The sequence below is a fragment of the Dipteris shenzhenensis genome, chromosome 2 (assembly GCF_047967505.1).
Source record: "Dipteris shenzhenensis isolate YYH24624 ecotype China chromosome 2, Dip_SZ_1.0, whole genome shotgun sequence".
NCBI classification, from domain to species: domain Eukaryota; kingdom Viridiplantae; phylum Streptophyta; class Polypodiopsida; order Gleicheniales; family Dipteridaceae; genus Dipteris; species Dipteris shenzhenensis.
In genome coordinates this window covers 5,627,866-5,772,044 of record NC_141597.1, presented here as the reverse complement: position 1 = coordinate 5,772,044, position 144,179 = coordinate 5,627,866, and the positions used below count along the sequence as shown (strand labels likewise).

Below are 144,179 nucleotides of genomic sequence, written 5' to 3'. Positions count from 1 at the left end.
TTTAATATGCACACCTTTCTCTTTTTCAACCATGGCCTTAAAAGCCTTGAAATGGCTGAACACTTCACTTTTGTGCTTCATAAAATAAATCCACACCTTCCTAGTGTAGTCATCAATAAACGTCACATAATAATGGCATCCACCAATAGAAGCAGTTTTGGTTGTCCAAACATCTGAATGGATCACTTCCAAAGGTCTTCTGCTTACCTTAGCATTTTTGGGAAATGCATGTCTGGCCTGCTTACCCATTTGGCATGCTTCACATACCTTTTGCATTCCCTCAACTCTGAATTTAGGCAAACCTGCAACAATGTTTTTTGTTTGCATAGATTTCAGCCTTTGTATATTCACGTGCCCAATGCGCTTGTGCCATATCTCAATATCTGCAATGACACCTCTCCCATGCGCAAACATAGCAGCTTTCACCTCAGGCATATCAACATCCAAGGTGAACATTCTGCCATTTTTGTTGCCTTTCGCAACCAAGCGGCACTTATTTTTCAAGTCCTCAACAAAGCATCCATCAGGATTAAATCTAACCTGTAGACCTTGCTCAACCATCTGGCCAACTGAAACCAGGTTCTTAGTGATTTTTGGAACATGAAGTACATCTGCCAAGTACTTCGTTTTGCCATCCTGCATAGCCAATGGCACTTTACCAACCTACGTAATTGGGTGCGCAGTATCATCACCTGTTTCAACATAACCTGGCTTATCCAAATTTCTAACATCATGAAACCACTCACCATGACTGGTCATGTGGTTAGAGGCACCTGAATCAACATACCAAACATCATTGCAAGCTGCAGCATCTCCTGACATGGAGTTAACCATATGCTGCATCACAAAAAGGTGCTCATTTCTGTCGTCACCATGCCCACTTGATGATGCATAGTTGCTTTGCTGCAACTTCCCACTTTTGATGTCATTCTGCTTTTTATAGCATGTATTGTCCTTGTGTCCAGGCTTTCCACAATAATAGCATTCTGTGCTGCTATTTACTTGCTGGTTCCTTTGCCATGAACCACGGCCTCTTTGGCTCCCCCTGCCTCTAGAACTACCACGTCCTCCTCCATAGGACTGGTTTTCCTGTTGTTGCTGTTGATTCTGATTTCCTGCACGGCCACCAAAACGGCCTCTTCCTCTACCCCTGCCTCTACCTGTATTCGAGTAGAAAGCAGTCTCTTGAGAAGTTGAGGTGGCTGAACCACCATTCCTTTCAACAAGAGAGCAATAAGTTCCTGAAAATCAGAAAATGTTTCACGGACTCCAATGGATGTCCGAAACTGTGCATAATCTTTCCCAAGACCATTCAAGGTCACAGACACTAAGTCCTCATCATCAACAGGTGCTCCAATGGAGGCAAGAGAATCTGCAAGGCCTTTCACCTTCAAGGAATACTCATTTATATTCAGATTTTTCCTTTGCACATTGTGCAACTCCTGCTTTAGCTGCATCTTTCGTGCTTTGGTATTTGTGCTATACAGCTTCACCAATGTATCCCATGCCTCCTTAGGCATCTCTACATCCTGTATATGCACAATCATAGAATCTGAAATGCTAACAGACAGCCAGTACAAGCATTTTCTGGCTTTTTCATGCCATTCTTTAAAGGCCTTCAATTCAGCAGGAGTGGGAGCAGCACCCAACACTGGTTCTGCAGTTTCACCACTGATGTACTCCCAAACTCCCTTTCCCATAAGGAAGTTTGTCATCCTGAACTTCCATGCTTGGAAGTTGTTCTTGTCAAGCTTCTCACTGACAATGGTAGACAGATTCTCAGACATTTTACAAATCACGAATTGCAACAGCAACCTGTAAACACAGCAAATGCCTCACAAGGGCAAATAGCAAAACTTCTGCAAAAAGCCTCACAGGGGCAGATCTGCAACACTGACGAAAGTGGTATTTCACCACACAGTCACTTCCTAGTGACGATTTTGCATTAACAGGCAACAGGCATGAATCTGCAACTCCCAATATCTCTGCACACAGGCATACGATGCAATTTCTGTGGCACCTTTCCAGTGACTAGCCGCGCACAGTGGTCGCACAGCGGAAAACAGGGCCTTTTTCTGAGTGCCTGCGAAGAACTTCCGCCTTCAAAACAGGCCCCGAAACGGCCTCAAATCAAAAAAATAAAGTCACCAAGGGCTTTGCCCTCACCTGCAGCATATACTGCGCTCTCGCCACACCGCGAAGGGCCTCTCAATCTGAAACAGTGCACTCCTGCACTTCTGGCTGTGCTACCTGCAGAGATTTGCTCCCAAACTCGAAATAGGAAAGCAACACTGGTCCTCTTCCCAGGACACCACAAATTTGGCTTGCTTTCTTGAGCTCCTTACCACGAACAAGGCTCTGATACCATGTAAAGAATGAGGGAGAGAGATAGGAGACTCAAGTGCAGCTTTCTTCACAACACACAAAAGAGAGAGGACACAAGGTTGGAGGGTGAAGCCTTTCTTCACTTTTTGCACACAACAACAACAATACAATAGAAGAGGGAAATACCCTATATGTCAAACCCTAGAATACGTGGTTCATATGTGAACCCAAACCAAAAACATACGTGGTAGTCTAACTACACCACGAGTACAACTAACATAGGCGGTGACATAAATGATAGTCATCCAGGAGATGTATCGGGGGTAGAGCTTGATATCTCAACATGCTTGTCTTTTCTTGATTGCTTTATGAGTGCTTTAACATTGATTTGTGGGTTCTTGCCTACTGCTTTCTATTTGAGTGTTGTTTTACATGTGCTTTTCCATGCTATGACAATTCTTTAGTGGTGCTCTGTCACTACTTGCTTTTGTGATTGGTTTGGTAGTGTTTTAACAAAGCTTTTTATGTGTTTTGGCATGTTATTTGCATGTGATTTTGACTTCTTAGATTCTTAGCTTTTAAGCAGGAAAAGCGTACCAACCAAGCATGCTACTATCCACATATAATATTCCATTACTCATAGTCCTAAAATCTTTATCTCCTTTTCACTATGTTGGGCATCTTCATCTCTGTCTCCTCACTTTCCTTGTTTTCTAGAGTCCCAATCCTCATGGCACAGCGAGTTATGACGTTTCTTCGAGTTACCGTTTGGACATATGAAGGTTCTTATTGATTAGAGGGAGGGCCAGTGCTATTGTGTAGATCAGTTGAGCGCTCCTCAACTGATGGATGGGGCTTGGACCCAGGCCAAGACTCTGGCCATCTACATGGCGGATCATAGGTCGTGTATCGAAGATCCTCTGGACGGGCTTAGGTGGTATGGGACGCCTGGGTTAGATACGGGCCTATGGATGAGTCGAGCTGTAGCCCACGTGCTCGGGGGTGGTCGGGAGGATCGAGGCACCTACGCTATGATTCTGGTTGTTTCGAGGACGAGATTCTAGGTCAATGATAGGGTCAGATCCTGCGGGGTCGTGTCATTTGGTATCAATGCCGTCCTATCACGATTGCATTCAACGCGAGATATGCGGAAAAGATGTCTTCTAGGTACGCTTTTTGAGATTACTCTCGCAAATATGAATTTCCGCTCATGTATGGGCTGAATCGTTGGCTGATGATGTGCGCTCATGTTTGGGAGAGTTGTGGAAGAAATAGACGTCCATAGGCTGTGTGCTCTCTCTCAGTTGCTACGTGTTTGGAAATTGAGATTCCCTGAGAAGGGTAGGCGATGAGAAGACTTGATGTTTCAGTAAGTATGTGTTGTTTCTAACCTATAACTTCCCACGCTTGTTGTTGATGTGATTGGCTGTGTGGGGAAGAGTGGGCTGGTTAGGGAAAGAATTCGCTCTAGGTTCTCAAGGATGAGATTCCTACCCTAGAGACCTAGATTTGCTGCAGTTGAGAAGTAGGAGGAAAGAGAGGGCGTTCGTAAGCCAGAGAACGACTTGTCTAGGAAATTTGGGCATCAGAGATAGGGGCGATATGATTGGGGATAGGCGCTTGGCTTTGGGAAGGAGCGTATGGCCTGATTTTAGCGCGTTTTGGCTATTTTTGGTTGGCGGGAGAAAAGCGGGACCAGATCTATTAAAAGCGAGATTGTTTTTGGTAAAAAAAAGCAGGTTGCTTTTTTGTATTTCTCTAGCAAGGAAAGCACTTGCTCTAAATCAAGCACCCACCCTAAATTCGCTTAGCCTTTGATGGCTCTTCCTAGCTATTTATATACCCGAGATTACTCTCTCTCACTTTAGCACTTCAGCGCATGAAGGTGGATGCCAATGTGACGACTAGACAATTGTTTTTAATCAGTGAACATTGTTCAGCATATGCAGTCAATGAAGGTAAAGAGGGTTGGTATGTTGACAGCGGTGCTTCCAAGCACATGTCCAACAGAAGGACTTGGTTCACAACCATGGAAAGTACACACCCGGATTCCAAAGTTTCTGTCGAGGATAGCTGAATGTGTCCTGTGAAGGGCATCGGTAGCATTCCTTTCGTTACAACCGCAGGTGAGGAGAAGGATATCTCTGGAGTACTTTATGTACCCAACCTTTGCAAGAATTTATTGTCTGTAAGTCAGATGGACAAAAACAACATGGCAGTTCTCTTTCAAGATGGCAAGGTCACCGTGACATCCAAAGCAAATGGACACATGGTAGCTCAAGGAGTTGAAGAGATCGGACTGTACCGCCTCAGTGCAATGTTGGTTCATGCAGACAACGGAAAGTCCAAACTTTGGCATGAGCGCTTCAGCCATGTCAGCTATGGAATCTTGGCTGCACAAGGAAGACAAGACAAAGCTTGATTCCCGGAGCAGAAAATGTATCTTTGTTGGGTATAGCGAAGAATCCAAGGCCTATCGCCTCTTCGACCCAGTAAAGAAGTAGATCATTATCAATCAGGATGTTGTCTTCAAGGAAAAGGAACCTGAACTCCAGGAGGAGCCTCAGATTGAGGAGGAGGAGATTGTTCAACCCTCGAACCCACCCCGCCCCAGGTTGACCATCCCAGAGGTGGCAAAATCAGAAGCTCATGTTCCACAAGATACTCAGGAAGAGCGAATGTTCCAGAAGAAGTTCCAGTTCCTCCTCCCACAGAGAAGCAGAAAAGGTTGCCCCAATGGTACCTACGGACATTGGAAGAGTCTCGGGTCACCGAATTACCAAAGAGTAGCAGTTCCGGATTGTGTCGGTCCCAACGTCTTCAAAAGGCCCCATCCGTGAATTTTGCGTTGGTGGCTCAGCTTGATGAGCCAAGGACCTTCGAGGAGGCGAAGGACAATCCAGAATGGCAGGCTGCCATGAAGGCAGAGATGGATGCTATCCTGAAGAACAATACCTGGGACTTAGTGGCCAGGCCCCCGCGACGAAAAGTCATCGACACTAAGTGGGTATACAAACTTAAATACAAATCAGACGACAGCTTGGATAAGTATAAAGCAAGGTTAGTGGTCAAAGGTTTTGCTCAAACTGAAGGCATGGATTTTGATGAAACTTTTGCTTCCACAGCCCGCATGGTTACTATCCTGACAGTGATTGCCCTTGCTGCCCAATTCCAGTGGCCTATTTTTCAAATGGATGTGAAGTCCGCATTCCTTAATGGAACCCTGGAGGAGGTATACGTGGAGCAGCCACCGGGCTTTCAAGATCCAGGGTCCCCATTAAAGGTCTGCAGGTTGAAGAAGGCGTTATACGGGCTGAAACAGGCCCCCAGAGCTTGGTACCAAAGGATTGATGTATTCTTTCAGAAGATAGGGCTAAGTCGGAGTCCTTCTGAGGCAAACCTTTACTTGCTCATTGAGAAGGAATTGCGACTGGTACTCATCCTCTATGTTGATGATCTTATCTTGACAGGTGATCATGTCAAGAAGATTTCATAGGTCAAGGAGCTACTCATGTCTGAGTTTGAGATGACTGACCTTGGGTTATTACATTACTTCCTTGGGATTGAAGTAAAGCAGGCCAAAGACAGGATCTTCATTTCACAGGAGATATATTGCAGAGAACTTCTGAAGAGATTTCAGATGGAGGATTGCAGGACAGCATTAACTCCCATGGAGGTCGGGCTCAAGCTAAGTGTTCACGACACACCTCAGCCGGTCGATACTCCCTTGTACCGACGATTGGTAGGAAGTTTGCTTTACCTTACCAATACTCGACTTGATATTTGTTGTGCAATTGGGCTATTATGCCAGTTCTCTGCTTCTCCCAGGAAGGGTCACTGGGATGCAGGTTTACGGGTGCTGAGGTATTGAAAGGGTACTTGCACCTATGGGATCACCTACACCAAATGGGGATTGGCCCACAGTTGTGACATTGAGGGGGGGTGTTAGAAATTCACTGTGCCCACCTGTGAGCCCCCAATTTGAGGGGACAAGGGGCAGTGAGAGGTAGGAGGGCAAGGAAAGAGAGAGACCCAGGCTGACATCATAGGCAACCAGCACACGGACTGGTCGCTGCCTGCAACAGAGAAATAGGGGGCCTTGTGCCTCCCTGGAGGCGCCTACAGCTGCATGGACTGGCTGCACAGGGCACCCTTTTATAGGGGCCTGTGGCAAGCCCAGTCGGCCCAACCAGGGCCACCAACCAGGGCCAACCCTGGTCGGATTTCCACGGCCATCTGGTCGGCCACCAGACAGGGTACCGACCCTGCTGGTCGGTCAACCCAAAGGGCCTGGGCAGTGCCTATAAAAGGCCCACTCCTTCAGTCATTCCAGCATCCAGTGCAGGACAGAAAGCCTCCTTCCTACGCTGTGCTGTGCACTCAGAGCTGGTTCAGTTTGTGAGAGAGAGTTCCATCAGTTTTCCTCAACACTCCGCTGAGTTTTGTATTGCTCCCTCGGAGCCAGTTTCTGCCCACCATCCGGTGGATGAATATACTCTCTCTCTCTCCGTGTAAGTTATCTCTGAGTGAGTGTTTATTGCATCTGTGATCATCTATCTGAGTTGAGTGTGTGGAAGAGTGGGAGAGATCTTGGGTGGAGGTTTGAGTGATTCATTCCCTCCTATTCTTCAACACCAAACACATCCTCAGATTTGGTTCAGAACTTTGTTTTCCATGGAGAGAACGGGATCCATTTTCCATCCAAACATATGGGGGCTGCCAGCTACTGCTTGTAATGGAAAACATGCTGTTTCTCCTCAAAACTGCCTTACCCCAAACCCAACCTTCAAAATAAGAATCCCTCGAGCTTCTTCTGTGCCCAGAGATGAAGTGCTCTACCTACCGTGCCCAACGCATGCACGTGCACTACTAATCGCAGCAGAAGACTTGCATATATGCTAACTGCAGCTATATTGCTTATGGACATAGCAAACACAAAGCACACAAAGAATAGACCTGAGCCATTAGAGCTGGAATACAAAGATATAAATGAGATCAAGAGGCTGAAACTGCTGCAGGGTTTGTGAGGCCAAGCAAAGCTGCTGAAACTGAGGGCTGAAAGTTTATCACTGAAGGCTCCTTGCTGCTGCTAAGGCTGACAGTGAATGAGGACTGCTGGGAGCCTCCACTGACCGACCTGATTGACAGGTAGGTCTGTCCTAGTTGGCCAACCTGTTTGATCTGGTCACCCGCAGGTGTGGTTGACTGATCTGGTTTTGCTCGTGCAGCTTCTTTGGCCGACTTGCTGCTGCTGGACCAGGCCTATAAAGGCTTCCATATGAGCGGTATGGAGCTGCTCTCTGGCAATCCATGGGTTACTGCTTCAGTCTGGCTACCTATGTGGCAGCTGCGGCTGCTCTTGGCCCCTCCATGCTTAAGGCAGCCCTACAGTAAAGCTATGCCGCATTCATTTATGAGAGCATGCACGTAACAAAGGTTTCCTGCTACAGCAATTCGAATGTCCAGATGGCATCCCAGGAAAATTCGTATGTGTTGTCACTACTGTATCTGACAGATTGTAACTGACAAAATCAGAGTTTGCTTTACTTGCCAGAACATATTTGTGCTCCTGCATATAAATACAGACCTACACGTTAAATATGTGATACCAGTTAACCAGAACCAGACCTTCCACTGCCATCTGCTGCCCAGTCTGCATCTGAGCAGCCCATCACAATCCCAACAAGGTCTCTATGCCATAGAGAATATGACACCCAAGAATAGCCTGTAACTCATTGACTCTTAGTTGCCCTCCAAAGCATCTTGGAATGTCACTAGACAGGCATCTACCTCATCCCCATGCGTTGGTCTCCTCTCCATATAATATGACAATTTTCTGACAGGAGTCATGTCAAGGACCTAACTGGTCATATGCTCTACTGGCAGGCAATCAGATATTTGACGTTTCCAATGATTAGATTTCCCTATGATAAAGTGAGCAGGAGCAGGATGGGAAAGACCTGCTGACATCAACAAGCTAAGACAAACAGCCTCAAGCTGATCAAAAGCTGTGTCAGGCACATGTATCTTCATTTTTAATACCAACAACCGAGACAAACTCTGAATCATGATCAATACACCCTTTTCTCTGCATGGCTAGAAAGACTTTGCAAGCTCGGTCTAGATTACCAGAAGCTCGGAGTGCACTAAAGAAACCTCGCTGTGCGTCATTGCTGACAGGTAACTTCAGCTTCATAATATCATTACACAAGTCCAAAGCTGCATCCATCATTTTTGCATTACTCAAACCAAGCAGGAGGCAGCTACAAGTAACACCATCGGGCTTAGAACCACTCTCCAGCATTTCCCTAAAAGTTTTTAAAGCATGAACCAGCAGCCCTGCCTTGCATAAGCCAAAGAGAAAAATTTTATATGTATCCAGAGTCCTATAGCACTCTCTCATCTGTTTTTCCACACCCTTGCCTACGTTCTGTTTGTTTCCTGCATTGCAACAACCAATTAGCATATCTGAGTCCAACAAGCTTGTAAGCGTTACTCTAGCCTTAAAAGATTCCAATGCAGCGTCCTTGATTTCAAAAGTCTCCTCTACTTATCATTTTGAATACCGTATGCTTCTAGTAAAAATGATATATGAATAACGTATGCTTCTAGTAAAAATGATTAATTAATAACTATGCTTCTAGTAACAATGACGTACTGCTATGGCTTTTTTCCAATTTAAAAATGATATTTAAAATTGGCACTTTCACCTGGCATCTTCTGGAACACCTTCGTTGCCTCATCACAGTTGCCTTTGTCGAGAAGGACCTGGAGAAGATTGTTGCAAGTCTGAATCCTGAGATCATTAGGTACACTTTCCACAGCCTCCAGAAACCTGTCTATTTGCTGCATTGTGTATTCTCCATACAAGGCACAAGCCGATTCGATCATTTTCACGTACAGTTTATGCCCATCTTCCAACTCTCCGACCATTGGGACGCAACAAATGAGAGAGACATAAATTGACATATGGGGAACATAGCCTTCTTTTTTCATTTCCTCCAAAAAAATTAAGGCTTTTTCAAGTTTGCCTGCTCTACTATATCCCACTATGAGGAGTTCGTATAGTTTCTTGTCTGGTAGAAGACCATCCTGCAACATCTGGGTATAAAGTCTTTGGGCTTTGTCTAGGTTGTTACTTTTCAAAAGAAGCTGCAGGGCAGACGTGTATAATGAAACAGTTGGGATCACATTCAAGGACTTCATGGCCTCCATCGCTTTAACCACCTCATCCACCAACTTTGCTCTCTTCAGTCTATGAATGAAAATGGAAAAGGCATAATTTAGCTCTTCCCCTTGCCTCTTCATACGGCCCAGAAAACGCCACGCACCTGAAAAATCTCTCTCTCTGCCCAATCTGCCAACTATTTTCGCGATATCCTCAGCTCTGTGTTCATAACCTTCCTGTTCCCAGGCCCAATTTAGGAACCTGAGTGCAACTTTAGCGTTTTTCAGCTGTCTTACCACGTCAACTATCACATTTGGCGTTATCTTAGGAACAAACCTCTGCAGTTTCTCTGCAGTGTCTACTCCCCAGCCATTTGCTTCTAAGATAAGCCGCACGGCCATGGCAGTTTGAGCTTCGAGAGGAATAACTTCTGTCTTTGATGCAAATACGTTACCAGCTTCACTTGCCCCACCTTCTTCTACGTTTAATAATACATTGCCACTTTCAAATTCCCGGACGGTAGGCACGAAAGAGGGCGCCTCCGTCTTCCTCTCATCTGACAAATTCGTCCTGCAATCAACTACACACAATTTGCCCACTTGATCCCCACAGGCAAAAGCTTCTGCCACACGACAGTAAAGTGCATAGAATGAATATTGAAGGCTATGTTGAAAAAAACATCCAACGAGTTCACTGTTCCGACGGCACCTTGAAGGGTTGGTAGGGATAATCCAAGTCTTGTTTGAAGATGGAATCCCGCAGAAGAGCTTACAAGCAAAAGTTCCATTTGAGCTAGAAAGCACGGTTTTCCAAAAAATCAGCTGCGGTGCTGTGCGCTGCATCTTAAGCTCCGGAAATATACATAAAGACCAATGTGCTCTGAATAGGCTTAGATTCTATGAGCGAGTGATCGGTCTAACCAAAAAAAATAAAGAATCGTCGATACAGTGCTCTTCACGGCCACCAAACCTCCTCACTGGGATGAATTGAATCCTTGCTTTGCCACCAAAACTCCTCACTGGGATGAATTCAATCCTTGCCTTGCCCTCTGCCCAGCCATCATTTGTAAAATTGCAGCCCCATCATTCTCCAACATCTCATTATCATGAGCCTCAAGGCACTTTTTGCAGGCGGTCACGCCCAATCCCATCTCTCTCAGATTGGTTATTCGGACCAACTAGAATCTTGAGATTTCAGGATGCTGGCCTGAATCTTGAGATTCTATGAGACTTGCTTGCTAGTGGGGCTGCCATGCCCGTGCGAGTAAAATCTTGTGCTCGTGTGTTGTGGCCAGCTGGGACCTCCTACACGAGGAGCTTTGATTATCCCTAACAATGGAGGATATCAGATTTCCCAATCGAGCGATCAAATGTTGGACTGGAATCCCATATTTTATAACTCTTGGGCTAGCAGTCGAGTACCAAGGAGCCCCTCTCCAAGCACATGCTAGTGGGGCTACTAGCTTCTAAGTACATTCAGGGAGCTCTGCAATGAGTCTGCATGTGAGAGTTAGGCACTTTTAATAGGCTTGTCCTGAGCATTGAATGCAGTCCTTCGCAGGACAAATGGCAGCTTTCTCTTGGCTAGCACAAAGATTGAGCACTTGTGCTAGAAATGGCACCCTCCATTTTCGAGTTGCAAAATGGAGAATCAATGGTGCTTCATCCTAGCCTCGGAAAGTGTGCCAGAATAAAAAATCCTCCACCCATCCCGTAGCATTGGCATCGTGTGCACTAACCCTTACACTCCCAGAGTTACCAATTGTCGTACTTTTTCATAAAGATAACTCAAGTGCCAAGCACCGACACTACAGGCAGTCCACCTAACCTAAGCCTTTCCCACATTTAATTTTCCTTGGGAAGGAAACCTACTGCCAGACCACAACCGATGTGCCCCTCTTAGTTGGCAATGTGTGTGTGGGGGACAGGCGCGGAGGGGAGTGGGGAAGGGGGGGATGCAAGGTGGGGAGATTGCTCAAGTTTTCAAATTGCCAGTAACCCTAGGAGCCTCTCTTTCTAAGAGCGAATTCCCTTGATACAATGACCCTAAAAAGAGGATAGTAAGTCATGCACCCTCCTCAATTAAAAACTCCTTTAATTGATGCTAAGAGAGATTTTTCAATGGATTTTTAAACAAAGTGGCAAGACCGTTGTGGCCTTGCTTGAAAGAAGGGGAGGAAGAGGGTTTGTGTTTGTTACCACTAGCTTTTAGGTAGTGGTGGCTTGCTAACATTGCTAGGAGAAAGTGTCCTCCCAATGAATTTTGGGTACTTGTCCCACGCTCATGCTAGTCGAAGATGAAATGGCAAAAATAGTCATGAGGATGTGCCATCTTATATGTATTTTCCTCTTGGTAGAAGTTGTGGCTTTCATCAATAGTTATATTGTTAGTATGTTTTCTAATTAAACAATAAGTGGTTTGTTTTGTAGTCCTTTTTTTTAAAAGATGAACATGTTGAATCTATTATGAGGGTGGTCAACTCAAAAAACCAGAATAAAAAAATGTGGCCAATCACGATGGGTCTTACTGTCCATGGCCTTTTTTTAAAGGTGAACATGTTGAATCTATTATGAGGGTGGTCAACTCAAAAAGACCATAATAAAAAAGTGTGGCCAATCGCAATGGACTTCATTGTCCATGGCCTACGCCTGAAGGCAAAGACATGGTAACAACCAAAAGAAACCATAAACGATCAACCAACGAAATCAAAAGCACTCAAATCACATAGGTATGACCCCACCAGAGAGTCTTTCTTCCCCACAATCCCGATATCTACCAACAATTCCCTCAAAACTTCAACAGGAGCATCCCACTCCCACACCTTGAGAAAACTTTCTGACTGTCCATATCACAAGCTGATACCAACAAGCCACAAGTAGATGGTAAACCTCCGGTATCCCCCAACACAACAAGCTTCAAGTTCATGGTTAATGAGAGCCGACTCATTAGCACATCTATGTGAATGGCTCCACCTATCTTGCACCACATTCTTCTAGAGATCGCATATGCCTAGTATAGATGCATCACATCCTCCACCCATTTGCCACACAGTAGGCATAGAGGGGACCCGTTAGACCATTTCATTCTACCCCTAAGGGGCAACCATTTATGTATTATTTTCCAAAGCATCTTTCCTACTTTTTGTGCTTCTAGATCTCAGCAAACATGTCCTTCCACCATTGTGGGGACCTCTGCACTTTCCATTTCCCATTAAGGAGATCAAATAGAGACTTGTCAACCATAAGCTATGGATAAACTGCTCTGGCTGTCACTTTTCCCAAGCCTGAGTTCCCTATCGCTCGTTGGTTAACTCTCCATTCCATCATTTGGATTGTATTGGTTGGACACCCATCCGGAATGTTATCCAATATTGTGTTCGAGAGACCCCTCTACTTGACCGATAGATCACATTGATCATACAAAGCATTAAGCTGATGCCAACAAGCATGCCTCCCATCCCTGTAGCCATGAGTGAATGCCTTTTCGAAACATCAACTGTACTACTTGAATATCAATTGCTACAACGCAACCCCGAATGACCCTTCCACTTCATCAGATCACCACATACCTCACAACATCCCCTACCGCAACTAGTAGATCAAAACTACAAATTTTAGTAGGAAAACTTGAACACAATTTGTCATACCAAGTTAGGTCTCTCCACACTCCCACACCCACACTCTTACCAATTTTTAGGAACCACTTTAGGCATACCACCCATGCGGCATCACAAAAAAATTATAGGCATCCACTTCAAATCAAGGCAACATTTCTAAGATCCACATCTGGTACCCCTAGACTTGGCCTTTGAGATTTCCTATGGCTTCCCAAAGCAAATAGTGCCATTTCCTTTTACCAACCTCCTCGGCCCATACAAAGGCCCACAAGAGTTGCTCTACCTCTGCCTAATGAGATTTTTGAACCTCGAGATTAAAGTGAGATAAGTAGTCACAGCTGCCAGGACACGCTTCACTATTAGAATTCTAGTGTTCCAACCCAAACAAGCCCCATGCCACATCCAAACTTTGGTAGTAGTTTGTCGTGGAACCAATCAAACAGATGACAAAGAGTGAGCCCCATGCTCAAAGGGGCACCCAAATACTAGATCACTACCCCACGCTCCACCCAGTTAATTGGCAAGGCATCAAACCAGTTAGGTTGAATTATCAAATCAGTCCTCAAGACAAATGTTTTGGGCCAACTACACACAGAGCCCAACACCATGCAAAACAATGGAATCGCTTCACAAAGCCCACTAACACTTTCATGGATCTCACCTGACAAGGCCACCATATCATTTGCAAACAACTGGGGGCACATTTGACTCATCGATGGCAGCATCACCCCTCGAATCCACGCTATCTGCGTACTCTATTTGATTAATTGAATTGATGGCACTGTACAAATTGCAAACAATAATGGAGCTATCGAGAAACCCTATCGGATAGACTGTTTAAGCTTGCATCTACCTACAATCCCACCATTGAGGCATAACATTGCCGAGGCATTCCCAAATAGAGCGCTTATGATCCTGCAAAACCCTACCCTAAAGCCCAACCTCTTAGGCTCCACAATAATGTAGTCCCATCTCACTTGATCATATGCTTGATCAAAATCAAAAACCAAGCAGTGCAGTCCTTTGGCTAGAGGCAGCAACATAATCCAATGTAGAAGCTACATTTAGAATATTCTCATAATTGTCTCTGACCTTTATGAAACATCAAATATCCCTTATTCGAATAGCAACTACCGTGGCTGCTATCTTATAGGATGTGTTTAGCATTGAAATCAGGAACCCTAATTTGGTTCTACCTCTCAGGGAATAGTTTAACCAGGCCCACATTAACATCAAGGGATGAAAACCCCCTCTGCATTGCAACATTTACCATCTCAGTATAATCACTCTTAATTAGTTGTCAAAAATCCAAATTGAACTCTACTGGTGGAAGACTATTAGAGCCAGGGGCCTTATCAAAATCAAAAACATCTAGTGCATCCCACTATTCGTGCTTAGAAAACCCACTCTTTAGACCTGCCCTTTCGGCCGAAGAGACCCTTTAGGAAACCCCAACTAGCACCTCTTCCAAGAGTTTGTTCCATTGCTAATCCACCATTCTTGGTTGGCCCACAATAGTAGGAAATTTCTACCTGAACACTTGTGAATGTGCCAAAATTCCATCCTTTTCTTCTACTTTATCCACTATCTCTATTTGATGCTTCCATTTAACAGCTTGAAAAAGGAATTTTGAGGGACAATCCCCAAGAGACAGCCATAGGATTTGGCTCTGAAGCCGAGCCTTCTTAGCCCTATCATACTAGGTAAGAGATTAAGAGACAACTTGTCACCATGAATTTGTTTCTCCTAACATTAATAGACTTGCATTACTGCACGAATGGCCACATCCACATGTAGCAGGGATCCAAAATTTAATTCACCGTGTCTACCATACAGTGTAGACAACCTCCCTAAACCCTCTCCTAGCTAGCAACCTCTTGTTGAACTTATAGGGGATATCAAGAGATCTAAATAACACCGAGAAGTGGAAATAACCAACCAATGGGTATATGATCCAAAAGATCAAAATTCAATAAAAATTGACCCCCCATGGGAGATGGTAACCACTAGCCTTCTTTAGAGAATGAGAATCTATCAATCTTAGTTGCTCGAGAATTAGGACCCTTCTCCTATTCCTTTAATAATACCCCTTCCTCATCTAATTCTATAGCATCTATCAACCCCCTCTCAATACATTACTCTTCCCATGCCTTGGCCTCATGTCTAAAAAAGCATCTATCAAAGTGAGATCTATTAGAAGAAACCTCAATCACATTCCTATCCCAACCCAAGATCCACCTATCACCCTCAATTTTCAAATTCAAATCTCTCCATTAATCACCTCTACTTTGAGTCTCATTTGGCACAGACACTCACGATACTAAACCAAAACCCAAGAACTTCCACAGCAAGAAATCCCAAAGGATCTGCAAACAGCTCAGCACCCCTAACTTTTTCTTGGTGAGAATAACTATGCCCCCTTTTCCCCTTAACAGGAGAGTTCACAAAGAATTCATACCCAATCTGATCAAATGCAAGCCAAATCCCCTCCTCTAGGTTGCATTTTATTTGTTGAAGGATGTTATAGGCTAAACTTACCCTGAACAAAAAGATATATCAACTATGCAAGGCAACACAACAATGCAAAAAACAGAAGATAGTTGTACAAAAGTTGGACTGTGTATTAACTCAAAAATGTATCATTTAAGGTAACAGTTGATACAACAGAGAAAGATAGGAGCAAAAAGCTTTCTTCTTCCAACAATCAACAGTACAACTTGCTCTTCTCCTCATAATATTCAACTAGTGAAGAGAGAAGGCTATTACACTTCAGTCTAATCCTTATCATATTACCATGACTATGTTTTGTAACTGATTATAACAGTCTAAATAGCTATAACTACCCATATGGTTGTTTCCCCCACTACTACTATTACTTATGTTAATTACAAAAGTGTGTTCCACTTGGAGCTGGGTTATATCCTACACCTGGCACTCCTGGTGGACTGTTGTTCTGTTTCCATGCTTTGGTCCACTGAATTGGTTTCTTCGACTCCCCCATCCAAGGTTTCCTTGTCCTCAAGTTTGTTATCTATAGGACCCTCTGTATCATTCTGAATCTTTTTCCCTTGAGTTGGTGGTGAAGCATCTCTCAAATCGGCGATGGTGTCTGGGTTGTGCATTGTATCTATAGTGTGTTGTTGCTCTGCCATGAACATGTTGATGTGCATATTCTCCTTCATAAGAAGCTAACACTTCTATCTTGTCTGAATCAATAGGACCAATCTGTTGTAGTGTCTCTAAGTCTGTAGTAGTAAGATTGTTGCTTTTAGTTTAGTTATTTGTGAGGCCATGATACCGTGTGTAGGTAGCCGAGGAGAACTCCTCATTAGGAAAGAAGGGAACTCATTTTGGGGCCCTCTAATAATTTCACTATTTACTTATTTTTGTTGCACTCAAAATACAGAAAATGCCATAAAATACGGATACTTATTGTAAAAATGTCAGTCTAGTACTCAAGCTTCACATTAGATGCATATTTAATATCCTTGATTTTCTATGCAAAATTTGATAATTCTGACATTGCCGGCACGTCCGGAGCGGGCCAAAACCCCCAAATCAACTTTGGAGACACCGAAAACTGACTCTCGGAGGGCCAAAAAAGGGCAAAAATTCTCGAACTGGGGGATTTGCTCTAAAACGCAATTTGACCAGATGGCATTGTCCCCCATTCTAAGCATTTTTACCCTTTTTTGGGCCTGCAGGCGTCGGTTTTTGGTGTCTCCAGAGTCGATTTGGGGATTTTGGCCCGCTTCGGTCAAGCTCCGGACACGTTGGCGATGTTAGAATCATTAAATTCTACACATAAATTCATCTTTTGAAGATCACATATGTCAGACATAATAAAGAAAAGATTTTGAATATGATATATTTTATATTTTTACATGGTTTTTGGCATTTTAGAACATTGCAATGGCCCTCTTCTGATTGGTCAAGAGCCTATTTTTCTAAACCCTAAAAGGCCCCGAAATGAGCTCCCTTTTTTCATATGCATAGTGCCTCTCTTAGCAATAATCATCATTCTTCTTTTGATGGTGGCCCACAGTTCTTGTGAAGTCTCCAACAGCTAGACCCTCATATCATTCAGCTCCGTTGCCTTGACCTTGTTCTTCAGTAGTGTGTTCTCCACCTGAATGTGCATGTAATCACTTGTGAGCCTTTTAAATTGCTAAAAAAACTTGGATTTCATTTTGGCAAGCCATCTTATGAGTGTTGGGAGGCATTGTTGTTGCATTGTCACTTGACTTTTGAATTGTTGCACTTGGGCCTACTTGGCTACCATCGCCTCTTCATGGGCTTTTGTTTGTGTCGTTATCTGCTCTTGTAGCTTGGCCAACTGATCACCCTACTTTTCTAATTCTGCAATGCGGGATAACAATTGTTGTTTCTCTTCCTTGTCGGCATTCTACGTCTGCATGAGGAATTTTTCATGGATGTTGTTCTTTTGCTCATGGAATTTGTGGACAATTGCCATTGCATATTCAAGCTATGTTCTAAACATTGTGCCTAGTAAGCTAGTATCGATTGTAGGTGTCAAGACTAAAGGCTGGGCTAGGGCTATGGGGGTTTCACCAAGCGTCTGGGCATTGGAAAATTTGGCATGAAGGCTGGTTACTGCAGATTTCTTCATATTAACTCTGATCCGTTTGTCTTTCTTGGTGCTTGGTGTTTCTGTCAAGAGGTCTTTTCCTCCAAGCGGTAGTTCTCACAAGGACTCTACCAAAGGTCTGTTGAAGATTATCTAACGTGCTTGTTTGGGGCTATATGTGGCGACCTTGAGGTCTTTCACTATCTCCCATTTCTTGGCCTCTTTGTCTACATCCTGTTTGCTCTTGGAGTGCGCCTCTCCATTCAGAATTTCCTTGATTCACATTGAGGACTGCCGATGGAATTCAAAGAGAGCTGAAATAAACAGCCCGATCTTGGAGTGTTGGTTGGAGGCAGGTAACTCCTTCTTGGTCACCACGGCCATCAACCTTTTATAGAGGATATTGGCCCATGAAATTTGTGAGCCTTTCTCTACGGCTCGGATAATGGCATAGCTCTCCCAAGACATTATATCCATCTTACGAATAGCTGCATTTGCTTGAGATACCATTCTAGCTATTGTTGACGAACCAGGTCTTCTACGTTGTACAATAAGAAGTATTTTTTTGCAGATTTAGGTTCTTCGAATTCCCAAAGCATATCTGCCTCGACCTCCTTCACCATATCTTCCTCATTGACCAGAGGTAACTTGAAAATCTGAGAGATGATACCTAGATTCACCATGACACCGGGCGCAAGCATGCCACCTATTCATTGGAATTTTTCATATTGTTCCAGGGTGCCCAGGTAGCTTTTCCAAGAAGTGTTGCATAGTCCATCAATCTGACGGATGTGAGCCATTCTCCATGTCGTTTGAGATTGAAGCTAGTGTGGAACATTTTCCAGTGATGTTGTCACATAAGTTTTCCCTGTGCTTTGCATGAATTTCTTCTTGGTGACTGGTGGCATATCATCCTCTATTTTGCTTTCCATTGAATCATTGACAACTAGAACAGTTGCAACCTCCCCCTTCTTTGGTGCACTGGCTTGGGTTGGGATGGTTTTAGAACTCTTCTTTGCCATGCACTTGCATCCCATGGTGCTATTGGTGTTGCCGGTAGTGAGGAGAGGAGTTGTGGGAGTAGGCTTGTGAGAGCTCGGACTATGGACAACAAACTGTGGACGAAGGTATTGTCCATGCATGAAAAGGAAACAATATCTCCCTGTTGTGATAGCTGTGTGAAACTAAATTTGGCATGAGTGAACTGGCTGATCTCTGGTCCGGTGTAATGTTTCAAATTTGTTTGTTGGTCAATAGGAGGCATCGCATGTGTATTCGAATGATGATAGAGCGATGTTGATGAGATTTGGTGAGCTGTGGAGTATGGTCAAACAGAGCACTTGTAGTTGTAATGATGAGCATCGACGTGGTAGAAGGTGGTCGAGCGTCAATTTTGGTGAGAAGGAAGTCGGATGATGAGGTTAGCCCATCAGGTGGTCAAAAGCTAATCAGACCATGTTCGAGTATGTAAGAACTACTCGGACTAGAGTTTGAGTGTGCGAAGATGGTCGGCGGACTTGAGTTTGTGGGTGGGCAAAGGTGGTCGAGTTTGGGTGGGCGAAGATGGTCAAACTCGAGTTTGGTCGGCGAAGATGGTCAGACCACTGGTCGTTGTTATGTAGCTGGTTGGACTACGTAGTAATTGGGGCCACGTCAAGCAGATGTCTTTCTGCAAGAACCTCGTTGCACAACTGTGCTGCAATCAGAACTGTGGTGGACCTTTCATTCTATTTGTTGTAGGATCACCCTCATTTCTTGTCGAGCTTGATGTTGGTGGTGCTATAATACTCCATCTGCATTGACTATAGAATTGCTTATGTAAAAATGTCGATACTTGGTGTGTGGTCACACCAGATCGTCGACTCATCATCAGCTAGTCAAACTGTTGAAAGGGGTAATCAGAAGAGGTCCTAATGTTGTGATTGGGTGAACCATCACTTTTACTATACGCCATGTCATTGTTGAGATTGATTAGGTATTGTTGCTGGTGTTCCTGGGAGGAACTTTGTCAAACTGGTCCACTGACCGCGTGAGCTAGTTAAATTGCCTCATTGAGCATCTGTAGGGTGAGCTCGATTCTAGGATGCCAATATACTTCAAACATGTTGATCTCCACTATCTCAAAGCTGTGGGATTGCACTATATTGATGGCATTGTGATTGGATTAGGTCCAGCATATGGTTTCAATCGAAAACCATTTATTGGTTTGCCTAGTGGGTTGTTGTGTAGATCGGATAGAAGGAACGTACCTTGAGGCATCACTTTAGTGATTCTAAAAGGACCGTCGTACCTTAGTTTGAACTTTTTTGGTCGTAGTCCCAGTTTAGAGTTGTACATTAGTACCACATCATCCTTTTGGAATATTTTAAACTTAATATTCCAGTTGACCTAGGCTTTTCTTTTCTAAATGGCCTCAAAATAGCAGGGCTCTATATCTTGTCCTCATCCAACTCGAGAAATCGCTCAATGCAGTAATGTAGTTAATCTTCTAGAGATAATATGATTTTTATAGCAATTCTGAGGCTCCCAAGAATAAACCCCATTGTTGCAATAGCTTCCCATAAACTAGTCTGAATGGCATCATCCCAATGGTGACTTTGAATGCTGTGCAGAAGGCCCATAGCACGTAGTCAAGCATTTAGTCCTAGTTTGTCAAATTTTTTGAAATACTTCTTCTTTAAATCTTCTGCATAATCTTGTTAGATCTCTCTGCCTAGCCATTTTTTTGAGGGTAGTACATCGTAGATTTCTTGTGAATAATCATGTGAAGTTTTGTAAGCTTTCGGATTATCTTGTTTATGAAATGTGTGCCTTGATCTGAAACAATTTTGATTGGAACTCCAAATCTTGTAATAATGTTTTTAGATAGAAATTTTGCCACACTACTCGCCTTGTTATCTCTGAGAGAAATGTCTTCGACCTACTTCATCCAATAGTTAGTTGCAATCAATATAGAATGGTTTTGTGTGTACTTTGCTAGAGGTTTGATTGGACCAATAAAGTCGACGCCCCATTTCTGAAACGTTTCTAGTGGTAGGATCGGTTGGTGTGGCATCCTAGCAACATCCATGGGTCTGCCATCCCTTTGGCATGGTAAGCATTCCTTGGTGTATTGATGTGCATCTTTGACTGCTGTTGGCCACCATACGCCAGCTTGCATAATTTTTCTTCTTGTTATCTCTCCTACGAATTGACCCCTTGCTACCCCCTCATGAGCCTCAGTTAGGACAACCTTTGTTCATGGGTAGGTATGCATCTTCTGACCAATTGATCAATGCCTTGTTTATACAACACCCCTACAATCACTAGATTCCTATCAACGCAAAACACTAAAAAACATGAAAAACAAGCTTCAAATGATCCAAAATGACTTTCCAATAGAAAATGACAGCTTTCTTTAACTTTTTCATCCAAACCTCTCACTTCTTCACTCTTTCTTCTCCTACAACTCCACCAACAAAGCTCCAAGTTAAGCTTGAAGCCTTGTGTAATGGGTAAATGAAGGAAGACAAATGCAATGCAAAAGCATACCTCCATTCCTCGGTAGTGGCACCAAAACTGTGTGGGTCTCGGTGGTGACTAACATGTCGTGGGGATGTTGAAGAGATGCCGATGGAGCCTCCATGCCAAGCCACTCCTTGTGAGAGTAATGCAAGGCACGAGCCATCCGCAAGTGTCACTCAAGCAGGCCTCCAGATTGTTGCAATGTGTTTCTATGTGAGAAAGAGGGAAGGGGAATCGGGGAGAAGAGAGGGGAGAAGGGAGGGAGAAGGAGAGGGAGAAGGGAAGAGGAGAGTGAAGGGGGATGGAGTAGCAAACACAAGGGCACTACAATGGAAACAAGATAACACCCAAAACACTCTCTTGGAAGAGAAGAGGGAGCTTGTATTCAAACTTGTGCAAACAACAATGAAGACCAAAGTCAACCGTTTGGCCTTTTATACAAGTCAGCTTTTGAAGGGAGGGCCAATGCTAATCTCTTTATACCACTCTCCCTTCTCATTCTTTTACCATCCTCTTGAGCCCATCTAGCTACAAGACACAATCCTGGCCCTACGGACTAATTACATCGCTTACTAGCATGGCATATGGTTAGCCAATCTGTGAACATGACTATAGAAAGCTCAATGCATCTACAATTACTCCCGGGGGATTTATCATCCTACATGGAAAAGGAAAGGGGGGGACATAATAGAATTTTGGTGGTATCTTATAAGCTTAAATAGGGGTGTTTTATCATCCTACATGGATCTTAAATAGGGGGTTTTCTTGAAGTTCATGCACGCAGGTGACGCCCCCCTTTAATGAAGAGTGAATCCCCCGGGCAATTACTGATCCATTCCCACTACCATTTTGCTTCACTATGCTTGATGCAGTAGCTAGCCATGAGATCTATAGCTTCCTTGACGGGTTCAGTGGTTACAAACAGATTCGAATGGCACCAGAAGACAAAGACAAGACATCTTTCATCACCGAATGGGCAGCCTTTGCCAGTAATGTCATGGGTTATGGTCTCAAGAATTGCCCTCCAACATTTCAAAATTGGATCCAAGATGTCTTTCGACCATATCTGACTGAATTCATGAGAGTTTTCTTGGATGACTTTTCAGTATTTGGAAGAAAGTCTAAACATCTCCACCATCTCCAACTATGCTTCGAAATGCAGGATGTCCCAACTAAGTCTTAACCCTGTGAAGATAGTGGGAGAGAGGGAAGGAGTCTCACTTGCGGCTTTCTCACATATACAATGGGGGAATACACACACAAGTGGAGGCTGAAAACAGTTTTCCTCTTCTTAGTTGTGTAAGCCAAAAGAACTCTAGTACAAAGAAAAAGAAGAACCCTATATGTGGGTCTCAAACCAAACTCAACTAAGGTGGCATACTAACAGAGCCACGAACTAGAGTAGATAAGGATAGCTGTCATCCAGCTATTATTCGTGGGCGGTGTACCAACCGCATCTGTAGCTAACAAGTTGGTGACATAAATGCACAACGGTCACCCTGGCATATCACGAGTGGAGCTCAATATCTCAACAAACCCTACTAAGTGTGCTTTTGCAGTCAACGGAGGAGTGCACTTGGGAAATATCATCTCAAAAGAAGGTATTACGATAGACTCAAGGAAGGTATCAGTAGTTCATAAAGTTTCCCCTCCTAAAAATGTCAAGTAGTTATCCAGGTTCATTGGTTAGATAAAATGGCACAACTGATTCTTGAGATATCCGTCCCACATATGAAAACCTTTGATTGAGCTCACTAAAGATAATGTACCCTTTGTTTGGGAAAAAGTCAAAGGAAGGATTTAGTATTTTGAAGAAAATGCTCGCCATTTCACCTATTGTGCAACCCTCCAATTGTTTCATACCATTCCATGTTTTTGTCGATGCATCAGAAGTAGTTGTAGGCACAATTTTAATGTAGCAAAAGGTTCAAAAATGGTTCTGACTAGTCTACTATGCCAGCAGAGTACTGTCCAATGCAGAGAAAAATAATGCAGTCCCATACTCTGGATTTTGGACGAGGGTAGTAACATATTACATATTGAGTTGGTGCCCAAGGGAGTGCATAGTGAAATCTTCTTGTTAACTAGATTGGAAGCAGTGCCATGCCAAACATCCCTTTAGCTACTTCTACCTTGGGGCTATGATGGAGCCATCCACAAACTCTCATGGATTAAGAATGGCAGAGGTCCCATTCTCAATGAGAATGGCAGTGGTGCCAATCCCATTGGTGCTTTGAACATAACTAGATTGGTAGTAGTGCCATGCTAAACATCCCTTTAGCGACTACAACCTTTAGGCTATGAAAGAACCATCCACAAACTCTCATGGATTAACAATGGCACAGGTGCCATTCTCTATCAAAATGGCATGGTGCCAATCTCATGTATGACAGTCACAAAGAGGGTCACATCAGTACCCACTTAAGGTTAGATTTTAGAGAATTCTCCATGTTAACTAGATTGGTAGCAATGCCATGCTAAACATCCCTTTACCTGCTTCAACCTTCAAGCTATGAGGGACCATCCACAAACTCTCATGGATTAAGAATGGCACAAGTGCCATTCTTGATGAGAATGGCATTGGTGCCAATCTCATTTGTGACAGCCATCACAAAGAGGATCACATCACTTCCCACTAAAGGTTAGATTTTAGAGAACTCTCCATGTTAAATAGATTGGCAGCACTGCCATGCTAAACATCCCTTTAGCTACTTCAACCTTCAGCCATCCACAAACTCTCATGGATTAAAAATGGCACAGGTGCCATTCTCTATCAGAATGGCACTTGTGCCAATCTCATTTGTGATAGTCATCTCAAAGAGGATCACATCAGTACCTATTGAAGGATAGATTTTAGAGAAATCTCCATGCTATAGTAGATTGGTAGTAGTGCCATGCCAAACATCCCTTTAGCTACTTCAACCTTCAGGCTATGAGGAACCCATCCACAAAATCTCATGGATTCGAAATGGCATAGGTGTGATACTCTATGAGAATTGCAATGGTGCTAATATCATTTGTGATAGTCATCAAAAAGAGGATCACATCAGTGCCCGCTAAAGGTTAGATTTTAGATAAATCTCCATGTTAACTAGATTGGCAACAATGTCATGCTATACATCCCTTTAGCTACTTCAACCTTCAAGTTATGAGGGATTTATCCACAAACTCTCACGGATTTATAATTGCACATGTGTCATTCTCTATTAGAATGGCATTGGTGCCAATCTCATTGTGATAGTCATCACAAAGAGGGTCACATCAGTGCCCACTGAAGGTTAGATTTTAGAGAAATCTCCATGTTAACTAGATTGGTAGCAATGTCATGCTATACATCCCTTTAGCTACTTCAACCTTCAGGTTATGAGGGATTTATCCACAAACTCTCATGGATTTATAATTGCACAGGTGTCATTCTCTATTAGAATTTCACTGGTGCCAATCTCATTGTGATAGTCATCACAAAGAGGGTCACATCAGTGCCCACTGAAGGTTAGATTTTAGAGAAATCTCCATGTTAACTAGATTGGTAGCATCAATGCCATGCTATACATCCCTTTAGCTACTTCAACCTTTAGGCTATGAGGGAGCCATCCACAAACTCTCGTGGATTAATAATGGCACAAGTGCCATTCTCAATGAGAGTGGCACTGGTGCCAATCTCATTTGTGACAATCATCATAAAGAGGATCACATCAGTGACGACTGAAGGTTAGACTTTAGAGAAATCTCCATGTTAACTAGATTGGCAAGAGTGCCATGCTAAACATCCCTTTATCTACTTCAATCTTCAGCCTATGATGGAGATCAGCCACAAACTCTCATGGATTAAGAATGGCACAGGTGTCATTCTCTATGAGAATGGCAGTGGTGCCAATCTCATTTGTGAAAGTCACAATGAGGGTCACATCAGTGCCCACGGAAGTTAGATTTTAGTGAAATCTCCATGTTAACTAGATTGGTAACAGTGCCATGGTAAACATCCCTTTAGCTACTTGAACCTTCAGGCTTTGAGGGAGCCATCCACAAACTCTCATGGATTAAGAATGGCACATGTGCCATTCTCTATCAGAATGGCACTAGCGCCAAACTCACTAGAATGACAGTATTACCAATCCCATTTGTGACATTCATCTCAAGGAGGACCACATCAGTGCCCACTGAAGGTTAGATTTAAGAGAAATCTCCATGTTAACTAGATTGTGGCCCTAGCAGTGCCATGCCAAACATCCCTTTAGCTACTTCAACCTTCAGGCTATGAGGGAGCCATCCACAAACTCTCATGGATTAAGAATCGCACAGGTGTCATTCTCTATTAGAATGGCACTGGTGCCAATCTCATTTGTGACAGTCATCACAAAGAGGGTCACATCAGTGCCCCTTGAAAGTTGGATTTTAGAGAAATCTCCATGTTAACTAGATTGGGAGTAGTGCCATGCTAAACATTCCTTTAGCTACTTCAACCTTCAGGGTATGACGACCATCCACAAACTCTCATGGATTAGGAATGGCATAGGTGCCATTCTCTATTAGAATAGCACTAGTGCCAATCTCATTTGTGATAGTCATCACAAAGAGAATCACATTAGTGCCCACTGAAATCTCCATGTTGACTAGATTGTGGCCCCAGCAGTGCCATGCCAAACATCCCTTTAGCTACTTCAACCTTCAGGCTATGAGGGAGCCATCCACAAACTCTCATGGATTAAGAATCGCATAGGTGCCATTCTCTATTAGAATGGCACAAGTGCCAATCTCATTTGTGATAGTCATCACAAAGAGGGTCACATCAATGCCCCTTGAAGGTTAGATTTTAGAGAAATCTCCATGTTAACATGGATTAGGAATGGCACAGGTGCCATTCTCTATTAGAATGGCACTAGTGCCAATCTCATTTGTGATAGTCATCACAAAGAGGGTCACATTAGTGCCCACTGAAGGTTAGATTTTAGAGAAATGTCCAGGTTAACTAGATTTCCACCAGCAGTGCCATGCTAAACATCCCTTTAGCTACTTCAACCTTCAGGTTATGAGGGAGCCATCCACAAACTCTCATGGATTAAGAAACGCACAGGTGCCATTCTCTATTAGAATGGCACTGGTGCCAATCTCATTTGTGACAGTCATCACAAAGAGGGTCACATCATTGCCCCTCTAAGGTTAGATTTTAGAGAAATCTTCATGTTAACTAGATTGGGAGCAATGCCATGCTAAACATTACTTTAGCTACTTCAACCTTTAGGCTATGAGGGAGCCATCCAATAACTCTCATGGATTAAGAATGGTACAAGTGCCATTCTCTATCAGAATGGCACTAGTGCCAATCTCATTTGTGATAGTCAGAAAGAGGGTCACCTCAATACCTACTGAAGGTTAGATTTTAGAGAAATGTCCATGTTAACTAGATTGGCAACAATTCCATGCCAAACATCACTATAGCTACTTCAACCTTCAGGCTATGAGGAAGCCATCCACAAACTCTCATGGATTAAGAATGGCACATGTGCCATGCTCTATCAAAATGGCACTGGTGCCAATCTGCACAATCTAAATTAGTTTGTCACTCTCATTCCATTCTCCATGTGAGTTTGTACAAAATGGAGCTGGTGCCAATCTCTTACCATTCTCCACAAACTGAATTAGTTTGTCACTCTCATTCTATGTCAATGTTAACTAGATTGGCATGAGTTCCATGCTAAACATCCCTTTAGCCACTCCATCCTTCAGACTATGAGGGAGATCAGCCACAGGTAGATTCAATGAGTGTCTAGACAAACATGGAATTTACAAAGCTATGGGTGCTACCACTATCCACAAGAATATAGCCATCTCTACTTAGTACCTTCCCATATGTGCACAAGTTAATTTAGACTTGCATACATTATTGTAAACCACACCCTCATTTTTCACCACATTCAAACATAGAATTTTGTTCTCTCATATAAGAGATTGAAATAATTGCTTAAAGAACTCCTTGTTATTTTATGAGTATTTGAGTCTTTTGTTTTAGGATTTATAACTACTAAACCTTGAGCTTTGATAATGGGATGCATAGGAATTATTTCACCCTATATCCTAGGAGCCATCCTAATCCATGAGAGTTTTTGGAGAATGGAACTGGTGCCAATCTTCACAGTCTAAATTAGTTTGCCACTATCATTCTATGTCTATGTCTATGTCAATGTTAACTAGATTGGTAGCAGTGCGATGCCAAACATCCCTTTAGCTACTTCAACTATCAAGCTATGAGGGAGCCATCCACAAACTCTCATGGATTACGAATGGCATAGCTACCATTCTCTATAGAATCGCATTGGTGCTAATCTCATTTGTGACAGTCACAAAGAGGGTCACATCAATACCCACTGAAGGTTAGATTTTAGAGAAATCTCCATGTTCACTAGATTGGCAGTAGTGCCATGCCAAACATCCCTTTAGCTACTTAAACCTTCAGGCTATGAGAGAGCCATCCACAAACTCTCATGGATTAAGAATGGCACATGTGGCATTCTCAATGAGAATGGCACTGGGGCCAATCTGATTTGTGACAATCATCACAAAGAGGGTCACATCAGTGCCCATTGAAGGTTAGATTTTAGAGAAATCATCCATGCTAACTAGATTGGTAGTAGTGCCATGCTAAACATCCCTTTAGCTACTTCAACCTTGAGGCTATGAGGGAGCCATTCACAAACTCTCATGGATTAAGAATGGCACAAGTGCCATTCTCTATCAAAATGGCACTGGTGCCAATCTCATTTGTGCTTTGAACATAGCTAGATTGGCATTAGTGCCATGCTAAACATTCCTTTAGCTACTTCAACCTTCAGGCTAGTAGGAGGGAGCCATCCACAAACTCTTACGGATTAAGAATGGCACAAGTACCATTATCTATCAAAATGGCACTAGTACTAGTCTCCACAATTTGAATTAGTTTGCCACCTTGATTCCATTCTCCATGTGAGTTTGTACATAATGGAACTAGTACCAATATCTTACCATTCTCCAAAATCTGAATTAGTTTGTGACTCTCATTCTATGTCAGTGTTAACTAGATTGGCATGAGTGCCATGCTAAACTTCCCTTTAGCCACTCCATCCTTCAGACTATGAGGGATATTAGCCACAGGTAGGTTCAATGAGTAGAGAAACATGGAATTTACAAAGCTATGGGTTCTACCACTATCCACAAGAATATAACCATGTCTAGTTAGTACCTTACCATCTTTGCACAAGTTAATTTAGAGTTGCATACATTATTGTGATCCACGCCCCTATTTTTCACCACATTCAAGCATTGAATCTTGTTCTCTCATATAAGAGATTGATATAATTGTTTAAGTACCTCCTTGTTATTTTATCTCATCTGGATGGCACCAATTAGTTTGGCACTCTCATTCCAAAATGATGTGATTTTCACTTCCTTTAAATATAATTCTATCTAATTGCACAGGCAAGAATGGCTAAAGGAAAGAGAAAGGTTTCAGAGATGATAACTTTTGATGGAATTTCTGCTAGAAAGGGATGGTACTTGGACATATTCAGTAGTGAACTGCAATGGCTTAAGAAGATTCATTGTTTTGTTAATCTCCTAGAAACTTCATTTGAAGATGTGGGGGAGGTTAAAGAGATAGTGGAAGCTAAAGTCCAAGATACAGATTGTCTTGAGGTTCATCGCGGTGGTTCTACGATGTACCTTTTGGATCCCACTTGCTATGAAAATGCCAAGATGATATCCAATATGGATGATTCAATGGAATCCAAGGGGTGGACCATTGACCATGAAAATTTAAACAACACTCAAATCTTGGATGCCTTTTCTACAATGTTAAAGACTTTAAAGGAAGATAATGCCATGAGTAATAAGAGATCAAAGAAACTCAAGAGATTTGAAGAAAAAGGCAAAGATAAAGTTGAGAAGAAAGAGTCAAGTCCACTATCTAGCACTAAAAAGGCTAAAGAGAAGGTGTTCAGCACAACTAGAATTGACAAAGAGATGACTAGGGATACAAGCACTCTTGAGGACAAGCCAAATGTGTCTAGAATAGAAGATAGAATAGTGCCACACAAGAAAGCAATGAAAAATATTGATTATAAAGCAATTCAAAAGAAAATTGAAAATTTTGAGAAGGATACTAGCTTGTCAAGATTTATGGATTATGCAAAGTATTTCCCGTTTGGGCTTGAGTACAAGGTGTCGGTTCTGGTTATGAATTGCCATAAAGCACCAAGTCAATATGTGTACAGAACCTTAACTCTTTCCTATGTCAATGAATTGGTCCACAAATTTGCTACTATGTCAAAACACCCGGCAACATGCACATATCTCATGCCATTCCACGTGCACTCAAACACTCCAATGCGCAAGGATGAGGTACAAAAAGAAAGATTCGGAATATAATTATTGGATTCTTGCAAGCCATCACTCAATACTTGTAGCAAAATTGTTCACAAAAAGTGCATCACAAGGAGAAGTGTTTGCTGCTGCAAGGAAGAGCTTCTATACAAGGAGGAAGTTATGCATTGTTGTCAATGCTCCAGTGGGTGTGAGCTACAAGATATCATCGATGGCTAACATGGAGGCTCAAACAGTTCTAAAGAACCAGCCATACATTGACATCTTATAGCATTTAAGGTCCCAATGGACTGCATTTGGGCAACCAAATAAGCTAGCCCCAGGACTTGTGAAAGGTCATGCAAATCGCCAAAACTTTGATGCAAGTATTCTTACCTTTTTATTGCTATATTTGTTCATGAAATTTGCAAGTATATTTTTCAATTCAAGTTACAAGTTATTTTGGAGATTGGATCTAGTGCCATTATTTCACAAAAGAGAGTGTCGGAGATTGGATCTAGTGCCATTATTTCACAAAACAGAGTGTCATACTAGTGCCATTCTTAATGTACTCTCTTGGAGGAATAGTTGAATTGCCATTTTTCATAGAGAGAATCATGAGAATGGCACTAGTGCCACTCTCTCTTAAGTGAGAATAATTAGAGTGTCATAAATTTTGAAAGAATGCTATGCATATTTGACTTAATCTCATTGAAATGGTGGAAAATCTTCAAATCTATGCAAAGGAAAACCTCCCTTTCTTCGTGATATGGGCTTAACACGGATGTTACTCTTATAGTAAGAGGAGGATAAATAGGCTCGACAAGGTTGGTTTTGAGGCTATGTTCAAACCCTTAGCAAAAATATCGAAGGCGTTTGGATGTGATGCTAGGAGGACAATACTTATTGATGACTCTCAATACAAGGCTTGTATCAATCCTCTATCAAATTGCATATTTCCTCTTACATTTAATGTGCAAGACAATGAAGATAACATTCTACTAGGTGAGTTGATGCCTTACTTGCTACATCTTGAAGAGGCCAATGATGTGTGCATCATGATTGAGAGTAATCGGTATGGGCAATTATCGATGGTGGAGGGCCATAAAGACTTCAACCTCATCCAAGAAGTTCTTGAAGAATGGACTGATCAAAATCATCAATGGTCAATAACTGAATATAATACAGGAAAGCTCCTCTTGCAGACCAACTAAGGTCGAGGGTTAGATGTGATAAGAGAGAATTAGAGGGCGCATTCCATATGCCAAGTCACAATGGTGGTGAATTCTTTCCTCAAGTGAACATGTCACAAATAAATATGCTAAGGACTACTCCACCCATCGATAGTATGAGTGATATGCAAGCTTCTCATATGGCTATAGGACTAGGGTACAAAGGTTGCTATATCAAGAAGCACATTGCTACTTATGGCCTTCCTAAAGAGACTTCTAAATGCATATTTTCCATGAAGGTACATATGCCAAAATTTTATTTGATTTTGTCTCAAGTTACATTAATGTTTTTTGGGCTAATTGGGTTGTCATTTGCAATGCAGACAGATATACCTTAAAATCTTGTCTAAGTATGTACGTACCAGGATGTGATCCACTTGGAACACCAAAGTTTCCTATCCCCATTAAGGAAGTCTTTCATATTAAAAATGTGGATTTTGAGGTGCACGATTCAACTATTACAGGCGCTAGCCATGGCTTATTTGTGCATGATTTCATTAAGAGAGAGACTACTATTCTCCATTACGGAGGTGGCAAATATGTGTATCAAGATTGGAAAGAATTATGTGAGGTTAGACCAAGGCTAAAGAAGTACTCTATCTAAGAGGACCCTTATGTTTCTATGGAGGATATGGTGTACATTGTTGGCAATGTTCGGCATGGCAATGTGGCCAGGTTTATCAAAAGCTATAGAAATACAAATTCAAAGCCAAATGTTTGGTATGTATTTTCCCCTTATTTACCACCTTGGTCCATCTCCATGAGGAGAGCAGATGTTGCAGAATATGGATACATTTGTGTTGAAACCATAGACGATATATGTGCAGGAGAGGAGCTTCTTCCAATCTATGATTTTTGATACATGATGTATACTCATTTGAACATTCAATACTAGCCAATTCATTTTTTTCTTACAAGTTGTGGACTTTGGGTCTTAACTTTTGTGTATTATTTTTGTTAGCACTGCCCCGTTAGGGGCAAAGCTCTAGCTACTACAAACTTTCTATTTTTAATGCCCTTTGAAAGTGAAACAACAGTAGTTATACTCAGCCTCTTAGGGTAGTGCTCTAGGCACGTGTGCCTCTTGTTTACATAATGTGTCAACATAGTTAACACAATGATACATAGTTCATATTAACACTTTGTGAATATTAAACACTTTTTCATTGCCTCATATCATTGCATCAACTATAATCTTGTATATCTCCACTTAGTTTAGGGCTTCTTGGGATATGGACACCATTGAGGGTGATCACATGACAGAAGATTCATGTGAATAGGTATCATTAAGATAAGAGATACTAAGGTGTTTATGAACACCACCAAGGTCCATGAGATGATTCTCACTCATTAAATTCTATTCGTTTGGCTTGTGTTTGTAGACTAAACAAATATATACCTAGTACCATTCTCCTTAGCATAGAATTATCAAGGAATGGTAGGGGTTGGATTCTTTCCCTTGAGTATATACTTTGACATAGTACATATTTATTAGGATAGTTTATTTTTTGATTTAGGATGTAGGCTTTTTACATTAGGATAGTTCATTTTTTGCATGATTAGGATGTAATAGCTATGATTAAAGGTGTTTATGAACACCACAAAGGTTCATGAGATAATTCTCACTGCATAGATTCCAAGCTATTTTAAAAACTATGACTTCATAACCATTCTCTATGCAAACAATTATGGAAGAATTTGATTCTCCCCATAAATACTACAAAGTGAGAATTTAATGATGTTTGTTTTCACAATGAAATGTTCAAGTCTTTTAGCACAATATTGCATGGTTTGTGTTACAATGCAATTATCAAGGGAGAACATAGTTAAAATTTCATGATTTTGTGAATGATAATGTAGTCACTTTCTCCTATTTCTCTAGTTTTTCATGGAGGAAGGCTACAATCTATCAAAATATTGCCAAGATGGGAATCGGGATTTTCCCAAATTACCTAATACAGTCTTCATGCATTTTGGTGCAAGTATCACACACTTTCGAGCCTCGGTGACAAGTCCACTTCCTTCATGCACATCAGCCTCTACATCGATGCATTTGACCCAACACCTAAAAAGAACAAAGAAAATGAATTATTTGCTACTTTTTCATCTCTCTATGGTTGGTTTAGATCTATATCAGAGTAGATTAGATCATCCTTACAAAAGATAATCCACAAAAGGCAATCAAAGCCATGCCCGAAAATTCCTAAATAGTTCCTACTGAGTCAATCCCTTCACTCACATGAGGTTTCACATAATCATATTTCCTAAAACCTGACGTTCCATAGTTCAATGAGTAGACTTAGGAGTGTTTAGAGGTAATGATCGATTGATCAGAGGGTAGATTTCACATTTGTTGATTTTACACACACATGACGTCATTGTAAAGCCTATTTGGCTATTTTTTGGCATTGTGCACTTTATTGAAGTCTTGTAAAGCCTCTTGGCTATTCCCCACATCATTTGTTAACAAGCCTTGTAATAGATTAGATTATATATTGTAGTTCTATCTTCACTGACAATTCAAATTTCATTTGATATAGTTAGTGTGTTGCAGTTGATTGACACAGTGATTTCACAGACACTTTGAGTACATTTCTTGCACCATGTCTACGACTAGCAACCTCAATCTAGAGGCCTTTGCTAAGCTAGACAACTCCAATTATGGCACATGGAAATACCGAATGGAGACCATTCTTATACCTCAAGACAAATGGGAGCATATCGATGGGTCTAGACCATTGGACACTCTAGCTAGCAATAGCTCTACTCCACCTATTGCCGTAGCATCACCAATGGGATCTACACCTATATCACCAATGTCTACACCTATAGTAGATCTTGCCATAGCTTGAGCACAGGAAAAATGGGACAAGAAAGACAAATATGCATATCATTTCATTAAGCAAAATGTGCAAGATTTCATGCTAGGATAGCTCAACACGGTCAAGATTGTGAGGAGGAGCAAGGTGCACACAGATATGGGGAGGGCTCTCATTCAGCACTTTTGGATAATAGCACAATGCATATGCCTCACAAGAGTAGAACCATGCAGGATGGTTCTAGAGAGACACAGCAAGTGATACCTGAAGTTTATAAGAAGATAGACATTATGTGTCGGTCAACACTTCGCTTAATCAACGTGGTTATCAGAGCCTATCCACATCCACATTTGGCAAGATTTGAAAATCAGACTTAAAAAATGTAGCCCTTGCTAAGACAAGTGAATTCTCTAAATGTAGCTTGTGCAGTCAGACCAAGGAGCAATTGGTAGCCACAAAAAGTCAAGATGAGCACAATTCATTGATGGAGGAGAGAAAGATGCATATGATACAGCAACAAAGTTATAGGAACTTGTACTATGCATGGCGTAGGTACTCTGAGATGGATCCAAAAAAGTATGTATGCATAATCCATGATAAGATGGACCAAAAAAAGATGGCAATTCCAAGACTTCGGGTGAGGCCCAAGGACACCGATTTTGCATGGCAATTATAGGTTTCACTCATTGGAATGATTACCCATGGGCATGGACAAGGTCATTATGGACACTTCACCCTCAATGGTTTATGGCCATTTGATCCCAACCTGACAATTGGATCGCTCTCAATTTGTTTGTGCAACCTAGAGAGGATGGATATGCATGACCTCAGAGACCTTGCTACTGATGGGATTCCAAGAATCCGTGCTCGCCTTCTGAATGCTCTATGCTCAAGAAACGCTTTGGACTCCCATTACAGTTTTGAAGCTGCACATAATTCCACAAGGGGACCTGGTGTCTGAAATTGTAGATGCCACGATCACAAATGCAAATCTAGAGAGTATACCAGAGAGTGACACTAAGTCTTCCACGGATGCCATGACAACTTCCATTGCGAGTGCTGTAGACACATGTAGGAATTTGTTGCCATCAGCTACTCGCAAAAACCCACCCTCTTCTAATGGATGTGCTACTATTGAGCCAAAATACCAAAAGTTGCTAGAGAACTTGCTACTCCAACTAGATAATTGTGGGTCTGAGAACAAAAACAGATACTTGTTTGCATACCTTTCTCTTCTTGTAGCAAGGGGCATTTTCAAGATAGTTTAATTGGGCTTCTTGATGGTATGGCACACACATGAGGACATTGATGCAATGTTCAATAGGTTCTCTGAGAGTTTGTGAGTGGGATAAACGTTCACTTTCCCTCATCTGATGGACACATTCAAAAAATCTACATTAGCTTCTCGAGCACAATTTCTTCTTACAAGGGTTCCTAACTTCAAGGATTATGTGGATGGTGTTATGGATAAATTTGACCAAGGTAAAATGCAAAAATATGTGTGTGTGCTTATATGTGTGGCAATATTATAATAAAATATGGTGCATATAGGGCCCAGGGTTGAGGTGGCAGGGCATGACCATGTGCCACCCTTCCACATAAGAGGACCCACAGGTGTGTTGTACATAATCCATGGTAGTAATATTATAAAATGTTAAGGTGGCATGGTTCCTCCATGTGCCATCCTTCCATCTAGGTGGTCCCATGCCTACATTTAGTGAGAAATGGCCCAAGGACCATGGGACAAGTAATATAAAATAGGTGGAGATGGATATTATATTGGATTATTCCCTCCATGTAGGATAGGCCCATGTGGGGGGGGTGTAGATAAACCAAGAATGCAAGTTAAATAATGGGGAAAGTAGGATGAGGTTGCAAGATTCCTTGTGCCAACCCTCCACTTGTCCTCCTAAATGTTTGAATGTATTATAAAATTGAGAAGAGACCAAGGGAGTATCTTAGACTTGGGATATGGGGTTTGATTTATGTGGAAAAATGAGTTAAAGGGTTGTCGCACACATTGAGAGTGTGTACCCACCTAGCCCACATGGGAGATTCCTCCACACACACCATGCATGTGGAAGGATGCATTTATTGGGAGAGACCCCCTCTCTTGGCTATAAAAGGAGGGGGCTATTCCTTAATGTGACACGCTCATTCTTATAAAGCCACCATGCTAGTACTTCGATTTCCCCCATCCTTCCTTTCAAATAAAGCATGACTCTCTTCCCTTGATGTCTCCATCTCTACATTCCACCTCCCATCATGTACATGCTCCTCTTCCCCCTCTCCCTTCCCCCTTGTGCCATAGTCTCCCTCTTCATTCCCACCCCTCTTAATCCCTTTTCCCCACCCATGTTAATGCTTCTCCCCTCACGTTTCCTTTCCTCCATTGCCCTCAAGCATCGCCATGCCTAGCATCTATCCTCATGCCTTGATTTCTTTTCTAGTTAATAGAATTGGTGTGGTTGCTGAGATATGAATCTCCACGTATGAGGATCATGCCACCTTCGACAACTTGGTAGTTCTCTTGTGCAAATGCTCTCCTCTCTTCTCATCCCACCCCTCTCCCTCTCATCTTCTCTCTCTCTAGTCCTCCCTCTAGCTCCTCTTTTCCCCCATCTCTATTTCTCCCTCTATTTCTCTCTCTACTCTTCCTCTCCTCTCTCTAGAAAAATTTACCTCTCTCTCTCTCTCTCTCTCTCTCTCTCTCTCTCTCTCTCTCTCTCTCTCTCACCCGCATTCTCTCCATTTGCGCTGCCGTGTGCCTCGCAATTTGCACTACCATATGCCTCGCCATCTGTGTGTCGCCATCGGGCATCGTGTCTTGTGCCTCGCCATCCGTGTCACATTTGCCATGTTGTCATCGATTCTGCTATTGTCACTGCTTACACCACCACCACCTATGCTTGCCATCAGGTGTTGCCCTACGCCTGTGCCACCTACGCCTACTGTCACTGCCATCGTCACCTACACTTGTCGCCTGCACTTGTGCGCCACTGCCACCGATCCCACGCATGCTGCCACCTCTGCACACAGATGTGTACCGTGTTTTCCTACCTCGCTATCCACTCCTCCCTCATGCTTCATGCTCATCACCACCTCCTCCTTGGTTTGCATCCTACATCCTCTATGGCAACAAAGCTTCTGGTGTCTGTATCTTTTTGATGGGGTGGAATTTCTTAGTGCCGCAAAAAGGAGAAGTGTTCAGTTCTTCGAGCTCTTCACCGACTGGCTGGTCAAAATCAGAAGGTATTCCTAGGTGAAGAAGATGCGTGAAAAGTGAGTCTCTTCTAGAGAATTCTCTCAAGCAGCTGACAAAATGCCAGAATCTAGTTGTTCATCTAACTCTATCCCTTTGAAGGTCAAGAAGAAAAGAGTGTTCAAGAAAAAGGTCAAGGTCCAGGAAAAGCCAAGGAGCTATTACTATGATTACGCCAAGGAGCTAGGGTTCTCTAAATTCTTATGTAATAACATGCATCTCCTCGTCCTTAAAACCTGTTTGTTCCTAATCAACCTTTTGTTCCGCATCATGAACTTCATGTGGTAATATTATTTAGACACAAAGTCAATTTTCAATAGAAAATTGTGAGCTTGTTTGGGGCAGATTGCCTTGCTGAGGTTTTGGCATCCCCTCATCCACTCATCCTCCCAATCCTAGATTATCAAGAGGCTTGGGATGTATGTGTCTTGGTGCTCATATGACGTCGGCTTGGGTCTTACACTTTGATGGTGCTTATAGAACTTCGACAAAAGCGACGGGGGTAGGAGTGACCTTGACTTCACCCGATGGAGAAAAGTTTTTGTATGGTAGCCCCATGGCAGCAGACACTTGTAAGCAAGCCAAATACTCCGCACTCATTTTTGGCTTGCAAAAAGCCAAAGAACATCAAATCACTCAGCTAGAGGTACGAGAGGCAACTCGCAACTGGTATGTCGACAAGTGAGCGGTGAGTGGAAAGTGAGAAGTGAAGCCTTAACAAGCCACCATCAACAGGCTACTTAGCTTTGTCAAAACTTTAAAGAGATTCAAGTGAAGCATATTCCAAGAACTCAGAATAGCATCACGGACTCATTAGCCATCCTATGAATCAAAAGAAGATACCTCTTCAAAGGAACAGAAATGTCGAACCTCACCATGCTAGAAGAAATCTCATGGAGACTACAAGAGCTTGAGGATTTGGATGTGCAAGCCTTGCATCTCTCACCATGGTAATGGCTTTTCTCTTTGCTTTGATGAACAACTTGATGTGATCCCGTACACCCAATCTTCCACAACGATGTTAGCTATAAAAGTTGTTTACAAACTCTTCTTCGCCATCGACTCTTCCCATGCGGAATATTGCACCACTCCTAATACTCTGTTTCCAGCTTACATTTGCTTTCTAGAAGTCTAATCCCCACAGTTCCATTCTAAAATTCCACTCTTTATTGTCAATACATAATGTTGTATTTTCTTACCTCCTCCACTGTATTCTTTGATCCCCTCCTCTTTTCCAAGCATGGCTAACATTCTTGTGTTCTCTGGTTGGGTTGAAGAAAATCCAAACGAGTATCTTGTGGCCTTCCAGCACTGTTGTGTTTCTCTCAACTTTCTTACTGAAGATAGATGGTTGTTGGTTCTTCCCACATTTCTAAAGGGTTTGGCTCAAGTGTGGTATGAGAAGCAGGCCGAGGACATTCGCCAAAGTTGGCCGAGGTTGACAGCCCACTAAGATTGAGTATTTCGGCAAAGAAGAGGAGCCGGAGAATGTGTACCTGCAGGTGCCAAACCTAAAGCAGTCAGAAGGTGAGACAGTGCATCAATATGTGGATCAAGTGGCCATCCTGGTAGATTGTTTAGTTGCCATGCAGGAGGACAATGCCAGATTTTGAGTTGGAATGACTCAGCATGTACTGGGCTACCCTGTAGCAAGAGCAAGTGATGAATTTCACCTCAAGCTTAAATGGGAGAACCTAGAGACCATGGTGCGAGAACAACAGATTGCTTAAAAGTTTAACAAAGTTCAATCTGACCCCGCTTCAAAGAAGATGGTTGTCCCTCCGTAACCCCCTCAATTCTTGCAACCATAACCTGGGAGGTCCAACTCAGGGGCGTACCCCCACCCCCCATCAAGAATGTATCCACTACCTCCACCTGAAATGTATGGTCCTCCCTTAGATGCTTACCCTCAATGAGATGTATATCCTCACCCTCCGCCTAGAAGATTTTCCCAGCCTCGCCCATGAGCCCCCCTCCTTTCTACTCTCTCGGCCCCTCCTGCCAAAGAACCCAGAGTCAATGACCTTGACAAGGCCTTGAATGATCTTTGGCTTGAGATGGTGGGCATCAAAAATCAAGCCAATCGGCCTCCAAGAGAATGTGCCAATGTTGTGTGCTATGAGTGCTACCAGAAGGGTCATTATCGCACCAAATGTCCTAATATTCCAAGGGCGAATCTTCTAGGTGAATCAAGCACCGAGGATTCTGATGTAGAGGTCCTTAACCTCAGGAAGGGAAGTCATACCACCTCAGACCCCTCTCCAAACCATGGACTGGGCCGCCCCAGGAAGAAGGTGTCCTTCTCAGAGCCCCCAGATGCTGAGATGACAAACCCACCAACAGAGAAGGCTAAAAGATCTTGCAGGAGTAAGTGGTCGCCTCAGATTTCCCTATCAGCTTAGGGCAAGAAGACTATTCGGTCGTTCAGGACCTTGCTCGTCGCGATCTTTGAGCATCACGCTTCCTCAACTAATAGCATTAAGCCCTAAGATGAGACGTGAGCTGCAACAAGGGCTCTCAACAAGGAGGAGCAAGAAAAAGGGAAAGGTATAAGAGATTTCTTCTCTCTGAAGATGTTGATCGACACCCGCATACAATAGACATCATCATAGATAATTGCCATGTCAAAGGTGTGTGTGTTGATGGGGGAGCTGCATGTAATATCATGGTGCCCCGTATCATGAAGAAGTTGAATTTGAAATGCACGAGGTGTTCCTCCACTCTAATCAAAGTAGCAGATGGTCAACGACTTGCCACCCTGGGAGTCATTGAGGATTTGCCCATCACTATCAATGGGTTGACCACCACCATCAATTTCTATGTAGTGGACATTGAGGTTACAGGCAAGAGTTACCCAGCCATACTCAGGAGACCATGGTTGAGAAAGAGTGATGAAGTCAGTTATTGGAAGACGGGACACATGTCTTTTGATGCTTCAATGGAAAAGATCCCGGTGCAACCAGGTGCCACTGAGCCCAAAGAAGAAGAGGAGCAAGATAGCGATACTCTTTCATCCTTGGTGTCTAAGTCAATGGAGGATTCAGACAAGGTGGAGTTCTCAGAGGAAGAAGTTTACATGATGGGGGTGTCTCCGACCCTGCCACCCACGAAAAAGGTAACAGCTAGTCCTCAATAGCTTGAATCTATGCTTTCTCTAGACCTCACTCCGAGTGAGAAAGATGAGTTCCTAGAAATGATCAAAGGTTTCCCTAACCTCTTTGCAACTAGCTGCCACCACCTTTGCCATGTGACTGCCATAGAACACAAGATAGAGCTAAAGCATGGATGCTAAGCTAAAGTATAGGGGATTAGGGCCCCTACAGACCAACACTTTGCACTCAGAGTTGTAGAGGCCTGTAGAAGTTGGGTTTGTTGTTCTGGTTCACAATACTAAATGGGTTTCACCAATGGTAGTCACCCCAAAGAAAAACGACAAGTGGCGGGTCTGCATCGATTATAAGAAACTCAATGCGGCCACCAAGAGGGACCATCATCCTCTACCCTTTCAAGACCTCATTCTTGAGAAGGTAAGTGGTCATGAGATGTATACTTTCTGCAATGGTTACTCTGGGTTTTATCAAATCAGAATTGCCGATGAGAATGTGCTCAAAACCACATTTGCCACACCCTAGGGGACGTTTGCATTCAAAGTGATGCCATTTGGCCTCACCAATGCTCCTGATACTTTTCAAAGATTTATGCAGATGGTGTTTGCTCCTTATTTGGGGGTTTTCTTGGAGGTGTTTTTAGATGATTTCTGTATATTCTCAGTGCATAAGGAGCACGTCATGAAGGTTAGGTTGGCCTTCCAAAGGGTCAATGATGCGAATGGCAATCTCAACCCTAATAAATGCACCATTGGAGCCACTCAAGGGAGGTTACTAGGACATATTGTCTCATCCGAGGGCATCAAGCCTGACCCCGAGAAGGTAGAAGCTATCCTCAAGCTCTCCCCGCTAACAACCAAATGTCAGGTATGTTCATTTGTCAATCTAGCAAGATACTATCGCCACTTCATTGATCAATATGCTGCTTTGACACGACCCATGACTACGCTATTAAAAGATGGGGTTGATTTCTCTTGGGATGAGGATTGTGATCATGGGTTTGTACAAATCAAGAGTGCTCTGGCTTCAGAACCCATTCTATGGAATCTTGATTGGTCAAAGACTTTCTATATCAATCCTGGGTTTAGTGAGCACACTCTGGTGGGTATTCTTCTCCAGCAAGGGGAGGATTGGTTCATGTATCCCATTCGATTTGCTTCTCAACAATTACTCGAAACGGAATGATGCTACTCTGAGGTTGACAAGCATGCCTTGTCTTTGGTGTTCTGCATTGAGAAATTTAAGCATTATGTGGCTAGAAAGTCCTTCATTATGTGGTTGGAAAGTGCTTCATTATGTGGCTATAAAGTCCTTCATTATAATCTCTAGCAATGGTCTTGCAAAGCAGGTTCTTCAATCACCAAATCCCATGGGCCGGTTGGCCAAATGATTGGTATAGATGATGTTGCCCAGGACACAAATCCTTCCTACTAAAGAATTGGCATGGTTCACAAGTTTTGCAATACATAGTGACATACTTGAACAAGGTCGGCCAATAGTACCCAGCATGTAAAATCTTCTTAGCTGTATAGTCATCGACATAGTGGCCTCCATAAAATCAATCATGATAATGCTTCAATACCTTAGGTACTTCATGTGCATCAATGGCCTGTCTTATTACCCCATCCATGCCTTGACGGTATAACACCCCATCAAAGAGAGTGTAGCGCCTACTATCTCTACGAATCTTCTTTCTCTCATAGCTAGTACTTTTCGAAGGAAAGGAGAAAGCGGTTAGAAACCTATAGATACCACCATACCATGGATCCCCAACTTCTATGGCTGCTACAAGGGTTACGTCGAGCCACTCCTCTAAATGAATCAAAGCATTCTTCAACTTGGAACAACTCCCTTTTACAATTTTGAAAGAAAAATCATATTCTTGTAGAACTCCATCCATCTGTTTCAAAAGTGGGAATAGAATTTTTCGGGCCCCTGCCCATGACTGCCTGCAAAAAGAAGTATCTTTTGGTAGCCACTCAGTATGTCACTAAGTGGGTTGAAGCTATCGCCCTTCCCACTGCAAATGGTAAGGCAGTTTCAAATTTCATATTTGAACATATCTACACAAGGTTTGGGACACCAATGGAAATAATATCTGACCATGGGAGTCCATTATTAAATGAAGTAGTGGAGTTGCTCATGGATCACATGGGTATTGATCATCGCACTTCTAGCATCTATAATCTAGCATCCATGGGACAAACGGAGTGGACCAATGGCCTCCTTTGTAAATCTTGAGAGTGCTCTCAATGGAAGCAAGAACGGAAGGGGGAGAGAGAGAAACAGAGAGCCACACAAGTTTTGGTGGGTGCAGAACCACCCTAATCTTCTTTTTCATTCATTTATATATGTGTTTGAGTATTGTACATAACCAGGGTAAAGGCACAGTGACCTTTAACCCCCACAACCTCCCACTTAAAGGACAATGTGCCTCTAAGGGAGAACAACTAGTGAGCATACTATCCAATGCCCATCAATACACGATAATACTCAAACCGTTGACTAGGTAGACTCTTCGTTAGCATATCTGTAGGGTTATCATCTGTATGAACCTTGACAAGCTCTATGCACTTGTCCTCAAGTACCTCCCTGATGAAATGGTACCTGACCTCAATGTGTTTGGTCTTTGCATGATAGATCAGATTCCGTGCTAGCTGAATATAGCACTCATGGAATCACTATGCAATGTCAGTACACTTGTATGAATCCCCAAATCTCCCACTAGCCGATCAAACCATATAGCCTCCTTACAACCCTCTATGGCTACAGCATACTCAGCCTCTGTGGTAGACAAAGCAATGCACTTCTGTGCGCGAGACATCCACGACACTACACCACCTGCAAAGGTGAACACATAACCAAAAGTGGATCTCCTACTATCCACATGCCCTGCATAGTCTGAATCTGTGTACCCAAGTACACGCATGTCTCCTCTACCAAAGCAGATGCACATCTCCTTGGTACCCTTCATGTACCTCATGATGCACTTAACTGCCTCCCAATGCCTCTTTCTTAGATTAGCCATATACCGGCTAACAAATCCCACTACAAATGCAATGTCTGGTCTAGTAGCTATCATAGCATACATAAGACTCCCAACTGCTGATGCATAAGGAACCTTGGCCATCATGGCCCTTTCCTCATCTGATTTGGGACTATCTATATGACTCAGTTTCACATATGGAGGCAATGGAGTACTCACTACCTTCCCCCCCTCCATATTGAAACGCTGCAATACTTTTGTAACATACTCTTTTTTTGAAAGCCAAAGGAGTTTCCTACTCCGATCACGTGTGATGTACATACCAAGAATATGACCTGCAAGTCGCAAATCCTTCATATCAAAGGCCTCATGCAACTTGGCCTTTAATGCATCTAGCTCATAAGTATTCTTGCTAGCCAATAGCATATCATCCACATATAGTGCCAAGATTATCAAGCTATTATCCTTAGCCCTTTTAGTGTAGAGGCAGTGAACAATTTCACTCCTTCTAAAACCCTGGGACCAAATGAAAGCATCAAACTTCTAATACCATTCTCTAGGCACTTGCTTAAGACCATAGAGACTCTTCTTTAGCTTGCAAACTAAATGCTCTTTGTCCTTTTCTTCAAAGCCTTCCGGTTGCACCATGTAAATTTCCTCATGCAAATCCCCATGCAAGAAAGCTGTCTTGACATCCATCTGCATAAGCTCCATATCCTCTGATGCCACTAGTCCAAGCATGCATCTAAGTGTGGTCATCTTCACAACCGGAGAGAATATCTCATCAAAGTCCACACCCTTCTCTTGCTTGAACCCTTTAGTGACCAAACGAGCCTTGTACCTAGGCACATGATCACCTGTGACCTTCATTTTGTAGACCCATTTACATGGCAATGCTTTCTTTCCATGTGGCAAAGAAACCAAGTCCCAAGTCTTATTCTTTATAAGTGAACTCATCTCTGATTGCATAGCATACACCCACTTGCATTGATCCTCATGCATCATAGCCTCTCTATAGTAAGAAGGCTCCTCGCAATCAGTAAGCATCACATAGTCTACCCCTGGAACAAACCTATCAGGCAGTCTAGACACTCTAGATGATCTTCTCAAGGGCATTTCAGCTTGCTGTCCCACCTGCATATCAACCACATTTGGCTCATCAAAGCATCTAACTCATTTGCATATACTATGCATCCATATGAGCAAATTTGGCCCAAAAGAAAATGCCAACTGTAATGGCAATCCAAAATGCCAATAAGTGCCAAATGACTCAAGCATAAACATCGTCCACTGGCATATGCATTAATAATATCTCATCCAAGAGAGCATAGCACTATCAGTGCATCACTTGCAATGTGTCAAAGCTGTCCCTCAATATAAAATAGCATCCATGTGCAAAGCGTCCATGAAAATAGCATCCCACAAGGCAATTTGGGCCTATCAGCGCATCCAATAAGGACCGCAATGCATCCAAATGGCCTATAAATCATCCACTGCAACCCAATGCACACCACAAATGAGCGCACACTGCTCAAACTGCAACCAGAGTGATCTGCATAAGGTATGCTCAAGAAATCGTAGTCCCACGGTAATGACTGCTACTGAAAATAGAACCTGAGATGCCTCAAAACATGGGTGCCATTGCATAATCGGACTCAGCAAGAAAATCTGCAAATATCTCTCTTCTGCCGGAACTTCAAAATCCCAACCGATGAGTGAGAAATGGAAGTCAATACTTATCCATTGCCATGTGGCATGAATCTAAGGTTTCAAAACCTTAGAATGAAAAATGCATAACAGAGAGACGAAATTGCATACACAGAGATCTATAACTCTGAAAATCCTCCACCAAATCACGTAAGAACTAATAGGTAGGGGTTTTTGGGCGTCCGAAACGCAGTGGGATAGACGGTTTTGGAAACCGTGGTCTCAATCACTGGATCCAACACATGGACCGAAAAACTTTTTTGGAAATAGAGCTGTTTGTAAACTCCACCGGAGTGCGAATGATGAGCAACATAGAAGTTTTAGGACCTCCTAAGTCCATCGGAACTAACATATCTGCAAATGGTTGCTCCAAACTTGAGTTCCAACACCCAGGCAGAAAAACACAGAAATTGACACAGTGAGTCAGAAATCCAATGAAATGATCCTAGATTCAAGAATGAAGGTGTTTCCAAGCTCCTGAAGTGAAGTAGACACCAAAAGCAAGCAATAGTTGCCTCTACAAGTCAATACGGAGTCTTTGTCATCGAAGGGAACCGGGAAAAGCTCAAAAAACGACTTTTTCTTTGAAAACACTTAACAGGCTCTCAAAACCACTTTGCAAAACCAAAGTGACTTTTCCAAAGGTTCCTCCAAGGTCTCTACACACTCGGATGCAAGTAAAGTCACCCACAAAGCTTCCCATAGAGCTTGTGCTTCCTCCCACAGAGCTGTTGAGCTTCAAGCATTCACGCACGCTCAGCTAGATCACGCGGGCTGCTCTGATACCAGTTCAGAGTGCTCTCAACGGGGCGGAAGCAAGAATGGAAGAGGGAGAGAGAGAAAGAGTATTGTACATAACCGGGGTAAAGGCACAGTGACCTTTAACCCCCACAAATCCATGGGGAAAATGGCCATAGGGTACAGGAGCCAATGGGATCAGAAAGCCGTGTGGGCTTACAACATCACCCATAAAACATCTACAGGTCACACTCCTTTTAAGTTGGTGTACGATACTGAGGCAGTTTTACCACTAGAGATAGAGATTCCGGCCTTGAGATTGGCACAAGAATAGAGGATGACAAAAGATAAACATGTAGAGGCCAGGTTGGTACAACTTGAGAAGTTAGATGAAACCCGACGCCTTGCACTACATCAAACAGAGATCCAAAAGAATCAACAAAAGGCTCGCTTGGATGCTAAGGTTTGCAAGGGATGGGAAAGACACTTTGTTAAGGAAGATGTTGTGCTATGCTAACAGATTGGACCACCAAATGGATAAAAAGCTCCTTCCACTGTGGACCGGTCCATACAAAGTCATCAAGGAATGTAGCAATGGGTCTATACAAGTTCAGGAGCTGCATGAGCCATATGGCAAGAAGGTGATCAGCAAGTGTTATCTCAAGCCCTTCTTTATGCGTGATGGTCCCAGGCATGGAAATGATGTGCATTCCCTACCTAGAGGGAGAGAACTATTATGGATAAATTTGACCAAGGTAAAAGGCATAAATATGTGTGTGTGGTTGTATCTGTGGCAATAGTATAATAAAATATGGTGTGCATAGGGCCCAGGGTTGACATGGCAGGGCATGACCATATGCCACCCTTCCACGTAAGAGGACCCATAGGTGTGTTGTATATAATCCATGGTAGTAATATTATAAAATGTTAAGGTGGCATGGTTCCTCAATGTACCACCCCTCCACCTAGGCGGTCCTATGTCTGCATTTAGTGAGACATGGCCCAAGGACCATGGGTGAAGTAATATAAAATAGATGGAGATGGATATTATATTGGATTATTCCCTCCATGTAGGATAGAGCCATGTGGGGGGGGTGTAGATAGTCCAAGAATGCAAGTTAAATAATGGGGAAAGTAGGATGAGGTGGTAAGATTCCTTGTGCCAACCCTCCACTTGTCCTCCTAGATGTTTGACCATATTATAAAATTGAGAAGAGACCAAGGGAGTATCTTAGACTTGGGATATGGGGTTTGATTTATATGGAAAATGAGGCAAAGGGTTGTCGCACACAATTAAGAGTGTGTACATGGGAGATTCCTCCACACACACCATGCATGTGGGAGGATGCATTTATTGGAAGAGACCCCCTCTCTTGGCTATAAAAGGAGGAGGCTATTCTTTGATGTGACACGCTCATTCTTGTAAAGCCACCATGCTAGTACTTTGATTTCCCCCATCCTTCCTTTCAAATAAAGCATGACTCTCTTCCCTTGATGTCTCCATCTCTATATTCCACCTCCCATCATATACATGCTTCTCTTCCTCCTCTCCTTTCCCCCTTGTGCCATAGTCTCCCTCTTCATTCCCACCCCTCTTAATCCCTTTTCCCCACCCATGTTAATGCTTCTCCCCTCACGTTCCCTTTCCCCCATGGCCCTCGAGCGTCACCATGCCTAGCGTCTAGCCTCATGCTTGATTTCTTTTCTAGTTATAATGGCTACCTATGTGTGGGCAAGAAATGTTGGTTGGTCATGCAAAGCCATTATAATTTTAATTTTTCATGCAAGATGAGAAACCTATGATGCAGCATCCAAAATCACCGAACTGGATGCCCATTGAAGGGGGAATTGAGCTATGGAAGAAACATAGTGAGGGTCAACCATTGTTGCCTACAGGTTGCCCGAAGATACTGCCAATGGCTACATTTATGAGAGATCACTTGCAAGTAATATCAGGGATAAAGGATTACATTAAGTTTTGGGAGAGATGTGCAAGTGGAAAGAATGCATCGTATGAGTCCTACATTAGGCCAGGGATATACGAATAGAAAACCATGATCGATGAGCTTGAATATGAAAACATCTAAGAGATAGGACTGCACAAATATTTTTGGCCAAGAACACAATTGCCTGATGAGGAGAAGGATATAGATACTTGCATTAATGAGTTCCAAGGCTATGAGGAATGGAATAGTCACTATTGTAGGTCTCTAAATAGTAAGCCAAGGGAAGAGTTTAGACCAATGGTGGATGTTAAGGAAGGTGACTTCGTCTTGGTGAGGCCATCAGACCCTGTATACCCCATATGGCTTGGGGTTGCCATATCAAGTGCCGAGATGGATGCTGCTTCTCCTAACTTCAAGAAATTATTAATTCAATATTGGGCACCATCACTTAAGAGAAAGGAGCTCAATGATGCGGATGCCTATGTTGACTTCGGGAACAAGTATTGGGCAGAGAATAGGTTGGATCCACAGGTGTGGGAGTCCATTGATGCGGTGGTATGGTCGTGGACATTAAAAGACATAAATAGACCCAAGAGGATTAAGATTCCACAGAATGTATGTATCAAAGCACAGGAGAGTTGCTTGGTATCAGAGCATAGAAAATGGTGATCATTTTCTCCTTCTTGATCTCCCAAACTTCCATTTTAATATGTGCTCTCATGTGATATTTCTCAATCGTTGTTATCCTATCAATGCATATTTGCATATTATTAATATGACAATTTTTAGAAGCTATCTTTCACCAACAACTACTTTGTTTCTAGTGGTTCACTTTCCATGGTGTTTGTTAACACCACCAATTGGTGTTTATTAACACCTCAAGTAAAATATACATGTCTGCTGCAAACGGTCTTTCTTAACACCACCAAATACATGATTTTCAAACTCTGCCACCACAAATGCTTTGTTCCAATTGTTATACCCAATGAAACATTTTGCAACCAAAGAAAGAAGAGCACCAACACTGATTTATAGTGACAAGAAATTTTGACAGTATTTAGTGGCAAATGATGTAATTTACACCGACTGTCTTAGCGTGTACTCGCAGCACCGATCCTCATAGCTCCCAATTGAAATTTTGATTTTCATGTCCACACTAATGGCTCTAAGTATGCAATTGAGAGCATGCTCTGCAAACTTGGGGATCACAACAAGGATTACCCAATTTACTTTGCCAGTCACCAACTCAATGATGCCAAAATCAACTATACAACCATCCAAAGAGAAGTACCAACAATGATTTATAGTGATAAGAGATTTTGACACTATTATTAGCAAATGATTTTGTAATTTACACCGACCGTCAAACAATACTATACCATGTGAATCGTCCATGTACGAAAGGAAGAATAACATATGGCTTCTCTTGCTTCAAGAATTCAATTTAAAAATAGTGATCCACGAAGATGCTCAACACTACATTGCCGAACACTTGTCTCGTGTCATATCTGGAGAAGAACATGTTGGAGTCGAGATGACTTACCTGATGCCACATTGTTTCAAATTAAGGCTGTCCCAAAATAGTATACTGATATCATTGGATACTTAATGATGGGAAGAACCCCATCAAAGTTGCGGCCAGTGAAAGCCCGCAACTCATAATCAAAGCTGCACCATATCAGGTTATAGCGAGTCAATTGTACAAATTAGGTGCCGATCAGATCTTACGTAGATGCATCATACCACATGAGATCTCGCTCGTCATTTGTGAAGCACATGAAGACATTGCAAGAGGAGACTTCACTAGAGAAGCTACAGCTCGAAAAGTTGTTTTAGCTGGCTATTGGTGGCTCACATTGTGAAATGATGTTAAAAAATGTGAAGACCTACCAAACCCCAACACAAAGACTTCAATGCCCTAACCACAGTCATGGTACAATAAACCTTTGAAAAATGGAGAGTTGACTTTGTAGGACCCATACATCATGCTGTTAAAGGAACATAAGGCCGATAGATCATTGTGACAAGATGTTATTATACCAAATGTGCTAAGGCAAAAGCAGTACGCAAAGCGGATGCTAGAAAGACTGCCAAGTTCTTTTATAAAAATGTGATCACATGGTATGGTTGCCCCTTGGAAATAGTCTCTGACCGAGGAACGCACTTTGTGAATGAAGTGATCCAAGAACTTCTCTTCTTTTGTTTTCGAAGGATTTGTACTCATGATAGCTGCACACCCGCCCATCTCTGACGTCCCTAATTTTTATCCAGGAGGGCCAAGATGAAGAACTATCCCAGGCTGTTTCTTGCCGTCATGCTGCTGATGACTACCTCAGCATGTTATGCCCAATTGTGGTGCACCTACGCGGATGACGGTCCTAACGAGATAGCTTGCGAGTACGCCATTGACGGTTTCGCGCAATTGCCTAGCTACAACATACCTGCAGGGGAGGAAATTTCATGGTTGTACATCGAAAGAGCACTCCTATTATCCGCAGGGGAATGGGCAAGTAGAACCTACCAATAAAACCTCTGCATTATTCTCACAAAGGTAGTGAAACCTAAACTCTCTAACTAGGCCAAAAAGCTCAACTCTATCTTATGGGCCTACATAACCACTTTTAAGATCAGCACAGGTTTTACGTCATTCTAATTAGTATATGGGTTGGAGGCAGTAGTTCCATTAGAATTCACTATCCCTAGTTATGAGTGGTAATATAAGAGCGTCTAGGTGCTAAAGAATCTTGTTTGGAAGCACGACTACTTTAATTTGAGAAGCATACTGAAACGAGGTTAAGAGCCTACTACCATTCAATGACAATAGAAAAAATACGAAAGAAGGCATGTTTTGATAGAAATCTCAAGGATAAGGAGATTAATTAAGGTAACCTTGTCTTGCTCTACAATGCCAAAGTCCACAAGGGCAAATTTAAGTATTAAGGCCAAGGACCTTATAAAATCAAGAGATCAACCCCATTGCCACTGTGCTCCTAGAAAGTTTGGATGGAGTGCAATTCAAATCGACGATCAATGGCAGCAGACTCAAGGACTACTATGACAACTCGCAACTCATCCACGACAACTCGTAAGCCAACATCGACAAAATGAAAGATTTGAGAACCCCAAATTTTTCTTAGTTAGGACTAGATTGTTACATGTGCACTCATTGGCATATGTTTGTGTTCGCACATATAGGTAGACCAATCGATTTTTCAAACTAGGGCTCAGAGAAAATAACTAAGTCCTAACTGCCTTATGAAATTCCAGCAAAATAAGCATATTGTTAGTCCTTGCCTAGTTATTAGGCCACGTGCACTCACATAGTAGATTGCATCAATAATTGTGTCACATTTTCATTCCATACTCTCAAAGCATGAGCTAAATTCACATCTCTCACACTACACACATACTTGTCATTCTTGTACACCAACGAATCTATAAATTTAACAACCAAGGATATACCCTATCCAAAATGAATGCAGGACCAAAAGCAATGCTAAAGCTAAAGAATATTCGATGAAAGAGTCCACAGCCTCAACAACAAGACTCCCACCAAAGTTCGCAGTCATCTACCTCCTCTCAACCAAAGCGACTACAAAAATTTGTGGTCAAAAGGAATAACTCCGAGGAGGATTTCGTGCATGAAATGGAGGCAAAAGAGGTACCAATGCAGCCCCAGTCTCACCATCCACCTACATGACCTTTCACGTGGAATTTCGAATGAAGATCTCTGTCTACTTGTCAGCCTCAGCGAGATATGGCTGGGTGGTGATTCGTGGTGCTTCTCCCGTGATCTAAGTAGAGAATTAGATCTATGTGTCTGACATCTTCACAGCTCTATGTGCTGCAAATTCTCACTATTCCCTTCTCTGCTTTCATCTACTCTTGCTAATAGTGCAATCATGCTACCAGATCTAGAAGAATTCAATACAAAATACCTCAACATCAAGCAGAACCCTGAAATTCAAGCACCACGAATTCTCATCCCCTTCCTCTTCCAGGGACATATGCACTATTTACCAAGATAAGCATTCCCAAGGGGATTTACGCTTTCTCTCATAGCAAGAGACTCCACATAGCTCGAAGTCCACTCAGATACCACATAAAACAACCCTGTACCAAGTCTAGGAAGCCCCATCCCTGGTAAGGTACAACTTTGAATCAGAGTCCACAAACCAAGGGACACACTCGCAAACAACCCATGAGGGTTAGAGCTAGCGTGCATGCCCAAAAGTATATTTACTTTACATAGTAGCCACGCTTTGCCAAGTTTAGCTCCCTTTAATAGGCAACCTCAATCCATAAGATCTAGACCTCACCTATGCTAGCTTTGGTCACGACCCTAGGTTATTCTTAACCCCGGGTTAGACACACTCTAACCGTAGATCTAATCATAGATCCCAGGCCTTGGCTTTGGTTAAGCCTAGCCCCTAGTTAGTCCTATCATGGACATATTAGGACCTATGAGCAGACTGCTCACAGGTGGACGGAAAAGAGGAAAGGGAGTCATGAAGCTGTTGGAGAGGGGGCAAGGGAGTTCAGAGGTCAACGGAGAGGCTGCGGGAGCATCTTGTCGAACCAGCAAGGAGTGGGAGGGCTTGTCAAGTGTTTCACCGAGTAGAGTTTATGTAATTGAAGCATATCCTCCATTTCTTCACTTGCTGCTTTTGTTTTAGTGGTTATTTCCAAAAGCATCTATGCAGGTACAGAAATGGCCAAGTCTTCTTCTGGATTCAATTCTGAATTATGGAGACATTTTACATAAGTTGAAGGCTTTCTATGGAAACTTTAATCTAAGAGTACAGAGATGATAACACGAAGTGCACAAGCTCCAAACAGATCCAAAGTGGTTTTCTTTTCTGAATGGTCGAAGTAGTGATGCAATAAATAAGCTACTAGCTATTTTCATCCAGCTTTGACCTTGGAAACGTAAGCCCATGAAGCAATCTTCAGGTCCGTCAATTACTGTCTTAAGATCCCTTAAATGTGTTGGATTTATGCTTAACTTTTATTGTTGAAGAGGTTCCTCTCTTGGCACTGGAGAGGTTCTTCCTGGCATCTTGCTGAGATTGATTTGAGTTCAAATTCCCAAGAGACCAGTGCACGTGGTTCTTCATAATGGAATAGATCTACTTCAGGTATCATTCCAGATGTCAACACAGCATTTTTCTCAACTCACTTTGCCAAAATTGCAGAATTTACTCTATGCCACTATTCCTTTGTAGACTTGAACATGTTTTTTTAAATCAATTTCGCATACAGTGTCACTACAAATTCAATTTTGAATGTCTGTCTGAGAACCCCTCTTAAGGTTTACAGTCCTTCCTTGATGCGTCCACCTAAGACAAGTCTCTCCATCTCCTGTGCAATGTCCTTGACTGGAAGATTTATATCCTTGAAGTCAACAAATTCAAGCTGCAAAATCAAGAAAAAAACATTTTCCATTTTTCATTAGTCACGTTTCAAAGTGCAGACATGTGGTGTTCAAGGCTAAGAGAACTTCAGGCTTTTGATATGAAGCAAGCATGCACATACACAGTCTCCAGATTTGAGGTCGATCACGACTCCACTTGCTCGAAGGCCTTTCCGCTCTGCATGTATTTTAGAAATGGCTCCATGTTCCAAATAAATTCTCTGAAATTGCAGACATGAAACATGTTAGGACTAATAACACCCACAAAATAAGCTCACATATTGTAAAGCAATGCTTGATCAATAATATGGAGATGGTGACCTGCTTGTGAATGTGGTATATGAAAACAACCTTTTTCTTTTTGTGTGGTTCAAACATGAGACATGCAGTTGAAATGATTAGTGATCCTTCATGCTTAGAGATCAGACCTTGCCTAAAACATTTGAATTCTGCATCAGTGATTTCAAGAAGTCAGTTTCACATCACTAGCAGAAGAACATCCAAAGTGTTGTGTATACTGCAGGGTTGTCTCTACTTCTTTTCATGTGTTACTAAAACCTAGCAGCAAATGGACAAAAAACGAAAATGACTTTAAGGAAAAAAATCAAACTTCTTATACGTTTTAAAGAGACGACTTTGGCTTCATGATTGTCTCCAACGATCTCCCCCCAGACTGGTGCCATATACTTCTCCAAAAACATGCCAGTATTCTTAACCTGCATAACCATTTTTGTATATTCGGCATGAAAATTACAAAGTGGTTTCAAGATACAGGACCACTAGTTGAATTTTTTCCCAAATGAGTAACTTGAAAGGCATGAGCAAGTAAATTTGGTAGTGTTAGTGTCCATACTTGATTGTAGATGACCTGCAAAACTGCATCACGGTCAGAGAATCTGCTGAATCGTTCGGGAGAATGATGATGTGGAACAAAAGAAATCGAATCATTTCCGACAAGGTTGATTTGCCTAATGCGCCCAAATGGAAAAATGAATAGTCTCCGGTTGTCTGGCACTGTAATACTTGCATCTGCAAAGCTCACGTGCTTTGAAGTAATATATATCGTCCCAAGTCGTTTTCTTGAGTTTCTGCAGCTTGGAACAAGAAACCTATGTTAATCTTTACAAAAAATATTACAAAACTTGAAAGTGGTAAAAACAAGAGAGATTACAGGTCTTGAAATTGCTAAAAAGTGATAGAATAGACATGCTGACTATCTACTGGTTTAAACTTTGGTACATGTTCTCTGGTAAAGTGAGCAGGAATCTCATAGTGACGAGTCTCTGCTGTGCATGGATGACTTTCATGAGGGTGTGAAATGTGTCATAAGTTTTGGGCATATTCCTGGATCCATCGAGGTATAAGACCCCTATCTTGTGCATTGTTATGTGGATGTGCGCGCATGTGAGAGCATATATTTATACAATGGTTATTGTTAATTGCAGATGATAATTTTCCATGCATGTTGGGGTTTCCAAATCTTAGCCTCATGGCTGATTATTTCGAAATTCAGAACTGTACTTTGTTTGCTGATATATGATGAAATTGGGATCGGTCCTTATAAGTACATTTGTAGCTTTGCCATTGATTCTTTATTCTCAAGGTTGTCATCCAAGGCATTATACTTTCCTTTTGCTCAGACAAACTGCTAGAACCTTTCATGACCAGTGCACTAGCATCTAATTAAATGTACTGAGGATGAAAAGGGAAGGGGATAATACTGAACCTGCATGTATATGAGGCAACCATTTCCTCATCCTTCGGAAGGCCGAATAAGAACTGGAAAAAGAACATGAGGAATGTCAACGTCACTTATGAGTAATAAAGCATGCGCTGTAAACCAAAAGTATACAGATGATACAGGAGTAGAAGATATAGAAGGATGGAAAAGCATTGGAAACTTAGCCGTAATCATTAGAGATTTTTTTCAATCTTATTGCTTTATTCACCCAGAAAGAAACTCATTTGCAAATTTTGTGTGTGCATGGATATACCTAAACACAGTTGCACATGCATAGTCATGCATGTGTGCGTGTGACACACATCCGCATGCACATAGTATATATATTGCAAGGTATTTACAGATGCATATTTTCAAGACAATATTAGACCAACATACAATTTCCTTTAAAGACATACAATAGACTGACCTAAAGAGGGCTGTTGGTACATATACAAATCAAGATGCAGTGAACACTTTCACATGCATACATGTCTATATAATTTTCAAGGGCAGACCGGTCAGGGGCAAGGCTTGCTTGTATTACCAAGCTAAGCAATTAGGAAGTCGTTTTTCATAGTTTAGGGGGAAAATATTTGTGAACATTTGAATTAATCCAAGAATATTGATTAAAAATAAGATACTAGCTGCACAGAAACACATTAAACAAAAGGTACTACCGGATGCATCTCATCAATCGAGGTTTAAACGGAGTATAAAACTTAAACCCAATCAATCCACTTCTATATCTCACATGCAAGATATAGACCTCAACTGCTCAAAGCTATAAAGCCCTAGAGTATAGACATCGAATCTATCAGACTGGAGTTTGTTATGACAGGATTATAAGGAGGCAGAGAAAAAAATACTTGAAGGCAAAAACAAAAGGCAAAGAGGAGCAGGTTTTCAAACTGGTTGTCAACCAGCAATTTTCTTACACATTGAGGGGGGCAAGTGGCGTCTGAATTGTTCTCAAATATTGTGCGACCCCCCGGAACACTTCCCTAGGCATTTCGAAATGGCTTTTCAGAGGCGTTTCCTTCTCTCTCCAACGGGGGGTCTGAAACATTATATTGCCATAACTATGCAGTGAGCAACTTCGAGCACACAACAGAACTCAAACACCAAAGTAATAGTCACAATTTTATGTCCTGATAACAAACCTGCATCATTTTATTCCTTGCAATAAGCTTCTGATTTGCAACAATAATGCGTGCCTCATCGTCATCTCTTTGTTGGAGCAGCAATAGGAAATCCAAAACATGAAGGTGCACCTCTTCATCATCTACTGGATCCATAGAAAGTCTGTTACTTTCATCTTGGGGTTTGTTGGCAATTTCTTCCATGTTGAATCTATCCCAAGCTCTACAGTATAAAGTACAAAGGTCGCGAGTACGGAGATCTGAGTACTCAAGAATTTTGCGTAGTCGTGCAGTAACACGATCCATTTGGGATTTTCTAATACCAATGCCATCCCCATAAAAATAGTCGTAGAAAAAATTTAACATCTCATTCAGCCAGTCTCGTTGCTGAGTTGTCATAGGGTTGGGGTCCTCATCCCTATTCAATGCAAACTCTTCCATGCAAAAAGTTAAGGCCCCTGCAATTTCCTGAGAGAACTGAAACATCAGTTTTCTAGAAAGCGGACATTACAATATGTAGAAATTAATGAAGACAAAAATAATTAGTGTGTTGCCACATTGAAAACTCTTGCAAGTGTTTTCTCACCAGTAAGAGGCATTTAAACACTTCAGGGTCAAGCCATTCATTCAAAACTTTCAGATGATCATCAAGGTAAGTTGTCAAAGTCCCCAAGTCCTCACTGCAAATCGAATTCTTCCCTGTGATAGAGCATTTTTCCATGACTTTTTGCAACCTTTTTGTGAGTTCATTCTGGAGACATTTAATGAGAATGGTAAGTGGGTTTACATTTACAAAAAAAGTTTCAGACCATACAAAATATTGATAAGTTGCGCTAGCTTGCTTTCATGCTCACCTGCATATTTTCAGCAATTGAACCTGTGATGTTACTAACTGATCGTTCAACCAGTCCATGCAGTTTTTCAAATTGCTGGCCAACTTTTTCTTCAAGAGGGGTATCTTGAACTCTCATCTTGTCAGAAGTCCTGTGCCAGATTGTGAGAAGGGATCAGCTACATTACAAATTATTTAATGATTAACAAATGCAGTGTGCCTTTTCTCACAAGTGGCCTAAATATCAAAGACATGTGAGGTAGACACGTGCTCAATGATCCTTAGTTGCCTTCACGTATAAGACCACCACACGGAGGATGATCACGATAGGATCATACACTCCCATGGATCCGACGTCTAGAGTAATCAATGAATTGGTATGCATTGTAAAGGGTCTCTCTAATCTACTTCTCATGGCCAATAACCAGTGTGTGGAATCTGCTGCCAAATCTGAACTTTGGCTTAGTCTCTACCTAATGAAGGTGGCTTGACAAGATATAATCTTGTGGAGAGGGCTTTGAATATACTAAGTGTGAGCTGCAGCTCTGCGTAATATTCAATATGGATGAATCCTTGCATGATTCTGAATGGGGGCTAGCACTGAAATGAAAGTGTTGCTCTCCTTGTAAGAGCCAGAATGAGCATCGTGTGTGCTATTGTGACTTGCTCTCCCCTCCTCTGGCATATGTAGCCACGTTTGAGTGACAATTACTCGTTTTTTTTTCAAAAAGATTGCTTCATTAAGTATGAATGAAAGCCGCAAGAACAGGCTCAAATGCGGGAGTACATCATGTCATGCATGAGAGGAAAAATAGCTCAAAAGGGACTAACAAAAATCCAAGGCGGAGGCTGAAAATGCCACCTCAACCCTGAAGAAGACTCAAAGAAGAACGGAGATCCTCTCCAAAAAAGTCTCTCTCCTGGCTATAGCTACTCTGGAGGATCCTTGCATACTCGCCCAGATGGCCATCAGTATGTGTATAGTATCACTCCATATACTGGCCATAGACTGGGAAGGGTGAACCTGTGAACCCTCCATCGCCTCCATACATCTGGCCCTCCAAATATGCCAAGCTGCAATGCTAGCCAAAATCTCCCAAGATGTGTCTACCGAGGCATGAGCAATTCTGAAAGGAGTGAAGGGAACATCCTGGAGAGAGCATGACTCCATAGAGTGTCGTCGTATAATGAAGGATGAGTTTGATTCATGTCCTTCGAAAAACACCTGAGGACGAGTAAGAGATAACCATGCTACTGATCCCCAAGTCATGAAGAAGGGTCTCTATAAAATATACAAAGAATCCTAGCAACACCCTTCCAATCCTCGCCTATCTGCACTCCCAAAGGCAATGCTGAGCTGACTCAACTGCTGCATAGCATTGAGGACAAGTAGGGTCAGCCCCAAAATGACAATGAGTTGATGAGCACACGTCTGGCAAAAGAATTTTATCATTCTAGAAAATGTCACTATGACAAATCTCTGCCTCTCCTCGAGAAAGAAGCAATTTGAATAGAACAAGACCTAGAGTATCTGCTCTGAATCTTAAGTAAAATGATCTCTTATGGCACGTAATATTCGATTGTGCTGTATTGAGTTGATGAGGTACTTTGCATAGCACCATATATGTGCTCATATATGAGTTTCTTGAGGTACGTAATGATCAGATTGTCATGGGACGTGAATTTCATTGTGTCAACTAAACCCATAGGCAATTTGGCTACAAGGGACTGGCCTAGAGGAAGTGCCAACTCCCTAGAGTTCAATTCCAAGTGCACCCACTAGGCCCAAGTGCTAGGTTAAGGCTAGAAAGAGGGGTCTAAAGGTTGGGCCCAAGGAAAAAACCAACGTGTCATTGGTAAAAGGGGTTAGAGCATTAATGAGGAGGGGAAACCCAATGTGTCATTGGTTGGGTGGGTTAGAGCATTAATGAAGGGGCCACTTGGCAGCTCCTCATGCACTACCTACCACCCTCTCCCTTTCTCCTCCTTCAAGCGTTACATGTTAGTTTTGTTTGCTCATTTTTGCAAGGTCAATGTGACGCACGCTTTCCAAAGTCTTCTTGCTCCATGCATTCTGGGCTTTCACACATTTTGACGCTGCAAGCACTGTTCCCTAGGTTTCCGTACGGACTGCACAGAATCTCAGGCTGCTGTACAGAGCTCATTCCAGCTGTACGGCCCTGCTGCACCCATTCCTTGGCTGTATGGGTCTTCTTCTTGCATACCCAGGCTCATTCCTTGGCTGCCCAGACATTCTTCACACTTCTTAAGGTGATCCTACTGCTGTACGGACGCTGAGTGCTGCTGTACGGACCTGGTTGGTCGCTGAATTGCTGCTTGCATGCACCTCAAGGCCCACATTTCAAGGTAGGGCTGTTCTTTAAAGCTGTACAGATCAGTTGCAGGCTGCAAGTTGACCTTGCCATGGTAGATTAGCTCCTTTTCTCTTGCCTTGGCCTCTGCACGCTTAAGCCTTGCTCTTCTCTCCTTTCTCAGCTCCTAGTTTCTCCATTTCTCACTCTCTTCCTGCTTGGAAGCCATCTGTGCATTGCTAGGGGCCTTGACAGAGGAAAGGTGCGAGGGTAGAGCTTGCCCCTCTTCCACGGACAGCGGGTACAGTAGTTTGGTTCCTTTTGGCTTGCTTTTGCTATCTTGGAAGTTTGTTGCTGTGCATTTTGTTGTTTGGAGTTCTTTCTAGGCCCTATAGGCTGTAAGCAGACACCCAATCACGAAGGGTATGCCTGGTCGGTGCCAGAGAGACAATTTAGTTGCAGTTTATGCTTTGAGCATATTTGAGCACTTTTGGGGTCTTGCTTTTCATGCATTTCCACTTTCAATGGAGCACAGCTAGTGTGAAATGCCATAGCCTTGCCTGGTAGTTGGGTACTAGTGGGAGCACTTGGGAATTGGATGCAAGTTGAGGCCAAGCATTGGCTCTGACAGAGGAATTGCGAGAAGCATAGTACAAGGGTAAGCCCTTGTTGTAAAAGCAAATTCCTTTTTCCAATGAATTAAATAAATGCCAAAAGGGACACCAAAGCATTTGGGGCCAGTGGGTGTCTCGCATCTGATTCATTGAGTAGGGGCATTCTAGCCTCCATTTGGTATTTCTACAAGTTTATTTTCTAAGTGGTCTCATTGTAATTAAGTGGCTGCTGGAAGTTATGGAATATGGCTGCAAATGATGTAGTTGTCAGTTTAGTTACGGTACATTGTTCTTTAGATATCTGAAGGCCGGTTTCAGGATGATGCCCTAGACTCTAGGACAATACTTCTTACAAGGATTTGCCCAAACCCTCACATAGAAATGATGCATTAAGATGTTCATGAGTGTCTTCGTTTTGCCAATTTAAAAAACAAACAATATAGCAGCCAGCCAGGAAAAATCTCCTCTCCTCTTGTCTTAGTACCCTTTCTAGGGACTGGTCAAAGCATATCTTGAAGTCTCCTGAAGACACATGGTGGAGAAGGGAGACAGAAAGGGTACGTTAGGGAGAGAGATATAATGAAATGACTAAGCAATGAACAAATGAAGGTACTCACATGTAGACTAAAGAGCTTGTAGCTTGATACTTGATTAATTTGACACTAGACAAGTACAGCCCTTATATAGAGCACACACACACACATGAACACCAATGCATATGGGATAACTCCCAATGTGACACGTGGCATCCTTAGGACACACTAGACTAGAACTCACGCTAGAATACACCAAACTGACTCATCTTGACTCCATTTCCTAGCACCCCCCCATGGAGGAAAGGTGAGTGACTACTGGAATGGAACCAAGAACATGACAATGACGGTCATCGAACTGTGAACTAGACATGGCTCCCACGCTAACTCAGAGGCAAGTGAGCATGGCTCAGAGGCTAGTGAGCATGGTATAGACTCAGAGGCTCAACTAGAATGGCTCGGAGGCTCATCATGCATGGATGTATGACCAACTTAGAGGTGACCAATGCACCAACAGGCCTAATAAATAGACCTATCAAAGCCAATACATGGCTTCCACAGTACATCCCCCTCTTGGCTCCAGGGACATGGAGTCAAACACCATAAATATAAAAGCAATACATCATTTTAGGAGGACTATCCAAGGCAGAAAACCTTTTTTTTTTTTTTCAAAAAAGAGACTTCTATTAAGTAAGAAAGAAACCCGCTAGGGCAAGCTCTGTGCGGAAATACACCATGCTAAGCATGTAATAAAAAAGACCTTAGAGAAATGAGGAGAAAGAAACCAAGGCTGAGGCTGAAAATGCCATCTCAACCATGTAGAAGTCTCAGCAAAGAAGGGAGAGTCTCTCCAATCTCTGAGAAAAGTAACTCTCCTGGAGGAGGCTGCTCGAGATGATCCCTGCATGGTCGCCCAAATGGCCATCAAAGTGTGTATCGTATCTGTCCAAGTACTGGCCAAGATCTGAGAAGGGTGGACCTGAGAACCCTCCAAAGCCTTAGTGCATCTGGCTCTCCGGGTGTGCCATGCTGCAATGCTAGCTAGGATCTCCCATCGAGAGTCGACCGAGGAGTGAGCAGCCCTGAAAAGAGTGGCCGGAACATCCTCTAGAGAGCACAACTCCACAAGGTGTCATCAGATGTGAAGAGCCTAAGAGGAATCAAGTCTCTCCAAAAATACCTGGGGCCCTGAAAGAGAAAGCCAAGCCACTGATCCCCAGGTCATATAGAAAGGTAGGCGAACAAAAGTGCTGAAAATTCTTGCAATCCCCTTCCATATGATTCTCGCCTATCTGCAATCCCAAAGGCAGTGCTGTATTGTCTCCAAAGCAGAAAGGCGGCGAGGGCAAGAAGGGTCAGCTCCGAACTTGGACCTCCAATGGTTTACTGCTATTCCACCATGAATAGAAAGCCAAAAGAAGAGAGTGATTTTTCTATTACGGTGGAATTTCCAGAGTCTCTGCCAAAAAATTTTTTGCAAGTCAGTAGGAATCTGAAAGTTCTCCCAATGATGAGCTCTGGTGGGCCTCCAACCCCTACAGCTGAGCTGGAATTTCCTGGCATTACCGACCATGTAATGAAAGAAGGGGATGCCCTTCTCTCGGTGCCCTTCATCTATCCATTCCCATTCCCCAAGGTCCCACTGCAAAAACTTAATTGTGACACCTTCATAGAGCCACAGTCTCCATGAGCCAAGGGCGAGAAGAAGCAGGTCAGGATCCAAGTACCACTGTGAAGAGAGCCATGCTCCATGAAGCCCACTATCCTGACTAGCTGAAACGGTACCTCCAACAAGATATCGTCTGTGGATCTGGACAGCCTGCCCCCGAAGAAACATCAAATACTAAGGCATCCTCATGTGAGTCAAGAAAAGCAATCACCTGTAAAGGAACTCCCAATCTGGAAAATGCCCCCATCCAGGTGGAGCAAGTAATAGGCATGTCATCTGTGTCCACCCAATCCAAGGGCAAGGCTGCATCAATCTGTTGGACTCTCCCTGCACTCCCTCTGAGACTAAGAACCATCTGGGCCTGTTGGTCTGCAGGAAGCTTCCTGAAGGCTTTCCATGCTCCCACTGTAGCTACAGGGCCCCTCTCCCATCTTGGCCAATGCATGTAAGGAGAAGCTCCAAGTGGTTTGCCATGCTCATCCAAAATCCTGTCATTCCACATGATAGGCTGCCTTTCAATCTCTTCACGGGTGGATGGGGGAATCCTGCGAAGAGTACTCCTAAAGCTGGCCCATGCTTTCAGGATAGCAACTATAAACGGGGAAGCGGAGATCTGAAGTGGACTGTGCTGAAAACCCATCTAGTACTGTGTGTCCAATCCTCTCCTGAAGTGGGCGTGCGAGACTGTATGCATCTGATTAAAAAATCCTTCCAAGGCTCTTGCCCTAGCATAAGCCCTCTCACAACGAGCTTGCAGAGTAGAGCTCTGCACTGTAGATCTAGGTCGATGATATTCAAACCCCTTCTCTTGTAGGAAGAATCAAGGTCTCCCAAGCCACCCTGGCTGTAACATTAGTTGTGCCACTAGACCACTCCATAAAAAGTTTCGTACAGGCCTCTTAAGCTGAGTAATACAATCCCTAGAGTGGCACCAACAAGAGCATACAAACCACGCTGTGGCTAGAAGAACCTGGTTAACCACCACCACCCTGGAGGCCAAGTCAAGTTTGGCTAAGCTCCAGAAAAGGAGCTTTCTTCTTATGCTTTCCAACACCGGAGCAAATTGTTGTGAAGGAGAGATGCCCACCCCAACCTGGCAGCCCAAATATCTGATGGAGACGCCCCTCTGTACCCAAGTGAAGCCAATATCATTACCCCAATCCGGGGTGTCATCCTCGCAAATCCAAAAACCACTGGATTTATGCCAATTAATGTGTGCACTTGCAGCCGTGCAAAACAAATCCAAGGCTGTCCGGAAGGAAGTGAGTGTCCTGGGGGAGGCATCCAAAAAAACAGCCGTGTCATCTGCGAACTCACTATCCAAGAGCTCTTCTTCCCGGCAGATAGGAAGCCTCGGCCCATAAATATCAGCTTGAGATCTAATGTAGATACTCATAGCTTCCGCCACAAACAGAAAAAGAAACGGGGCAAGAGGACATCCCTGGCGGACGGATCTGAAAATCTGAAACCTGTCCCCTCTTCCCCAATGAGCAACTGGCTATGGGCTGATCTGTCTAGAGACGATACTCCTCTAATCCATGCATCTGAAAAACCAAAGCGAGATAGAGTACCCTCTAAAAGATCCCAGTCTACTTTGTCGTAAGCTTTCTCAAAGTCCAAGAGTAGAATGGCCAATCTCTGGCAGCTCTGCATGGCCCATTCTGAGGCCTCCCAAAATGAGAAAATATTATCAAAAATACTTCTGCCATGCACAAACCCTATCTACGTGTCATGAATCAAATCTGGAAGAAAAACCTGTAGCCGTAGACTAATGGCTTTCGCCAGAATCTTGTAAAAAGTGCCTAATAGAGTGATGGGTCTCCATTGAGACACAAGATTCCTATTACCCCCCTTTGGGATGAGATGAATGAGACCATCTGTGAGTCCGGCATCTCACCAGAGTCCCACACGCCCTGCAGGGCTGATGTAATGTGATCACCAATCTGCTCCCAAAAAGTAATAAAAAAGGAGGGGGTAAGTCCATCTAAACCTGGGCACTTGCTCTTGTGAAGGGCAAGTAATGCAATCTTGAATTCTGCATTGGTGAAAGGTGCATCCAGAGAAACATGCATCTCATCCTTCACCAATACAGGGATACACTACCAAATAACCTCTCTGGCATCATCAATGGCCTGTGTGCCTGGATTCTGCACTAAGAAGGGATGCAAAAAAATCTAAAGCTACACGCATGACAACATCAGAATCTGACTATAACACCCCGTCTGAGTCAACAAGCTGCGAAACACTATCTCTACTATGTCTGGGCCCATGAGTAGAGAAAAAGTGTTTGTTGACCCTGCCACCCATCTGAATCCAAAAGGATTCCCGTGCATGAAAGGCATATTCTGCTCTCTGATCCAACAATGTTTGCAAATGAGCCCTAACTGCAGCAAGGCGCTCCTGAATCCAAGCATCTGTGGGCCTCTTCTGCTCTTCCCTCTGAAGGGACGCTAACTGCTGGCGTATACCAATCTCACATCTGAGAATCTCATGTCTCCTAGAATCAGCGACTGTATGATAATAGTCACTAATTCCGGATAAGGCTGCAGCTACCTGAGATGGGTGGACAGCTCCACCCTATATGTGAGAAACCCAAATCTGTAAAATATCCTCCGTGAGGCTCTCCTCTGCATAAAAAGCATCCGGAATCCTGACACTGGCAGAGCGTCCTCTCCGATGGACTCAAGAATCTGCAACACCACTGAAAAATGATCTGAGGTGGAAACCCCAATAGAAATGCATACAGATCCTCCTCTGTCAAGTGCCCAATCGTCTACATAAAATCTATCAATCCGTGCATGAATGGGCATGTGTATTCTCCTGTTCGACCAAGAGTACAGGAGTGACTGTGGCATAATATGAAAGGCATCATCCAACCAAGTGTCCCTGCCACTGAACTGAAAGAGGAAGGCATCCCAGGCTTCCCTCTCCAAAGAATGAATTCCACCTTGTCTGCCTCCCTTTTTGTCTGAAGGCAACTCAACCATGTTGAAGTCGCCACCAATGATCCAAGAATCTGCAATGGGGGCCCAAGAGAGTAACTCCTTCCAAAAGGAGATCCGCTCCCCTTCATTGTTGGGAGCATAAAGATTGAGAAGACCAATCTTACACCCTCTAATCAAAATAATGATCCATTGAGCTCTAGAAGGGGAGATAATACCATGACCAGCAACCAAGGGGAGAGAATAGAAAGAGAGACCGAAATGCAAGTACCTCCCCTTGTGCCCATAGCAGGGGACCAGAAGGTATGTCCTGAAAGGAGTTTGCCAGACTTAGAGCAATCACTGGCATCCAGCTTGTGTTCCTGGATAAAAAGGATATCAATAGCACCTCCAGTGATGCCTGAATGAAGCTGGTTCCGGATCAACTGCCTACAGCGACGGTGTGGAACTCCGCCTAGGCCCTGTATGTTCCAGCTGACTATCCTCATTGACAGGAGGATGCTGGATGGAAAGGCTTACCCGACCTTGTAGAGGAGACCAGCTTCCCCTAGGCCGAAACACTCCTGCTGAGGGCAGGAAGCTCAACAGGTGAAAGGATCCCCACACCTGCTAAAAGGGAGGCTCTGTCAGAAGGAATCCCAATGACCGGAACCCCTAAGGTGGAGGGCACAAACTCCTCATCATCCATGAAAGTTGCCAAATCTGCCAGTGCCGAAAAAGAATTCTTGATAAACAAGTCTGGCCGAGGAGTGCAAAGAAGACTTGCACTCGTGGAAGATGGAGGAGAAGGACCTGCCAGGCCTCTATTAGCAAAACTGAAGCTTGGGGTTGAGGAGGCCTGTGGCTGGGGTGAAGAGGAATCAGGAGCCCTCATCTACGCTTACACTTTCTTGGTTGTCCTAACTGTGGCAGGAACAATCTGCGGGGAAGAAGTACCTTTAGCCCCCTCGTGGTCAGAAACCAAGGGGTCAAAAACCAAAGTGACGGGCTGGTGGATCTAAAGGCCTCTCCTGATGTGTAACTGTAGTGTCTGGGGCTACAGCAACATCCACCTCTGGAGTCTGGAAGGCGTCTGTCTGAGCAAGACCAAAAGTCTCCTCCTGAGGTAAGGGAGCCACTCTGATAGCTCTCCATCGTGGTACTGGGTGTGCTGTGGGCATTGGGCGCCCTGCTGCCCCTGGTGGTCCTGGGGTGCGCGAAGCAAGGCACCTTGTTGCTCTTGGTGGTCCTGGAGTGCGTGGTACAGGGTGCTGGGGAGGTGAAGTCATGGTAGTACGTGAAGAAGCCGCACCAGAAGACCTCTTGGGTCTTTTTCTCTTCCTTGGACAGTCTCTAGCAAAGTGCCCAAGGGTCCTGCAAATCCTGCACTGGTCCTGTCTACCTGAAATCTCGACTGTCTGTCGAAAGAGAGAGCCGTCTGGACACTGAAGCATAATGTGGTCATCAGAGATGTTAGGATCAGAGACAGTGACCCTAACACGAGGCACCCTGTATGCACTAACTGCCTCTACTGAGGAAGAAGCATGCCAGGAAGGGAGGGGATCTCAGTGACCACTCCAAATGTGGCTCCAATAGTGGCAAGCAGTCAATGGTCAACCTGAGAAAGACCAAGAAATCTAATGAACAGTGATGTGACCTGCCTGCCCTCCTCGACCGGATCGAAGCCCAAGGTGTAGGGTAAAAGAAAGATCCTCCTCGAACCCAAAGCCAGGGGATTAGCGTTGAGAACAAGGGTTGTGGACTCGTGGGAGTCGAAAACCACTTGGAAGAATCCACGTCCCAAAAGTCGAATATCCATGAGGTGTGGGGCGAGGTCTCCTGGTAACGCCGCCAACATCCAATCTCTAGCCTGTAATCTGGAAGGGTGTGACCCAATGATGCGGGCGAAAAGTGATTTGGAGCCCTCTAATTCCACATTTTTCTTGAGCTGCTGCAACTCGTCTTCTGAAAAATTGATGGTTCTCGCGGCCGGTGGAGGTGGACGGAGATTGGCTGAATGGGGATCCATTCGCCAATCGATGTGAAAAGGCCGATTCCAACATTGAAAAAGCTCCGTCCATGAAACTACTGCCCAGGACGCCCTGAACGCGGGCGTAGGAAGAAGAAGAAAGAGGAGGTAGGAGAGAGGGGAAGGGAAGGAGAGGATAGACTGAAGGGGGAGACGGAGGTAGGCTGAGGGGGAGGAGTGGGGAGCTGAGTTAGGAAGGAAGGGCGCGGGGAGGAAGAGGGAGAGAGAGGAGGTTTTCTTTATTTTTTTTCTTTTTTTTTTTTGGGAGGGGGGGGGGGGAGAGGGAGGGGGAGGGAGGGGGGCGGGGGAGGAGAAGGGGGGCTAGCGAGGGAGAGGGCGGAGGAGAAGGGAGCAGCGGGGAGGGGGGAGGGGGAGAGTAGCGGGTGTTGAGGTATCGAGCTCCACTCGTGATATGCCAAGGTGACCGTTGTGCATTTATGTCACCGACTTGTTAGCTGCAGATGCGGTTGGTACACCGCCCATGAATAATAGCTGGATGACAGCTATCCTTATCTACTCTAGTTCGTGGCTCAGTTAGTATGCCACCTTAGTTAGCTGAGTTTGGTTTGAGACCCACATATAGGGTTCTTTTATTTCTTTGTACTAGAGTTCTTTTGGCTTTCACAACTAAGAAGAGGAAAACTGTTTTCAGCCTCCACCTATGTGTGTATTCCCCCATTGTGTATGTGAGAAAGCCGCAAGTGAGACTCCTTTCCTCTCTCCCACTATCTTCACATGGTATCAGAGCCTGGTTCGTGGTAAGGAGCTCAAAAAAGCAAACCAAGTTCGCAGTGTCCTGGTAAGAGGACCAGTGTTGCTTTCCTTTTTCAAGTTTGGGAGCAAATCTCTACAGGTAGCACAGCCGGAAGTGCGAGAGTACACTATCTCATATTGAGACGCCCTTCGCGGTGTGGTGAGAGGACAGTATATGCTGCGGGAGAAGGCAAAGCCCTTGGTGACTTTATTTTTTCTTATTCGAGGCCATTTCGGGACCCGTTTTGAAGGCGAAAGTTCTTCGTAGGCACTCAGAAAAAGGCCCTATTTTTGCTGTGCGACCACTGCTTTGCTGGTCGGTAAAAGTTGCCGCAGAAATTGCATCGTATGCCTGTGTGCAGAAATATTGGGAGTTGCAGAATCATCCTTGTTGCATGTTGATGCAAAATCATCACTAGGAAGTGACTATGTGGTCAAATACCACTTTCGTCAGTTTTACAAATCTACCCGTGTGAGGCAAAAGCTGTGTTTTTTGTAGTGACAGAATATTTTACAGTGTTCTGTAATGGCGTCTGATTCTCTTTCACAGATTGTCACTGAAAAGCTTGACAAGAACAACTTCCAGGCATGGAAGTTTAGAATGACGAATTTCCTTATGGGAAAAGGCTATTGGGAGTTCATTATAGGAAATGAAGAAGAACCAGTTCTTCTTAATGTTCCCAATCAACAGGAAATGCAGGCATTTAAAGGATGGCATGAGAGAGCCAGAAAAGTTATGTACTGGCTGTCTATCAGTATTTCGGATTCTATGATTGTGCATATTCAGGATGCAAGTACGCCAAAGGAGGCATGGGATACTTTGGCAAAAATGTACAGCACAAATATGCAAGCCAGGAAAATGCAGCTCAAGCAGGAGTTGCACAATGTGCAGAGAGAAAATATGAGCATCAATGACTATCACATGAAGGTGAAGAAAATTGCAGATGCACTTGCTTCCATTGGGTCACCACTGGAAGATGATGATCTAGTTTCTGTGACCTTGAATGGTCTAGGAAAGGATTATGCACAGTTCCGGACATCCATTGCCATCCGTGAAAAAATTTCTGATTTTGAAGAGTTGTTTGCTCTTCTAATTTCTGAAGAGCAGAGAAATGGGGATGCATCTTCTTTAGGAGGAACTTCAAAAGAAACTGTCTTCTACTCAAATGCTAGAAGAGGTAGAGGTAAAGGTAGAGGTAGAGGTAGAGGTAGAGGTAGAGGAGGCCGATCTGGAGGCCGTGATAGAAATCAAAATATGCAGCAAACTCAAGAAAACCAGTCCTATGGAGGAGGACATGGTAACTCTAGAGGCAGGGGGAGCCAAAGCGGCCGTGGTGGATGGCAGAGAGGCCAAAATGCAAACAACAATACTGAATGGGTCATATGGCTAAAGACTGCTACAAAAAGCAGAATGACATTATGAATAAAAAATTGCAGCAAGGCAATTATGCATCTTCTAGTAGACAGGGTGATGACAGAAATGAGCATCTATTTATGGTGCAACACATGACCAATTCTGTGACAAGTGCAGAAGAAAGAAATGATGTGTGGTATGTTGACTCAAGTGCGTAAAACCACATAATAGGTCATGCAGAATGGATGCAGGATGCAAGGAAAATGGAAAGACTAGGATTTGTGGAGACTGGTGATGTTACTGCACATCCTATTGTGCAGATTGGTAAAATTCCTTTGTCTATGCAGGATGGGAAAAAGAAATACCTGTCTGATGTATTTCATGTCCCGAATATCACCAAGAACCTGGTTTCTGTGGGTCAAATGGTTGAGCAGGGCTTGTAGGTCAGATTTAATCCTCATGGATGCTTTGTTGAGGATATGAAAAATAACAGTCACTTGATAGCAAAAGGAAAGAAGAAGGGCAGGATGTTTACATTGGATGCGGACATGCCTGAATTGAGTGCAGCAATGTTTGCACATGGGACCGGTGTAGTTGCAGATATTGATCTCTGGCATAAACGCATTGATCATGTTAATGTACATCGACTTAAATCAATGCAAGCTCAAAATATTGTTGCAGGATTGCCTAAATTCAAGGTTGCAGAAATGCATAAGGTATGTGAAGCCTGTCAATTTGGAAAACACGCAAGACAACCATTTCCTAGGCATGTTCAAGAGAGTAAGAAGCCATTGGAATTAATCCACTCTGATGTGTGGACTACTAAAGCTGCATCTATTGGAGGCTGTCATTATTTTGTCACTTTTATTGATGACTACATCAGAAAAGTTTGGGTGCATTTTATGAATAAGAAAAGTGAAGTGTTTGGGCATTTCAAAGCTTTTAAAGCTATGGCTGAAAAAGAAACAAGCCTATAAATAAAATGCCTAAGGTCAGATGGAGGGGGAGAGTACCTCTCAAATGAGTTTGCAAGGTTCCTGCAAAAGCATGACATAAAGCAACAATATTCATGCAGTCATACCCCACAACAAAATGGACTTGCAAAAAGGAAAAACAGGCATATTGGAGAGGTATCTCGGGCCATGCTAAATGAAAAAGACCTACCAGATTATTATTAGGCTGAAGCAGTTGCTACAGCAGTTTACATAATGAACAGGACTCCCACTGCAGCAATACATGGCATGACGCCAGAGGAGATGTATACTGGTAGGAAACCAGATATTTCTCATTTGAAAATTTTTTGTTGCATTGCCTATGTTCATGTGCCAGATGAGTTGAGGTCCAAGTTGGATCCAAAAGCTGAGAAGTGCATCTTTATTGATTATTCTCTGCAGCAGAAAGAGTATAGATGCCATAACCCGTCTACTCGTAAGTTTACAGTGAGCAGAGATGTTGTTTTTGATGAGATAAGCAGCTGGTATAAACCAGTAAATGTGATGATTGATGTAGATGCACAAAATGGTAATGTTGCACAAAATTCGCAGCAGCAGTCACAAAATATTAGTGAACCTGCAGTGTCCTCTAGCAGTGGTTCACATACTTCGCCATGAACAGGCAGATTGAGATCAGGAGAATCTCCTCAAAGCAATGTAGATAGTGGTACGCAGGTATCACGAAATGGAAAAGAGAAGGTAGATCAGCCCATGTTTGATGTGAATGCAAGTCACTCTTATGTGGATGGTGAATCCAGTGGCTCAGAACAAAGCATTGATGATGAGTTGGGTATTCCTTCTGTTGTTACACCTGGAGTAAGGAAGACCAGGGATGTTTTGAGAGCACCTAGTAGTGAGCCTATTTTGCGCAGGTCTATCGGAGTCAAGTATCTTGTGGATAGACTGAAATATGATGGATTTACAGCCATTCACTATGCATATATGGTCAAAGTGATACAGGAACCAGAACCCACTTCTTTTGAGCAAGCCATGGGAAAAGAAAAATGGGAGAAAGCCATGGATGAAGAAATGGATGCCTTGGAAGCAAATGCTACATGGGAATTGGTGCCTTTGCCTAAAGACAAGAATGCAATTGGCTGTAAGTGGGTTTATAAGGTCAAGCACAATGCAGATGGGTCTGTGAACAGATACAAGGCAAGATTAGTTGTCAAGGGGTATGCATAGACATATGGCATTGATTATGAAGAAACATTCAGTCCGGTTGCAAGGATGGCAACCGTAAGAGCAGTCATTGGTATGGCTACATCAAAGGGATGGTCTTTACATCAGATGGATGTAAAGAATGCCTTCTTGTATGGTGATTTGCAAGAAGAGGTATTTATGGAGCAGCCACCAGGTTATGTTCATGCAGTTCATCCTGAGTTTGTTTGCACGTTGAAGAAAGCCTTGTATGGCTTGAAGCAAGGACCTAGAGCATGGTCTGACAAGATAGAACAGTATCTTGTCACTATTGGCTTTCAAATTTCCAAGGCAGATTTCTCGCTTTATGTGAGAAAAACAAAGAAAGGTATTATGCTGCTTGTCATTTATGTTGATGATTTGATCATCACAGGTGATAGTGATGAAAATATCCTTCATGTGAAAATGCTATTGAAGCAGAAGTTTGAGATGAAGGATTTGGGAGAGCTGCGTTATTTCTTGGGCATTGAGGTGATTAGGTCACCAAGTGGGATACAGCTCTTGCAGATGCAGTATGGATTGGACATGCTGTCCAAATATGGGATGACAGGCTGTAAGCCTATTTCAGTTCCTTTGGAGCAAAATGTGAAGCTGAGCGCAGATGCAGGTGAGCTTCTGGAAGACCCTACTATGTACAGATGCATAGTAGGAAGTTTGATTTATATGACTATTACCAGGCCAGATTTGAGCTATGCTGTTGGATTGGTAAGTCAATTTACGCAGGCTCCAAGGAAACCGCATTTGTATGCGGCTAGACGCATACTCAGGTATGTGAAGTCCACATTGCAGTATGGACTATTTTATGAGGCTGGGGTTCAGATACAGTTGCATGGATACACTGATGTTGATTGGGCTGGTAGTATTTCTGATAGACGATCTACCAGTGGATATGTGTTCTCTTTTGGGAGTACTGCAGTCACTTGGAGCAGCAAGAAACAACCTACAGTTGCCTTGGCGAGCACAGAGGCTAAGTACAGGGGTGCAGCAATGGCTGCATGTGAGGTAGCTTGGTTGCATAAGCTACTCTATGATATGCATCAGTCTACAGATGGGCCAGTTGTCATTTATTGTGACAACATGAGCAGTATACACTTCGCAAATAACCCAGTCTATCATGCTAGAACAAAGCACATTGAGGTGCATTATCACTATGTGCAGGAGAAGGCTTTACTAGGCCTTATTGATCTAGTTTATGTCAGCACAGAGGATCAGGTAGCTGACATATTCACGAAGGCATTGGGCGCAGAGAAGCTGCGCAAGTTCAGAGACCTGCTTGGTGTGCAGGAATTGGGATTGAGCTCGAGGGGGAGTGTTGACATATCGAGCTGCACTCGTGATATGCCAGGGTGACCGTTGTGCATTTATGTCACAGACTTGTTAGCTGCAGATGTGGTTGGTACACCGCCCATGAATAGTAGCTAGATGACAGCTATCCTTATCTACTCTAGTTCGTGGCTCAGTTAGTATGCCACCTTAGTTAGCTGAGTTTGGTTTGAGACCCACATATAGGGTTCTTCTATTTCTTTGTACTAGAGTTCTTTTGGCTTTCACAACTAAGAAGAGGAAAACTAGGCAAAATCTGATTTCAGTTTCAAACATTGCCCATGATCAACATATGTTGGTCGAATTTCAGGATAAGCAATGCAGGAACAAAGATCTAAAGAAAGGATATAAGGTTGTAGCAACAGGCACATATGACAGAGGCTTATACAAGCTTGATGCTCAGCCTTATGATGAGAAGGTATTGGCTGTAGCAAACACTTCCCAAGCTGATTTATGGCATGCTAGGTTTGGACATGTCCATCACAGGGCATTGTCCTACTTGTACAACAATAATATGACTCCGGAATCAAATTCATCCAGGTGTCACTGGAGGTGCTACTGATATCCTTTTTATCTAGAAACACAAGTTGGATGCCAGTGATTGCTCTAAGTATGGCAAACTGCGAGGATATTTTACAGATTTGGGTTTCTCACATACAGGGTGGAGCTATCCGCCCATCTCAGGTAGCTGCAGCCACATCCAAAATTAGTGACTATTATCATACAGTCACTGATTTGAGGAGACGTGAGATTCTCAGATGTGACATTGATAAACGCCAACAGTTAGCGTCCCTTGAGAGGAAAGAGCAGAAGAGGCCCACAGATGTTTGGATTCAGGAGCGCCTTGCTGCAGCAAGGGCTCATATGCAGACTTTGTTGGATCAGAGAGCAGAATATGCCTTTCATGCTCGGGAATCCTTTTGGATTCAGATGGGTGGAAGGATCAACAAACACTTTTTCTCTACTCATGGGCCCAAACATAGTAGAGATAGCATAGTAGAGATAGTGTCTCGCAGCTTGATCTGAGCACACATGCTATAAATGATGCAAGAGAGGTTATTTGGCAGTGTATCCCTGCATTGGTGAAGGACGAGATGTATGTTTCTTTGGATGCACCTTTCACCAATGCAGAATTCAAGACTGCATTACTTGCCCTTCACAAGGGCAAGTGCCCAGGTTCGGATGGACTTACCCCTCCCTTTTTTATTACTTTTTGGGAGCACATTGGTGATCACATTACATTACACAGCCCTACAGGGCGTGTGGAACTCTAGTGAGATGCCAGACTCACTTACAGATGGTCTCATTCATCTCATCCCAAAGGGGGGTAATAGGAATCTTGTGTCTCAATGGAGACCCATCACTCTATTGGATCCCTTTTTACAAGATTTTGGCGAAAGCCATCAGTCTGTGGCTACAAGTTTTTCTTCTAGATTTAATTCATGACATGCAGACAGGGTTTGTGCATGGCAGAAGTATTTTTGATAATATTTTATCATTGTGGGAGGCCTTAGAATGGGCCATGCAGAGCCGCCAAAGATTGGTCATTCTACTCTTGGACTTTGAGAAAGCTTACGACAGAGTAGACTAGGATTTTTTAGAGGGTACTCTATCTCGCTTTGGTTTTTCAGATGCATGGATTAGAGTAATCCTCTCTTTACAAATCAGCCCATAGCCAGGTGCTCATTGGGGGGGTAAGAGGGGACAGGTTTTAGATTTCTAGATCAGTCCGCCAGGGATGTGCTCTTGCCCCTTTTCTTTTTCTATTTGTGGCGGAAGCTATGAGTATCTAAATTAGATCTCAAGCTGATATTTATGGGCTGAGGCTTCATATCCGCCGGGAAGAAGAGCTCCTGGATAGTGAGTTGGCAGATGACACGGCTGTTTTTTTGGATGCCTCCCCCAGGACGCTCAATTCCTTTCGGACAGCCTTGGATTTATTTTGCACAGCTGTTACAGCCAGGGTGGCTTGGGAGACCTTGATTCTTCCTACAAGAGAAGGGGGTTTGAATATCATCAACCCGGATCTACAGTGCAGAGCTTTACTCTACAAGGTCGTTGTGAGAGAACTTATGCCAGGACAAGAGCCTTGGAAGGATTTCTTTATCAGATGCATACAGTCTCGCACGCCCACTTCAGGAGAGGATTGGACACACAGTACCAGATGGGTTTTCACCACAGCCCACCTCAGATCTCCCTCTTCCTCTCTTATGGTTGCTATCCTGAAAGCATGGGCCAGCTTCAGGAGTACTCTTCGCAGGATTCCCCCATCCACCCGTGAAGAGATTGAAAGGCAACCTATCATGTGGAATGACAAGAATGAGCATGGCAGACCACTTGGAGCTTCTCCTTAAATGCAGTGGCCAAGATGGGAGAGGGGCCCTGCATCTACTATGGGAGCATGGAAAGCCTTCAGGAAGCTTCCTGCAGACCGATAGGCCCAGATGGTTCTTAATCTCAGAGGGAGTGCAGGGAGAGTCCGACAGATTGATGCAGCCTGGTGGACACAGATGACATGCCTATTACTTGCTCCACCTAGATGGGGGCATTTTCCAAACTGGGAGTTCCTTTACAGGTGATGTCTTTTCATGACACACATGAGGATGCCTTACTCTTTGATGTTTCTTCGGGGGGCAGGCTGTTCAGATCCACAGACGATATCTTGTTGGAGGTACTGTTTCAGCCATTCAAGATAGTGGGCTTCGTTAGTAATGCCAGAAAATTCCAGCTCAGCTGTAGGGGTTGGAGGCCTACCAGACCTCATCATTGGGAGTAGTTAGCATCCCTTCAGAGGGAAGAGCAGAAGAGGCCCACAGATGTTTGGATTCAGGAGCACCTTGCTATAGCAAGGGCTCATATGCAGACTTTGTTGGATCAGAGAGCAGAATATGCCTTTCATGCTCAAGAATCCTTTTGGATTCAGATGGATGGCAGGATCAACAAACACTTTTTCTCTACTCATGGGCCCAAACATAGTAGAGATAGTGTCTCGTAGCTTGTTGACTCAGACAGGTGTTACAATCAGATCCTGATGTTGTCATGCGTGTAGCTTCAAATTTTTTTGCATCCCTTCTTACTGTAGATCCGGGCAACACAGGCTATAGATGATGCTAGAGAGGTTATTTGGCAATGTATCCCTGTATTGGTGAAGGATGAGATGTATGTTTCTTTGGATGCACCTTTCACCAATGCAGAATTCAAGACTGCATTACTTGCCCTTTCACTAATGCAGAATTCAAGACTGCATTACTTGCCCTTGTGAAGGGCAAGTAATGCAGTCTTGAATTCTGCATTGGTGAAAGGTGCTTCCAAAGAAACATACATCTCATCCTTCACCAATACACGGATACACTGCCAAATAACCTCTCTAGAGTGCCCAGGTTCGGATGGACTTACCCCTTCCTTTTTTATTACTTTTTGGGAGCAGATTGGTGATCACATTACATCAGCCCTGCATGGCGTGTGGAACTCTGGTCACATGCCAGACTCACTTACAGATGGTCTCATTCATCTCATCCCAAAGGGGGGCAATAGGAATCATGTGTCTCAATGGAGACCCATCACTCTATTGGGCCCCTTTTTACAAGATTCTGGCGAAAGCCATTAGTCAGTGGCTACAGGTTTTTCTTCCAGATTTGATTCATGACATGCAGACAGGGTTTGTGCATGGCAGAAGTAATTTTGATAATATTTTATCATTTTGGGAGGCCTTAGAATGGGCCAAGCCGCCAGAGATTGGCCATTCTACTCTTGGACTTTGAGAAAGCTTATGACAGAGTAGACTAGGATTTTTTAGAGGGTACTCTATCTCGCTTTGGTTTTTCAGATGCATGGATTAGAAGAGTATCCTCTCTTTACAGATCAGCCCATAGCCAGGTGCTCATTGGGGGGGTAAGAGGGGACAGGTTTTAGATTTCCAGATCAGTCCGCCAGGGATGTCCTCTTGCCCCTTTTCTTTTTCTGTTTGTGGCGGAAGCTATGAGTATCTACATTAGATCTCAAGCTGATATTTATGGGCTGAGGCTTCCTATCCGCCGGGAAGAAGAGCTCCTGGATAGTGAGTTGGCAGATGACACGGCAGTTTTTTTGGATGCCTCCCCCAGGATGCTCACTTCCTTCCGGACAGCCTTGGATTTATTTTGCATAGCTGCAAGTGCACACATTAATTGGCATAAATCCAATGGTTTTTGGATTTGCGATGATGACACCCCGGATTGGGGTATTGATTTTGGCTTCACTTGGGTACAGAGGGGCATCTCCGTTAGATATTTGGGCTGCCAGGTTGGGGTGGGCATCTCTCCTTCACAACAGTTTGCTCCAGTGTTGGAGAGCATCAAAAGAAAGCTCCTTTTCTGGAGCTCAGCCAAACTTGACTTGGCTTCCAGGGTGGTGGTGGTTAACCAAGTTCTTCTAGCCACAGCTTGGTTTGTTTGCTCTTATTGGTGCCACTCTAGGGATTGTATCACTCAGCTTAAGAGGCCTATACGAAACTTTTTATGGAGTGGTCTAGATGGCACATCTGATGTTACAGCCAGGGTGGCTTGGGAGACCTTGATTATTCCTACAAGAGAAGGGGGTTTGAATATTATCGACCCGGATCTAAAGTGTAGAGCTTTACTCTACAAGGTCGTTGTGAGAGGACTTATGCTAAGGCAAGAGCCTTGGAAGGATTTCTTTATCAGATGCTACAGTCTCGCACGCCCACTTCAGGAGAGGATTGGGCACACAATACCAGATGGGTTTTCACCACAGCCCACCTCAGATCTCCCTCTTCCCCTCTTATGGTTGCTATCCTGAAAGCATGGGCCAGCTTCAGGAGTACTCTTCACAAGATTCCCCCTTTCACCCGTGAAGTGATTGAAAGGCAACCTATCATGTGGAATGACAGGATTTTGGATGAGCATGGCAGACCAGGATTTTGGATGAGCATGGCAGACCACTTGGAGCTTCTCCTTACATGCAGTGGCCAAGATGGGAGAGGGGCCCTGCATCTACTATGGGAGCATGGAAAGCCTTCAGGAAGCTTCCTACAGACCGACAGGCCTAGATGGTTCTTAATCTCCGAGGAAGTGCAGGGAGAGGCCGACAGATTGATGCAGCCTTGCCCTTGGATTAGGTAGACACAGATGACATGCCTATTACTTGCTCCACCTGGATGGGAGCATTTTCCAGACTGGGAGTTCCTTTACAGGTGATTGCTTGCAGCAAGAGAAATGACACAATGAATGGTACTCATCTTGGCTACCGGAGCAAAAGTCTCCTCATAGTCAATTTCCCCTTCTTGAGCATACCCCTTGGTAACAAGACGGGCCTTGTATTTTTCCACAGTACCATCAGAATGATACTTGACCGTATATATCCTTATAGATCCATTTGGTGTCCACAATATTTTTACCAATGGGTGCATCAACCAAATCCCATGTGGCATTCTTTTCAATGGACTTGATTTCAGATTCCATGTCCTTCTACCATGAAGGATGTCCTTGAGCATCCTCAAACCTTTGAGGCTGATTTTCAGCTTCCATAACAGACATCATCAATGCAAAATTAACCTGTCCATGAGCACTTTTTGTGCTTGCCTTGGTTCTTCCCACAGTAGGCTGATCCTTTTTATCCTGAATGGTCAACCTTGCCCATTTTGGAATGGATTTCTCAGCTGTACCACTTGGAGTTCTATCTTGAGGTTGACCAACTCCACGACAGTGGTAATGGTATTCAAACATTGGGCTGCTTTTTCTCACTAGCTGGCTGCTATCTGGAACATTGGAGGGAGAATCACCCTTAACATGTGGCAAACTAGATGAAGTATCAGAGGAAGGAGTATCCTCTAGAGAACCCATATCATCATCCTCAAACTGAATTATATCCAAAGGAATATCATCATAAGCTATTGAGAGTGATAGAGACCAATTTCTTGTCCTCTATTTCCTCATCAATACTTGCAAGCTGATCTGTGAGATCAGTGATCTTGGTAATGTGCTCTGTGATGGTCTGACCTTCTTGCATCTTCTACTCCATGAGTTTATTTGTCAATTGCAATGACCCTTGTCACATGATGCATGTTTGCCAACTTGTCCCACACATCCTTTGCATCTTTGCGTGACTTAACGGTCATCATAATGTGCCTCTTCACTGATAAGGCAATCAAGAACAAAGCCTGGGCATTTCTACGATCAAACTTCTTCTTTGCCTCAGTAGTAGCAGGAGTGGCAAAAGAAGTAGTAGAAGTAGCAGTGGTAGTATAAGATGAGCTAGAACAAGCTACACTTGGCCTAGTCTCATCACCACTCACAATGTCCCATAAATTCTTGCCAACCAGAATATTCTTGAGCATGAATTATCACAAATCATAGTGGGTTCTTCCAACTTATCACCCTCGGTCATCATAATACCAAACCTCTCATTCTGAGTGTTATGCTCTAGCCGAGATAGCATGACCTCGGATAGATCGGTGGGCATTTTCTCTTAGATGACCAACTTTTGTGATAGTTAATGTGCATAATTAAATGGTCAAGAGAAGTAACTGCCAAGGTCCTAGGTGAGGGCGGAATGGCATTGACTAGGTAGTTCTAATAGGGCTAGGGCCTAGGTGCATCTAAATGTGCAAATTGCCAAGGGGCAATTGGTTTTAAATGAACTCCAAGAGAGGGGTAAAAAAGGATGCATCTAAGAAGGGGCCTAAAATGAAGACATGTGGCTAGGAACTATCTAGGGAATTGTGGGTCTCAGGGATAAGGATGAAGGAAAACAACGATGGATGTTACGTTATATGATGCATCAGGTCCCTGAGAATTGGCTGGGAGGAAATTTTGAAAGCCATCGCCCATGATTGTGAAAAAAAGACAAGAGACGTGACTTGTATTAACGAAGGGGGTAGTTTCGTAAGTTACAATCTAGAGAATTTGACATTTGGTATCAGAGCCGAGGTTAAGAAGAGAAGGGAAGGCTGCGTAATCAGACCAGCGTCGAGAGCGAACGTGTTCACGTTGTGGAACGGAAGGCGAAGGATTGTCACAGCCACCCCGTCAAATCTTTGGTTTTGAAGAACGATTAACGAAAACTTTAGCAGAAAAGGGGCCACGGGTGAGGAACGTAACGGCGACCTTGAGTTGCAGGGAGAAAGTCCCAGGAGATCCTAGCTGAGAGCGGGATAGCGGAGCAGGAGGCGATGATGAATTATTGTTCGACGGACAGTAGACGACCGGTGTAGGTGAGGCGTAGAGTTCGACGCAGAGATCATAACGCTGAAGGAGCCTATTGCCGCAGTAAATTGGCAAAGTCGCAAAGCAAGGCTTCCAGGCGTGCCAGAAATCACATACATGTCCTCCAATTTCCATCCTGAAAACCATAAAACGGTAGGCGGCATTCTGATTGGCACAAGTCCAGGAACACTTACATCCATCGCCGTGGTAAAGGATGCGATGGTTAGATCAAAGAGAGGAGCTTGAGGAAGAGCGTTGAAAATTCCGCTACAAAATGTGCTGTAGAAGGATACATGGCAGCGATCAGCTGATATGGAAAACCTTAATTAAATGAGCTTCGCCGGCACACGCTCTCGCTAAGCTTGATAGTTTGCAGTAGATTGACAGACCGAATATACAATAGGGCAGAGTCTTTTTGCGAGCTTCAAGGATATCCAGGGGGCATCTCTTTCCCTTTAGGATATATATTTCAAGTTTTCAGTTTGCAGTAGTTTGTTCCTGTACAGGAAGGGATTTTGAAGTGCTGTACTTTTGGGGTTTTCGCATAAGAAGAGAAGAAAGAAATTTATATATATATATATATATATATATATATTTTTTTTTTTTTTTTTAAAGGAGAAATTTTTTTTTTTTTTTTTTAATTTCCCTTTTCAACAAATGGAGGCAGAAGGACAGAATTCAAGAGTGAATCCTAGTGGGTCTAGAGTACAGTCTACACAACAGATGTCACATCAGGCAGCACCTACATTGATTGGTAGGATTTCAATATTAGAGGATGCTTTACAGCAGATTATGAACCAGCAACTTCAAGTGAATGCTGGTCAAAATGAGATTAGGGAGATGGTGCAAGCCTTGTCGGCTAGACCATCTAGGATTGATAAGGGCAAAGCTCCAGCAGAGCCAGAGCCCAGTATACATTCCTTAGAGCGCGCAAGGGTCAAAGTGCCTAATATCGCTAATTATAGACCGGAGAAGTACGTTGGTCGGATGACCGAGCGCAGCTCTGATGTGATCGAGGTTTGGTTGCACAAGTGGGAAGAAGCCTTCGCCATTTGTGAGATTAGATCCGATCTAAAGAAAATCCGCGAGGCCACACACCTGTTTATTGAGGCAGCGGACAGATGGTGGATAAAGCAACAGAAGGATCAAGTTGCTCCAACCACCTGGGAGGGTTCAAAGCTGAATTCAAGAAACACTTTCTCCCACCTGATGAAGAATCCCGAGCTTGGGATGCTTATAGAAATCTTCGTCAGAGAAGCTTGTCAGTGGCAGAGTACACTGACAAATTCAGGGAATGTGTCATGAAAATAACAGACCCTCTCCCTATGTCGGTTCAGTTAAAAGACTATATCTATGGACTGAACGACAAGATCAAAATGGAAGTTCGGGCTAAATATGTGACTACACTAGATGAATCTATAGCAGTAGCCCTGAACTATGAGGATGCCAGAGGTAGATCTGGTGGATTTGTGCAGGCAGGGACTCAGTATGAGCACCCGAGAAAAGAGGGATTTCAGAGGAAATGGGTTTCAAAGACAAGTGTCTCGCAGCCAAGTGGCCAAACCAAGCAGGTGAAGCCGGTTGAGGGATCAGTAAAAACAAGTACCACCGTTGGGGTGAAAAGGAAAATAACTCCAATGGCAGCCCGGGCTTGGTCAAAGTCCTCGTTGACCCCTGAACAAAAGGAGAAAGCTAGAAAAGAAGGATTGTGCTGAAGGATTGTGCTTCGGCTGCCTTCAGCGACATCAGTGGAAGGATTGTCCACTGAATAAAGACCGCCGCACGGCTAATATGATAATATCTGAATGCGACGTAGAAATGCAGGAGAGTCCCAGTGCGGAACATATGCAGATGCAACTGGCGGGACCTTCTCAGAGGTTAGTACCTTGTTTGTTATGTGTATCTGTTGCTAAGTTAGTGACGAGTGCACCTGATAACATCCTATCTAAGCCCGCAGCAACGGGATATACGGCCTTCAATGATACGGAGTTAATCAAAATGAAAGGACAAGTGGCCAGTCATGATGTCATTGTGTTGTTTGACTCAGCGTCAACTCACAATGTGATTAACTCCAAGCTCGTGAAGAGGCTGAAACTAAAGACAAGTCCATCTGACTATGCGTATACAGTCAGGATGGCAGATGGAAGTTCAACTGAAGTATGGGACCAAAGGGTTACCCAGTTGGAGCTTCGGATTCAGGACTATGCTGAGAAGCTTGATTTTGAAATGACCAAGCTTGCTCATGCAGATATAGCCCTGGGAATGGCGTGGCATTCTAGGAAGAATCCAGCCATTGATTGGAAAAAGCACGTATATCAATTCAAGATGAATGATGTGCTTTATGTCTTACGAGGTGAAAAAGATATACCTCAGGGACCGTTGGTTTCCGTGATGGAAATCAGAAAGGCTCAAGTTGAGTTTTTATTCCTTTGCACAGCATCGGTAGAGCCGGTGGATGAGTCTTCGGCTAGCACTGATGTTACGCAAAGTGGTGAGATGGCCAAGCTGGCTAATCTTATAACAGAGGAGTTCTCTGAATGTTTTAGGGATGAACTACCTTATGGGTTACCTCCAGAGCGGAAAGTTCAACATAAGATTGAACTGATCCTGGGGGCAGAACCTGTAAATAGACCTCCCTATAGAATGAGTTTTGCTGAAGAAGCGGAGGTGCGTAGACAACTGGAAGAATACCTCAAGTTGGGGCAGATTCAACCAAGTTTTTCACCTTTTGCTTCACCAGTGATATTAAAGAGGAAAAAGGATGATACGTTTCACCTCTGTATAGATTACAGAGCATTGAATAATATCACTGTTAAGCACAAGTATCCGATGGCTTGGATTGATGATTTGCTAGATGCATTACATGGAGCCGTGATTTTCAGCAAGATAGATCTTAAGTGCGGCTATCATCAGATCCGGATTAGAGCCGAGGATGTGCATAAAACCGCTTTTAGAAGCAGATTTGGTCATTATGAGTTTTTGGTAATGCCCTTCGGACTTACCAATGCTCCAGCGACCTTCGTCATGCTTATGAACAATTTACTATGTCCGTATATCGGAAAGTTCGTAGTACATTTTATTGACGATATCCTGATATTCAGTAAGAGTGTTACTGAACATCGTGAACACTTAAGGATAGTGTTCAGTACTTTGAGGAAAGCCAGTCTTTATGTGAATAAAAAGAAAACTATACTGTGTATGGTTAGGCTTGAGTATTTAGGGTTCATAATTACTCCACAGGGGGTAGAAATGGATCCGAAGAAAGTGGCTGCGATACTAACTTGGCCAATCCCTCAGAGTCTGACCGCGTTGCGATCATTCTTGGGATTTGTCCAGTTTTATAAAAGGCATATCAAAGGATATTCCGGAATAGTATCACCATTGACTGATCTGACCTCAGATAAAGTACCTTTTATTTGGGGACAGAATCAACAAGAAAGTTTTAACACCATAAAACAAGCTGTGGTCTCAGAACCGGTGTTAAAAATAGTTGATCCCCAGAAACCGTTGTTCCTAGAAACCGATGCTAGTGGCATTGCGGTAGGAGCAGTCCTCCTTCAAGAGGGAAGGCCAGTAGCCTTTGAAAGCAAGAAGCTTTCTCCCTCTCAAAGGAATTGGCCAACTCATGAATTGGAGTTGTATGCAGTTATCCATGCTTTGAAAACATGGAGGCATTATCTGTATGGTTCAGAGTTTTATGTGGATGTAGATCATGATACTCTGAAACATTTTTGTAAACAGCCTGACTTGAGGGGCCGCCAAGCTAGGTGGGCAGAGCTCATGCAGGAGTTTAATCTAACGATTCGGTACCGAAGAGAAAAAGACAATAAGGTAGCTGATGCGTTGTCTCGCATTATGCACAACCTGAGTTTCACGGTATTAGAGAGTGCTCTAATGACCGAGATCAGAGAAACTCAGAAGGTGGACGAGTTTGTCCAGAGCTTATGGCCTAAAGCTCATGTGTTAAAACCCGGGGAAAGTGAAAAGGATGACCTGGCATCCAGAAAAGGCCAAACTTATGCAAGATATACCATAAGGGATGGTATGCTAGTTAGAAATGGCAAGGTTGTAGTACCTGGTCAGAATGATCTCAGGCACAGAGTCATTCGACAGTGCCATGATAGCCCGTGTGCGGGACATCCAGGAGTCGAGAAGACCTATGATCTCGTGAAGCGAGATTTCTTTTGGCCAAAGATGAAAAAGCATATTCATGAATATGTGACACGGTGTTTCTCGTGTCAGGTAAGTAAGGCCGAGCGGGTGAAGCCACCCGGACTTTTACAGCCCTTGGAAATACCACTAAGTAAGTGGGAGAGCATTTCCATGGATTTTATTGTAGGGCTACCTACAACACAAGGGGGATATAATTCTATCCTTGTGGTGGTTGATCGTCTAACCAAGATGGCTCACTTCATTCCGACTAGAGAGTCTGTTAGTGCCCCGCAAGTGGCGGATTTGTTCATTAGACATATATTTCGTCTGCATGGATTACCTAGATCCATAGTGTCAGACCGAGATGTCAGATTTACCGGTCATTTCTGGACAGCGGTGTTCGAGACACTAAGGACTGAGTTGGGAATGAGTAGTAGGGATCATCCTGAGACGGATGGTCAGACGGAGAGAGTCAACCAAACTTTAGAGGATATGCTGAGGGCATATGTGTCATTGAGGCAACATACATGGGACAAGTGGTTGCCATTGTTGGAGTTTGCCTACAATGATAGGAAACATTCATCTACCGGGTTCAGTCCGTTTGAGCTGAACTATGGTTATAGACCAGCCAATCCGACTATAGTTGGAGTACCTCAGAAAGTGCCTAGTGCCGCGAACTTTGTAGTTCAGATGCGAGAGATGCTAGCACTTGCGAGAGCTAATATCCGCCAGGCTATGGATAGAGCCAAGGTGTATGCGGATGAAAATCGGTCTATAAGAGTATTTGAAGAAGGAGAAAAAGTTTTTCTCAGAATTCCTTCGCACTCGAAGTCGTTGACTTCAGGAGAGTGTGCTAAGTTATCACCTCGATACTGTGGGCCGTGGTTAATTCTAAAGAGAATAGGCAGTGTAGCCTATAAATTAGAATTGCCACCGGGGTGTAAGGTGCACCCGGTTTTTCATGTTTCGCGCTTAAAGAAATTTTTGCATACAGGTGACTCACTAATCGAAGGTGTGGTTTTGTTTCAGGAGATAGAGGATATTGCAAGGCGCAAACCAACAAGAATCCTGGACCGAGGAACAATGCAGATACGAAATCAGAAGATACCCACGGTGTTGGTTGCATGGCATGGTCAGCCTCTATCGGAAGCTACCTGGGAATCCGTATACCAGTTACGGAGAGCGTTCTCAGATTTCATCATCGAGGACGCTGATGCTTGAAGAGGGAAGGAATGTTATGCTCTAGCCGAGATACCATGACCTCGGATAGATCGGTGGGCATTTTCTCTTAGATGACCAACTTTTGTAATAGTTAATGTGCGTAATTAAATGGTCAAGAGAAGTAACTGCCAAGGTCCTAGGTGAGGGCGGAATGGCATTGACTAGGTAGTTCTAATAGGGCTAGGGCCTAGGTGCATCTAAATGTGCAAATTGCCAAGGGGCAATTGGTTTTAAATGAACTCCAAGAGAGGGGTAAAAAAGGATGCATCTAAGAAGGGGCCTAAAATGAAGACATGTGGCCAGGAACTATCTAGGGAATTGTGGGTCTCAGGGATAAGGATGAAGGAAAACAACGATGGATGTTACGTTATATGATGCATCAGGTCCCTGAGAATTGGCTGGGAGGAAATTTTGAAAGCCATCGCCCGTGATTGTGAAAAAAAGACAAGAGACGTGACTTGTATTAACGAAGGGGGTAGTTTCGTAAGTTACAATCTAGAGAATTTGACACTGAGACATCCTGACTGCAAAAATAACATTGACCATATCTGGAGAGCCAGATGCACAGAGGCATTGGAGGGAACTTAGATTCATCCCTCGCACACATTGGCTAGTATCTGGACAGACATCTGGACAGACACCATACATACCTTGATGGCCGTATGGACGAGTATGTAGGGAGACTCCCTTGCAGCCTCAGCTAGGAGGGCTTCTTTCTTCAGGGAAGGATTCTCCTTTCTTCTCTGAGACTCCTATAGGGTTTGAAGAGACATGGTAGCTAGCTAGGAATGGAATGGAAATATGGAAAGCATAATGAAAGGAAAAATGAAAGGAAACAAAGTGCAAGTGCAAGGCAATAACCAAAATACTCTCAATGTATTGATAGCTTGATGTTGATTGATGTAATAGACAATAGACAAGTACAAGACTATATAGTGTGACACTAGACTCTAGAAAGCCATAGTGTATATGGGATAGCTCCCAATATGACACGTGGCATGTCTAGGACTCACTAGACTATAAAACCACACCTAGAACACTCATTTTAGACTCACTTTGGCTTCATATTCCAACACCCCTCCATGAAGGCAAGGTGAGAGACTACTGGAATGGAACCAAGAACAGAACATGACAATGATGGTCATCAAAACTGTGCATGCTGGTCTAGAACTAGACATGGCTCCCACACAATCTCAGAGGCAAGTGAGCATGGCTCAGAGGCTAGTGAGCATAATATAGAAAGCTCATCTAGCATGGCTTAGAAGCTCATCATGCATGGATGCATGATCAACTTAGAGGTTTAGGAGACCAATACACCAACATCCTGGAACTCATATGCCATGCCTAATAATCAAATAGACCTATCAAAGCCAATACATGGCTCCCTGCAATACATCTCCCCTTGGCTTCATAATAGGACATGTTAGGAAGCCACACACCAAAATAGAAAAAACAATACATCTTTTTAGGAGGACTATCCAAGGCAGAGGACTTTTAGACTCAATTAAAAAAACAAATACTCAATACATATCATTTTAGGGAAACTACCTAGGACAGAGGACCCCAAAATACATCAAGCTATAGTAATGAATAAATATATATCTTTGTGAAATAGATGTCCTCCATGTAGCCACTACACATGTACTACACGTGTGCACATCCCTGTAAGTCGATGATGATGTCGATGAAGCACTGGACAGGGATGCCCCAAGATATGTCGGTGAAGTCCTTGGGGCCGCTACCTAGAGCACTCACATGGCAACTCTCAAAATTAAAGATGGAGAGTCACCCAAAAGTCGATGTAGAGACCTCAGGTACCATGAGCAATCGGAAAGTCGATCGATGCAAGGAGCCTCAGGCACCAATTAGATAAGTAATATCGGGGAAGTCACGAGCACTCGAAGAGTCAATCGATGCGAAGCTCGGGCACCACGAGAACTCAAAGAAGCAATCGTCGATAGTCGAGAAATATACAGAGCTCACATCGATCGGTACTGGCAATCATAGGTCCATGCCGGGCCGTGTCATGCTCGGGAGCTCTCGGGAGCTTACATCAATCTCTCCGTGCCAAGTGAGAGAGGACAATGTCACTAGGCCGAGTGAGAGAGCAATGTCAGGAAGTAGAAGACCGATGCCAATGCTGGGAATGCGAGGGAGAGAGAATTCAGATGCACATATGAGCTGTAGAAAAATGCAGGCAGTTTGGGCAGCTCATTGCAGGAACTTAGCAGAGAAATGGTGGCGGATTTGGCGACTTTTGCAGGAGCAGCAGCGTGGGCAGAGAATCGCAGCATAGAGCAGCAGTTGTGTGGGCAGCAGCGTGGGCAGGGGCAGGAGCTGGAGCAGCAGCATGGGCAGGAGCTGCAGCGTGGGCAGCTTCGGGTCAGCAAGAGCTTCGTGGTAGGGTCAGCAAGAGCTGCATGGGCAGCTTCGTGGCAGGGCAGCAAAGGCGGGTAGAAGAGTGAGCAGAATGGCGGGCTTGTTTGCTGCTTGCTGCGGGCTGAATGGCGAACAGAGGAGCGGGCAGAAGATCCACAGGATGGCAGGCAGAGAGGCGGCTCAGTTGGTTGAGCATTGGTGGGTGCTGCAGCTCCACATGGTCCTTCCTTGCTGAGGCTCGAGGTCTTCAATGGTGAGGCTTGGGTAGGAGGAGAAGAGCTCAAGATGGAGAGGCAAAGGAAGAAGGGAGAAGGGAAGGGGAGCTTCTCCAAGAGAAGAGAGGGCAGCTTCTCTTTCCGGCCACCCTCTACCTCATGGAGAAGCAAGGAGGAAGGAAGGCTCTAATACCATATGAAGAGACATGGTAGCTAGCTAGGAACGGAATGGAAATATGGAAAGCATAATGAAAGGCAAAATGAAAGGAAACAAAGTACAAGTGCAAGGCAATAACCAAAATATTCACAATGTATTGATAGCTTGATGTTGACTAATGTAATAGAAAATAGACAAGTACAAGACTATATAGTGTGACTCTAGACTCTAGAAAGCCATAGTGTATATGGGATAACTCCCAATATGACACATGGCATGTCTAGGACTCACTAGACTATAAAACCACACCTAGACCACCTAGAACACTTATGTTAGACTCATTTTGGCTTCATATTCCAAGAGGGTTGAGGTGGCACTTTCAGCCTCAGCCTTGGTTGTTTTCCACCACATTTTGAGGGGGTTTATTTATCCTCATGATTTCATGATATATTCTGCTTTGAGCTTGCTCTCGTGGGTTTTTTCTCTTACTTAATAGAAGTCTCTTTCTTGAAAAAAAAAAAAAAAACATTGACTGCAAATGCACCTACAAATAAAAATGCAACTGAAATAAAAGTGCCTTTGACTGCTCTGTGCAATCACTGCACGAATGGCATCAACCATGCAAAGTGGAACTGAATTTGCAATCAAATCAAGAATGCACTTCAAGTGCATATGTGTGCCTGTGGGCACACCAAAATTCCCAATACAATCTGAAAATGTACCTTGAGTGCAAATGTGTGCCTGTACACCAAAATTCCCAAATACAATCTGAAAATGCACCTTGAGTGCATTTTCAGGCACACCAAATTGCCAAGTGTATCTACAAAAATAACCTATACGCCAAATGCCCAAAAATCCAACTGCAAAAGGAACCTGTACGCAAGAAGACTTGCAAATGTGTCACAACTTGAAGAAGTGACAAACTGGAACAGGCTGACAGGGACCTGTACATTCAGCAAAATGCCCAAATAACCTGTGTGCCAGAAGCCAGAAGAGCTGTACGCCAAAGAAAAGTAGTATGCCAAAGAAACGTTGTACGCCAAAGAAAAGTTGTACGCCAAAGAAACATTGTATGCCAAAGAAAAGCTGTACGCCAATGAAACGTTGTACGCCAAAGAAAAGCTGCACTCCAAAGAAACGTTGTACACCAAAGAAAAGCTATACGGCTAATGTACGGGCTGGAACACAAGCTGTACGACGACGACTCAAAGAGCCCACGAAAGTGCTCCCACGAAGGTGCTCTGACATCCTCGAGCGGGCTAAGGTGACGGGAGCAACACACGAGGACATCGGTGAACTTGCTCGGTAACAGAAAGCAAGGCAGGAAATGGGTACCAGTGAGAGAAGCTCTGATAACACATGAAGGAGAAAGTGGAGAAAGATTGTGAACACAAGTGAACAAGAAGTGGTCACACAAAAACTCCAATAGAATTCTCAATACAAATGAAGTACAAGTACTTGGTATATATAGTATCCAAGTACTACACACCAAAATAGACTAAGTCCTAGTCTATCCTACACCACAATATCATTGTATGTGTCTACAAGTGAAAAGATGACTGAACAAGAATAAGGCTGTTAAAAACAACATTCATAAAAGGAGAGATGGAGCTGAACATATCCTTTGATCCATGAGATACATGCTGCTGTTGCAAGTGTCTTCAAGAGAGAACCTGGATCAAATCTTGGTGCTGTCCTTGAAAAATTTAACGGGAAGGATTAAGCCAATCATAGGCATTATTATTTTCCAGGCCATCCTTGAATCTGACCTTTCCCACTATGACTCTGATGTCATGACATGTCCATACTTTCTAAAACAGTGCAACTATCTTATTCAGATGAAGGAGAAAGTCACCAGAAGAAATATTTTGATTCAATCTTGAAACTGTTGAATATGTACTAGGGATTTGGATATCATTCATGTAAACATCTAGAATGCATTATGAGCACTAATCCGGAAAAGGCATGATCCAGAAAAGCCAAACTCAACCTGTTCTTGTCCCTCATTTGATGCATGCTCTCTACATCATCTGTTGCAGCATGCAGTGATGGTGTACACACGTAATTTTCCCACTTTGTGGTCAGATTTGCCTCTAACGACAATTGCTGTTGCAATACTGCATGCATGTTGTTCAACTGCACAAGCAATAAAACGATAATGGCATTATTTAACTTTCACACAGATCTAAAATTTGTGTGGAACATCTTTGCTTTACCCTCAGATACAAGAATTTCTGTAAGAGCTGCACGAATATATGAACAATGCATCAATGAATTGGAATGCATATCTTACGGAGCGGTCTGAATACTTGCGCATGCAATAAAAAATATTCCCAACTGTAAGGAAAGATTGTAATGATTTCATTCCTAGTTTACAGATTCAACACAACACAACATTTATCGATGCATTTTTCAGATAGACATTTGAAGTAGCTTGCCTTTATACAAAGCGTCTTTGAAATGCACACTGACTTGGACATGTAGTTTGGCTTGAAGTGAGTCAAAAAAGACTGTTGTTTTTCATCAGAATTATCCAGTAGCTCTTGTAGGCACAATTTCTCAGTGATCTGAAGGTATGTCTCCACAGCTGTACAGATAGACTTCTCAACTTTGGAGTAATAAATTTCTCCAGATGGAAAACATGAGAGCCGTGATGTTGTATCCTCAACAACTTGGTTAATCATGAAGTAAAGGTCTGTAAAGCATGTAATCAAGGCAACTTTTAAGAACCAAGATTTGAACTCCTCACTTTCTCCTTTTAAGCCATTTAAGAGTGTGTTTCAACTTTCAGTACCTACTACAGAAAAGGAGAAGAAGGCGCCAGTTTGGGGTGATATAGGTTCCCATTTTTCATCGCTGATGTTTGAGATGACCCAACTGCATACAATCATCCATCAAACAGACTTTTCATGTCAAATATACACATTTACAGAATAATTTGGAAAGAATGTTTGGAATTCATTATGGTCCTTGCATTTTGGAAAGAGTCACCATACTCAATCATGCGAGGCATTGTGTTTGCAACCAACTCAAGAATATGGTCTCTGAAAAGACTGTGCAGGTCTAATAAATCCACTACTACTTCTTTTCTCTCCAGTTCCTGGTGGAGCAATGACAGTTCCATTGCCAAATCCTGCAAAAAGTCGTATGGCACACCCCATGGTATGTGTGATGGAAAGTCGGAACATCTTGAAAGAAATTCAAGAGAAGATCCATTGATTTGTAAAATAAAAACTTTGAACAAGTCAATCAGAAATGGCAAAGCAATGTTCAGGTTGGTATCATACTGCAAAATCTGTGGAAGAAATCTTCACAGATGTGGTACCGACAAATCCAGTGACGTATAGGGAAACCTGTAACAACGATAGTATGATAACAGAAAAATCTTATAAGACAGGGAAAATATATTGCTGCATTAATCAAAAAAATTTAAGAGAAGGATCGAAAGAAACTCCTTATTGCATAGCTCTCAATCCATACACCAAGAGATTTACGCTGAATAAAGGCCTTTCACAGATTTCATATCTTGATCATGATGGTTAAAGAAGGACTACATATTTAAAATGGAGAAAATAAAACCTAACTAGTAGACAGCCACGCAGGAGGGAGATCATGCCTAGGTCTCATGCCTAACTAGTAGACAGCCACGCAGGAGAAAAATAAAACCTAACTAGCAGACAGCCACGCAGGAGGGAGATCATGCCTAGGTCTCATGTCTATTCTGTGGGCCACTCTTGAGTCACCTTGATTGAGTAAACCTGACAGCAATCCCAAACACTACTTCAAGAGGGCATAAGGTATACCCTAAGAATATATGAGACACCTTGGCAATTTGCTCACCATGAGCATTTCCAATTGGTTGCAACTTTGGACCAACCACCACCACTTGCCCTTGCTTCACCTTCAGCAAGTGAGAATAGACAGATTCACCCTCATCCATTATCAGCATAATAACTGATTCTAGAGAGTAACTATCCATATCGTCACGCTCTTGCTCTCGAATGGATCACCTTCGATGACCTTACCACCAATTGAATGTGTACGGCAGGTCATCTTGATGACAAGAGATAGTGCCTCAACATTTGGTGGGACTTCGTAGAGTCCCATGTCCATGACCGGACTTTGTATGGTTCTAGGTCAATGATCTCACTTGGCATGGTCCAAGCCAAAGACTAGCATGATTTCGGTCCCATGTCTTTGAAGACTAGACCTTTGAGAATCTAAATGCATGAGCAACAAAGGCACAACACATAAACAAGGAAAGAGAAAGGAATAAAGTGGCCACTAGGTCCACCATGACGGAGGAGCCCACGAATGTAGGAACAACATGTAGAGCCATTGGAGCTAAGACGATTGATGTGGACACCACTCGCAGCAGAGTTATGAGGAGCAAGAGTCTACAGATGGGGTGCCACAGTCCACATGGAGGAGTTATGGCTCCACCAAGGGTGTCTGTGAAGAAACCAGAGCATCAGGGGAAGTCTCATGGTGCAACTAGGGAGTCTAGAGGCCATGAAGGAGCAAGCCCATGAAAAAGGGATCCAACTTCACAAGGATGAGTGGCTTTGGGAGAATCATGGTACAGGGAGAAAGAAAGAATCACGGTATAGGGAGAAAGAACGAAAGACAGACCGATATATTAATGTCTTTGGGAGGCCTCAAGGGTCTATGAGACAACATACGACAAAAAAAAGTAACTACTACATTTGATTTCCAGAGCGTCTCCAAAATTAGTATAGGCTAAGTATAATATAGAATACAATTTAGGACTAAGAGTCTTTGGGTGTAGACCTGATCCCCTCCTTCCCTTCCTTTCCTTGGTGGGATTGGCCATTGGCTGATCTTTTTCTTTACCTCATTTAAAAAAAAAACGGGGTCATCTGGCATTTGTGGCCACCCTCTCTCTCCTCTCCTCCTAAGAGTTGTTTTTGTCTCCCTAAGCAGATGTACTAGATGGTTTTTTGCTGTCCCATAGACTTGTTGGTCTCTGTGGACATTAATAGATTTTCTTTCTTTCTTTCTTTCTCCCCTCCCTCTCCCTGTCCCCCTCCCCTCCTCTCTGTTATCTTCCCCTCCCCTCCCAATCTTCCCCTCCTGCGAACATGGCTGCCCTTCCCTCTCCCTCTCCCTCTCACCCCTAAAGAAGTCTCATCCTCCTTTTCTTTGTTCTTGACTTGCTCCTCTTTATCTTTCCTCTTCTTCAAAATTGCAACTTAGGTCTGTTGACCAGCACTAGTCTTGTTGTTGGTACAAATCAATCATGCCTCTCTCTCACCTCTTTTTCCTCACCCTAAGTTTGGGCTGAACCCCTATCCCAGCTCAAGGGTTAAAGAGCTAGGGGGTATTGCAGCTCAAGCCATTGTGGAACATAAGAAGATGCAAGCTGCCCCCCCCCCCCCCCCACCTTGACTCCAGCAAACAAACTCTTTCTCATAGAACACCTAAGGCCCTGAAGAAAGGGGAGAGAGCAAATGTACTCAAAAGTCCAGCATTCCCTTCTAGACAACCCTGGCCTGTCTCTGCAATAAGAAAGGCAATGTTGAATGGACAAGAAGAGGGAGCCCTAAATCTAGATCTCCACTCATTTATTGCAATCCCTCGATGAATAGAAAGCCAAAAGAAGAGAGAGATTTTCTATTCCTTGGAGACTTTGGAGCCTTTTCTAAAAAGATTCCTGCAATTTTGCTGAAATTTGAAACTCGTCCTAGTGAAAGGATCTGATAGAATATTGAAGAGGTCTATGAGTTCTAGGAGCGATTGATTCTAAAGCAAAAAACATTGGGTGATACTTTAAGAGAGGTTTGTTGTAGGTCTATGAGTTCTAGGGACAAATGCCACTCTAATGCCAACAATATAGGGTGATACTTTAAGAGAGGAATCTTGGGAATGATTCCATATTTCTCACTTTTATGAGCTACCAAAGATCATACGAACGATCTAATTTGGCTCACAGCCTTGCTATTCAGCAGGCTGTAGTTACTGGTAATAACTAGGATTTTGTTCTAAGCATATCATCGAGCAAACATTGTTGTCTCTAGGGATGCAAAGCACCTCCTTGTACAGGCAGCCAAATCCTACCATTATTCGTTTTGGAGAGAATAGGGCTTCATCCTCAAGCCTAGATCTTTACCAAGCTTTTACAATGAGTATGGCTTGCCCCTCTCGAGTTTTTCTCATGTGTATGCATGGCATACCCTTGCCCTGAGAATGTTGCTCTTTCATACTTGATAGAAGTCTCTTTCATGGGGGAAAAAAAAAGAGGAGAGAGTGAAGTAGGAGGAGAGGCGAGAGAGAGGGGTGGTTATAGTAGGCAACCCACTGATGGCATTGGCTAGGGCTCAAAGCTTTGGTGGATGGAATATTCTCAACTACTCATTGTGAGTTTTCTATTTTGAATTTAAGGGTTATGCAACCAAGGAAGGCTCTATTTTCCTTTTCCATCCTTAGGTTGCTATGGACAATTGGGCTAAACTGTGTGCAAAGTTGTTCACTTTTGAAGGACATTTGTGCACCTAGATGTCCTCTTTGTAAATTCTGATTTCATTAGAATCTTTTATGTGTGTGTGTGTGTGTGTGTGTGTGAGAGAGAGAGAGAGAGAGAGAGTGAGAGAACGGTAAATGAAACAACTCTAGCAATGTCCATTGGGGACAGCAAAAACAAAGTTTGTCAAATCTGTGTTAGAGCTACAGCTCTTGATAGCTCCACATTGCATCAAATTACAAAAAGAAGGCCAACATAAGATGTGTATGTCTATGAATTTGGGGATGAATTGACCATATCATGTGGCATTTTTATATTTTTGTGTGAATTAGACTTTTACTAAGTAAGAAAGAAACAGCCGAGAGAAGAAATTCAAGGCATAAATACATCACAGTCTAATATGATTGGAACGAGATACACAATCTTCAAAAAACTAAATGCATGTATGTGCTCTTACGTCACACATGAGCGCATCATGAGATGTGTACTTAAGTGTGTGTACTCCCTAGGTAAGGTCTCATGTCTCCACTTCTGCAACATCCTTGGCTACATCTAGCTCAAGCACAAGATACTACACTGCTGAAGTCAAGTTTGGGTCTGTAGAATGAATGCCATGTAAAATTGAGCTATGAGAGATCGATTTGTATGTGCACTCAGCATGAGAGGTTCCCAAAGCCATTTAGATATTTAACCTTCTGAAGAGATAAGCAATAAATTTTTAATTAATACAAAGGATATTCAAACCAAAAGCAACTGACAGAAAGTATATTCTTGAAGTGCATGGATAAGCTTTAAAAATAGTTCATTTCACGTAATGTTTTAGCTCGAATTTCATGTATAAAGTATCGATTACTATATCTTGCATCCAAGTTTCCATAGATTCGAGGTTTTTGTCTCACAAGCATAATCTTTTCTTAAGTTGTCTAAACATCTGTCATTGACAAGTCTCCTTAGTGGTCTCCAGAAATTCCATTAGAAGATATCTGTATTCTTGACAGCCCCTCCATACTACGTGCTTCAAATAGAGGCTATTGCATCTCTTGACTGTCTTCAATGTTTTTGTGCACTATTTCAATGCTCCTTGTTTGGATCTTTGTATAGAGACCTAGTTTGCAAATATGTTTATTTTGTTGCATTGTTTAACATCACAAAATCGAGAAAAAACTCATTGTTTAGAAAACATATTTATGACTCCTTATAAATGCAATTTTTTTACAATATAAATGAAATTTCATATATTAAAAAATTGTCCTCAGTTCCTTATTTGAAACAGATCAAATACTTAACATATGAGAATAACTTTCCCTATGATGCATTCCTCCCGTCACATATAAACTGCACAGAAGAGACATTTACCAGTCTGTAGTATTCTGATGCACAAAGTTGAAATAAGTTTATCTCTTGAGGAAATTCAGTTTGGAAACTGCTCAGTGTGGCTAGATCCTTCCTGAGGAGAGCAATAGCTACACTGAAAGATTTTGAAGTTATTCCTCCTTCAGTGCTGTTTAGAGATAAGTGCTTGTCAAATCTCTGAGCACAAGAAACCTGTGAAGAAAGGCCAATCAATATATGTTAAAGCTTGAAATTTCGGAAGAGATATAATATGACCAGTGTGGGGAATATCATGGCACATAACTACAGTATAATTGCTTCAACACTGTACTACAGAAAATAACCTACTTAAAACTGGAACGCAGAGAAGAAGTTTGTACTCGTGGCACTCTACTGGTGTACCTTAATCCATCTTGTAAAGCATTTGATGAGATGCTTAGGGCTTGGATCCCAACAAAGTGTGAGACAAATAAGCTCAATTAATTTTGAAGTCGCTCCTTTTGGCTGATTAGAAGGAAACAAGGACTGAAAATCTTCAATGGCACTGATTGCCGGCTTCACGAGCACTGTTAAGAGTGGCAAAAGTTACCCTTCAGAGACTCTTTATTGTATGTATTCTTGCTTGCTGGAATTGAGCTGATATTGTTGCGATACAGATGCAAATTGATGCAAATTATGATTTCTATAACACATATGAATCATGCTTATTGCATCATCCTCAAACTTCCTGGCCTATTTAAATCAAAGAGAATAATAAATGCAGGGTCTGCAAGATGCAGGCTCATAGACAATAGTATTGGAATTTCCCCAAAATTTTCAGGATAGGACCTACCTGCACTGGCCCTCCCACCTGATCTCGTTTTTTAATCTTTATTTTTCTATGTTTATATCTATTAGTATGATCGTTTCTCTTCTTCTCATATGACATGTTGTATATATGTGTGGGACTTGATCAGTCAGCAGTGCCTCCCTTTCCTTGTAATTAAGAAAACATTTCTGCTACACTAACTAACCCTGGTTAGATAGCAGCTCACCTATGGGTCAGGATAGATCCTAATGGGTGGATTCAAGAGGTGAAGAGATGAGTTACCCTAACTAGAGTGTTATAGTTGAATGGAGATCTAGAAGAGAATGGGGCTGTATGCTAGTTATAGCCGTGGACCATGGCTATATATTGGCACAAGGGGATCCGTCTTGGGAAGACTGATCAGTACCTAGACTATAATTTGCAACTCAATAAAAATGATCTTGGTATGCAACTCAATGTAGAAGCTTCCCCAACGGTATCAACCCTCTGTTCGGCCACTCTCAATGTAGAAGCATCCCCAACAGTATCAACCCTCTGCTCGGCCACTCTCAATGCAGAGTCTATGTGAAGAGACCCAAAACTACCCAATGGAGATCCTCAATGAATGCAGTAAGTGAACCCATGTATACCTTGGCGGGTCAATAGACCCTTCATCTAAGAGATATAGGCAATGATCTCTGTAGAAGCTAAGCTTCACTGGGAGCTCAGCCAGTGCCAACCAAGTTCAGAATGTGTGTAGCTGAACCTCCCGTATGATCTAGTTGACCTCATGATATTGGAGTGGGAAGAATAGTGCATCAATGCTGTACTGGAAAGGAGGAAGTCTATCCATGTGTAACCCCAGTCGCTCAAACCACCCCACCTTATGTGCATACCACCATCTCTGGTCACCTCCCGTTGATAGTGCCATGGAGGAGGACAATGCTAACTATGGTAGTCTATTGCATCCAGAAGTGACATCTTTGTATGACCTAACTCGATACAAGTAGGTAATGACCTGAAAAGCCGTATCAAGCTGCAATGGTGAAGTCAAAACTCAGCCTGAATAATCTGATGAGGGACTGACAGCTTATTGCAAACCATCCGTGATAGCATAAGAACCTGTAGTCGCTCCACATGGGCCCACTCCGTATCTGACAAGGCCGGCCCCCAACAAGGGCTGCCATACATCCCTGCCGGTCTTTTCTCCGAGATATATGAAAAGTTGATAATGAATGGGAATAATGGACAACTGGAACAATATGGCCAGAAAATCAATGATGCCTCTACAAAATCGGAAAAACTGAATGAATATAATGTCAGATGTTTGATAGTCAATGAAGCCCTCCTGGCTCTCTTAAAATACGTGAGACCCAATCAACGAAATCCAAGCTACTAAGACCCAAGTAATAAACCAATCGAAAGAGATGAACCTCCCCATAAGTCCAGCAATACGGCAATGCTGGATAGAATCAACAGCATGCAAACACTCTAGGCAAAAATGAACTAGTCTAAAATTCTCCTTTGTTTGTTTACCACATCCCTCCATAAATAGAAAGCCAAAAGAAATAGTATTATTTATATTCCCGAGGGATCTCCAAAGTCTCCTTCAAAGGCACCTCTATAAATCCAAAATGATATTTCCTAGTGGCCTGTGCTCTGGAAGGTCCCTAGCCTCTAGCCTAAATCTGAAGTTTCTTGGCATTACCAATTGTAAGTTTTAAAAAATGGAAGCTTTCTTTTTGTGATGAAAAGTCTTTTATCAAGAATGAAATAACCAACCATGAGTGTGAAGCTCAAGGTGCTGTTACAGCTGAAGTGTCTCATCACTTGGTCGACTCTCATGGGCTTTTAAATCATATCCGGATGCCGTTAAGCGCATTGCTTCAATTTTCTATACCTCCCTTCTTACCATAGACCAAGACTTCCCCACCAGAGATGATGATGGGCAAACGGTCTGGCATATTATTCCTAGATTGGTGAAACCAAATATGAGGGTTCTACTTGATGCACCTTTCACCAATCTAGAATTCAAGACTATTCTCTTTGCTCTTCATAAGGGCAAATGTCTTGGTTCAAACTGGTCCCCTCTTTCATTTCACTATTATTATTGAAAGAGACTTCTATTAAGTATGAAAAAATCCCAAGACAAAGAGCTCAAGGAAAGAAGTACATCATATATAGCATGAAAATAAACTAAGAGGGAAGAGCCCTACTCAACCAAAAATCCAGGACTGAGGCTGAAAGTGCCATCTTAATACCGTAGTAACCATTATTTCCAACCCAAGTAGTAAGGAAAATGAGAACGTTTAAGATGGAGAGAGACTCTCCTCTCTATATGCAAGACCTCATTTCAGCTATTGTGAGGAACAATGTTGTTTGAAAGAACCAACTAGTATTATGAAATGTGTCCCTCTACAAACCAACTTTTTGGTCAAGATGGGGCTCTAACCAATCAGCACGTTGAAGTACGGTCCTAAAAGTGGCACATTAAACAAACATGAGAAGTTGGGTGGATAAAAGGGATGCCAAGCTAGCTACAAACCTACCTAGACCCGACAGTGGTTAGTATTGTGCTCAAACTGTCTAGATGAGAGTACCACTTCCTGCTAATTGAGGATTGGGGAATGTGTGTGTGTGTGTGTGTGCGCGTGTGAATTTGCATCGGTTTATGCCCCTCAATCTTCCAATGATCGAGCGTTGATTTGGGATGCCATGCATAATTATTCGTGGAGACACTATGCATTCATCTGTGGTGATTTCAACAATGCTCCGCAACCGGGAGATAATACTTCAGGCCACACTCATATGTTGACTTCTAACCAGCAGCCATGGTCTGATTTTTTAATTGGTGGATCTCTGGAAGGAATTACAGCCCACGCTCCTGGGCTATACCTTTTAGCACAATGCTCAATCTTTCTATCGGGCACGCCTGGACAGATGGTATCAAGTTGATCCGCAGCATTGTGATGCCTTTACTTGTCAACTTTGGGTTGATCATGCCTTCACGCATTCTGATCATGCACCTCTTTGGTTGAGGCTCTCCATGCATGACTTTCCTAATGACAGATTGCCTTGCAGAAGGCTTTTGTTGGTGAATAACAGTTATCTGGAACATGCTCATTTTCAAGCTATGGTCTCTGATGCCATTCAACCTCCCTCTTCTTAGATGCTTTTTGATTTGGATTATGCATGGCAGGCCTTTGTTGCTCGAATGCAAGTTGTGATTCGGAATTATGGTAAATCATTTATGCGAGCCACACGGGAGACTTGCAAAACTCACTTGCCAGAGTCTAACTCAGCTTAGTCACCTTCGAACTTTGTCTTCTAATGAAAGCATGCACTTATGTCAGACCAAATTTTGTCTCCAATCAAAGGATCGACGAAAGCTTGCTAAATGGGAAACCCGATCTTGGACAAAGGGCTTTTTTGGATAAAGGCTTTTTAAAAGTTTGCATTACAAACGACAAGCTGCAAATATTTATCGGGTCCGGATGCCTTATAGTTCTTGGTCTTTATCTCGCTCTGAACTTGCTGATTTTTGTGTGCAGCACATCTCCTCCCATTTTGGGCATGTGGACTTTACTTCTCCTGAGATTTTGTCTGCATGCCAGCTTCTTTTACAGCATGTCCATCCAATTCTTTCTCAAGCTCAGGCTTTGGAGCTGGAAGTTCCCTTCACTGAAAGGGAATTGTCAAATGCAGTTAAATCCTGTGGTAGATGGAAATCTCCAGGATGGGATGGCCTCACAGAGTTGAATTCTTTCTTGCTTTCTGGGATAGCCTCCAATCCCCTCTGCTGCAAATGGCTAATTCAGCTTGGAAAATCAACAAATGCCCCTGTCATGGAAAAAGGGACTGCTAAAGCTCCTTCCTAAGAAACAGATTTTTTATTTTATCACTGATTGGAGACTAATCACACTCATGCCAGTCATTTACAAGATCATAGCTAAAATGCTTGTTGACCGTATCTATCTGCATCTATCTGCATGATGGGCTGCATTCTTCTCAATATGGCTTTGTTCCTCGTAGGCATATCATGGATAATATTGCCAATGCTTATGTTGGAATATGCCAAGTACACGCATCAAGATGTTTTGCTCTTATAGATTGACATTGCTAAAGCTTTTGACACAGTTCAATGGGAGTTCATCTCGTAAACAATGCGAGCCTTGGGGTTTGGAATAAAAATGCAACAGGTTATTTATTGACTCTACAGGGAGAGCAATGCTACTTGTATTCTTTCTAAAGACATCTCTGAAGAATGGATTCTTTGTTATTCGGTTCGTTAGGGCTGCCCCCTTAATGCCTTACTGTATGCTATTGCTACTCATCCTATGCTGCAATACATTGATCATCTAGTGGCTACAGATTCTCTCCATGGTTTGGAACTAGATGAAAATCGCAGCATGGTTGCTCAAGCCTATGCTGATGATTCTTTCTTTACTCCAAGGAATACTTCGGCTGATCTTTTTGCTTTGATGCAAGCCCTTTCAATTATGGTTTAGCAGCTGGCCTTCGTGTTAACTTTCAAAAGTCTAAGCTGCTCCCATTGCATCTTAAAGATTGTCACAGTCTCTTATGGCTAGGGGAGATCATACCACCCACTCAGTTAGTTCGACACCTTGGTTATCCTTTGGGCTGGGGACTTACTCGTCGATAGCAAATTGATTGGGTTCTAATCAAACTCCGGAAAAAGCTTGAAAATTGGAAATTGGCAACCTTGCCTTTTACATGTATGCCTCCGAATAGTGCAGTTCATACTTGTGGCATACATTCAATTTTATTTGCCTTTAATCATGTTCACCAAGGCAGATCTTGATTCCTTTATGTCTGTCATTATGGAGATCTTTTGGCGTTTGAAACATGGTAGAAAAAGTCTCAGACTGCTTTCGGTGCATCGAATTTGTTCCCCTAAGATGCATGGAGGTTTGAATATCACTAATATCCAGGTGCACATCCTTGCTCACAGAGGGAAAATGTTGCTGTAATTTCTGAAAGTGATCAGCTCTAGAGTCTCATGATTCAATCTCTGGTCACACATATGAGTACTCCTGCTTTTGGTCATTGGCAACCCACTCAGTGGGATTTCTTGTTTGGGTGCATTGATGGAACTTTGCATGGCTGCCCTATGGTCTCCAGCTTGCTTCTTGATTGGAAGCATAATCTGTCTCACCTGGAATGGCATGATCGACAATCTCTAATGGGTAATTCTTTGCGGGCTGAAAGCATTCACTGGTCCAAAGTTTTTCAGCCTCCACTACTTTACACGAACCTCGCCTTACTTACTTTATTTCTTTTAAAGGGATCAAAACTGTTGCTGATGTTATTCATGATGATGGCTCTCTGCTTCCCTTTTCTATGGCAGCCACACAGTATGGTTTGGGTTCTCATTATCGTACTTTGTGGCAGCAAATCACTTGTATGCTTTCGCCTTTGGTTCCGATCCCCCCTTTGGAACTCCAGGATCGATTAGAGGATTGGACGTTGACTTCCCTTGAGTCCTCCTCTCGCACATTGAGGATATCTCAAATTACTGTGCTTGCATTATACAAAATCCTTTTCCCTCAACCCTGGGTTTCAGAAAGGGTAATTCTCTTTGGCGAATGCATCAGTCAGCTAAGTGGTGGAGGAAAAGATTGCGGCAACTTTGGGCATACAAGGTTCCACTTCGGCAACAGGTTTTTTTAAACCTTTGGCATATGAATCGTCCTATAAAGTGATGGCGATGGAGATTACGTGGGATTTCGAAATTAAAACTTCCTCTTCAACAACAGGTGTTTCTGTGGAGAGTTTTAGTGGGAGTTTTTCTATCTGGGAAGCTTATGGCACGCAAGCATATTGCTTTGGCTATTTATCGCGAATGCTTAGCTCCCCAGGAGACAAGGCCTGTAAGAGATTACAAAGATATGGTGTTGTAGGCATAAAGTCAACCCTATGGTTGACCAGTAGTACTTGGATACTATATATACCAAGTACTTGTATTGTTTCATTTGAACATTTCTATTGGAGCTTTCTTGTGTGTGCACTCTTGCTCACTTGTGTTCACAACCTGTCTCCACTTTGTTCCTACATTTGGTGTCAGAGCGCTTCCGTCTCTAGAGCCCATTCCAACGCTTGCTTCCAAACTCCCGCAAGCTTGGTGCTCCAGTGCGCGTTCCTGGTTCTTACATTCAGCTCTCCAGCTTTTGCTTAAGGTCGCTCCAACAGTCCAACGGCTGTTTTTTGACCTTTTGAGGTCCGATTTTGACGTTTAATTACAGCAACCAGCAAATGAAGTATGTGAGGGGTGTGCACTTGGCAAATTGCATCGCTTGCCATTCAGTAAACAAGGCAAGAATTGGATCAAGGCAACCAGAGTGTTGCAGATAGTACACAGTGATGTATGTGCCCCATGACTATTCCCACGCATAAAGTAGCAAGGTACTTTGTGACCTTTATAGATGACTTCTCCAGGTTCACATGGCTTTTCCTCATGAAGGAAAAATATGAGGTCTTCTATTGGTTTCATTCAAAGCTATGGCTGTGAACCAAACCAGTTCTAGAATTGGAACACTCAACTCGGATAGAGGGGGAGAGTACATGTCACATGCATTCCAGGGATTTTTGAAGCAACATGGGATTAAACATCACTTGGCACTTCTCAGGACTTGTTACAAGATTCTGGCCAAGGCAATCAGCCTCTGATTGCAGCCCCTTCTCCCAGATCTTATTCATGACACTCAGACGGGATTTGTGCATGGCAGAAGAATTTTTGATAACATTTTCTCTTTCCGGGAAGCTTCAAAGTGGGCCATGCAGAGCGGCCAGGGTCTAGCCATTCTACTTTTGGATTTTGAGAAAGCTTATGCAGAGTGAGACATGCAAAGCGGCCACGGTCTAGCCATTCTACTTTTGGATTTTGAGAAAGCTTATGACAGAGTAGATTGGGATTTTTTGGAGGGTACCCTTCTACGTTTTGGCTTTACTGATGCTTGGATCAGAGGTGTTTCCTCTTTGTACAGATCAGCCCACAACCAAGTACTTATTGGTGGGGTAAGGGGTGAGCGATTTCAGATTTCCAGATCAGTCCGTCAAAGATGCCCCCTTGCTCGTTTTCTTTTTTTGTTCGTGGCCGAGAAGCTATGAGTATCTATGTTAGATCTCAAGCTGACATCTTTGGGCTGCGACTTCCCATTAGAAGGGAAGAGGAGTTACTTGACAGTGAGTTGGCAGATGACACAACAGTTTACTTGGATGCCACTCCACAGATGCTCACTTCTTTCAGGACAGCATTGGATTTATTTTGCTTGGCAGCGGGGGCGCAGATAAATTGGCACATAAATCCAATGGCTTTTGGATCAGTGGTGAGGGCACTCCAGTTTGGGGTCTTGACATAGGATTCACTTGGGTTCAGAGGGGCGTGCCTGCCAGGTATTCGGGCTGCCAAGTCGGCTTGGATATTTCTTCCACGTAGCAGTTTACTCCCGTGTTGGAGAGCATCAAGAGGAAGCTCCTTTTTTGGAGCTCAACCAAGTTGGATCTTGCCTCTAGAGTTGTGGTGGTCAACCAGGTCCTCTTGGCCATGGCCTGGTTTGTTTGTTCTTGCTGGTGCCGTTCTAGGGACTGCATCTCTCAGCTTAGGAGACCGATCAGAAATTTTCTTTGGAGTGGGCTTGATGGCATAGCAGATGCCTTAGCCAGGGTGGCTTGGGAGACCCTCATTCTCCCTACACAGGAAGGGGGTCTCAATATTATTGATCCAGATTTACAGTGCAGAGCTTTACTATGCAAGATGGTGGTGTGGGGACTTATGCCAGGGCAGGAATCGTGGAAGGCCTTTCTTATTAGCAGAATATAGAGCTGCACACCTTCTTCAGGAGGAGACTGGATGAGCAGTATTAGGTGGATCTTCACCAGAGCACACCTCAAATCACCTTCGTCCCCTCTCATGGTTGCCATCTGAAAGCATGGGCCAGTTTCAGGAGCACTCTTCGGAGGATTCCTCCTTCCTCTCGTGAAGAGATTGATAGGCAACCCATCATGTGGAATGACAGTATTTTAGATGATCATGGCAGACCACTTGGTGCCTCACTCTACATGCACCGGTCCAGGTGGGAGAGGGGACCTGCATCATTGTTGGGGTCTTGGAAATCTTTTCGCAGGCTTCCAGAGGAGACCAAATCTCAGTTGACAGGACATCTCAGAGGGAGTGCAGGGAGGATCTTGCAGATTGAGGCAACCCTTCCAGAGGATTGGGTAGACACAGATGATATGCCACTCACTTGCTCCACTTGGACAGACACTTTTACGAGAGGTGGTGTTCCGCTTAAGGTTTTGGCCTTTCGAGATGCACAGGAGGATGCTTTAGTTTAGTGTGCAGGATGGTGGCAGATTGCTCAGGTCCACAGAGGACATCTTACTTGAGTCTCCTTTTCAGCCTGTCAAGGTTGTAGTTCTTTTGGTGTAGGGATCAGATTCAGAGTAGTTCCTTGACCCAGACCCCCGACTACTCTCCACCAGGTCTTGGAGGCTTTGGCTCTACGGGGGAGTTCCCATTAGGTATTTGCAGTGGGACCCTGAAGAGTGGGAGTGGATTGATGCAGGGCATCGAGAGAAGAGGATCCCCTTCTTTCGTTACACGGTCAGTAATGCCAGGAGATTTCAGCTCAGTAGTAAAGGTTGGAGACCTTCCAGAGATGCTCATTGGGAGACATTTGATATCACTGCGGATCTGCAAAGGTGCTTTTGGAGGAGACTCTGGAAATCCACCAATGGCACAGTTGAGAAATACAAAGCCCGTTTGGTTGCCAAGGGGTATGCACAAGAGGAGGGGATAGATTATGAGGAGACATTTGCTCCAATGGCCAAGATGACCACCATTCGTTCTGTCATCTCTCTTGCTGCGTTTTATGGTTGGTCAATGTACCAGATGGATGTCAAGACCGCTTTCCTCAATGGAGATCTTAAAGAGGAGGTCTATGTACATCAGCCCCAAGGTTTTGAGGTGAAGGGACAAGAGCACAAGGTATGCAAGCCCGGGAAGGCTCTATATGGGCCGAAGCAAGCACCTCGTGTGTGATATCAGAAGATACATCAGTTTTTGCTGTCCCAGGGCTTCGAAAACACTCATACAGAGCCAAATCTGTATGTTCTGCAGCAAAAATCAGCATTGCTCATGTTGGTACTATATGTGGATGACATCATACTCACTGGCAGTGATTTGCAGCAAATTACAGCAGTGCAGTCCGCTTTATGTCACAACTTTGACATGACAAATTTGAGCCTATTGCACTATTGTCTTGGCATTGAGTTTTGGCACACCCATGATGGGATTTCTATGTCACAGACAAAGTATTCGAAGGGGTTGTTGCAGAAATTTAAAATGGAGAACTGTAAGCCTGTGGCTACTCCATTGAAAAAGGGAGTCAAGCTGAGTAAGCATGATACTACTGAAAAGTTTGATGGCACTTTGTACAGGCAATTGGTTGGCAGTTTGATATATCTATGCTCCACACAGCCTGATATTGCCTACGCCATAGGGCTTCTGAGCCAATTCATGCATTGTCCCACGATCACACATTGGAATGCAGCAAAGAGGGTTCTCAGATATGTCCATGGCACTCTCTCTCTTGGCTTGCATTATGCTTCAGATTGTGATCTAAAGCTGAGTGGTTTCACCGACTCAGATTGGTCAGGGGACATTGACGACAGACGGTCCACTACTGGCTATTGCTTCTCATTGGGTTCAGCCTGTATCTCATGGCTCAGTAAGAAGCAAGAGCGAGTCTCTCTTTCCTCCAGTGAAGCAGAGTACAAAGTTGCAAATTCAGCCACTACGGAGTTAATGTGGTTAAGGAAGCTTTTGCATGACTTGCATCATGCACAAGATGGCAAAGCAAACTCTATCTTCTGTGACAGCCAGAGTTGCATTGTCATAGCCAACAATCCTGTCTTTCATGCTCGCATGAAACACATTGAAAATCATTATCATTATGTATGGGATTGTATTTCTGATGGCTTCACTGATCTCATCTATTGTCCATCTGAGGACAAGGTGGCGGATATCTTCACCAAAGCCCTGTCAACAGATCTTTTCTTACGACATCGACATGGCTTGGGGATCAGAGACATTCTCACAATGTCAAGGGGGGTTGTGAAGTGATTCCCAATGACATTGTTTTCATGTACTCCCATAGGTTGCATATCCATCTGGATGAATTTGTGCAACCATGGTACTTTAGGTACTGCAGGGTACACCTGAGATGTTTCCACGGTACTTTCAGCAATATCTTTGAGGGGGGATTTGTAAAAGATTACAAAGATATGGTGTTGTAGGCATAAAGTCAACCCTATGGTTGACCAATAGTACTTGGGTACTATATATACCAAGTACTTGTATTGTTTCTTTTGAACATTTCTATTGGAGCTTTCTTGTGTGTGCACTCTTGCTCACTTGTGTTCACAACCTATCTCCACTTTGTTCCTACAAGGCCTACACGTGATTTCCTTCGATTGCTGGGCCAGTGTTTGAGAACTAGAAATCCAAGTTTTATTTTTGGAAAATGCTTCTGGTTGTTTGGGATTCACCCACCTAGATAGGATTTTGACTTGGTTGTTTATTTGGGTTAGATATTGGGCACTTTGAACTCTGTGGAAAGACTGAAATCATAGAGTTTTTGGTAATCCAAATTTCTCACCTTACTCTTTCTTCAAGCACTCTTTGCAGCACTCTTTTTATTATTGCCTGCAGATAGGGTCTATAGATCAAGATGTATGTTTGTCCTATATTGACATCTTCTCTTGATGTATTTGAGCACATCCTACTTTGGGATGCTGACTCTGTAATATAAATTTTCCACTCAAAAGAAAATATATGTGTGTGTGTGTGTGTGTGTGTGTAATGGCACTATTTTGCGGGAAGCTCTTCCTAGGCAATGGGCTTGAAAGGATAGTTCACACCTCCATGGCTACTTCTCAAAGATGTCTGATGCCCAACGAAAGTTAGTTGAGAAGATTGATGGCAAAGCAAACAACCAAAACAATTATGAAGTGTGATGTTAGAGGCGGTATGAAAGTCTATGTACTTCCTCTAGCAAGGTTTTGGCTTCATTTGCTAGTGGGTGGCGCATATACTGAATGGTTAGAGATTCATTCATTTGCCCATGGTGTGGCTGTAAAAACATATGCATTCATATGGTGTTATGTAGGCTAGTCCTAGTTTAACTAGTCTAGTCTATTTTATCATTATATCTAGGTTGCATATATAACCTAGGGGTTGTACTTTCATTCTTAACTATTCAGTGGAGTAGTTGAGACAAACTCCCATGTGGAATAAGCTCTCATGTCTTGATTTCCACTTTGTGACTTTCCAACATTTGGTATCAGAGCAAGGTTTGCATTGGTGTGATTGCTCCACCAATGGTTCAAGCACCTGTTCTGGTCCAACTCGTGGCTATTTGAACTGAGTTCGTGGACACATTTGTGGGTTCGTTCAGGGCAATTCTAGTGGAGTTCATGCCCATTCACTACATCAGATAGAGGCAAAATTCAGATTGTTGCATTTCGTGGGCTGCTTGTGGTCACTTCAAGTAGCAAATTGTGGACTGTTACTGCAACAAATCATCACCTTGCTGTTTGTACTGCTTCATGACTGTATGTGTTGATTTCGAGCAACCCATTACAGCTAGAATCAGTTGCATTTCTATCTGTGAGAAAGTGCTTCCACTTGTCCTCAGTTTGGGAGCTTGTCTTTTCACTGTATCCAGCATCTCACAGCTCCTTTTTGAGCTCCAAACAGTTTTTGAGCAGCAAGCATCAGCTCATGGAAATTTGCCCCTTGTTTCCATTGGTTTTTGCTGCTGTTGTCTACTTTTTGTGGTTTTCCCTTTCACATTCATGGCAGTCTCAGCACGTTTTGGATATTTGTGGGAGCTGTTCTCATCCAATTAGGGCTCGTTTTCTGCATTTTTTATCAGTTTCAGTGGGGTTTGCATCTCAGGAGCAAGCATTGCTACCCTCTTCAAAGTTGTGAAGGGTTAGGGGCAATTAATTTGTAGACAGCTTTCGCACTGAGAAGATTACTTTCAAGTTTGCACATTTGTAGTTCAAGAAATTTATTCATTTGTTTGGGTTCAGTGCATGTAATAGACATGTCTCTTTCAGATAGATTTGGGACATTGACCGAGGGTGACAAATTGGATGGATCCAACTATTCCCTATGTTCTTTCATGCTTCAATACATATTTGTTCGCAAAGGACTGGGAGACATTGTTTTAGGGGATGAAGTAAGGCCTCTTGTTCCAATTGTTGCAAGCACAATAAGCAGTCACACCTCATGTATTTGTTCACCCCCTCCCCCTCCCCCTCTCATAGAGGACCAAAGGAGGTTTGGATGCCAGAATGTCCAACCTTTATCGTTGATTGTCAGTGATTACGAAGAATATAAAATCAATGCAATCATGCCAAGGATGACTAGGAGAATTGGCAACTATGTATCATGTTTAACAAATAGGCAAGGGTCACATCTTTAAACAAGCAGCTTAAGGAGCTTAAAATGCATCATGGACAAATCATCATGGATGTCAAAAATATTAGACTTAAGAGATCATTGGTCCATGATGATTTGTCCATGATGCACAAACTCATCCATAAGGATCTAGGAATCTATGAAGCATAGAAAAATAAAAAAATGTCATTTTACAACCCCTTGACATTGTATTTACCATCTCTCATCTGCAGTCCTTCTCAAAGGTGTATAAATGTATTGGTGGAAATGATTTTGGTAAATATGTTGACTTCATTTTTTTTTTTGCGCAAAAAGTAAAGCTAGTTATATTACTTGAAAGCGAGAGTACAAGAAGGCCTGAAGGCCAGCGGGCTGTAATCACAAAAAACGGATTCAGCCCGAGAAGTCAAAATGCTAGATACAAGCCTCCTAGGGCATAATCATCGGAGAGTGGACAAACAGCCACGGTGGAGGGGCGTAATGCCACTAAAGACTTTGAGTGGAGTGCTGGAAGAATAACTCCCGGTGGTCCCAGTCGCGAAGGAAACGTCTTCTCTTTTCCTTCCCTGCCCGGGACTCTCCCTGAATTTGATCCCACTGACCCTTGAGCGTGTGAATGATCGTGCTCCAGATATCTGCGAGGGTCTAGGTAGTAGAAGAAGTCTGAGCTCCTACAGTCTGCGCGCATCTGGAAGTCCAGATATGCCAGCCTGTAATGCTCCCTATGATCTCCCAAACTGGGTGCCGAGGCATCGCTCCTGCATCTGTCTCTGTCAAATGCCATGGGAAGCTGTCCATGTATGCCCAAGTGGCCTGCGTGATGAAAAAGACGGGATCCTGTCTAGAGAACTCATAGGCCAAGTGATGTCCCGGCTTAGTGCTGCACCAACAAACGGCTCCCCAAGTGATCGGTCCTAGCTCGGGTGTAGCCCTAGCTAAGATCCCCATGATTCCCTTCCAAACCGTCTGCGCGTGCGAGCAGCTCCAAAGGCAATGCTTCAGGGACTCCTCCTGAAGACACATCTGGCAATGCCCCTCCTGCCCCATCTGTCTCAGCCAGCTACCAACTGGAAGCCCCTTGTGTGCCACCATCCAAAGGAAGTAGGAGATCTTCCTCAGACGCCAACTAGCCCAAAGAGTCTTCCAGAAAGTGCGAAGAAAGACCAAGGATATCCCCTGGGCATACCACCTATGTGCCTGTGTGGGTAGCCCACGCTGGACAGCCCCAAGAGCACGCCGACCCGTGCGTACACTGTAAGAAAAGAAGGGGGTAGGGTTCTCTGAGGTCTCCGACGGTGGCCAAAGCCACTCCCCTGGGTCCCACTCCACCTCTGACAAGGAACGGCCCTCCCATATCCAGAGTCTCCAATCCTGGTCCTGCATAATCATGGGGTCTATATGCCAAGTCTTCCCTTGCAGCCCTACAATGCGAAGGCACTGCTAGGGAAGCTGGGGGTCGATCACGGCCTCTCTGCTCTGTAGGCGATGTCATCAGTGATGGAGAAGAAATGTATCGAAGAATCCGAGAAGAGGCCTGCCACCACCAAAGGAATGCCTCGTGGAGTGAACTGTCCTAGCCACCTCTCATCTCCTGGGAAGAGCTATTCGGTGCCTACGGGAATCCTCCAACCTGCAGGGATGGCAGCATCAATCTCCGCTCGCCGAGCCTGGATCCCACGTGCCGTACCTACTGCTGCTGCCAGCTCGTCTGGGCTCATCCGACTGTAGACGTCCCTCCAAACCCGGAACGAGCGCGCGGGCCCATGCACCCAGAGCGCCCAAGGGATATGGGATCTCTCTCCAAGCTGATGACCTGTATCATCTGTCACCTGGCTGCTCCAGATCAAGGGCTGTCTGTCTGACTCCTCTCGGCAGCTAAGGGGAACCTGGGAAAGGCTGTGTCGCAACTTCCTCCAGACCGAAATGAGGCTACGGAGGAAGGGGGAACGGGGCTGAGTCAAAGGAGCTGAAGTGAAGATCCATCGAATAGAAGGCTGCCAAACACCCCCTCTTTGGGGAGTACACCCACTGAGACCATGCTATAGCAAGAGCTTCCACGTTTGTCCTCCTGCGGTCAGACCGCGAATGACTAGCTTGCCAAGAAGTGCCTAACTCTGCAGCTCTGGATCTATGATGCCGAGGCCGCCCTCTGCCTGGGGGAGAATGACCGTCTGCCAGGTGACCCTAGCTCTGGTGGTGCCGGAACCATCTGAACTAGACCATAGGAAGTTCCGCACCAGTCTCCTCAGCTGGGCTACACAAGACCTTGAAAAACACCAACAAGAGGCCACATACCAAGCAGTGGCAAGAAGGACCTGGTTGACCATAAGGGCCCTGCCTGCCAAGGAAAGCCGAGCCGTGCTCCAGAAAGCAAGCTTCCGTCGTATGGAGGCTAGGACCGGCACGAACTGCTGAGCCGGTGTGATGTCCAGGCCTACCTGGAATCCCAGGTAACGTGTCGTCTGTCCTCTAGGGATCCAACGAAACCCCAGGAAAATACCCCACTATGAGCTGGCTCCCGGATCTGTAAGAAAACCAACTGACTTATGCCAATTGATTTTCGCCCCAGCCGCAAGGTAAAAAATCTCTAGGGATAGTCTCACTCGCTCCAGTGACTCGACATCATCCTGCACATATAGGGGACAGCCCTGACGCACCGAGCGCTCGAGTGTGAATCTCTCCCCCATCCTGCCGCTAATGATAACCCGACTGGAGGCCGATCTGTAAAGGCTAGCAATACCTCTGATCCACTCGTCCGAGAAACCGAACCGAGCGAGTGTACCTTCCAAGAAGGACCAGTCTACCCTGTCGTACGCCTTCTCAAAGTTGAGAAGGAGTATGGCAAGGTGCTGCCACTGTGCTGGGCCCATTCCATCGCCTCTGAGAAAGTGAAGATGTTGTCCAAAATGCTGCGATCTTGGACAAAACCAGTCTGGGTGTCATGAATCAAGTCGTGTAGCAGGGGACGGATGCGACTGCTGATCATCTTGGCGAGGATTTTGTAGGCGGTCGGGAGGAGGGTGATTGGGCGCCACTGTCTGATCTCCTGGCGGTCCCCCCCTTTGGGGATGAGGCAAATCAGGCCTGTAGCAAGGCTCTCTGGCATCTCCCACTGGAGAAGATGTGCTGGAAAGCTGCGAGCAAGGGTCGGTGGATCTGCTCCCAAAAGGTGGTAAAGAAAGCTCTAGAGAGGCCATCCTCACCTGAGCATTTCTGCCCATCAATAGCACTCACTGCATCCTGCATCTCCGCAACAGTGAAAGGTGCGAGAAGGGTGTCGCTCATGCTGGGCTGCACGAGTCTCGGTGTAGATCTCCACACCTCCTCCCTGCAAATGCGGCCACGAGGGTCTGGGGGCTCCTGCTGGAATAATGATCTGTAGAAGTCTGTCGCCAAGTCCCGGACCTCATCTGGATCTGTCCTGACACTACCATCCTGCGTCCTAAGAGAACGGAGCTGCTCCCCTGCTGACCTCTGTCCATGAGTCCTGAAGAACTCTCTGCACATCCTGTCACCTTTCCTAGCCCACAAGGACTTGGAAGCACGAAATGAAAACTCTGAGCGACGCTGGGTAATCTCCTCTAACATGGCTCGGGCCCGAACCTCTTGCTGTCTGAGCTCCTCAGAGCCTGGAGAAGACTGTTGCATCCTCTGAATCGAGGCGAGACCACGTCTGAGACCCCTCTCCCGTGCCCAACACCGCTGTCTGACCTGAATCGCCTCCTGCTGGCAAATGCGGCTAGACTCAGCAAGCGCCTGAGCTACTTGTGCTGCCATATCCCTGGTGGGGTCCCACTCCTGCTCCCAAAGGTCCACTATCCTGCTGTGAACCGCTACTCTGGTGTAGATGGAATCTAGGATCCGGCATGAACGTGGAGGTGAGGACTGAGAGGCCGAGTCCAGGACTAGGATGATTGGGGCATGGTCTGAAAGTGTCATCCCTTGAACCACTCCTGACTCTCCTCCTCGGCCAAGCACCCAATCACTAACATAGAAACGGTCCAGCCGCTCCAGGAGTCTGCCTCCCTCCCTCCTGTAGCCCCAAGAGAAGTCCAGAGTCCCAGGCCATCTGCGAAAGGACGGCTCCCTCCAGCTGTCCCGACCTCCCACTGCAAAGAGGAAGGAGTCCCAATCTGCCTGCTCTGCCTGAGCTATACCGAGGAACTCTAGGCCCCTTCCCTGCTGATCCTCTAAGGTCTCAAGATTGTTGAAGTCCCCTCCTACAATCCAAGAGTCCATCTCTGGCAACAGGTCTGTCAAGAATCTCCAAAAAACGGATCTACGTCTGAGATCAGTCGGTGCGTAGATATTGAGGATACCGATGCGGGATCCCTCAATATGCAGGCCCACCCAAAGCGCACGTCCTGGGATCAAAGTGCCAAAACCAAACACATGCTAAACTAGAGAAGCGTCGATGGAGGTGCAGACACCCCCGCTTCTCCCCTGCTCGCCAATCAAAGGTTCCCAGTAGGTGTGGGAGCACCCTGTGAGGACCTTCCCACAAATACTGGTCTATGACGTTGAAAGCTTGTGTTCCTGTAGTAGGAGCACATCTACCTTTCCCACCAAAGCTGGCTGGAGCTCCTGTCTGAGCACCATCTTTGCTTATGACCACATTATCATTGTATGGATTAGCAGCGGGATTGCATGTCAACTTTGACAAATCTAAATCGCTTCCCTTGAAACAATGTGACTGGCATTCTATTCTCTGGCCAGGTCAGGTAGTGCATTCCAAAGATGTAGTCAGGCATTTGGGATATCCTATAGGATGGCATATCACCAGAAAGCAGCAGTTAAAATGGATCTTCCAAAGACTTCAACATAAACTGGAATATTGGAAAATTTCTACTTGGCCACTTCATGCCAGGCTCATAATAGTACAGTCTATTGTAATGTCCTATGTTCAGTTCTTTTTGCCTTTGCTACATTGGTCCTCCAGAGATATTTCAGCCTTTATGTCTCAAGCTATGGAGCTGTTATGGAGGACAAAAACTGCTGTGAAAGCATTGAGACTGATGAAGATGGAAATGGTGTGCTATCCTAGGATGCATGGGGGACTTAATGTTCTCAATGTCAGATATCATGTACTTGCACGGAAGGCGACTATGCACCATACTTTTTTCTGTCAACAACAGCCATGGACTTGTATGATAGCATCCATGTGTGTCAACATGAGTACATCTGCTTATGGCCATTGGACTACTGATCATTGGGAGGTTGTCATTGGGAGATTTGTAGGGAAGATTCCTAGCTGCCCTTTCTCTACTGCTCTAATACTTGTCTGGAAACAAGTACTTTCCAAGGTCAAATGGGCTCTTGATAATCGCTCGGGGACAAACTCAATGAGGAAAGAATGTATTCATTGGAGTGCCATCTTTGACATTCCACTTTCTTTACAGGAACCTGTTCGGGCATATAATCTCATGAAATTGGGAATTAGATACATCAATGATGTTGTAGATGATCAGGGCTATGTCTTATCTTTTCCTCAGGCCACTGCCTCCTATGCATTGGGAATGCATCATAGGTCGATATGGAAGAAAATTGCTGATCTCTTACATCCTTTTCTACCTGTTCCTCCTGTGGCTGACACAGACATGCTTATGGAGATTGGCAATTGCACCCTTCTGCTACATGCTCTCATCCTGTTCCTCTGCCTGCTTTGACCTCCATCAAAGCCTACAAGCTTCTTCAGCTTGCTCCATGGATTCAGCAATATGCTAATACTCTGTGGCATATCAGGCAGCCCCTCTCATGGTGGTGGAAGAATCTTAGGATATTATGGAGGTGTAAAATGCCTTTGAAACAAAGACTTTTTCTTTGGAGATGCATGACCGGCACATTGTCAGTGGGAATCACACTTGCCAAACGTCACATTGCACCATCCACATGTCTGCGGTGTCAGGCTCCTTCCGAGACTGTCCCTCATTTGCTTTGGCACTGCCAGTCTTCTCGGAATCTCCTTGGGAGAATTTCAGATCATCTTCGGCTCCGTTTCCCAAGTCACAAATTTGGGAAACATTTTTGGTTATTTGGCAGATTTATGAGGTCTTTGTCTCAATATTCCCTATTTCTCTCATGGGTGAGACATTGGGTGCTTTGGACACTCTGGAATGAGCATAATTTGGCATACTTGGGCCGCCAGATTCACAAGTCATATGAATCTTTCAGAGCCTCATTGCAGCAATCCTTATATGATGCCTGCCATGAGGGTGATATACATGCTTCTTGCATAGAGCTTTTCTTTTTATGCTTTTGATCTTTGGGATACTCTCCATTTTGGAGACTTTCTATCTTGTAAATTTATGAGAATATAAATACAATGCACTGGATTTTACCAAAAAAAAGTGTGTGTGTGTGGAATGGACGGCAATCTTTGCTTGGGAATTCTGAGCTGAAAGCATTCACTGGTCAAAACTCTTTCAGCCTCCCTTGGCTTTACAGGAACCTCGACGTTCCTACTTTGTCTCGTTTAAAGGCATCACCTCGCTTGTTGATGTTATAGATGATGATGGTACTGTGCTCCCCTTTTCTCTAGTAGCCACTACATATGGATTGGGCTCTCATTATCGTCCTTTGTGGCGACAAATTACTTCTATGCTTTCGCCCTTTGTTCCGATTCCTCCTTTGGAACTCCAAGACCGACTGGAAGATTGGAATTTGACTTCTCCAGGGTCCTCTTCTCGTCCTTTGAGGCTATCTCAGATTACTGTACCTGCATTGTATAAAATCCTTTTGCCTCAACCTTGGGTTTCAGAGAGAGGTGATTCTGTTTGGCGAATGCATCGCCCAGCCAAGTGGTGAAGGAAAAGATTACAGCGACTTTGGGCCTATAAAGTACCGCTTCGGCAACAGGTTTTCTTTTGGCGAGTTTTTTTGGGAGTGTTTCCATCTGGACAGCTATTAGCTCATCGGCACATTGCTCCTGCACTTTTCCATAGATGTTCTGCTTCTTCGGAGACTGTGCCTCACTTGTTTTGGCATTGTCCGTGCTCTCGTGAGTTTTTTAATTTGCTTCAACAGCACCTGCGAGCGAGATTCCCATCTGTTCCGTTTGGGAAGTTCTTCTGGCTATTTGGCTTTCATCCATCCAGACCGGAGTTTCATCCTTTCTTCGTTTGGGTTCGCTACTGGGCACTATGGACTTTATGGACATATAGGAATTGTAAAGTCTTTGGTGATCCTACTTTCTCTCTGTTTGGCTTTTTTAGGCATTCTCTGCAGCAATCTTTCTTTGATTGCTTGCAGACCCGCTGCATAGATCATGAGGTCTTTTTGGCATATACTAAAATTTTCAGTTGATGTAATTGTAGCACCTTATTTTGAGGTTGCTACTCATATAATATAATCAATCAAAGATTTCACCCAACAAAGTGTGTGTGTATGTGTGTGTGTGTGTGTGTGTGTTTGGCGAATGCTTGATGTATATTTGTCCTACAGTGAGATTTTCTCTTGATGTATTATAGCTCTCTTTCTGGGATAACTTCTTTGTAATATAATGACTCAAAGATTCCACACACAAAAAAAAAAGTGTTTGGCGAATGCATCGCCCAGCCAAGTGGTGGAGAAAGAGATTACAATAGCTTTAGGCCTACAAATTTCCTCTTCGGCAACAGGTTTTTTTCTAGCGAGTGCTTCTGGGCATTTCTCCATTTGGACAGATGTTGGCTCGTAGACATATTGCTCCTGCTCGTTGCCACAGATGCTTGAGTTCTCAGGAGACTGTGCCTCATTTATTCTAGTTTTGTCCATGTTCTCGTGAGTTCATTGATCTTCTTCGGCAGCACCTGTGAGCGAGATTCCCAACTGTTCCTTTGGGAAGTCTTTCTGGCTCTTTGGTTTTCATCCACCTAGACCGGAGTTTCATCTTTTCTTTGTTTGGGTTTGCTATTGGGACTCTGGACTTTATGGACAGACAGGAACTATAAAGTCTTTGGTGATCCCAAATTTTCCCTGTTTGGCTTTTTTAAGCGTTCTCTGTAGCAATCCTTCTTTGATTGCTTGCAAACCACTACATAAATCATGATATATATCTAGCATACACTGAGATTTTCAGTTGATGTACTTTTGGCTGCCTTCTTTTTGAGGTCGCTACTCTTGTAATATAATTTATCAAAAGTTTTCACTAAAAAAAAGCGTGCGCACCTCGTTTTGAGGTCGCTACTCTTGTAATATAATCAATCAAAAGTTTTCACTAGGAAAAAAAAAAGTGTGCACACACACACACACATTCAGTTGTATGGGCATTCCTTGCTCAATGTTATTGTTTCTTCCGTTCCTCCCTTCCTCGCTCAATGTTATTGTTTAACCATTCCTCCCTGCATCAGTACCTTCAGGATGCACATTTTCTTGCATATCTTCCTCTGGCCCAGCTTGAAGTGTTCTATCACTGCATTTGATTTGAGTAGTAGCTGCTCCTCCTTGAAGGAGAGATGAAAGTATATTTTTTCTTAAATTTTTTAGTAGCTGCTCCTCTCTGGAGGATCTATGAATGTAGATAGATAGATTTGGGGCATGACTTCTCTTTTTAGTGCCTTTAGAGTCTTCTGTTTATTGAGACAGAACATAAACCAATAAATGTTCCATGCAGTGGTTCTGGCAATAAACTTTCTGAAACAAGACCCTGAATAGGATTAGTAATGGTAGGTATCGTTGTTTTTCTCAGTTTTTTCATACATACTTTAGAACAAGAACAAGATTAGGTTTTAGTACATTGAGTGAAACACTTGACGTTGATGATTTTATTAATTTTACATCTATATAGCTGCCATGCAGCACGAGTCCTGAGATTGTATTTGCTTGACTTGCTTGGTTATTATAGTGTAATTTGTAATTTTGACTATTGTGTACAAAAGTATATTTTTAGCCTGCTTCTTCTAAGGATTTTGGTTCGTGGATTTACATGGTATTACAAAAATCTAAACTCATCATTTTTTCATAATACCAACACACTGTGGAAGTAAATGGTACAAATAAAACTGTGCCAAAATCTTCAATTCTTGTTACAGTAAACTTACCAGCAACGATTTCTGAATGCAAAGAAAGATCATGCTTGCTTAATTTTCCTTCCTTTGCAGCTTTGCATACAGGTCGCCATTCTCTCACAATGCTCTCCAGATAATCAATGTCAGGTTGAAATAAATGTGCCATTTGCTTAATAAGTGCCAGACAGCAGCTCTCCCTCCTTAGTCTGTAGTGAGACTCAAAGCAAGAAAGAATACTCTGCCAGGTTTCTTCAAGCTGAAATTCCCCTGTCAAGGGAATCAGGGACTTCTTAACAAGTGTTACAGAAAACTCAAACCTTCAATCCAAGCAAGCATTGCACCTTAATTGCATGAACTTACCTGCTTACATTTACAATAACAAAGTTACAATCCCTGAGTATATTTCTCTCTGGCCTTGCCAAATTTACCTTCCAAATGTGTTCCGAAGGCCACTTGCACTAGAGCATCATAAGCTTCTTCCAAGTCATTCAGTGGGGGTTCCACCAGCATTTTATCAGGCACAGGATCACTGCAGAAGTGAGATATGAGTGGAGTAAGGAGGAAAAGGCACCGTCATTGATATGCGAATAGTAGAAAAAAGGTTGAAATTCCTCTTGTGAGGTGGGTGGATCCTGGCTGAATTTTCACATGAGAAATAAAACTCAAGAGTTATGGGATTTCGCAGAGATGAGGTGACAAAATTTTAAGAAAGGTTCCACACCTGTATAGATGTTCACAAGCAAAATAAATCTTCAGTCGAATAGTGCTAACATTCTTTTCAAATTGGGCACAATTCAAAGAGTATGACTTTGTTGGAATGGTGCCCCGAATTCTCCTAGAAGAAAGTGCTTGAGATTCAATCTGCTCCATTGACATAATTACTTGACCCAAAAGTAGGTCTCCACTGTTCCAAGATATCTGTGTCCACCAACAAACAAAGACAAGCTACGACAGTTGAGAATGTCATTTAACGACCACATTCCAAATATCAAAATGCATACATGTATGATGTCATATATAATGGAAGTATTTTCATTAAAATAAATACATAAATAGTGCATACATGCATAATGCCATACAAACGTTGTGCATGTATGATGTCACATTGGAGAGACCAAAATTTGGAGCATATGTTCACAATCTACGGGTCAAAACCTTCAGGCTTGTAGTCATCAAGGGTAAGGTTCACAATTATGTGCTTTTTCTTTTGGGGATAGTGCATCATGTCAGATTTTAAGACTCAAAATGAGATTCTAGAGAATATAAATGAAAGTTAATTGTTAAGTTCATTGCATAAAGACATCACTAGAACAAATGCGTGGATTTTTGCTTACTACCATTGTTGTAGATGCTTGAGCTTTGAGAATTGACATGTGATAGATATCTTTTGCCTAAATATTGTAACTCATAGAGTGTATTTGTTTTTTGGAGTACTCCTCATCAAGGACTTCGTACAGACAGCATATTTTTTAGAGTCAGGATACTGGTCTCCATGTACATGGGATGAAGAGCTTTTAGAGTAGAGCATGGATATCTTAATGGCTCCACATGCCTCACTACAATGCAGGTTACCAATGACCACTACCAGCAAGTAGTGACAGGGAGGAGACAGGCATTCCTTTCTTCAAGAGAAGGTAGTGAGAGAGAGACTGGATGCCCTTCAAAGGGAGGAGGATAAGCACCCTTTAGATCCATGGATTCATGAGAGGCCTATTGTTGCCCACCGAGAGCAGTAGCTGTTAGGAAATGGAGTCAAGATGAGCCAGCTTGGTGTGTTCTAGAGTGAGTTCTAGTCTAGTGTGTCCTATGGATGCCACATCACATTGGGAGCTATCCCATATGCATTGGTGTTCATATGTGTGTGTGTGTGTGCTCTATATAAGAGCTGTACTTGTCTAGTGTCAAATCAATCAAATGTGTGTGTGTGCTCTATATAAGAGCTATACTTGTCTAGTGTCAAATCAATCAAATATCAAGCCTACAAGCTCTTTGGTCTACATGTGCAATGTCATGCCACATGCATAATTGGCTTTGTTCCCACCTCAAGGCCTAGTGCATCAAGAAGGAGATCTCCACTCCAAGACAAATAGCACACTGGTTTAGTGGTGGCTAGTGTGTGACACTTGAGTTGATGAACCTCCAAGCCTAAACAAATCATAGCATTTCCAAGGCCTAATCCTCGTCTACCTCACAACAAACCCAACAAGAATGTGGTCATGTGACCATGGCTGGTCCACATCCCCTTTCCCTACTACCCCAACCATTCCTTTAGCACGTGGAACATCTATCCTCACATTAGAAGGTCTACTTTCATTTTGTTCATTGCTCTTGCTATTTCATTTCCATTTCATTATGTCTCTCTTTGAGTATTATTATCTCTCTCCCTAGCCTACCCTCTCTCTCTCCCTCTCCACCATGCACCTTCACGTGGTATCGGAGCCTCCTTTCCTACCTTTCCCTTCTCCATGCTCAATCTAGAGGATGAGGGAGCCCGCAAATGGAAGCCATCCTCTCCTCCATGATTGAGCTCCCTTTCACTCCTTTTTCCCCATCTTGTTCTCTTCTCCTACCTTAGCCTCACCTTCGGAAGCTATGGAGCTTGGTTTGTTGCCCACGTGAAAAGGAGCAACTCAATCACCATTCTTGTGGGCATTTGCGGGCGTCTTCGTAGAGGAAAAATACAGCCCATTTATTGCTCACAATAGCCCGTTTTTTGCTTTAAAATAGCTCTTTTTTGCCGTTTTGGGGGCATTTTTGTGAAGAAAATAGTTGCTTATTGTTATGGAGATTTTTCTACTACTGGTCGCCCTAAAAACGACCTCCTTTGAAGCTCGTTTTTGAAGAAACGGCCTACTTGAAGAGAGCTGTTGCTAGATCGACCATTGGCGTCATTATGCGTGCCATTGCTGCTCATTGTCTTTCTCCTCCACATGAGCTGAGCTATCCTCATTTTGCCCACAAATTTCTGCTTCATCTCCCACATAATGACATCTCTATCCTCCGCCTCTTCTGCCTCCAGTTTCAGTCCTCGGTTTCATCTCTTTTCTTGCTTCTAAAGTGCTGAAGACTGAAGTTGCCATATCCTGAGGTACACAATGAGTTCTCTCTCTTCAAACTCACTACTCGTGGAGAAGTTCAAGGAGGAAGGATTCCCTACATGACAAACTAAGGTTCAGTTCCTCCTCATGAAAGAAATGTATGGGATGCTGTTAAGGATGACACTCCCACAACGCATCCTCAACAACTCAAGACATGGAAGCAACACAACTCAAAAGCTATTGCTATCATCGGACTTCACCTCAATGATACTTTGATTCATCACATTGACTTCAAATCAACGACCAAGGCGATATGGGCACGTCTCGAGAATCTTTTTGGTAACAAAATCACAAACTCCAAGGTTTTCTTGAAGTTGCAATTTTATAATTTGAAAATGGAGGATAGTAATATCTTGAGTGCACATTTAGCAAAAATGCAATCTCTGTTAGAACATGAAGTCGAAGCGAGTGTTCTAGGTAGTCTAGGTGTGGCTTTCTAGTCTAGTGAGTCCTAGACATGCCACATGTCATATTGGGATATATCCCATATACATGTGTCCTTCTAGAGTCTAGTGTCACACACTATATAGTGTTGTACTTGTCTTGAGTCTTAAAATATCAGTTAACATCAAGCTATTTCTATCATGTGAGTACTTTGGTTATCATTGCTTTGCACGTGTATCTTCTTTACATTTCCTTTCCATTCCATTCTTGCATGCCATGTACCTTCATGTGGTATCAGAGCTAGCTTTCCTCAAGGAATGAGGGTGCCTTGAAGCTCACCTCAGACCTATGGAGAGGCTAGCTCCTCCACTCCCTCTCCTCGTGAGCTCCTCTTGTAGCTACTCGTGATTTCCTCTTCTCCTTAGCCTCTCCTTGAGGTGATGATCTTCATCAACATGGAGCTGCACACCTACCTTCCATAGCTGCATATGAAGGGGAGCGAAAGCAAAAGGGGAAGCACTCGTCATGGAGGAAGCGTCCTGCCCATCCATCGCTGCCACACCTACGACACAAATTTCAGTCTCCTCCCTACTGCAGTTCGCTACCTTAAGCAAAATTAACCCAAATTGAGGCTTCTTTCCGACATTTGGTGATTCTCGGACCGGCATTTTGAGAGTCACCATGTGAGTGCTCCATGTAGCTGCCCCATGGACTTCACCGACATCTTTATTGGGGCATTCCTACTTAGTGCCTTCATCGACACATAGGAATGGGCACTCATCTTCTGCCAACAGCTGCTTGGAGTACATCTCTTACTCAAAGAGATCTATATTTATTCTACAGCTTGACGTACTTGGGTTCTCTACCCTGGGTAGTCCCCAAAAAATTGATGTATTGAGTTTTGGTATTATTGAGTCTATAAAGGTCCTCTGCCTTGGATAGTCCTCCTAAAATGATATATTGCCGTCTTGTTTTTTTTGTGTGTGGCTTCCTACCATGTCCTGTTATGAAGCCAGGGGGGAATGTACTGTGGGAACCATGTATTGGCTTTGACAGGATCTCATTTTGCTCTAGTTGTCTAGACCTCTGAGTTGTTCATGCATCCATGCAAGATGGGCCTCTGAGCCATGCTTGATGAGCCTCTAAGTCCATTGTACCATGCTCACTAGCCTCTGAGCCATGCCCACTTGCCTCTGAGATTGTGTGGGAACCATGTCTAGTTCTGATTTGGAGATTCGTAGTCCATCATTGTCATGTTCTGTTCTTGGTTCCATTCTAGTAGTCCCTCACTTTGCCTTCATGGGGGGGTGTTAGAACATGAAGTCAAATTGAGTGTTCTAGATGGTCTAGGTATGGCTTTCTAGTCTAGTGAGTCCTAGACATGCCACATGTCATATTGGGATATATCCCATATACATGTGTCTTTGTAGGGTCTAGTGTCACACTATATAGTGTTGTACTTGTCTTGAGTCTTTAAATATCAGTCAACATCAAGCTATTTCTATCATGTGAGTACTTTGGTTCTTCGCACGTGTATCTTCTTTACATTTCCTTTCCATTCCATTCATGCATGCCATGTACCTTCAATCTCTTGTGCAACAACTTTTCAGCCTGAAGTGTCCCATGGACGACAAGGACAAAATAGCTGTCCTCATGAAGAGTATGAAAGGAGTCACTCGCTTTGAGCATACTCTTGAAATACTTAGGCTTGCCATGACTACCTTTGACGATATGGTGACTCTTCTTCTCGAAAAAAATCGCCAAAACAAAGATTTTCCGAACTCTTCTTCAGATATTACAAAGGCTCTTGCCTCCACTAGCAGATGGAAACCCAGGCCTACACCAGCACATGGAAAGTCAAAGCCATGCCTCTCAAGTGCACCTTTTGTAACAAGCTTGGCCATACGAAGGACAGATGCTACCAGAAGCTTGGCAAACAACAAACTAAGGACCATGACAGTTGGGTTGCATCCGCCACAAGTGACGATGAAGATGACGATCCTCCGACACAAGTTCATGCTCTTACTGCTGAAATCCGACATCTCTCTTTCCCTCCAGAGGACAACAGAGATAATGATCCATATATTTTCTAAGCATGTTCTATTTTGGGTACTCTGCCCTAGGTTGTTTCAAAAAATGAATGGAATCAATGATGTGTGTTGAGTCAATAAGGTTCTCTGCCTTGGATAGTCCTTCTCAAATGATATATTGCTTTTACATTTATGGTCTTTGGCTCCATGTCCCTAATTAGTCCCTGGAGCCAAGAGGGGGATGTATTGTGGGAGCTAAGTATTGACTTTGATACGTCTATTTATCACACCTAGCATGGAGTTCTAGGATGTTGGTGCATTAGCCTCCTAGACCTTTGAGTTTGCCATGCATCCATGCATGATGAACCTCTGAGCCATGTTTAGTTAAGCCTCTGAGTCTATACCATGCTCACTAGCCTCTGAGCCATGCTCACTTGCCTCTGAGCTAGCATGGGATCCATGTCTACCGTCATTGCATAGTTGGATGACCGTCATTGCATAGTTGGATGACCGTCATTGCCATGTTCTATTCTTGGTTCCATTTAGTAGTCACTCACCTTTCCTCCATGGGGGGGTGTTAGGAAATGGAGTCAAGATGAGTCAGTTTGGTGTGTTCTAGTGTGAGTTCTAGTCTAGTGTTTCCTATGGATGCCACGTGTCACATTGAGAGTTATCCCATATGCATTCATGTTCATATGTGTGTGTGTGTGTGCTTGATATAAGAGATATACTTGTCTAGTGTCAAATCAATCAAGTATCAAGCCTACAAGCTCTGTGGTCTACATGTGAGTACTTTCATTTTGTTCATTGCTCTTGCTATATCATTTCCATTTCATTATGTCTCTCTTTGAGGATTATTATCTCTCTCCCTAGCGTACCCTCTCTCTCTCCCTCTCCACCATGCACTTTCAGGAGCAACTCCTTGACTAGAGATTAGAGTATTGGCACCATGCTCAAGAGGTTTTTAGACCCAGATTTGGTAAAGATCTGACAACACTTCTTCTCCATCATGGGACGAAGAAATAGCGAGGAGGGAGTCATGCAGTTATAAGATCCTCACTAGGTTCTTTATATAGGATTCTCACTGAGTTCTTAAGGCAGATCCATGATAGTTAGACCGATTGCTATAGAGTAGATTCAGCATAGAGTTTGGAAGTACGTGCACGGCTCACTTGGATGCTCCCTTCATTATATAGGTGCTTATAATGGCACTTCTTGCCTTGCCAAAATGGCAGCCTAGGAGTCAGGAAGTATGTGGCTTCCTTCAAATTTTCAACCTGCATGCATCTCACCTTCTTCCAATTGGACAAGATTAAGGAGAGACACTTTTTTCAAAGTTTGGAGAGGATCTCCTTTCTTCTCTGCGTCTCCTTCAAGGTTTGAGGAGGCATTTCCAGCCTCCACCTTGGATTTTTGTTAGCTCTTCTTGAGCTGGTTTTTTTTCTCATGCATGGCATGATGTACTCCCGCATTAGAGCTTGCTCTTGCGGTTTCATTCATACTTAATGAAGTAATCTTTTTAGAAGAAAAAAATTGATGCCCCCCCCTCCCCCATGCCCCACCCCCCAAGAATCGATGTTGCTGCTTCTCTCTGCTAGTTTCCGTACACCTACTTCCGCTCATCCTTCAACTGCTCATACTGCCAAGCTGCTGCTCACCTTTCTTTTCTCTCCACTTCTGCCTGCTACTTTTTGGCTCTTTTTGCTGCTTTCCACTTCTTTCTCTGCCCTGCCCGCTTCTATATGCCTCTTTCTCCTCACACTGCTCTTTCGCATCTGCTCTAACCCCCTGACCACTCTCACTTTCACACAATATTACCACTCTTGCTCACACACAATTTCACATATTTCACTCACACTCAACCTTCCCATAACCCTCATTTACTTTTTTTTTTGGTGAAATCTTTGATTGATTATATTATATGAGTAGCAACCTCAAAATAAGGTGCTACAATTACATCAACTGAAAATTTTAGTATATGCCAAAAAGACCTCATGATCTATGCAGCGGCTCTGCAAGCAATCAAAGAAAGATTGCTGCAGAGAATATTTAAAAAAGCCAAACAAAGAGAAAGTAGGATCACCAAAGACTTTACAATTCCTATATGTCCATAAAGTCCATAGTGCCCAGTAGCGAACCCAAACGAAGAAAAGATGAAACTCCGGTCTGAATGGATGAAACCCAAATAGCCAAAAGAACTTCCCAAACGGAACAAATGGAAATCTCGCTCGCAGGCGCTGTCGAAGCAGATCACAAAACTCACGAGAGCACGGACAATGCCAAAACAAGTGAGGCACAGTCTCCGAAGAAGCAGAACATCTGTGGCAAAGTGCAGGAGCAATGTGTCGATGAGCTAATAGCTGTCCAAATGGAAACACTCCCAAAAGAGCTCGCCAAAAGAAAACATGTTGCCGAAGCGGTACTTTATAGGCCCAAAGTCGCTATAATCTTTTCCTTCACCACTTGGCTGGGCGATGCATTCGCCAAACAGAATCACCTCTCTCTGAAACCCAAGGTTGAGGCAAAAGGATTTTATACAATGCAGGTACAGTAATCTGAGATAGCCTCAAAGAACGAGAAGAGGACCCTGGAGAAGTCGAAGTCCAATCTTCCAGCCAGTCCTGGAGTTCCAAAGGAGGAATCGGAACAAAAGGCGAAAGCATAGAAGTAATTTGTCGCCACAAAGGATGATAATGAGAGCCCAATCCATATGTAGTGGCTGCTAGAGAAAAGGGGAGCACAGCACCAGCATCATCTATAACATCAGCAACCGAGGTGATGACTTATCATAAGAGCCCAAGGCTGATCACCTTGCAGAAATTGCAGCAACATTTTCCCCCTGTGGGCAAGGATATTCACATGAATATCCGTGATGTTCAATCCACCATGCATCTTGGGAAAACAAATGTGATGTATCGAAAGCAGCCTGAGACTTTTTCTGCCATGTTTGGATCGCCAAAAGATTCTCATAAAGACAGACATGAAAGATGTAAGATCCGCCTTAGTGAACATGATCAATGGCAAGTAAAATTGAATATATGCCACAAGGATGGATTGCACTATTCGAAGACGAATGTGCAAAGGCCAGGTTGCCAATTTCCAATACTCAAGCTTTTTCCGAAGCTTAGCCAAAACCCAATCAGTTTGTTGTCGGCGAGTGAGTTCCTACCCCAAAGGGTGACCAAGATGACGAACAAACTGAGTGGGTGGAATGATATCCCCGGGCCATAACAAACTATGCCAGTCTTTGGAATGCAAAGGGAGCAGCTTAGACATCTGAAAATTAACATGAAGACCAGCTGCCAAACCATAAACAGAGAGGGCTTGCATCAAGGCACCAAGATCATGGGGCGTATTCTTCGGGGTAAAGAAAGAATCATCAGCATAAGCTTGAGCAACCATGTTGCGATTAGCATCCAATTCCAAGCCATGAAGTGATCATGTAGCCACAAGATGATCAATATATTGCAGCATAGGATGAGTAGCAATGGCATACAATAAAGCACTGAGAGGGCATCCCTGGCAGACCGAACAACGAAGAGTCCACTCATCAGAGATATCCCCAGAAAGAATGCAAGCCGCATTGCTATCTATGTAAAGCCAGTAAATAGCCTGCTGCATTTTTTATCCAAACCCCAAAGCTCGCATAGTTTGCGAGATGAAATCCCATTGAATTGTGTCAAAGGCTTTTGCAATATCTACTTGCAAGAGTAGAACATCTTGCTGCGTGTATTTGGCATATTCAATCCCAATATAAGCATTGGCAATGTTATCTGTGATATGGCGACATGGAACAAAGCCATATTGGGAGAGATGCAACCCATCATGCAAATAACCTTTAATCCGATTAACCACCATTTGGCAATGATCTTGTAAATGACTAGCATGAGCGTGATTGGCCTCCAATCACCAAGTGAATCACATAGCTGCTTTTTTGGAATCAGCTTGAGAAGACCCTTTTTCCATGACACAGGCATCTGCTGATTTTGCCATGCTTTATTTACCATTTGCAGCAAGGTGAATTTAAGAAGATCGCAGAATGCAAGAAAGAATTCAACAGTGAGATCATCCCATCCTGGAGATTTCCATCTGCCACAGGATCTCAGTGCATCAGACAATTCCCTTTCAGTGAAGGGATGTTCAAGTTCCAAAGCCTGAGCCTCAGGCAGAATTGGATGAATATGCTACAAAAGAAGCTGATGTGTAGATACTACCCGAGGAGAAAGAGTATCCACATGCCCAAATTGAGTGGAGAAGTGCTGCATACATAAATCAGCAAGCTTTGAACGAGATGTTGACCAAGAGCCATCAGGCATCCGGATCCGACAAATATTGGCAGCTTGTCTCTTATAGTGTAAACTCTTAAAAAATTGCTTCGAAGAGCAGCCTTTATCCAAAAATGCCTATTGTCTGGATCGAGTTTCCCATTTAGCAAGCTTTCTACGATCATTGGATTGAAGAGAGAATTGAGCCTGACATAAGAGCATGCTTTCCTCTGAAGACAAAGGGCGAAGATGAGCAAGCTCAGTCAAACTCTGACAAGTAAAATTGGCATGTGCTACAGTCTCCCTTGTGGCTTGCATCTAGGATTTGCCATAATCTCGAATAACTGCTTGCATCCGAGCAACAAAAGCCTGCCAGGGATAATCCAAACCAATGTGTATCTGACGAGAGAGAGGCTGAATAGCATCAGAGACCAAGGCTTTAAAGTCAACATGCTCCAGATAACTTTTATTAATCAGCAAAAGCCTTCGGCAATGCAATCTGTCAGTGGGAAATTCATGTAAGGAAAGCCTCAACCAAAGAGGAGCATGATCCAAATGTGTGAAAGCATGATCAACCCAAATTTGACAAGTAAAGGCATCACAATGCTGTGGATCAATCTGATACCATCCATCCAAGCGTGCCCGATAAGAAGATTGAGCATTATGCTGAAAGGTATAGCCCAGAAGCATGGGCTGTAATTCCTTCCAGAGTTCAACCAGGCGCAACTGAAGCAAAAAATCAGACCGTGCATATGTTTCAGAAGCCAACATATGAGTGTGGCCTGAGGTGTTATCACCCGATTGAGGGGCATTATTAAAGTCAGCACAAATGAAGGCATGTTGTCGCCATGGATAAGTATGCATGGCAACCCAGATCAAAGCTCTATCACGAGAAGATTGGGGGGCATAAACCGATGCAAATTCAAAAATTTCCCCTTGAACAAGGCATTGAACAATAATCCATCTACCATAGCGATCATTGAGAGCCACAACAAGTTGAAGGTCGTGCTTTACCAAAAAAGCCACACCAGAAAAGGAGTGCTCTCTAGCATAGAAGATATCATAACCATCAAAATGGCCTATCTGACCAGCATACATATGCTGATTATGCTCTTGCAAAGCAACTATATCAGGCTGCAATTGCCTAATATACATCCAGACCACTTTCCATTTGCGACCATCACACATTCCCTAACACACTTTAGATGATCAAGCATCTTTACAGTTATGGGACATGTATGTACAGCAATTAATGGGCTGTCTACGTCTTCATTTCCACCTCAATGTCCGAGCCTCTACCCTGGGATGAAGCACCAGCCTGAGGAGAGGACAAAAGTGCAGCAACTTCTTCAGGAAACAAGGTCCGATTTGCAGTCACAGCAGCCCAGGTCAAAAGCCAACACCAGAGTTTTCAACAGATGTTTTCCCATGAGAGGATGCACCACTCCAAGTCCAAGAAGGCAAAGGTCGCCTGGGGGAGATCACTTTGCGAGGAGTTTGCCATCCATCAATCAAATTTTTTCCCCCCTTCCCCTGAGGTGGAGAGGACAAAGCCACAGGAAAAGAAGCATTACCGTTTGAGACAGCCGGGGATTTGCCTTTGTCTTGAACAGAGAAAAACTATTTGACCCCTTTGTTTTTTACCACAGAAGAGGCATTTGCATTCTTATTCAAAGGCTAAGCCATTTCAGCTTGCACTGGCATCCGTGGAGCTCGGGAAGAGCATTGCGAAGCCATGTGCCCAAATTATTTGCATTCAAAGCAAGCACTTGCAAATAGCCCCCACTTGAGCTTGTAAAAGGCACTCCCCATGGAAACATAATTCACAGTAACCAAATATGAAGCTAGAGTGGGATGATCCGTATCCCACAAAATGCAGAAGTGATTCAAATTTCCAATGGGTTGCGGTGGACATACCACCTTGCCGAGGGGAGCTACAATTTTAGGTAGAAGAGAAGACAAGCATTGAGAAAAATCCACAACTTCTACCCAAACAGGGCAACGATCCCAAATCAATGCCTGATAATCCCAAGTGGGAGACCAAGGCAAAACATGGACCATCTACTGGCCATAGAAGAGAGGAGAGTGCTCCAGCAAAACTTGACAATGCTCCTCATCAGCCATGATGATCTCAAAAAAGCCCTTCGTTGCATAACGAACTTTTTGACATAAGAACCACCTAGGGTTTGAGTCAACCAATTTCCAACATCTACTGCAGCAGGCATCTGTCCTGGGAAGAAAATTATAATGGCATGCTTTGCATACTCCTTAACTGGATCAAATATATCATCCACTTCCATCATAATGCCAGTGGTGGAAAGTGGATCTTTCCAACCTTTGCGGGTGTCTTCAAACCCTTCATGCATAACCTCATAAACAAGCTGAGCCTCAGCAAAGTCATGAAGGCAATCATCTGAATCCATCACCTGTTTTTATTTCTTGTTTGAAAATGACTTGTCTTTGTGAAAGGTTTTCTCATAGGAATAATCCGCAGTTAAGGAAAAGGCTTGGAAGCAGCAACGCTTTACAAGGAGGAAAGCACATCAGGTACATATTTGTACGGATTTTTCCGGGCTATACGGACAAAATCGCACAGATTTTTGACAATACGAAAAAAAAATCCCTGACAGCAAAACTCTGCGGACAAAACTGTACGGATTTTTCCTAGCTGTACGGACAAAATCATACAAATGTTTGACAATACTAAATTTTTTCCCCCCCGAATTTTCTAACACAGCATACGGACACAAAACCGGCATCAAACGGAACCTCGAGGGCATCAAACTGAGGGAGAAACAAGCAGCTGCAGCCTGGGAGCATGAGGGCTAGCACGGGATCTCTCTCTCACACCCTCTTATACACACTACGCACCACACACACCTCTGAATCATAACCCTCATTCACACTCACTCAGCCTTCACCTAACCTTCCTATTCACTCATACTCTCACACTAATTCGTGCACAAAATCTTATGCTTTCAACTTTCATGTAGCCTTCCTATTCACACATTCTCCCACACTTTCATACTCACGCTTGCTCACAATCACACACTTGTACTCTCTCTCTCTCTCTCTCTCTCTCTCTCTCTCTCACACACACACACACACTCACTTCCGCACCACATGCACAAATACATTCACATATATTCTCTCTCTCTCTCTCTCTCTCTCTCTCTCTCTCCCCCCACTTGTGCACGCACTCTTTTTCTTCCTCTCTTCTTCGGTGACTTCTACAAGTGACGGAGAGGCCTTCAAACTAAGTCAACCTTCCATATCCCGATTGGCAAATGGCCACTCACTCAGCCAGCCCTCACATTCTATACCACTGGCCATAACAGCACGCATTTTCTCTAAAGACGAGCTGCAAAAGGTTCAGAAGGGTGTGGATATTCAGAGCTCCAATACCCTATTCGCACACATCCATAGGTCTCACCCTCCCATGACTGAAGATAGGGACTAGATATGGAGCTTGAGAGCTTGAGAGATTCAATGTCCTCTTTGCACGCATCCATGCCTCCCACACTCCCATGATTCAAGATAGGGACTTGCTGCCTTTGCTTTTGACCCCTCTCATTAATGCTCAAACATTGCTTTCTTCAGAGAGGCTTTTTCCAGGTTGTTAACCGATTGGTTAACAATATGCCACCCCTAGTTAGTGATGCCATTTGATGGATAGTGGCAAGTCCATAGAGCTAGGATTGTGCCTTGGATCCAAATAGGCCCAAGATGGTTGTAAAAGACTGAGGAAAGAGAGTGGTATAAAGGGAATAGGGTTGACCCTCCTTTCAAAAGGTGACATGTATAAAAGGCCAAGTGGTTGACTTTGGACTTCATTACTGAATGCACAAGTTTGGAATACAAGCTCCCTCTTCTCTTCCAAGAGTGTTTTTGGGTGTTCTCTTGTTTCCTTTGTAGTGCCTTTGTGTTTGCTACTCCATCCATCCCCATTCATTCTCCTCTTCTCCTCCCCTTCTCCCACTCTTCTCCCATCTCCCCTTTTCCCCTTTTCCCCTTTCTCTCGTGAAAACACATTTTTGCAATAATCCGGGAGCCGCTTGAGTGACACTTGCAGATGACTCGTGCTTTGCATTGCTCTCATAATGAGTAGCTTGGAGTGGAGGTTTCATTGGCATTTCTTCAAAATCCCCACAACATGTGAGTCACCGTCGAGACCGCACATCTTTGGCATCGTTGCCGAGGAGTTCAACGTATGCTTTTGCATTGCACTTTCTTTCTCTCGTCATCTACCCATTGCTCATTGCTTCAAGCTCAACTATGAGCATTAATAGTGGAGTTGTAGAAGAGGAATGAGTGCAGAAGTGTGAGTTTTGGTAAAAGAGCTGCTGCTCCTTCCGGACTCCCTAGCTGCCCCCTCTCCTCCCCTCCCTCCATGCCTCACGTCTCCCTCCTCCCTCAGCCTCTCCTTGCCTCCCTCCCGCAGCCCTTTCCCCCGCTCCCTCAGCCCTCTACCCCCGCCCTTTCCCCCCGCTCTCTCAACCGTCCTCACCCGTCTCTCTCCTCCGCTCTCTCAGCCCTCTCTCCCACCCTCTACCCCCCGCCCTTTCCCAATGCTCCCTGAGCCCTCTCCCCCACCCTCTACCCCCGCCACCCTAGCCCCTACCCTCGCCCCCTATCTCCGCCCCCTCAGCCCCTACCTCCTCCCCCCTCCCCCTCCCCCTCCCCCCCCTTCCCCCTCCTCCCTCCTCTCCTCTCTCACCCCTTTAGCCCCTATGTTTCTCCCCTCCCCTCCTCGTCCATCCCCTCTCGTCCCTTCCCACCCCCCCCCCCCCCAACCCTACTAAATCTCTCCTTTTCAGCCTTCCCCCCCTCTTGCCTTCTTCCTCTTCTTCGTCTTGCCCTTTTTTATTTCTTTATTTTCAGTTAGACGGAGCTCATTAGTGTTCGAGTCGGCCTTTCCACCTTGATCGACGATGGCTTTGCCTTCAACCAATCCTCACCCGCTTCCACCGGCCGTGAAAACCATCAACTTTTCAAAAGACAAGTTGCAGCAGCTCAAAAAAGATACAGAACAAGAGAGCTCGACATTGCTCTTTGCTCACATCCATGAGTCCCACCCTTCCAGGTTACAGGCCAGGGACTGGATGCTCGTCGCTCTACCTGGAGACCTTGCAGGGCACCTCATAGATGTTCGTCTGCTTGGGCAAGGTTTCTTCCAAATTGTTTTTGACTCCTCGGAGGTAGCAGGTACAGTGCTTCACGCTAGCCCGTTAGCACTGAGCTCCAGGAGGATTTTTTTGACCCCTTTTTCAGAGGGGTTTGATCCTGTCAAGGAGGATAGCCGGTAGACATCACTCTTCATCAGATTTCCCAGCCTTCCTCAGGTGTACTATCGACTTCTACATTCCACTTTGGCGTGGTTACTGAGATCCCCCCTCTTCCTGAGATGCCTTCTTCAGCAACAAAGGCAATCAGGTCCGATGGGGTACCGCGTGTTAGGGTCATTGTCTCTGACCCTAACATCTCGGATGACCACATTATGCTTCAGCGTCCAGATGGCTCCTTTTTCAGACAGAGTCGAGATTGCAGGGAGACACGATCAGTGTAGGATTTGCAGGACCCTTGGGCACTTTAGCAGAGATTGCCCAAGGAAAAGAAAAAAGAAAAGACCCAAAAGATCCATGGGTGCGCCTCATAGCTTCATCTGACCTAGACCCTCCTCACGACCATCTCCTACCGCTTCACACTTTGCTAGACCTTCCACCTCACAGCCAGGACCGTCAGCCTCTCATCCTGGTACTACAGCGCAGCCAGGACCTCCACCTCAGGCTTCCACTAATGGCACATGGACCCGTCTCTTCAGGTAAGAGACAATCCTGTCCCGGTTCCACATGCAGAATGAGACTGCTCCTTCCCCTTCAGATGTTCATGTGCAGGAGCGCTCACCTAGGGAGATCCTCTCGGGGCATACTTGTAGCAGTAGCGTTGGGCATCCTTGCTAGTCAAAGCTGCTACATCGATTTGGGGCAAGGCAATCAAATGACACTTCATAGATGTCCGCTGGACAATTCGAAAAACTTTGGAGGACCCTTCATTTACCGCTTTGGTGGCGAATCCCTTTCCCTTCTCTAGATCTTGTTTCTCTTTATCAGATCCTTGCCTTTGTCTTGAGGTGGCTGTAATTGCCGAGGTTGTGGCTTTGGGCTTCTTGTTCTTGGGTTGGGTCTATGCGTGTCTTGTCACTTTGGTCTATTGGGGTGGCTCCACGGGCTGCTCGAGGTTGGGCCATGGGAGTCATCAAAGAGTCCCCTCTAGGACGTCTGTTGTTACATCCACTACTGGACTAACTAGGGTATAGGCTTATCAAAAGGCTAAGCCTGACTAGCTTGGGATCTAGGATTAGATCTAAAGTTGGAACATGGTCTAACCCAGGAGAAGGAATAACCTAGGGCTGAGACCAAAGCTAGCAAAGATGAGGTCTAAATCCTATGGATAGAGCTACTATACTTGGCAAACGCTGCCCACAAAGTAAAGTTACTATACACTTGCATGCTAAGTATAGGCTCATAGCTGAAGACAGTTGGGGGCTTGGCATGTAAGTATAGGCCAAGAGCTCATTATCAAGGGTTCGAGGGGTGTGATTCTTTGGACGCAGACCTGTTGGCCTGAGAGCAGCAGCTAGAGTAAAGGGCATGTGGTATGGGATGCATGTCTAGACTTGAGGCTAGCTGGCTCTCTGCGCGGTGGTCTAGACCTCATGCTTGGGGATGGCTCAATGTACAGAGCCTATGGCTGGGATTTGAGCTGCTAGGTCCAATCCTTATGGGTTGTTTGCAGAGGAGTGTCCTGTGGTTTGTTGGACTCTGGCTTGAAGTTGTACCTTACCAGGGTCTGGTGCTTACCAGACCTAGATAGGGTTTGTTTCATTTGGTATCAGAGCCAGCTTTGATCTCTGTAGAGTCTGGACACTATGAGGGAAAGCGTAAATTCCCTTGGAAGTGCTTATCCTGGTAAAGGATGCACATGTCCCTGGTAGAGGAAGGAGAAAGAGAACTCGTTGTGATTGAGATACACGATTTTGTGTATACTTTCTGAGATATGGCTGCAAGGTAGAATTCAAGCAGTTTGCAATTTCGTTTTAGCTGTTCGAAATTTCGCTTTTGCTCCCTCGGGCTGTTCATGCGAGTTGTTACGGGTTGCGAGGGTTTCAATAGCTTGAGAAAGAAGCAGAGAGACAAATTGCAGCTACAGAAAGAGAGTTTTGGACCTGTGGGCAACTCCCTGGGTCAGACGATTTGCTGATTGATGTGCTGCTCCACTGCAGGCTAAATCGACACATGGGGTGGAGAATAGTTGTAATTCAGGTCGCCTAGCAGCTTGGGACACTTGCATAGTAGTTCTAGGTCTGCTGGCTGAGGACATGCAGGCTAGTTTTTCCTGATTATGGAGGCTTGGAGCAGCCTGGGATAGTTGCAAGCTGTTCCAGGGCTCTGCGATTTTGTAGATCTGGACTGTTACAAACTATTGCGATTTGCAGCTGGGAGGCTTCTAGGCAGATCGCGTTCATGTTATTTCACTTGTTTTTTCATGTTATTCCACTTGGGATGATGTGGCATTATAGACCACCTCCATGGTTTTTTATTCATATTGGTTTTTCCTTCCTTAGGATAGAGTTGTCACTCTCAACCTCTGGTTTTAATATGTTTTGGATGGAATAAATTACTTCTTACTGTAAAAAGAAACAATGGGTTTGGGTTCATTTGTCTAGTAATTTACAAAACATATGCATGGAACTAGGCATCTCTGTTGCTAAAACTACCTTAACGAAGTGGTGAGAATTTCAAAGTAGACAATAGCATCATCAGCTGAATCAGTAGCCACCTCTATATGAATATCTTGCTCATTTGAAGCAAATAACAACTCTTTCTTGAAGTTGGGAATTTATATAAGAGGGATTTGAAAGTGCTGTGAAAGATCCATCGTATAATTGTTATATGCACGTGCAGCAAAATATTTTGAAGTGTTCATCACCACTACTATGCTAAAAAATTTAGCTTGTTTGTGCACAAATCCAGAACATATTAGGGAAAGGTATTGTACAGATTTCCCAGGTAAGATATAGTAAGCTCACTCCCATCATACCACGGAGATTGCTCTCCAAATCCTTTCAATATAATGTGGTTGAGCATTATTGTACTTGGGTTCCTAAAAACACAGATTCAAGGAGCAACACAATGTGGCAAATTTAAAACATACCTGTCTCTTCCTTTGGCTCATGTTTTTAATAAATGATCCCAACTCTATCTCCTTGGACCCTAGCCTTGTTGGTGTTTTCTTTTTCCATACCTCTATACATAACTGATCACGAAAACTGGAGAAAACATAAGTACTTAGAGTTAGATGCCAACAATGTATCCAAGATACAAGTTTCGAAGAAAGATAAAATTCTCTCTCTCTCTCTCTCTCTCTCTCTCTCTACATACATACGTACATGCATGCTTTCTGAGTAGCCCCTGGGATAGCAAGCCATTTTGAGGACACCAGAATTATTGTTGGTGGCTACATCAATTCCTATGCTAACGTTGCCCCATTTTGAGTAGCCCCTGGGATAGCAAGCCATTTCGAGGACACCAGAATTGCTGTTGGTGGTACATTAATTCCTGTAGCCATGCCATTCACTGGTAGGACATGCACTCCAACTTGGCAGTCATTCAGAAAAATGGGTTTCAGCTTCCTGAGTGTTTGCTGACCAAAGCACCAATCCTTGAGAATCATAATTGGAAATTGATTTTTCATGCAAATCCGAATGCAGGTGACTTTCTTATGGGAGTGATTCTTGCTAGAATCCAATATTCTCCCAATATTCTGATTTCTGATTTCTTCCGCCACCATCAAGATACACTAGCCACAAACTATTACACTACTTCAAAAAAGAATGTACGCCAGGAAAGATACACTATCAAGATTTCTGATTTCTTTGACTACCGTCAAGATACACTAGCCACAAACTACACTACTTCAACAAAGAATGGACGCCAGGAAAGACAAGAGAGAGGCGAAGATGAAAACCCAAAGAGTATGCTCCATACAAGAGAAGAAATGGACCGCAGGCTGTGCAAGGACAAAAGACAGGGTTATATTCCAGAACGGCATGGATCTGAGCAAAGGCTCCATGCCAGAGGGAGAAACGGGAGCAGAATGACAAGTCTACATGGCAAAGAAGAAGCTGCAGGAGGAACAACATGGTTGGTGCTCAAATGGTGACATGGACCACTTGGGTAGACACCTGAGGCTCGGGCCTCACTGCATACTATACGACGAAAACTAAACCAGGCACTTTATCATATCATCTCTTGGTCTCCATCGTTATTCATAAGTACCATCTTTATTTCTTGCTTGTGGTATACATCTCCTTTCCCTTCTGCATACAGAAGCATTTGTGATCTGTTTGACATATCCCATTGCCTATTGAACCACCCTCAGGGTTGTGCTTGCATTGAATTTTGCAACTATACGTAATTCATAGTTCAAAAGCCTGCTGTTGTAATCCAGAAAGTAAGACTCGTATATGCAATTGTCAAAGTATAAGCTATTGTCTATGTATGTATTTGCATGACTAGTATTTTTCTTTGAGGGAGGAGTACAAAGTACACTTTAGCCCCATGTTCACAGAAGTATCCAAGGCTTTGTCAAGTTGGACTACAAATTGAGCAACCGGGTCAGCTACAAAGAGCTTTGATAGAGGGAGCTTTAAAATTTTCGATTTCTGGACACTGATGTAAAGCCCCCAATTCGTGATACAATTACTGATATAATTTGGGCTCCTTTAGTTTGGAGGACCCTCGCTCTTCCCTTTTAGCCATATCAAAAGTCTTGAAACAGAAAGGAGAATTCTTTCTGGAGGAAAATTAATCAATCGCCAGAGTCTGGCGCAGCACCCCCTAAAATCTCCTTTCATCAAGTCACAAAATTTAGCAGGCACAGGTTAGCACTTACTCGAGTCTCAAAAGTCATTACCTGTTAATAGGAATCCAGGGAGATTCATCACGCCATTCTGCACGTCCTACATAAGCGACTTCCTTTGTTCTGTGATTGGGAAAGATGTCCTCTTCTTTGTTCGAAATTGTACCAGAAGGTATAACCTTGATGGTACAGTACACTTGCGGTTCATCTGACCGCCAGTAACAAGATGGTGCCTTCATACAGGAGACGGTGTTGGAGCATAAATCCTCAGCAGATAAGATGGAGACTTGAACCTGTGCAAAGAACGAAGGTAGCTTTTGCAGTGAAGCCTCGATATTGTGCAGTTCCTCCATCTCAGCGAGCTTGCACTTTTCGTAAAGTGCAAAGCTGTCAAACTGCTTTGGATACAAGGACCACCCTTTGTCTTGTTGCAAATCTTCCAATTGTGCGTAAACTTCTGAATAGAACAAAAGGGTGGCATCGATGAGAAGACATAGTGATTTCACCTTCGTCTCATTAGGAGACGGGGGATTTTTAAAACAAGATTAAACATGCAAACTGACTGGGTGGGGAAAGCGGAGACGGTCTTTGAACTTTGATCTTGAACACAGTCGCTGTAAAATGATATAAGCAGGCACAAGAACAAGTACAAGTGTTCAGAATTTGCTCCTGTGAGTTCGCGAGAATCTGAATGGCCATCTATTATGTACACGCATGTGTAAGTTTGCAAGAGGATTACCGGATGTGATACTTACCAGCTCGTCTATATCGGGCAGCTTTCAAGGCCCGAGTTTCGGCCTCCCGATATGCAGAATCTGACAATGAGAAGGCCCGCTTTATATTTTCCGCCTGGCGCGCTCTCTCCTCAAGGCTAAGTCCTGAATTGCCTTGAGCAAATACACAACGAAGGACGGTCTCGTACAGGAGCGGATCACAATCTTGAGCACTCGTTTTTATGACGGCGCTATGGGAGGAAAACGAGATTTCGTTTACTAGGCTGTTGCGAGATTCCAAACTGTGTATCACACTCGCGTCGAGCTCCTTTTCTGCTGCGAACACTAGCTCCTTTCCCTCTCCCGAAGCTGCGTCAAATACCCGAAGCTGAAAGCTAACTTGACAATCAGTGTCATCTTGCATTCTATTCAAGCGGAGCTGTTGGAGAGGCAAGCGTGCTGCATTAGTCGATCCCTGGGATTGAGACTCTAGAATTTGATGTATAGGCATGACTGCATGCCGATTGGGATCGTAATCGCTTGGAGATGGTTGGCGACTCATGGTTGTAAGCCTGGTGAGGTCGGGAGCCATTTTTGCGATAGTGTAACGTCTTCAAGCTGAGGGAGAAGCTTCGATGAGCAGATCCTTAGAGCAATGCAACGGGAAGGGAGTGGTCGAACAAGCTAGCAAATGCCTCCAGGGCTCTCCTGCTGATCAGTCGAGCAACGCGGTTTGCAGCCTGCCAGGCTAGCTGTGCATGGAATTAAAAGAAGTTTCGTGATAACGGAAGATCAATCCCCATCCCAATAAATCCAGGAGACACCGATTTTCTTGAAATAGGATCGTCTGGTCATGAAAGCTCAGACGGCCAGCTAAAATCTTTTGTTTGACTGCTTCAAATCCTATCAAGTGCCAATTGGAAGGCAGGAAATGAAAGCTTGTGTCGATGGCGCGCGCTATGCGTCACAGAAATACCTCAAAGCGATGACAAAGGCATGCTCCGAGGATGAAAAAAGCGTGTAGAAGAGGAAGGTGCATGTGGGAGGAGGGGGAGAATTGGCAAGCGTGCGATGGAGAATTGAGAGAGCAAGGGGGAGGAGGAGGTTGACCGGTTCGTTGAGAGAGACGTCGAAGGTGACGAAAAAGCTTTGGATCCATAGCCTCCTCATTTGAAAGAGCGCCGGCACAAATACGACCATAACATGCAAACCTTGAAATTCTCAACCCTGCCGGCTCACCCCCAGCCGTCCGATTTTATCCTATTATTTCCCACAACATCAAATCAAGTGGTTCTCACCTCAACATCCCCCCCTAACTGCATCATCCCATGCCTCCCTATCACACCACCAAGATGGACCCAACGCTCCTCTCTCCAAACGTGATTTGTGAGACTCCACATTTTGATGGACCCAGCGGCCCTCGGCGTCCGCACCATGCCCGAGGTTGGCAGTTTGCAAAAGTCACCTTGAGAATTGCAGGCATCGTATGACAATGATCTTAAGAGAGGCAACCATAGGTTGTTCTTATAACAACTTTAGATGCCTTCAAGAATGGTGCCTCCAAGATTCAAACCAACATTTACACTCCACGCCCAAACCCACTAGGCCAAAATCTTGGAGTTGAAAACACTTATTACTAACTAGGACACAATCGTAAAGGGAAACTAATGTCTAATTATCAAATACCAACACCCTTCAATCTAATCTATATTAGGCACTCTTGTCAACCCTCAATGATTGATCAAGCTCTTAACAAAGAGCAAAGAAATAGAACTCCTTGAACAACCTCCTCTACTTACATCACCAGGAAGCTACATGATTCTCACAAAAGAGTCTACTTAATGATTTACACTATCATCTAAAAGAAGAGCCTAATAAAGATCATTCCTGGCATGTTTTAAAACAACCATGATTGCCAAATCCATGTCCATGATGTAATGCATACAAGTCCAACTCCATCTTATATAAGTTGCAACAGTTTTAACTTACAAGCAAACAAGCATATTCTCTCTTATCTTTTGCAAAAATTTTCAAATGATTCAATGTGGACTACCAACGAATATACGAGGTTATTCCTTTGTATTATGTAAGGAAGATTACTCCTAAACATTAATGAAATGATCTTTCTCCAAAAAGCCATGGCCACAAACAATCATCAATGTGCCCACTGGATGTCAAGTCACTGGACTACGATTTTCACACCAAGTGAAAGCGCTTCAAAATTTTGATCATAAGTAGCAAATTCCATAGAGTACTAGTAACACGAGAATGTGCTAAGCTTGCACGTACTCTAATGCTAGTATATTGAAAGATAACTCAAGGCCTCTTGTGATAGTTCATGCTCTATTAAGTGACATTAGCCACACTTAGAACAAAAGCATGCTCTATACCAAAGGATGGTGATGTGAAGCAAGCATGCAACCATGTCGATGAGGAATGGTGGTAGCTTAGAGAGACGCCATTAGAGGAGCATGACCAAAGCAAGCTTGCAATCAAATTCAAGCAACAACAAAGGAGAACCAAGGCAAGCAAAGCCAAATTAAGGAGCCAAAGCATTGATTCTAGCTCTATGGAAGATGAGGTCTATGATTCATGGGGGCTAAACAAGACAATCATCAAATGCAAAAATTCAAATTCTTAGCTTATCAATCTGCAGAGTAGTTTCCCTAGCACTAACTGTGAAATTCAAATAGGTGCCCCCCAAGTAAAAATAATTCCAAGATGTATTAATTAGTGAAAAAGAAGGAGTCCAAGGTGAAAGAAAGAAAGAAAAAAAGTTTATTAAAGTCTTCGAAAGACCGATGGGTCTATGAGACTATGAAAAACTTGGTACAAATGAGCTATGGTCATGGAGCTACTAAATGAGCATCCACACCAATGCGAAATGCAAAAAATGTAGAATGGTAGTACTAAGTCCTAAGTACAATATAGTCATGTCGATGGTCGACTATATATCAATCTCATCATCATCATCATCATCATCAGGATATTAGGGTGGATGAGGCAATGGAGGCATGAAATCAGCGATAGAGTGCTGTCGGCAACTCACAACTATGACCCTAGCACGTCTCCTAGTTATAGCTCTACGCCTAACGAGGGCTACAGTGACCCCTGTCAGTTGGGCTCCGACTCTAAACAGGGAGGGGATATCCCCAAGTGTAATCTATGTGTCAACCCTCTGTCTAAGCTATTGGGTCACTGGCCCTGGGTCACGGTCATGTTGGGGCCTCGTCTTGTGGGGGTCCATGTGATCTAGCTGAAAAAACTCCATGATAGAGCTTTGAGAGGGATCAGCTAAGGAAGAAGTCTGCTCCTGTCTGCGTGCTCGAAGTATCCTCTCGCGGTGTCTAAATGAAGCCTGCTAAACATCTCTGGTTTGGGTAGGAGAGGAATCGGACCAAAATCCCATAGCTATCTCTGAAGAGGCAGTACAAATGCCCTCGGATCTCATAGTAAACAGGACACCTGAATATGAAGTGCTCCTCTGTCTCAACGTCTTGCTTGTCACATAATGTGCAAATGCACCTCTCCCTGGGTAGGCACTCTGCTTTGCTGCTCTCGATACAAAGTCTACATGAAGAGACCCGGAATTGCCCAATAGAGATCCTCATTGAGTGGGGTAAGTAGATCTGTGTGTATCTTAGGGGTCAATGAAACCCTCCTCTTTGATATGTAAGCAGTGATCTCTATGGGCCCACTCTGTATCTGACAAGTCTGGCCCCCAACATGGGCTGCCACACATCCCCGTTGGGCGGACCAAGGAGTAGAGAGAAGCCTCTTGGTCCATGGATCCTGAAAGTGGGAGCGGAAGCACTACCTCTCTAGTCAAGCCAATGAAGCATATCCTCTGCCCAAGCATGCCTACATCACGGGTCTCATAGTGAAGATGGGTCCGAAAAAGAGAACCCCAAGATAAGTGTATGATGAAACTATCTCAACAGGTGACCCATCAAATGTGAACTGCTCCTAGCACATGACGGCTCGAGACGTATTGAAGATCATAACCTTGGTTTTACCCAGGTTGACCTTCAAATCATGAGACTCACAAAAGGATTGTAGTGCGTCAACGTGTCTCTGGAGCCCCTCTGCTGAGGAAGACAAAAGAGCCATGCCATTTGTGTAAAGCAATATCCGGATCAGCGTGCCCACAAGAGAGCAACCAACCCCCCCATGTGTCTGCATCACTGTCTCAAGCTCCTCAATGTAGAGGCCAAACAAGGTAGGTGATAATGTCGTCCTTGTTTGACCCCAATAGTGCTCATGATCTCGTTTGTCCACCCACATCCTGCCCGGGCTCTTCCTGAAACTCTCTCGTAAAGTTCCATGATAGCCCAAATGATCTCCTTGTCATAACCCAAATCCTGTAGGCGCCGTATGAGGCGGGCTCTCAGAACCATGTCAAATGCCATACAGAAATCCACAAAGCAACAATAAACCCTCTGCTTTCGTGCCCTCACCTCCTCGATGATACACCTGAGCATGAGAATGTGGTCCATGGTTCCATGATCACTCCAAAATCCAGCTTATCTTGCTGCACTAAGTCCTCGACACTCTGCAAATCTGCTAACCTCAGAATCAAGCACTGATGCATAAATCTTGGACATGACGTGTCCAATCATAATGGTCCTGTAACAATCCTGTAATTCTCCGGGCTCATGGGATCCCTTGCCTTGTGGATGGGTGAGATAGTGTTGATGGTCTAGGACCTAGGTGCATGGAAGCTGGCAAACAAATAGCTTCATTGAAGAGCTTTGCTAAGATCGCGGGGCTAGGAGGTTAATCCCATATGCAATGAACTCAGTGTATAGTCCCTCATGATCCTTCGCTCGGCCATTAAACAGCATCCTTTACCCCCCCCTTAGTGAAGAGGATGCAGGATGTGGGGCGTGGCATATGTGAGAGGTTAGGTCTAGCTGATTTGGGATGTCATAACGTGTGCGTGCATAATCATACTAGACCTGAGTGTCAGTGGGTGGTGAGGGGGACCGTCCCTCTAGAAATCTCCACCAAAATTCCATAGAGTTGTTACTAAACAAAATGTTCAGTAGTTCCTCCTTGTTCCAATGAATGAAGTCTAGTTTCTTTCTACGTTACTCACATAGCATCACTGGTTCACTCGAAAGACTATTTTTGGTTTCGAAATCAACCTTACAGCGTAAATCCGTACACTCATCATCATACAAGCTATTACAGGGTACAATCCCACGAGGTGGTGGGCGGGTGGAGCGGGTGGTGTGAGGGAAAGCGTGAAGGGCAGCCTTGTGTGATGAGTAGGTGACCAAGGCAGCATGATCCTCTTGAAGTCAATATAAGCGAGAAATATGTACAAATGGCCAGAGCAAATAGGTTAGTGGTCACGATCAAAACGTATATCATGATAGGTGGAGTAAGAAGAACTTAGTGGGGTGGAGGGTGCTATGTCACGGGGAGTGGAAATGGTAAAGAAAAGATAGGTATGATCAACCCCTAGAGGGAGAGGTGCTATAGTAAAATCAGTGATGCAAGATGTGAAGGCAGGGGATCGCATGATGTAATCAACAACACTAGAACCTCCCCCATGTGGAAAGCATGTGAAACCACCTAAGGCGGGCCATCTGTCTCACGACCATTATAAGTAATTAGATCATGCATCCTTCCAAGGTTTAATAGGGCTTGCCCATAAGATGTGACCGGACCTTGTCTGTCAGCACAAACCCGTAGCATACCTACATCCTCAAGGTCAATGTCTAGCAGTAGAGTGGAATCATCCTTGAAGTCGAGGGAGTGGTACCTACTGATGGGCGCATGTCCTCGCATTGAGGTCCCTAACTAGGTTTTCTCTCACGGCTAGAAAATTCAACAATGGACTGATAAAGAGCTGTAAATGGAGATGTCTCATCCTCATCTCAAGTATCTCTACCAAAATGGGAGGTCTCAAGGGGGAAGTAGCATACTGCAACAAACAAATCCCGGCTGTCCAAGTGTCAGATCCAGATCCAAAGAAACCTGTAATGTGTATCTCTCTTCTCTACTGAAATGGTCCCCAAAAGTGTGGATTTGTAAAGGACTGCTACTTTAGGTGACCCTCGAACTCCCTGTGTATCCCTCATCTCATCTTTGTAGGCAGACTCCCATGTGTACCCGCTGACTACTGGCAGTGGGCGCTCTAGACTCTGATGTGTCTTTGTGTAAAAGACTATGTCATGACCTGTACAAGAGATTAAGAAGTTCCCTGGTTTTATAACCATAAGGT

At 43.7% G+C, this 144,179-nt stretch overlaps 2 protein-coding genes across 4 annotated transcripts; both read right to left on the bottom strand.

The window, feature by feature from the left end:
* Window positions 1–7,079: 7,079 nt before the first annotated feature.
* On the bottom strand, window positions 7,080–10,665 carry LOC147904272 (uncharacterized). 2 transcript variants are annotated; one of them, XM_087385650.1, is made up of 3 exons: window positions 10,202–10,665; window positions 9,036–10,073; window positions 7,080–8,766 (listed from the first exon to the last, which is right to left on the bottom strand). In XM_087385650.1, exons 1-3 carry the CDS (start codon window positions 10,278–10,280, stop codon window positions 8,339–8,341), a joined length of 1,545 nt encoding a protein of 514 aa, XP_087241776.1. In that variant the 5' UTR covers window positions 10,281–10,665; the 3' UTR covers window positions 7,080–8,338. The 2 variants fall into 2 exon arrangements, with proteins under 2 accessions (XP_087241776.1, XP_087241768.1); XM_087385642.1 differs by having other exon boundaries at window positions 9,036–10,665.
* Window positions 10,666–52,496: 41,831 nt separating this feature from the next.
* LOC147904271 (uncharacterized) lies at window positions 52,497–138,542 on the bottom strand. Of its 2 annotated transcripts, XM_087393832.1 has the most exons (22): window positions 137,990–138,542; window positions 137,289–137,691; window positions 135,528–135,642; window positions 118,258–118,454; window positions 117,965–118,065; window positions 117,570–117,803; window positions 95,681–95,844; window positions 95,303–95,491; window positions 90,753–90,818; window positions 90,462–90,598; window positions 90,260–90,342; window positions 89,904–90,160; window positions 89,456–89,601; window positions 56,462–56,591; window positions 56,194–56,358; window positions 55,629–56,075; window positions 54,472–54,524; window positions 53,599–53,833; window positions 53,365–53,461; window positions 53,097–53,194; window positions 52,868–52,966; window positions 52,497–52,747 (listed from the first exon to the last, which is right to left on the bottom strand). In XM_087393832.1, the coding sequence occupies exons 1-22, from the start codon at window positions 138,537–138,539 to the stop codon at window positions 52,646–52,648; spliced, it is 4,068 nt and encodes a 1,355-aa protein (XP_087249958.1). In that variant the 5' UTR covers window positions 138,540–138,542; the 3' UTR covers window positions 52,497–52,645. The 2 variants fall into 2 exon arrangements, with proteins under 2 accessions (XP_087249958.1, XP_087249966.1); XM_087393840.1 differs by lacking the exons at window positions 52,497–52,747; window positions 52,868–52,966; window positions 53,097–53,194; window positions 53,365–53,461 and adding an exon at window positions 55,404–55,525 and having other exon boundaries at window positions 53,644–53,833.
* Window positions 138,543–144,179: the final 5,637 nt, after the last annotated feature.

Bases quoted from the DNA above. Each gene is read 5' to 3' on its own strand.
- LOC147904272 (XM_087385642.1), bottom strand. From the start codon at position 10,335: ATGCAGCGCACAGCACCGCAGCTGATTTTTTGGAAAACCGTGCTTTCT. The intron at 8,767-9,035 runs GTGAAAGTGCCA...GTTGCAATGCAG, and splicing joins GGTGTTCCAGAAGATGCCAG to GAAACAAACAGAACGTAGGC.
- LOC147904271 (XM_087393832.1), bottom strand. From the start codon at position 138,539: ATGGCTCCCGACCTCACCAGGCTTACAACCATGAGTCGCCAACCATCT. The intron at 56,592-89,455 runs GTTGAGTTTGGC...AATCTGGCACAG, and splicing joins CAAATGAGGGACAAGAACAG to GACTTCTGACAAGATGAGAG. The intron at 53,834-54,471 runs GTTCAGTATTAT...TCCAAGCTGCAG, and splicing joins GTTGCCTCATATACATGCAG to AAACTCAAGAAAACGACTTG.